Source organism: Leptidea sinapis, chromosome 27, assembly GCF_905404315.1.
Source record: "Leptidea sinapis chromosome 27, ilLepSina1.1, whole genome shotgun sequence".
Classification (NCBI taxonomy): domain Eukaryota; kingdom Metazoa; phylum Arthropoda; class Insecta; order Lepidoptera; family Pieridae; genus Leptidea; species Leptidea sinapis.
This window is the reverse complement of record NC_066291.1, coordinates 5,024,855-5,148,827: the sequence shown is the minus strand read 5'-3', so window position 1 is coordinate 5,148,827 and position 123,973 is coordinate 5,024,855. Positions and strand designations below refer to the sequence as shown.

The 123,973-nt window shown below is 39.7% G+C and overlaps 3 protein-coding genes and 1 long non-coding RNA gene across 44 annotated transcripts; 3 read left to right on the top strand and 1 right to left on the bottom strand.

Moving 5' to 3' along the window:
* Positions 1-3,313: 3,313 nt before the first annotated feature.
* Positions 3,314-14,449, top strand: LOC126972909 (forkhead box protein J3-like). The gene is made up of 7 exons (XM_050820012.1): positions 3,314-3,834; positions 4,845-4,968; positions 5,461-5,607; positions 9,674-9,842; positions 11,046-11,120; positions 13,574-13,678; positions 14,418-14,449. The coding sequence occupies exons 1-7, from the start codon at positions 3,638-3,640 to the stop codon at positions 14,447-14,449; spliced, it is 849 nt and encodes a 282-aa protein (XP_050675969.1). The 5' UTR covers positions 3,314-3,637.
* A 2,300-nt stretch (positions 14,450-16,749) lies between these two features.
* LOC126972901 (uncharacterized) lies at positions 16,750-17,120 on the top strand. Its single transcript, XR_007731212.1, has 3 exons — positions 16,750-16,897; positions 16,985-17,034; positions 17,100-17,120. It is a non-coding gene; the product is annotated as an uncharacterized LOC126972901 (long non-coding RNA).
* A 6,726-nt stretch (positions 17,121-23,846) lies between these two features.
* LOC126972740 (E3 ubiquitin-protein ligase Ubr3) lies at positions 23,847-122,883 on the bottom strand. Of its 39 annotated transcripts, XM_050819707.1 has the most exons (31): positions 122,358-122,883; positions 108,583-108,796; positions 103,603-103,728; positions 102,511-102,643; positions 101,488-101,609; positions 100,476-100,617; positions 99,360-99,563; positions 98,473-98,689; positions 89,088-89,311; positions 84,495-84,647; positions 61,075-61,256; positions 60,445-60,569; positions 60,216-60,358; positions 58,405-58,568; positions 56,830-56,999; positions 55,039-55,350; positions 50,968-51,095; positions 50,649-50,738; positions 50,257-50,416; positions 47,760-47,845; positions 46,751-46,895; positions 44,986-45,121; positions 43,959-44,685; positions 43,670-43,889; positions 41,047-41,301; positions 40,151-40,395; positions 36,829-37,068; positions 27,762-27,980; positions 26,672-26,811; positions 25,949-26,079; positions 23,847-25,026 (listed from the first exon to the last, which is right to left on the bottom strand). In XM_050819707.1, exons 1-30 carry the CDS (start codon positions 122,572-122,574, stop codon positions 25,962-25,964), a joined length of 5,757 nt encoding a protein of 1,918 aa, XP_050675664.1. In that variant the 5' UTR covers positions 122,575-122,883; the 3' UTR covers positions 23,847-25,026; positions 25,949-25,961. The 39 variants fall into 39 exon arrangements, with proteins under 39 accessions (XP_050675664.1, XP_050675669.1, XP_050675670.1 ...); XM_050819712.1 differs by lacking the exons at positions 89,088-89,311; positions 98,473-98,689; positions 99,360-99,563; ... (4 more) ...; positions 108,583-108,796; positions 122,358-122,883 and adding an exon at positions 88,949-88,991; XM_050819713.1 differs by lacking the exons at positions 89,088-89,311; positions 98,473-98,689; positions 99,360-99,563; ... (4 more) ...; positions 108,583-108,796; positions 122,358-122,883 and adding an exon at positions 88,810-88,852.
* On the top strand, positions 65,609-81,184 carry LOC126972772 (uncharacterized). 3 transcript variants are annotated; one of them, XM_050819812.1, is made up of 10 exons: positions 65,609-66,210; positions 74,702-74,843; positions 77,699-77,836; positions 78,247-78,464; positions 78,620-78,715; positions 79,074-79,198; positions 79,434-79,673; positions 79,750-79,881; positions 80,118-80,287; positions 80,939-81,184. In XM_050819812.1, the coding sequence occupies exons 1-10, from the start codon at positions 65,641-65,643 to the stop codon at positions 81,109-81,111; spliced, it is 2,004 nt and encodes a 667-aa protein (XP_050675769.1). In that variant the 5' UTR covers positions 65,609-65,640; the 3' UTR covers positions 81,112-81,184. The 3 variants fall into 3 exon arrangements, with proteins under 3 accessions (XP_050675769.1, XP_050675768.1, XP_050675770.1); XM_050819811.1 differs by lacking the exon at positions 79,074-79,198 and adding an exon at positions 78,878-79,005; XM_050819813.1 differs by lacking the exons at positions 65,609-66,210; positions 79,074-79,198 and adding exons at positions 72,129-72,659; positions 78,878-79,005.
* Positions 122,884-123,973: the final 1,090 nt, after the last annotated feature.

Sequence of the window (123,973 nt, the reverse complement as noted above, 5' to 3'; positions counted from 1 at the left end):
AGAGCGAGATAGAACACATAATATTATTCTCAATTCTTATTGAATGAAACGTTTTACTAAAATTGGTTAAAATGTAAGCTTTAGTATGGGTGTGTATTTTCTGAACTTGTAAATATTTTTTAATTATCAATTGTGATTGGGTAACTAGTTTTAAGGATTTTGTATATATATCGTGTAACCCCGAACAAGAACACCGACGGAAGGAACCCGAACAAGAACACCGACGGAAGGGAGCCAGAACAGAAGAACACCGAACCTCTGCCCGGCTACACATCGAAGAACAGCTTCACCAGCTCGCCGAAACGACGAATTCCTGTTCGACGAATCTCTGCTCGAGGAATATCAACCCGACGAAGAAATGGAAGACACAAACCAGGCTCAGCCACTCCCAGCGCCCACCGCGACAGAAATCTCCACCATTTCACTGTCGATGCGCATACTACCATTTTGGCGGGAAAATCCGCGATTGTGGTATAACAGCTTTGAAGCCGCCACCGATGACCTCAAGAGGAGTCAAGCCCAGCTGACACAGATGGTGCTCGTCCAATTAGAAAAGGCTGACATCGAACAAATCTCCAACATCCTATTTAACATACCGAGAGACAAACAATATGAGCGACAGCAATCAAGGAACGTCTCATATCGGTGTATGAAGAATCCGACAGCCGCAAATTCCAGAAGCTACTCGCCGAGATGGAGCTCGGAGACCAGAAGCCTTCACAGCTACTGCGACGCATGCGTAACCTTGCAAGGGACAAGGTTACCGACTCCACCCTCCGCATGATGTGGAGTAAGCTGCTGCCAGCCCACGTCCGCTCCGTTTTCGCCGTCAGCGAGTCATTCAGCGCGAAGTCCACGCTGGAGGAACTAGCGTTGCTTGCCGACACGATGATGGGGCAAATCCAGGAGGTAGCAGCCGTCTCCAGCCAGCCACCAGCATCAGGTCCAGAATCATCGACGTCAAATCAGGTAGATCACACACAATTCCTTATTAACGAGATACGAAAACTATCACTAGAAGTCGCCAAACTCAAGTCAAGGTCATCTCAACACTATCATCGCCACCGATTTCGCTCGTCATCTCGCAATAGAACTTCGTCACAACACCGTTCCCGCACACTCAATAGCTCACCAACACTGTACTGCTATTACCATTGCCGATTTGGAAGTGAAGCACGACGTTGTACTACGCCCTGCAGCTTCAAGAAAGAGCCATCGGGAAACTAGAACGGACGTTAGCTGCGGCGGAACCCGGCGTCCTTCACACTTCATACCGCCTTTTTGTCACAGACATGAAAACAAAGATGTCATTCTTAGTAGATACCGGTGCTAATATATCCGTCCTACCAAGAAAAATAGGCCTGAAAACAACGCCCCTACCATTTAAATTGTACGCTGCAAACAACACAACAATATCGACTTATGGTGAGAAAACATTATAACTCGATCTCAACCTCCGTTGACCATTCAAGTGGAATTTTATTGTAGCTGACGTCACGAAACCAATATTAGGTGCCGATTTTCTCAACCACCATCAACTTATCGTAGACTTAAAAAATCGAAGATTAATTGATGCCGTCACAAGTCTTAAAATTAACGCGCCAATAATGTCAACGACCTCACCCACAATACGAAGTATCGACAGGCTCCGTACCACGCGATACTCGCCAAATTCCCCGGTACCACGAGATTAACATCGATGCAATTATCGCCAAAAATTAACGTGGAACATTACATTGAAACACAAGGACCTCCATTACATTGCCGTGCTCGTCCCATTCCATCTCATCGTTATGAAATAGTAAAGAAAGAATTCGAAAACATGATGCAACAAGGACTCTGCAGACCGAGTAAAAGTCCATGGTCTTCACCACTCCATGTAGGACCTAAGAAGAATGGAGATATACGGGTATGTGGTGATTATAGACGATTGAACAGCATAACCAAACCCGATCGTTATCCAGTGCCGAGAGTCAAGGACTTCACCCATCATCTGTCTGGCAAAACAATATTCTCCACAATCGACCTCAACCGCGCTTACCAACAATTGAAGACCAGGGAACAGGACATAGAAAAAACAGCTATCATCACACCAATGGGTTTATTCGAATTTCCTCGCATGTGTCCTGGTCTGAAGAATGCGGGACAAACAATTCAGCGATTTGTTCACGAAGTGCTCCGTGTATTAGACTACGTTTTCCCATTCATCGACGATTTGCTCATAGCCTCAGGAAACGAGACTGAGCATCGTGATCACCTAGGAACAGTAGAAGATTGGAAGAAAACGGTATCACTATCAACCCCGCGAAGTGTAACTTAGGCCAAACGGAAGTCAAATTTCTTGGATACATCGTATCAAAAAACGGTATACAGCCACCAGAAGAGAAGATTAAAGCCATTACCGAATTTTCAAAACCGAAAACTATAGAAGGTTTAAGACGATTTCTAGGCATGTTAAATTTCTATCGTGACCACATACCGAATGCTGCATCAATACAAGCTCCGCTAAACACTTACCTACACCATGTCAAGAAACGTGATAAAACAATAATTGAATGGACCGACGAAGCATCACAATCATTCGAAGAGTTCAAAGAATAGTATATCCAAAGCTACCTTACTCCCTCACCCATCACATGATGCCCCTATCGCAATATTCTGCGATGCGTCTTACAATGCAGTAGGTGCAGTCCTACAACAATACATCGAAAATAATTGGCAACCACTCGGTTACTTCTCAAAGAAATTCTCAGAGGCGGAGAAGAAATACTCAGCGTATGACAGAGAACTCTCAGCCGTCTATAAGTCAGTGAAACATTTCCGTAAGATGTTTGAAGGACGTGAATTAATTATTTTATTATTAATTATATTCACAGACCACAAACCCCTCACATTCGCTATGAATAAAACACATACTGCAAACGAAACGCCACGTCGAACGCGCCAATTATTATTCATCAGTGAATTCACAACCGATATTCGACAGTTGGCGTTTGGATATATTTAAGAATAACATTATTTATTGCCTATGAATAAAGAATTTCGTTAAATTTGGACTATTACAAAACCAATAGAAAATGGGAGGAAGTATTATCTCAATTGTTATATTCTATTCGCTCTCTTCTGGATACAGCCTGTCATTTTACCACTCCCGAAAGGATGTTTTATTTGTTTTGGCTTCTAAAAAATCTACACAAATCATATATTATCCAGTCGGAATTCAGATACTCCATAGTCCATTATCCTTGGAGTCTCGCGACTGTAGTGGCAACACTAATTTGTCCGCCATTTTCCTTGTTGTAGGCGCCTCAAATGTCATAATAATTTTTAGACTTTTAATTAAGTTTTGTTTAATTTCTTGCATTATTTGTACATTTTGTACACATTAATTAATTTATTTTGCTAAAAATTTAAGTTTTTCTTTTAAGGATTCCAAGTGGTCTCAATTTTGTTAATATAATCTCTTAGACGCACCAAGGACCTTTGATAAAGGTTTTACAGTGAAAAGTGTAGTCTTAACACAGTAATGTAGTGTAAGAATTGACACCCACAGAGTTAGTGAATAACTTTTATAGGTGCGATATATTTTAAAAACATGCGGAACTAAAAACTTGGAAGAACAAGAGATTTATGTTCAATGATGAGTGATACTTCTGGGGTCGAGTGGCTGCCGGCCTATAGCCCGGGGCCTCCAAGGCACAGCCCTCTTGGTCCTATACCTCGTTTCCTGTACGAAGATGTACAGCCATTGTCTCTACAACAGGAAAATAACAACAAGGAAATTGAAGAGAAACTAAATGCAAACAAAATAAAGCATCCCAAGCCAGCCTACAGGTATTACAGTTTTCCTTATTACATTAAACCTTGGACACACCTGACATATAACAAATTACTTTTTTTTGTATATGAATATGATCAGATATATCATCTTTGATATTTCCTTCACAATTTATAGGCAAATGTAAAAAATGTACTTTGCAAATATATGCAGCTGTATTGTAAACTAACTTATTGTCACTGTTCACATCCTTTTGTGTATATCTTCTCTTTTTGTATACAGTAAAAGCTCCTTATTCGGTTTTCACTATTCGTGTATTAAAAAATTGTGACCCAATTCCTATATTCGCGGCTAAAGATTTCTTTATTCGCGGATGTAATCGGTATATAGTACATGCATATTAATAAAAAGAATACCAACAAGGCCGAAATTGTGAATGGAATAGGAAGAGATGGGTACAAAGAGATAGAATCAAGTGACATTCAGGAGTTGCACGAATCACAAGATGAAGATTTGACTGAAATTGATTTGGAGAAAATGTGAAATTCACAGCCCACTGAAGGAGAGGCTTCAACAAGCACTGGAAATGTGACATTTCATTCTGAAAAGTCCTAGTGATGGCTTAAAAATGGCAAATGAGCTTTGTGATTTCTTTATGAAAATAGATCCGTCCATGGAACGAAGTCTTATTTTTAAGAGGCAAATTGCTAATGCCAGTGCTGAATATCAGTTTGAACTGAAGGACCTTTTAAAAATTGCTAAGCAAGAAAAAATTACAAAATTCTTTGTCCGGTTAAGCCTGAAGATAATAATTAATAAGTATGTTCAAAAGCTTCAATTAAATTGTTTTTTATTTTGTCACCTAGGAACATATCCCCTATAATCCCATATAAATTACCATTCCATATGCACAGTCTCTGTATTTGCGGCATATTTACGGAACATATACCCTGCGAATAAAGAGCTTTAACTGTACTTGAATGGAAGAACTTGTTGGAAATGATAATATTAATAACCAATTGTATAAAACAAAAACTAACATTTGTATGGTATTAATTGTTCACAGCTATGCAAGCATGATAAGATTGGCAATCAGTAGTTCACCCAACGGCAAGATGACTCTAAATGAAATATACAATTACATATGTAATGCTTTTCCCTATTACAAGGAAGCTGGGAAAGGTTGGATGGTGAGTCCTTGTGTACTTTTGTAATAAAGGTAACCAGAACCGCACTAAAATTATATTAAGAGGGTTTATTACAAATTGCAGCAATCTTATATGACTTTTTATTTCATTAAGTTATTATATTCAGTATATATATTTTTGAGTTAATGAATTTGATTCTAAGCAAAGTTATGTAAATTGTAAAATTAAGTGAAACAAATTAATCTTCATAATCTGTAATCTTAATGTGAGATTTTTCATTTTAATTTTCTAGCAACATTCATTGTTGTATATTGTACACAGAGCTGTACATAGCTGGATAAAGGCTATTCTGTTCCTAATGCTTCATATCAAATTATTTTTATTTTTGTTAGACTAACTTGTTGTCTGGTAGTAAATAAGTAAGTTTATAATGTAGCCAAAATGCTTCAATAATGAATCAAAACAGAAAAAGATAGTCTTGGAATGAAAATCTTAGAGTTCATGCAATTATAAAAAACATTTAATGTTTTGTAGAATTCAATAAGACACAATCTCTCTCTGAACAAGTGCTTCATGAAGGTGGCCCGCAGTAAGGATGATCCAGGCAAGGGATCCTACTGGGCAATGGACAGCAGTTACAAGATGGCAGAAGTCACTCCGAGAAGAAGAAGAAGTCTTCGAGTGAGTTGCCTTGTGTTCTATTAAGTGTTTGGTTAGATAATATTATTTTTTGAAAACACAATTCATCATAAAATCACCAATTATTTAAAATTTTTTAGCTTACTTTTAGCTTCAAAAACATCCAAAATTTAACAATTGTGAAAAAATCCTAAAAAAGTTGCTACAAAAACAATACAAATTGTACAATTCAACAGTTTTTTTTCTTACCATTTCTACTAATTTGAGCATGAACTGAAGTGGTATTTGATTAAATTAATAAGAAGAATGTATATAATTATATCCATAGAAAAGGTTTAATCTAATCAACAAGACACATCGGGATAAGGACAGATACATGGATAAGCATGTAGACCTCCACTTGACATGAAAAAAGCATACCAAGACTAAATGAGCAATCAACATTTGATATAGACTATTATACTGCCTGCTTGGTTGAAACAGTAAATTGTTCACAGACAACAAACTACTGATATAAATGTGCTCTATCCATATCCGTATATCCCTATAGCTCCAGAGTCTGCAGAATTTTATACTGAGAACAATTAGCAAAGCTCAACAAAATTCAAGACCAAGGGTCACCACTACATATTCACCGATGTGACTCATACATGACGGATAAAAAATTCTCGCATGGTGCCACACTCAAGGTGCTTTCCACCGTTTTTCCAAGCAATCAAGAGCATATTGCAAAATTTTTAATATGAGTATGCTACACAATACACTATTCAAATATATGCCATTCTGCATTCAAAATAGAGCTTAGGAGAGAGTTGGGCCAACAAAGCAGTCTTGTAATTTTGCGGGATCAAACAAGTATTGAAAATGAATATATATATATATAATATACATATCCCAAAAGTGAGGGTATCACTTTAAATTAACATATTGTTTAGGTTTCTACCTTATCAAAGTTACACTCAGACATATTGCTGTGCTGCTGTAATATTAAGATTTTTCAATGGGAACAAAAGGCTAAGATGTAATGTCCAATGTTCCTTCAAACTGAAACGAAGCTGTATATGTGTAACACTATTTTTTATATGTAACTAGCTGACCCAGCAAACATTGTATTGCCATATAATAATAATAAAATAATCAATATTTCAAATTTTTTGGCTATAAAAATAGATGACGACCGATTCTCAGACCAAATATCAATATATTGTATTTTATTGACATCTCGCAACCGTATAGCGGTTTTGTAGATGGTAAGAATAATATAAAAATCGCGATACAAAATTAGTTGTAGATCCTAGAAGGGCGAGGAAAATTTGAAGTTGTATGTATTTTTCAATGCTGAATAATAATAAAAAAAAAAGCGTGTGTGTCAGCTCCGACGCACGACAGGAGTTTACTCCTCAAGAACGGTTGTCTTTGAACAGGTACTAAACAAAATCAAGTCCAATGGAGTCGGTTACAAACAGACATACAGCAGAAGCTATTAAAAGCGTATTAATTAAAAAAAGTATAGATAATAATAGATATTAAAAAAATAAAACAACTTCATAGTTAATAGTGATTTTTCTTATAGTCATGCGCCATGTATCGAAAACCGTTATTTATTTATTTATTTTGAATAAATCGGTTACAACACCAATTACATTAATCAAGTACATTATACTATTGCTAGACGCTATAATGCGAGGACTCTCAAAGATGGAGCAGCAACTGCACCAGCACCTCAAGTCTATTAGTAAATAGATCACAATCAGGGCGGACTTCTACGAGGTGATTAAACAATTTCAAGACTCGCGGTACGGGCGCCAGCAGACGGTGATTTCTACTACAAATATAATTGTTAGGTGTATACATTGGAATCAGCTCATTATCAATATCAGGGAAATCTATTAAGCCACGGCTAACTTTAAGCAAGGTAGCCTGTTCGAGAGCCCGTCTGGTTTCCAGAGTGTTGTATCCGAGGCAACCGACGAGATATGTCGTCGATACAAGTACGGGTAGTAACCCAGTTTCCGCTTATATAGGAAACGCAAAAATGCTTTTTGTACTTTCTCCAGCATAAGGGAATAGGTTACTTCATAGGGATTCCATACGCACGAGCTCGCTTCAAGCTTACTACGCACAAGAGTAAAGCAGTTGTATTATATTGACCCTGTGGAAATTGCGGGTATTCCTTAATACGAACCCTAGTCTCATAAAGGACTCTTAAGTGACTGTTATTATATAGTGGTCGTGTGATCGTGTCTTCGAAGGTAAGCTTTTGGTCAAATGTCACACCCAGAATTTTCATTGAATTTCGTCTACGTATGAACTTACCATTAATGCGGTACTGAAAAGTGATTAGTTGTTGCATTCGACAAAAAGTGACAATAAAGCATTTAGTGAGATTAAATTCCATTTTATTATGCACACCCAAATTATAAACAGCATCTATGTAAGCCTGAATAGCCTCATATTCTGCCTCATTTTGGATGCTCGCATATAATCTTAGGTCATCCGCGTAAGGAAGTCTATAGCACAAAGTATAGCAAGCAGGATGTTATTATTAACCCTGTCGAAGGCCTTACGAAAATCAAAGTAAAGCACATCTACTTGTAATCGTATATCTAATTGTGTTGATATAAATTCTGTTAATGTTAACAAATTTGAATTTACTGACCTTCTGCATCTAAAACCATGCTGAGCATTATTAAGGAGTTTAGCTACGTGTAAATAAATTAGTCTGTGGAGAACATTTTCAAATATTTTAGCTGGTGAAGATAGAATTGCTATTGGTCGATAACTTTCAACATCGGATTTATCAGAACTTTTCCGTATAGGCGTTATACGTGTTGTTTTCCATTGGAGGGGATAGCAACTTGTTTGCAAAGATAAATTAAATATATGACTTAAAGGGGAGGCTATGCATGTCTTTAAATCCTTGAAGAGAAAAGATGGTAATCTGTCAGGTCCTACTGAACTGGAAGATTTTAATTTATGAATACCATATAGAATATCCTGAGATGTGATTTTAAGTATATTTACATAGTTGCTATTATGAGAAGTGTCATTATTATTGGCTTGTGCTGTATTTAGTTGGGGAATATCGGTAGAATACACACTCTCAATGAACCTGGCAAATGCATCAGCAGCTGCAGCTCCCGTAAATCTGTCACCCTGGAACTTTACCGTTGACTCAAAACCTCCTTTGGAACGAAGTCTTGCTATGTGCTTCCAGAATTCAAGCGGATTAGATTTGATATTATTTTCTACGCCTATTAGATATGCTTTGTAAGCCTCAGCAGCTCGACGTTTTAATGAACTTCTCATATCCGAAAAGGCCCGGAAGTCATCTAGCCGCTGGGTTTTCCTCCAATTTCTATGTAATTTAAGTTTAAGTTTAGTGTCTTTTATAATATCAACCAATATCAATATAATAAAAAGAAATGTTGTCGTATTACTAGAAAGATTCAGCGTTTGATTTGGAAATATGAAATAGTTTATGAAAGTGACACTAGATGACGTTTAATCTAGTATTATTTGTTTTTAATTCGAACTAAGATGGGGTGTCTGTGGTTCAACGCCATCTAATAAAGTTTAGGAAACTAACTTTTACTAGCCACACCACTTATTACAAAATAAAATAATGTTCAAAATAACGCTAGGTGGTTGACAGGAAAATACAATGCTAATTGTTGCCTTATTTGTAAGCTAGCAAAGTCTGTTTTTATTTAAATGAGAAAAACGTTACTATCAAATTTTGATGAGCATATTTTACTGTCCTTATTTTTCTCATAAGGCGCCTGCCTTATATGAAAATCGATTCTAAAGGAGTAAACTCCAAAAAATTCTGAATAGAATAAAAAATTATATTTAGGGGTGGGTCACCCTTATCATTTAAGGGTATGAAAAATAGATGTTGGCCGATTCTTAGACGTATCGGGTATGCACACAAAATTTCATACAAATCGGTTCAGCCATTTCGGAGGAGTTTGGTAACAAACACACTTTGATGTATGACTTATGATGTATCTTCTAAAAGATAACATAAAGATATAATATAGTGCTGCTTGTTTTTTTCATTTTATGATTTCTTTAATTAATTAATTTTGCCTTATGGCAATTTCAGATGGCCCCCTACAGTCCAGAGTGCAGTTCCAATAGCAGTGGAGACGTGAGCGTGGCGGCCGTGCCCACTCCTCCGGCGACGCCCACCACCCCCACTGCCCCCAATACACCTACCACACCAATATCTCCAGCAGCCATCAAAGAGGAACCCACTGTCAAGGAGGAATCAGGTTTTAATCAACTCATTGGACAGTTTGTAATACATTTATAATTTCAGAATTTTGGTTCTCAACTCAAAAGAAGACACAGTTTCATACTTATTTACTTTACTTGCAAAAAACTGATCACAATTATGGTCCACATACAAAATAACAATATAATACTGACACACTCTTACACAAATTATCTACCCAAACAACTGCCCCAAACTGGGCATAGCCTGTACTATGGGTACATGACAACAATATATTTAAGACAATATACTTATTAGACATACATAAATACATATAAACTTACATGACTAGGAAACAAATAAGATACTTGTATGAGATAATAGTATGGATAAAGAGGATATTGTAGTTTATTTTTAATGATGATTTCTGCAAAATGTGTCAGTCTCATACAATTTTTACTCCAATAGCCTGGGACAGGTTGCTGCAGCACACTGCACTGAATAACCTATTGAAGTACATAATATGTTTGTACAATAAAATATTATAAATATATTGGCAGGCTAACATAAAGTTTTATAAACCTAGGGGTCTGATGCTATGATTTTTTATTGAAAATAATGTAACTGGAATCTTTCACCAGACTGTTCTTTTAAGAGTTTGCACAACTAAATGTATTGAACAACCAGTAGTTGTTACATTAATATATGCTTAAACTAGCTGACCCAGCAAACATTGTAGTGCCATATAACATATTTAAAAAAACAATTATTAAAATTTTGATGCAACCGATTCTCAGACCTACCAAATATATCATACTACAATTATTGTATTCGATTGCAATCTTGCAACCCTATATCGGTTTGGTGGATAGAATAGAATAATATAAAAATCGTGATACAAAAGTAGTTGTAGATAGTAGAAGGGCGAAAATTTAAATTTGTATGTATTTTTCAATGCTGAATCATAATAAAATAAAAATAATAAATTTAAAAAAAAAAATTGGGGTGGACTACCCTTAACATTTAGGGGGATGAAAAATAGATAGTAGCCGATTCTCAGACCTAATGAATATGCATATAAATTTTTTTAAAATCAGTAAAGCCGTTTCGGAGGTGTAAGGTAACTAACATTGTGACACGAGAATTTTATATATAAGATATAGTAATGTTTGATGAGTACAACAAACATAACTATAATTTTATAATACATTTTTTGTTATAATGTAAAATAATTGTAATATTATGAATGTTTAAATTTTAGATTTGACCCACACTGATGATGCATTGTCAGCGCTGATGAATGAGGAGCTGATTGCTGATGTAGATATCAGCAGAGGTAAAATATATTATTTACACATTTTCAAGAGGAACTCATGGCTTTGAAGTTAATAATGAAAACAGTAGCACAGATAAGCCAATTAAGAGTTCCTTTAAGTATCTACAAACTAATGTAAGGATAATTGCTTACTAACAATGTTACTCAAGGCTCTAAGTCATATTATGTGAAATATATTTATAATGAAACATATTTCTGCAAATTATAATATTATCTAGATTCTAAAAATCTTGAAAGTAATTTGTGCATGGAATTGGAGCTAGTTAAAAATTATCTCATGCCATGATTTAAAACATGGCTAAACTTCATTTTATTCCACACCTTTACAATATATGTTAGGGTTGATGGTCTACAGGAAGGGATTAATGATGTATCACAAACTACGAGGGCGGCACTAAAAATTTCGGGAAGCAAGGAAGTGACACAACATTACTATTTAAAAATGTACTTATTGCTTTTCGAAGTATTCGCGAAATTTGACAGTTTTTTCCATACGATGGAACCAATCATTGAAGCAACCATTCCATTCGGAAGTTGGGGTCTCCAAAATTTTGCAGGCCGTTTTTCAGGCGTCCACAGCTTCTTCATGTGATGAAAATCTCTGACCACGCAATTTATTCTTTATTTTAGGGAAAGTATAGAAATCATTAGGGCTTAGGTCGGGGCTGTACGGCGGAAGGTCTAATAATTCTATGTTTTCTTGCTCTTAAAACTCTTTGATTTTGTGCGCGGTGTGAGAACTCGCATTGTCGTGATGGAGGATGATGCGGCGGTTGCAGTTCTCTTTACGGAGTTCAGAAACGACCTGTGGCAAACAAATGCTAGCATACCATTCTGCATTAACCGTTATTTGTCCCTCAAGAGGAATGGTCGCAACATGGCCGGTTTTGGAGACAAACGTGGCCACCATTTTTTTGCAACACTCCGTGAACGAACAATTTTTGTTGGCTTTAACTCATTTTCGAACACCCAAACTCGTGACTGGTTTTTTGTTTCGGGTTCGTACGCGTATATCCATGATTCGTCACCTGATATGATGTTGTATACAGCATTTGAGGATCCTGCGTGGAATCTTTCGAGAGTTCTGACGCAACAAGTACCGCGAGCCGCTTTTTGCTCTTCACAGAGCAAATGCGGTATCCATCGGGAAAACAACTTTTTTACACCTTCATGCAAGATTATCTGAATTTGACCTATGCCAATGTCTAAAGTTGCCTGAATTTCACGGTATGTCACATGTTGATCTTCCTCAATCAGCTTACGCACAGCATCAACGTTTTCTTTGGTGACTGCAGTTTTTGGACGACCTTGACGGGGATCATCACTGAGCTTGACACGTCCATGTTGAAATTCAGCAATCCAGCGATAAATTGTGGTTTTGGATGGGGCTTCATCACCAAATGCAGAAATCATCCGGTCAACACACTGTTTTTGTGTTAAACCACTTCGAAAGTCATAATAAATCATCGCTCTAGAATTTTCTCGAGTCAATTCCATTTTCCCAATGACTAAACAAGTTTTACAAGACCATGTGACAAGACCGAGAATCTTTTTTTAATAAATAAGTGGTATTCAATTTTTAAAACCAAGGAGTTTTCATTTAAAAAGATTTTAATATGACAGGAACAGTGGAAATATTCCATTCCCGATACTTTCAGTGCAGCCTATGTGCTACTGTTAAGTAACTATTTATTAAAAGGTCTCTATATAAAAGTAACATCTGTGAGAAACTGGAGTACAGAGAGTAGAGAGAACAATCTGTCAAATATACTGTTAAGTCTATGATATTTCCTTTCTTTTAAAATTATGCTCCATTTCATTGTTTATTCACAACAATATAATTCCTCCCGAAATAAAGAACATTGTGCCTTACTGTAAGTATTGTTTTTAACTTTCCAATTTCCATATCATGTACATCTTCATTCCATCTATATTGTGTTTTCCTTTCTTTTTTCATCATATTCCATTCCTTCTGTTATCACTATATAGACAAACGGTTGATTGAAACGCAGTGATTTGAAATTAGCTTATTGGTCTTCTTGTTGTATGGCACACAGTCACTGACCTCTATTTTATACCACTGGACTGGCGGCTGTCAAACTGCTTTTGTGCCTGTTTGATATTCGCCATTTTGGCCCTGTAGCGAGAGTCTGCGGTTCTAAAACTAGTGATGACAACCTCAGCACACATCGATAGATGGTGGGAAACTATTTACATAAAAAAGTTGTGTACTTCATCACGTTGATTATTGATGTATAAATAACACGGAAAAAGAACGAAATTAATTCAAAATGCAAAAATACTTCAGCCTATTGTACGTGTCTTCGCAGCCATTTGTATTATATGTCAAAATTAGTTTACAAAAAATTTGCTGTCAAACATATAGAACAGCCTGTCCAGTGGTAGTTAGATGTAATTATATTGACATTACATAAGGAATTGTGTGCGTACAGAACGTCGCTGGTGGTCGGCGCGGCGGCACGTGTGCGAGGTGCGGCACAGCGCGCTCACCGACGACTACGGCAACTTCCGCGACGAGCGCGCCGACGACTGCGACTGTCCCGTGCTGGACGAGCGGCCGCCCGACCTGGCCGACGACGACGACTCGTCCGCGCCAGGACCGCCCGCCGTGACCGTGATGCCAGTGGCTTCCGTTATGCCCGCCGTGACCGCCATGCCAGTGGCTTCCGTCATGCCCGCCGTGACCGCGATGCCAGTGGCTTCCGTCATGCCCGTGACCGCAATGCCAGTGGCTTCCGTCATGCCCGTGACCGCAATGCCAGTGGCTTCCGTCATGCCCGTGACCGCGATGCCAGTGGCTTCCATCATGCCCGCCGTGACCGCGATGCCAGTGGCTTCCGTCATGCCCGTGACCGCGATGCCAGTGGCTTCCATCATGCCCGTGTCCCCCGTACTGACCACGGCATGCTGGCCGCCCGGACCGTTATAACGTCGGCGCGGGGACTCGGCCGACGTACGCTGTTGACGATCACCACTGCAGCTCGCAGATCGCGTGTCTGTACCAGATGTTTGTACATAATATTTTAATATAAAATAATGAGGACCTCTTGAGATGGCTTGTACATTAACCCTTTGTTACATTTATCAAAATCAATTGATTCTGGGTTAATGAACTCTATACAGGGTGCAATATTTTGTCCTTTTTTGAGATTGATACTATTTAATTTTGGAGATGTTATTTATGAATATCATTTATACTTGTGTTTGTCTTCAAATTATATTTTTTTTATTTAATTTCATGAACAGTATAATAGATAATGTAATTGTATTATAAAGTTGAACATATCTGCCAACCGATCGGATTTTAGCATAGTTACCTTCGATATATATATAAATATATTAGCTGTAACATATTGTTGTATATTTGTTAAGTGAAGTTGTACTGCCGTGTGAGCTTTAACATTATGTAGTACAGAGTGAGGCACACGGGGAGTCCGAGTGCACAGTATAGTTTTTAACAGAAAGTGGATCCGTTGAGTAGCGAGGCCACATAGTGAATAGATCTCAGAACGACCAGTATATTTCAATATAAATGTTAAGTAAACTTATATAAATGGTACATGATGTATATTTGTTCGTGACCGTTTAGTATTTACTTGTCTGTATCAATTAGCTGTACGAATTTATAGGGCGTATTATATGTAATATGCATATATATGTATGTATATATAAATAACAAAGCTTCTTAGTGTAGGTTTGTCTGGTTCTGCTAACGGTGGCATAATGTGTGAATTTCTCTGACTAAGTACTAATACTAACGTGAGACTCGAAACACTTTTATGGAAGAAGTGACCTGATGTCGGTGTTTATCTTGTTACTTTGAAGATTTGCCAGATTCAGGTCATCGAGAAGCATTCACTTTTTATATTGATTGGAAGCATACCTTCCAACTTTTTTTCTGATTTCTGTGGTGATTCTCTGTGGGAGCTCACTGCATTAAATAACTTTATATTCGTTACGTGGACATGCTATATAACAATATCGCGCCATTCTATGAATAGTATTATTAATTATAGAGACCCATATAGGGGAACCTCCCCGAAAACATGCAAATTCGACAATTGGCTCAACCGCCCTGTGGTTGCCGCGCCGCGTCGCGTTTTAATTTTTAACATAATGTGTTCAAACAACTATGAATGTACTCAGTATTTATAATCAATAATATTAAAATATATATTTAGTTTAATTAAATTATATAGGTTGCTGTATCTTTTGTATTTGTTGATAATACCAAGTGTAACTACATAGAGACGCACTGACGCGAGGACTCGTTGTAGTTAAGTTTAACTCTGTATTGTAACTTAGAGTGGTTCCAATGTCGATGTTTTATCTAGATCATGTACCGGAGTTCAAATTCCTTAATTGCTTTTCAAAGTCTCGTATATTTAAAAATGTTATTTCATTTTATTACTTAATTTGATAATAATTTGATAATACTTAATTTGATAATAAGTTGTATATGGGCGTGTCTGGGTCTTTGAGTGTGTGTGTGCGTGCATGCATGCGTGCGTGCTTGCGTGCGAGCATGCTGTCTTGTACACGTGTGTTCAACGAATTGATTCAGTGGACGCGACGTCAGTTTGTATTAATAATTCGATGAGCTCGTATAGCACATGCTATTGTTATTGATGCAATTAAAAAAAACCGACTGTTTCTACTATCTGAGTAGCCTTGTTGCTTCTAATAATGTCACTGATTGGATAAAACAAAGCATTTTGGTAATTTCGTAGAAAACAGGTGAAATATATATGTTGTATCTTTATTTTATTATAAAAATAAAAAAGTACGTGTGAATTACTGTCACACCGCTGAGTATTAATAATGTTAACAGAGATAATTGTTTAGAAACGCATTGTGTCTAGTTAAATACATATAATATATAGATGTAGAGATGGTCAATATGCAATTCGTCTTTTCTACATGTATATTAGCAGAATTAACTTATATACAAACTTTTCAAAAATCCTGCCTTAATATAATACTCATTCACAATTTAAATATACTATGTGTCGTGTTATTAATAAAAGTATAAACCTTACCTGTGGCGGGGAGAGTAGGGCCATGATAAGGGCTAAAAGTATATGACTTGCTGTGTTTCACATTTTTTATTTGTCACATGTTACTGTCACTGTTACTATTTTTATTTAATAGCTTAATATAAAATATATTCAACGGATAAAAAGTAACGAAAAATATTTGTTAAATAATTAAATGAAAGTATAGTATTTAAAAAAGCCAAACATAAAAATTTAAACGCCTGCCACTTTGGCGCGCTTGGTGTACACGAACACGTCAAACAAACAAACACACATATATATATATTGGTCGGAAGGATTGGCTTGTAGTCATTATTTTACTTCAGATCGCTCTGACCAACGGCGTCGCTTTTCAAATACACGAATTTCCGAGAAATAGTTGCATTAAAAATATAAATATAATATTTCATGCTCACTAATAAATAATACTCTCATTTGAATAATATACATTTACCCAAATGACATTCTATACATATAGATAAATCACGTCGTATAAAAACAAAGCCAAAATATGGAACATGCCACAAACTACTAGAAGAAGACTGCTATATCAATGCATTGCCGCATTTCAGTTGTTTAACACATTCAATGCCACCACGATTTTCTAATACTTCCCAGCGATGCCGCCCTATAAAAAACGCAAACATGCTAGGTGTGCTCGCGGCACTGCAGGATGGAATTACGTAGCACGCTAGGCGTGTTCACCGGCACTGTTAAGAGGTAAAATCAAAGAAAGCGTTATTTCGGCTTCAACCGTGTTTATTGATCAGTCTTTCTCGAGTTACTGAAAAGATATTTTGTTTTTAGCAGTGTTTGTGCTTTTGAAAGTTAAATTATGGCAGTTAGTAGATTCCAAGGTAAGTATTTATCGTAATTTGATCAGTGAATTTCAACCTTTGGTTACTTATTTATGATTTTTTAGGGAAAACAAAATATGTGCAAGAAATATATCCATTTCGTCAATAATATTGCCACAGAGTATGCCATAGAGCTCAGCGTCAGTCAAACACGAAGTTGGTTCATCTCTTGGAGGAGTTGATTCCAGAGTTACCATAGCTCCTAAAGTTTCTTCTATCCCATGGTAAACCCAATTTGGGTCTTCCCATGAGCAAGATGGCATAGAATTGTCGATTGGATCCATTACCTAAAATGTAAAATCATTTTTTCAAATATCAAAAGTCATCAAAATATTATTAATATGACAGAAAATGATTAAAGTTGCAGTGTACAAATTGTGTGTACAAATACAATACGTTTAAAGTATCCCGCCAAAACTCGCAATGTTTGGACCGATTAAAGTGTATGAAACAAACAAATTATGTATCTATTGAATTTATTATACAGTGTAAACTCGTACAACAAGTGTAAATTCCATGTAACGTCACTCGATTTAACGACAAACTCTCTAAAGCATCGAAATCAATTGACTTTGGTTGGTTTAGTTTGTCTACCATACAATGATACACTCTACATAGCGTCACACTCACTCTCAATAACGACGTAAAATACCTTGTAAGTTGCTAAAATTTATAAAAACTGCGCAGCTGTGTACGTTTTTTTGTCGTTTTATTATCCTAGCCCACTATAATCTCGACAGTCGGCACCATGCAAACCGAACTTTCTAAGAAATTCATTCTTTTGTTTTCAAATTGGGATTGCTTGCACGTGTATCTACTGTTTTTGACCATGACTAATAAATAGGCGTCATTTATTTATTTATAAACACTTACACCAACATTACAGGTTATTACCCAATGCGTTGATGTCGTATACATGTCATGCATTATCTATACGGTATCATTTTTGTCAGACCTCAGTTGCTCACAAACTTTCAAACTGTAAACATGGCGAAGTAAAAGCAAAAGACGTCATACAAAAATAACAGACTATACCCAATAAGATTAAATAAGATTGTTTTTGTGTACATAACTACTAAAACTAGTCTGAAATATTTTTAGAATTCTGATTTTTCTTCTCTCCATTTAACGACACCTCTCTATAACGCCATAAAATGCACAGTCCCTTCAGTGTCGTTATTTGGAGTTTACACTGTATTTGTTAAGATTATTATTTTTCACGTTAATGAAACGAACTATGTAGGTATCTTTCACATTTATAATAAGAGTATAATTTAACTTACCACCGTTTTAAGCGAAGTAATTAGCGAAGCCGGTAAGGATACCAAATTCTTCACAAGGACAAGCTGAGCTCGTCGTAAAAACAATCACAAAAGTAACACTAGTCGGGGTCTTTGCAAGAGTAATCACAAGGTCCAATAACACAAGCGGGGGTCTATGCAAGAGAAATCACAAGGTCCAATAACACTAGCCGGGGTCTTTGCAAAAGCAATCACAGGGTCCAATAACACAAGCCGGGGTCTTCGTAAGTATAAACGTAAATCCAGTGAAAGGAAGAGATCGTAGGAAACATCCGATGTCGAACACTTCGAACACTGATGTAAGGAGCTATACTAATGTTAAAGACTTGCTGCCCGTGGTGCAATAAAACGTGGGAATAGGACGCCGCCTGTTGCGCTCTCTGTTACAGACCTTACGGCAGGCATGGTAACGTCCCAATGTGCGGCTCACCTAATCTTTTTATGACACTCGGGTTTGTTTTATTACCAAAAAAATAATTGGCAAGCAACTGAAGTAAATGGTATTCCTACTAGGGACTTTATTTATAAACGATCGCCAAACGTATCTAATATTAGCAGTGCCCCGCGGTTTTACCCACGTCTTACGGGAACCATTTACTTTTTAGGGATAAAAAGTAGCCTATAGCCTTCCTCAATAAATGTGCTATCAAACACCGAAAGATTTTTTCAAATGGGCCCAGTTATTCCTGAGATTAGCGCGTTCAACCAAACAAACAAACTCTTCAGCTTTATAACATTGGAATAGATCCTGGGCAGGGTTTTGTCTTCTTCCGATGAATGAAAAGATATTGGTGAAAGAGAGAGAAGGAAACAGATCCGAGTTACACAACAGCTGATAAGCGTTTATAATTAGGTACCTAAAGGGGTACATTATAGGTAAATATTTTATGCAATTTATTTTATCTTTTTTGTTCAACCTAAGTGCCAAGGAATAAAATAAATGATAACTTATAAAAAATATTCTATATTTTATTATTGGCATTATAAATGTAGTAAATTGACCTAATAATATAAAAGATTGAGAACTGCTGGAGATGAACACGCCTGGTATGTTCGCGGCATTACATAATAGATTATTTTTGATGAACCTTAAAAAAATATCAGATCCTGGAACCACTTCAGAATACTTTAGCTTACGGCAGAAAGTTTATGCTCAGAGTCTTTCGGACAATAATATTGTCTAATCTTTGAGATATAGATGAAAAACGGTGAGCACGCCCGGCGTGCTGGCGGCATGCAGATAAGAATTAGTGTGGACACGCTAGGCGTGTCAATGGCACTGAATGTGTTAAAAGACATTTGACACACTAAGGAGAATAGTGTGCTTACATAAGCACACTTTTGCCGTTCCGGTATCAGGCTGCGTATGATATGTCCTTATATGTGTTTAGAACGTCATTGATTTACCCAACTGGATATATTTGACCGATGAGTAGTTCCCCGCCACTGGTTCTCGTCCGGAATTTACAAATACTCGACCGATGGCTATTTTAAATCAATGTTAGTTCAGTTAAAGAAATTTTTTAGTATAATTTAATTTATTAATGCGAGATATTTAAGTATTATTATACATGTCACCGAGTTCGGACATAACATTATTGTGCTTGTAGCGTTAGACAATTTTATTTACTTTAACTTACTGTTGATGTTGTGGATTGTGTTAGTCTGGTTAATAAGTTAATTTTTTTTTATCTGTTTCAGTAGTCTCCGAAAAATGTGTTAGTGTAAAAATTAGGCGTGGCTTGCACAAGCTATAGTACGTTTTGATTGATGTTTTTTACGCCTCTGAGAAAATTATACCTAAATATTGGTCTTAAAATCCGGGACCGTGAATTATTTTATTTCCTTATGGCCTTCTCTTTTCAATCGTAGTTTTCACAAATCTCAATAATCTTTTGATAAATATTTACACAAACCGAAAAAAAAACCATCAAAGATGTTGGCTAGACTAAATAGGATATTTTCAATTTGACGTAACCGATCCCCAATACTATTTTTGCTGTCATTGAAAATAAAATATAAAAGAAGTATTATCCTCAGAGCACCTTTGCCTACAACACTACATTATTTATAGCAACTCTGCCGGAATTCTGATGAGAAGAGAGAACAATAAACATACGATATCGCTAAGTACTACCTAATTTTCTAAATGATACATTTTGTATTTGTTGACTTATATCATAAATGTCTGATTTCTGACCAAAATAGTAATTGAATACATACTTAGGTTTCAAATAGATCCGATAGAAAAAATGTTGTGTGGTCAAAGTGGTCTAATAATTACTAATGTATTTCACTAAATTTATTATTGTTTTTTTTTTTTTTTTTTATAATTTATTGTAACAAAAATGGCTAATTAGTTAATTACGTATTGGACTCACGTTAATAATAATTATAAGTTGTAAACTTCACACTATAACGTCACTTGGTAACTACGTGTTATTCGGAATTGTTGAGTATGAATGACTTCTAATAATCATTTCTCGTTCACTCTGTGAAAAATTATTTGGTTCTCGCTATTTTTATTTTCAGAACCGAAAACTATGGTTCGCGCTCTACGTCTTGCTTGTAGTCAGCGTAGCGCTACAATAACGATATTAAAATGAGCACACGGGTGGAACTACTAAGGCGTAATCATAAAAATATTAATCTATAAATTACAGATAAATTATTGAAATTTTCACTTAAATGATAAACTTTAATCAACCTTAACTGGGCGCTTCTCACCTACGAGTTCTGAACTCTAACTAAGGCTAGGGAGGGGCGTGAGACAAGTAGGTGTACGTAAGTGGCTACGTCAGCGCGTTTCTACTTGATTAATTACAGGTTGTTCCGAAATTATATTATGGTTATATAGCTACCCGTGCGTTCATTTAATTTCGCTTTTATTGCTATACGCTGTACCTGGTGGAAACATCCCATGATTAAGCATCGCTTTTAGGTTATGAGAGAAAAATTGTAAATTTAATTATTTAGTTGGTTATTAACATTCCCTAATGTTATTAAAATACATTATAGTTGTGTAGCAAGAATCTAGGTTTACTAATTCAATATTAGTTATATATTATTCAGTATTTAATTGTAAGTATTCTGTTTTGGAGCGGTGTGCGGTCACGTCACTGCTGTGCTATGACGTCACAATTATCACTGACAGCCGTCAGATCCGCGCTCCCTTATTGACAGTAGGAAAATGTGTCTGAACACAAATTAATTAATATACATGCATATAACCGAAAACAGATAAAATATTGATTAACTCTCACTCTTAGTGTCTTGTATTTTGTGTATAAAAATTCAAACTAACTTTTTACATTAGCTTTAAATCTGGTCTAGTGCCAATTGACAAACTATTGAAATAATAAATGAAACCAATAAAGTTTATAGTAGCTATGAACATTCGGTGTAAAAATATTGTCATATTATGTATGGTACTATGTACGCTATGGATCAGTGCTCCAAAATTATTTAGTAAGTAGCCTGGCCACCACATATTACATTACCAAAACACTTGATTGTCTTAATACGAACACACTAAACACACAAGAGCTCTGAGATTATTGTACCGGGTGACGTGCCCGCGTGTCGTGCGCGGGGTGAGGGGAGGGGACCACATGGCGGTGCGTTATAAGTTGCCATCATAATATTGTATTATTTTTGTTATTTTCTGTGATAATCCTTTATTTCAACATCGGTGAAGCGTCGCGTGGTTATATCCGCGAGCTCCGGTCTGTGGAGCGCGCTGGCGACTACGTGAGCAGTCCGTGTGAGTTTGTCGACAACTCCGCCTATAGATGATATTAGGCGGGCGCCGGGTCGGTCGCGGCCGCGGCATGGCGCTCGTTCATAATATATATACATACTATATTATACGAGTAGAATGTTCTACCTCTATACAAAATATGTAATAGTTGATGTACATTAAATAAACTTTTAACTAATTGTGGTTTTTTCTTTTACAAGTATACATAGTTCTTATAAAAAAATGGAACACCTTTCGAGGATATTATATTATGGTCTTATAATTTATTATTGTATGTCGCAGTTATATTGTCAAAGCCGTGATATTATAATAAAACTAGGTATATTACAAATGAATTTAGTAGTGTGAGACGTCAAGCATTCTGATTGGTCAATTTTTTATACGCAATTTGCAAAACAATAGTAGTAAGTAATATAAAGATTGGAGCTTGTATGTAATTTTATCTACACCCATCCTTTAAATCCTCTATTAAAGATTCTGAAACAGTTAGCTTATTACCAACATTAAAACACCCAATGTCGTAATAACCATTACATCATCCAAACGAGTGTTGTAATGTAAAACTGAATATCACAACAACACTCTTTGGTTTTTTTCGATCCCTTCATGCGCAGAGTTTCAACAAACAGCCACATTCTTATTGCTCGATGCGTGGTATCTGTATGAATTAAAAAAAAAACATTTTCGTTTACGAGCGTTCCACACTACCAGAACGTGGGGCGCCGTAAAAAAAGTAGGTTATAGTAGTAGTTAGACACCCCGCCATTTTTCTTGAAAAAATGAGCGATTCAATTTTTGACAGCACACTGCCGAATTATTTCGTTAATACTTAGTTTATTCGTATATAATCAGTAATGGATGATATTAGGTTACTGCTAGGGCTGGCTGTTTTAATGTTAGCAGTAAGATAACTGTTTCAGAATCTTTTAGAGGACTCATATTCTGGGTGTAAAAATCTTGTATGCAACTGTTGATAATTAGGTATTTTTTAAACACTCATGTGATACTCACTCGGCTTCGCCTCGTGTGATAAACCCACATTTGTGTTTTAATACCCCTTATTACACAACAGTTGCATAAATAACTATTACAAGCTCTCAGATTATTCCTGGACGATGTGTTTACCGTGTATGACCCCCAAAATAAGGTGTTAGATAAGAAAAATCTATATGCAATTCGATAAAAAGCTATTAGGAAAAGTATTTTTTTTTCTTAAAGACCCATTCTTTCGCCAATTTCATAACTAGTTTCTAATTTATAGTTCATATTGTAATCCCTATATACTTCGTGTGCACTCGTAGCCGTAGTGTGCACCGTTGGTATGGCTTAGGGGCATCCCCCTTTAGATTTAAAAGACTAAGTTCTACTATATCACCTGAACAGCTCTTCTGCAGCACAAAAATAGAACGAATATCAGCAGTACCCCATAATAATATGCCATGTCACATAATGCTGTGAACGTAGACTGAATTAAGCTGTCATAACTAACTCCTCCTCTTACCTAACTCTACCATATTTTAGGGAAAGGATCCACTGATTGGGAAATGGAGTGGCCGCCCTCAGGCTATTAAAATAATAACTTGGCTGTAAGCTCAAGTACCAATCTAATGAAGCCAAAGAAAGCTACCTTAAAACATACATGTTGACTTTGCCTAATATTAAAAAAAAAATAGATCATACGGTGATTCATTGTTTACAATTATGCGAGGTGGAAGCAATGTTAAAATGAGTTATAAATGAAAGAATAAACAAAATATCAACAGGTTTAATATGTGAACATACAATAGGTCTCCCTCGCAGCGCTTACAATTTACGTTAACGATGTCGCCGCTCGTTGTGACCCAGTGCACCACGCGGACTTAAGCAATGGCTCCAGATTACAGTCGATTTATTTATCTATTTTAATACAGTAGCAACACTCGCGCGCCAACAACTCGAGAGATGTCACGAGCAAGCACCATTGAGGCAAGTCTCAACCAGTGGTGTCACAAATGTGGCGACTGAGCAGTCACTGGACTGGTTACAATAATTTACTATCAGCTAGACGTACTCGCTCGCGTACTTATTCACAGCCTTACCTCCTCCTTATGTATTTACATCGTTAGTCGCTACTACACTACCCTACATTACTATACACACGTGACGTCACGCGCCGCACTGCCTATTATACAGTGCCTACAAACTACACATAGATACATTGATGACTTTTTACAAATTCATAATTATTAACGATATATATATAAGATATAAATATTTACTATTTATAATAACATAGAATAATACATGTTGTCATTTTTTTGTATCCACAAACAGATTTAAAATCTTTTTAGATGTGTAATTTATATCATCTAACCTACATACTTTATGTATAACTCAATAATAATTACATATTACAGTTGAACTAATAACAAACAAAAATCAATACATACCATAAAATATTCTTCAGAATGTCTAAAAATCATACGGAAATAAACATTTGATTGAAATGGTAAGAAGTGTTATAATGTAATGCTGAGTGACATTGCTATAATTAATAATAAAGCTAGAAAGTCTTTTATAATTGTATGTATTGCGATGATATTCTTTGAATGTTAATAGTAATTATAATAGTAATTGTTTTAGACTAACCATAAAACTTACAATTATTTCGATTTAACAGTTAATATATTATTGACAAACCAAAGTAAAGCGTAACAACAGTTCGATGCAATTTGTGGACAATATTATTAAACAAACAGTATTTATGTACACAGTCGAAGGCACGACATGAATATCACGAAACTTCAGATCAACAGATTTATTAATACAAACAATAATAGAGCACTGAACGCAGAACTAGCCGCAGCCCGCTGTCGCCTGTCACTTCCGCCGCACATGGCGGCCGCGGCGGGTCTGCTCACGGTGGACTCTACACGTTCTGGCACCCGATTACTGAAACAGATGGGGACTATTATTGAGCTTAGGTAATTTATACGTCTACATAGAACCTCTTGCTGCTAGACTACCCATGAATACAGGCCAGGTTACAAGGTAAGTGGTAGACTCGCGATTTGTATGTCACTTTGTGTTAGTATGTGTGGAATACTCAATAGAGAAGTTAACTGTCAACCTCAATTTTTGACGCTTTCACAGTTGTCATATATTCAGCTATCTAGACGAATCAACGATATAAATAGTTGAGCATCAGAGTCCCACCCAAATTACAATATTGGTTTCAAAATTATGTTAGTCTATTGAAGCAATACGAATGTCGCGTATTCTGACATAAGTTCAGCTTTAATGGTTTTATATTCCTTTGCACAGAATATATTTTTTTCAGTCTCGTAACTCTGAAAACTCTCATCTAAATTCCTCTAGTTAAGTACAGAAATTAGCAACTTGAGAATGGATTACTTCTAGAATAATGAAAATTGATAATTCAAAAGTGTGAAAAAATCATTTCTTGCCACTTTTTCTTTTATAATTTTTTTACAGTTAAAACAAAAAGCATACAGATCCGAATGAATTAACAGCGTTTGACATTAATATAGTTTGTGAATCAGCCTAAATAGTTGTTCGAAAAAGACTCGAGAGGAATGCAGTACAATACTCAATGAAATGGCGTCCAACTTCTAGACGAGTTAAAGAATGTAAACAAAATTTCAACCAGGGTTCAAACAGTTTTCATTTGAATAAATTACATATATACAAATTATAGATTCTAATTGCTGTCGTCTGTATTAGGCAAAGATGATTCTCCGGATGAGTCCGAATCAGCCGTATTTATGACAATATAACTCAGTAACGGTCTGTTTGTTTACATTTTTTATCTAGTCTCGTTGGCCTCAGTATAGGTGAGTGCCAGTGTACGTACCGAGAGCGCGGCATCAGAGCGAGTCTCGGTGCCAGACCCACGTGCGCTTGGTGTGGTCGAAGCGGTGCGCGAGCCACTGGGCCTGCAGCAGCTCCACGCGGTCCTCGCTCAGGTACAGCGGCTTGCCGCGTCTGAAGCACGCAGTACGAACATTATTTACTGCTATTACCAAAAAAGGCTAATTATACTTGAAATTAATTCCCTGGAAATGCGTAGAAAGGCGGCCCAGTTGATTTTTCTTTACAAACTCATGAACAACCTTATAGACTGTCCAAATGTACTTCAAAATATTGGCATTTGTGTACCAGCATTTAATTGTCGAATAGGTATTTATTCCCCAATATTAATAAATTTTATACAAATAACAACGAATTAAACTCTCCCATCCAACTCATATGTATAATTTATAATAAAATATTTAAGTTAGATCATAATATCGATATTTTTTCAAATTTTAACTTTTATATAAAACAGGTGTCCTCCTCATTAAAAAGCTTAAATATAGATTAATAAGCAAGTAATTAGTAGTAAATTCATTACTTTTATTTTTTTAATTTGTTTTTAGCATTATTTAGTTGAGTAACGTTGTGCATACCTTTAATTTAGATATGTAAATAGTAGTAACACTTATTAATGTTTGTCTTTTTCGTATATGTTAAATTATGTATCTAGTTGGTAAGCCTTAATAAATATGATTGCATGGTTCGTCCCAAGGGCACTCACTTGAGGTCGCGGTCCTCCTCGTCGTAGTCGTCGAGGTAGAGACTGCCCCACAGACAGGCCCGGCGTCCTCTGATCACGATGATGTACGTGGACGTCACCACCAGGAAGATGCCCGTGCCACCGCCGCACTCCGTCGCGTGCTGCGCCACATACCATATTACACTTATTCTTTAGATATTTTTTTACGTCTAAATAGAGCTTCTTGCTTTTAGACAACCGATAAAAACAGGCCAGATATTAGTGTGATTGACAAGCTACATGTTACACTCGCGATTTGTATGTCATTTTGTTTTAGTGCACCTGCATTGCTCAAAATGGACTTTTACTGTCACCTAATTTTTTTTACTTATTCACAGCTGTCACAGTTTATCTAGACGATATATGATAAAAGCATTATTCATTTATCACATAGATAATAAGATAAAAATTATTTAAAACAATAGATCTTTTTACATATACATTGTCATTAGATTTGAAATTGATCTAAGCAATTCGCAATCATCTGAGTCCTGAGTAGATAGATGTACTAATAAGTTTCCTAACTTTCAGATTATGATTATATACATGTGTCCCAAAATTTAACATCAAGCCGAAATGGGACGATAGGATAGATGGCAAACATCATTAAAAAAAATCCATCCCATGTTCATTAGAAATTACGGGCATAAAACAAAAAAAAAGTAGATTTCCTCCATTTTTAACCATTTTTTGGTGATTGTTTGGTTAATGTTGGTTTTAAGAAAGTGAGTTTTTAGCTGTGGACAAAAGCACGGAAATCCTGTTGAGTTATCACATCTATGAATATGAATGGTTGTAGAGTCGGATGTGCCACTAGCTTTCGTTATCTGAAACGGCAGTAAACATAGACAAGACATGTTCTAGGATAGCTAGAGATAAAAAAGAGGGGAAGGAGTTGAAGGAGGTCTTTGTCAATTGAAAACAGTATTTATATATGGATATGTGCTTATAAAAGACTTTGTACGGAGCTATTTTTTTGGTAAAACAGTGAAATTAATAAGCTTAAGAGCCCTTATGAGATCTCTGTATGCAAAGTCTAATAATATATACACTTCAACGTCCGATGTCCCACCTGCACGGCCTCGGCGACCTGGTGGTGGCGGCAGCAGGGCTGCTTCAGACACACGAGCGTGCCGCACAGCAGACACACGGAGGCCTCCTTGGGCACGGCGCCGCACTGCAGGCACACGCGCTCGTGGTAGTACGTGAACAGGCGGTCGTACTCGCGCGGCAGACGCAGCAGCGCGGGGCCGGCCCACGACACGTGCAGCGACGAGATCACGCGGTGCACCTGCGCACATTGCGATATCACATCAAATCAAAATCAGTTTATTCACATAGGTCACGGAACACAGGTTACACTTATGAATGTCAAAAAAAAAAAAATCTTATTGAATCTACCGATTATATCGTGTTCACACCGCGAGCCAAAACTCCTGCCGTGAAGTAGTAATGTGTAAACATTACTGTGTTTCGGTTGAGCTCTATATCCTATACCCTGTCCTTCCCCGGGGCATAAAGAGAATTGAGAAGTCCCAAGCCCAAGGGTGTCGGAAGAAGCGACTTTGGGCATTGACCAGTGGGAGGCTTCTTTGCATAGGATGCCGGCTAGATTATACGTCCAATGGCCCTTTTCATGCCGTGAAGCAGTAATGTCTAAAAATTATTGTTTTCCGATATGAAGGGCGCCGTAGCTAGTGAAATTACTGCGCAAATGAGTAATCATAGTGCCGTTCAGAATTTTTGGGTTTTTCAAGAATCCTGAGCGACATTGCATGGTCTGCTCGTCTCGTCCCTTATTTTCATGAAATAAAAATAAGACGTGTGGCATTCGGGGACTGCCGCGGTAAAGCTATTGCACAGCATTTTTTTATCAATTTATGCAATTATAATTATTTATTTATTTAATTTATGCAGTTTTTTTTTGATAAAATTAATTTTAAAAAAAAGCAAACAGGAAGTGAGTAAAAATTACACAAAATTCGTTATAAAAGTTGTGACAAAACGTATACACGGTTACATTAGCTGCAACTATTTAATGTGATAAAAATTTAAAATACGTGTCTTTTACAGTATAAAAAGTGTTAAATTACTAAAACTAAGTGTGTAGATCATAGTGAAGAATTAAAATCAGTGCTTTATCTCCGTTTTAGCTGAAGAAACACAGAATTTCTTCCTCCAGTTCTGATAATTTAGAAATTAAGTTGGAGGTAGGTGATAAAAATCCTGGATGTTTGAAGTCAACACAAAAAGCGACAAATGACATATTCTGAATAGTTTGACAGTTGCCATCGTGATTTCGACATCGGAATGTTCGACGTCAATGACAAATGACATATTCTGAATAGTTTGACAGCTGCCATCTTGACTTCGACATCGGAAGTGTTGCCATATTAAATAATAAAATTTACCCAATTTATTTTAACAAGATTTACTTAATTTAATTTTTTTGGAGATTATAATAAATTACTAAAGCGAAATAAATACACCATGGGTTTACAGTGTGAGGCGTGCAGCAATAGTATAAATGTTACTCAAAAACGTATAAAATGCACTTCATGCGCACTTTTATACCATTCTGAATGTGTTAACTTTGATGACACTTCCTCGTTGTCACGTAACCAGTGGAAATGCCCATCATGCCTGATAAAACCGCGGAAAGTGGGAGATAATAGCAAGACGCCAGTCCGTAGCTCCAAACCTCAGGGGTCCATTACTCAGCCATCTATCAACATGTGTAATCCATCTGAAATATCTGATTTATTGCCTCATTTGGAACAGTAGTTAGACAAAAAATTAAAAACTATTAAGGAAGAGATAGTGGCGGAAATAAAGAGTTTTCTTTTGAAACAGATAAAGGATGAAGTAAAAGCTATCTCATCACAGTTTAATTTAATTCAAGAATCATATCAGGTCCTTCAAAATGAACACCATGACCTTAAGCAAGATGTTGTGAAATTGCAAGTTGATATTGTCGAAAAGGACGATGAGATATCGGAACTACGTCATTCAATTAATAAGCAGCAGTAATGGTGCCGGCAATCAAATATTGAAATTGTTGGTTTACCGGAAGCGCCAAATGAAAACCCCAAGACACTTATGGTGGAAATCGCCAAACATGCTGGTTTAGAACTGTCTTTTGATGAAATAGAATTTGCACACCGAGTTCAGCCTTTTAAAAGTACGCCCAAACCCACTTGTGATAAAGTTAAAAGACCGTATCACTAAGGATAGTATACTATCTGGCTTGCGGAAAACTAAAGGTATCACAACAAAGGATATTGGATTGAGCGGTTCACCTACCAGATTCTTTGTCTTTGAGCATTTGACCCTAGATAATAAATCTCTTTTGAAAGAATCGAAGGATTTGGCAGGAAAAAAGTCCTACAAATTTGTTTGGGTGAGAAATTGTCAGATTTTTTTAAGGAAAAACGAGGAATCACCTGCCATAACTATAAATACAAAAAAAGATTTATTAAAAATTGTATAACTTCAACAACTGTGACCTTTTATGTCTCACTTATGAAAATATCTATCTTATTGTATTGTAAATTTAATACATCAACTACTGGTTTCTATTTCGTGGAATTTGTTAATCAAAATTTATATAATGTTTTTCTCACTAAATGCATCTTACATAACACATCACACACACCACACATATTAATAGATAAAGCGTCGTATTGCTTAGTTATAAAAGTTATCTGCTGTCATAAATTAACTAAAATATTTTTGACTATAATTTTGAAACTATTTGTACCGGTAACAAATTATTAAAGCGCTAAAAGTATTTAACCAAAATGTTCGTGGGCTACGTACGAAAACAAGCGATCTTAAACTTAACATTTTGTGTAATGACTATGACATTATCATTGCTACGGAAACCTGGCTTACAGATGGTTTTCATAATGGAGAATTATGTGATGGCCGTTATGACGTTTTAAGGTGCGATCGTGATTTTAATGCAACTGCAAAGAAAACTGGCGGTGGTGTCATGATTTGTTGTAAAAGAAATCTACTTGCTCAAGAGAAATCGGAATGGTCATGTATTGGCCTAGAATCACTTTGGATTACCATACCGAGTAGTACACTGGGATCCCGTAATCACCGTCAGCTTCATGCCGGTGTTGTTTATATGCCACCTGATAAAAATCAGGCCACAAATCTTGTGACATTTACAGCAGCACTCTCTAATTATTTAGTTAACAATCAAAACGATAGTGTACTTTTATGTGGGGACTTCAATCTATCTCACGTGAAATGGTCTCAACAGGGGGTAAGTCACTTAAAAAAAGGTTCAATAGGTCTTCAAAATGCTGCCATAGAATTTTTGGATATGTGCAGCATAGCTGGGCTGGAGCAATACAACTTTCTGACTAATACAGCACATAATACTCTTGACTTAATATTTTGCAATTTCCAAATAGATATACTGAGAGCTAAGCAGTCACTCGTTCCAGAAGATAATTATCACCCGTCCTTAGAAATAGACACAACTGATCTTAATATTAAATTTTTGAAAAATAAATCTATCTCTCGCTTTAATTTTCATAGATCAAACTTTATTGAAATAAATGAAGGCCTTTCCAAAATAAACTGGCATAACACTCTACTAGGAGACAACATCAACGACATACTTGATATATTCTAGAAGCAGATTAATGATCTGATAGCTCTCTTCACACCTAGAATTACAAATAAATCATCAAAAAAATTTCCATGCTGGTATAGTAGAGCACTTATACACGTGGTAAAAGATAAATTAAAACTTCACAAAAAATGGAAGAAATAAAAAATCCGCTAGATTTTGATGAATTTTGCTTACTTCGTTCAAGACAAAATCTTTTACAAAAAAAAAATGTTACAAATTTTATATCGATCGTATGCAAGAATATATCAATAAAGATCCTATCCGTTTATGGTCATACGTTAAATCCCTAAGAACGGGTAATATAGGTCATCCTAACACTATGTCATACAACGGAAATGATTTCAATAATGAGACCGAGATATGCTCTGCTTTTAGTCAACACTTCGAAAGTGTTTTTGAAAATCCCGCAGATTCCTATGATGATTATGAACTTCCATCGGGTTGCCTAAACAACGAACTTATATCGAAAATATCAGTAGATGCACATGAAATAAAACGCATTCTGAAATCACTCAAAATAAATAAGGGCGCGGGCAGTGATGGAATACCTCCAGTGTTTCTTAAAAATTGTGCCGATACTTTAGCTTTACCTTTATCAATAATATTTACCTTGTCTGTTAATCGTTACGGAGAGTTCCCTGCAAAATGGAAAGAGGCCCTCATTGTGCCAATATACAAAACTGGACAACGAAACCAGATCGTTAACTACAGACCTATATCAATCCTCAACTCGATGGCAAAAATTTTCGAGATTGTAATACAGAAGCGTATTACACCTGTCGTACATAAATTTATACCACCAGAACAACATGGTTTCATGAAGAGGCGCTCTACTGTTACAAACTTGTCTGTGCTTGTTAATTACACTGTCGATAAAATGAGTAAAGGAAAACAGGTGGATGTTATCTATACGGATTTTGAAAAGGCTTTTGACCGCGTGAATCAAATTATTCTGCAAAAAAAAATATATGCGCTTGGTATAAGAGGTGATTTACATAGATGGCTTTACTCCTACATAATAAACAGAAGACAGGCTGTAGTTCTGGGTGGTGCCAAAAGTGATTTTATATATGCGTTATCTGGAATTCCACAGGGATCTATTTTAGGACCATTGCTGTATAACGCATACTTATTTGACATATTTACCTGTTTTAAACACGCACGTTTCTTGATGTATGCAGTGATAAAAAAATTTACTATGCCATTGATTCAACTGCAGACTGTAATCTAATGCAAAAGGATTTGAATAATCTGGCAGTATATTACACGAAGAATCGCATATGTATAAATGGCAGCAAATGCCAAAAAATAACATTCACGAGGCAAAAATGTCCGATTAAATTTACGTACAACATAGGTTACTCCTTAATAAAAGAAGTAAAGTCAGTTCGGGATCTTGGTGTTACACTGGACTCAAAATTTTCTATGTCTGAACACATTGAAATTATAACTAATGGAGCTCTTAAACGACTCGGATTTATCAAACGTACATGTAGATCTTTTACAAATATAACATGCATAAAATATCTGTACTCAACATACGTAAGTACGTCCTTGATTTTGCATCATGTATTTGGTCACCTCACTATGCAGTACATATAAACAAAATTGAGTCTATACAGAAGAAGTTTGTCAGATTCTTGTGCTTCAAGGGTTACTCTCATTTCGACATCTATGACGATGTCCGTGTACGCTTTAGAATGGAACCTCTGTTTATACGGCGGAAAAAAAGCGATATACTGTTACTCCATATGTTATGGAATAACCTTATAGACTGTTCGAAATTATTAGAATCTATATATCTAAGCGTACCAGACTACAGAACCCGTCACACTTCCTTGTTTCACGTCCCCCAAGTAACTACAAATTATGCCCGGAACAATATTTTAAAACGTATAACATACTTATATAATACCAAGTACGCAGGTACTGACATTTTTGCTACGTGTAAGCAACGCTTTTTACACGAAATCTCATACTTATAACACACGAAAGTAAAATTGTTTAACATAAACACGAAAACACTCAATCGCTTACACCCTCACTCACCTACACTATACACACACACACACACCTCTTAAATAATATTATTATTAACGTATGTAATAATATTAGCATTAAATAACAGATGTATACCTATTAAAGTTTTGTAACTATTATTCTTAATCCTAAATTGGCATATTTGTAAAATTATTTGTACGTCTATTGTAATGGTATATAAAGCTGTTGGATTACTAGTAAATAAATAAATAAATAAAAAAGATAACTTGCAAAATTTGATTACAAACAGACAACGGGACAGGTGTAACTAAATAAAAATGTTTGTCATAATAATAGAAATTAAAAAACGTGATAAAAAAAACATAAAGAAATTAAAAAAATCAAGACGTACCCCAGGCTCGAACCTGAGACCTTCTGCACAAAAAGCATACATGATAACCACTGTTCCACGGCAACTGCAATAACCGTGGCGAAATATCTATATAGATCTAGTAAGTAAGTGTTAGGTTATTTTCGTTACGGAATTTCTGGATTCGGGCTCCACGCTCAAGGCCCGCGATAGAAGCTATGCAATAGCTTATAAATCTATTTGAAGTGTATAAGTTCTCTTTCACAAACGCTAACAATATACTGCTGACAAGTTTACGGTATATTGTATTGATAATACTTCTAATATATGATGATGATTGATAGTACTTTTAATATTTAATGGTCTCAATATACAAGTGACACTCACCGCCAGCTGCCCCCCCGCGGCCGCGCGCGCCAGCTGCCGCGCCCAGGCGGCGGCCGCGTGCTCCGTCTTAATATACAAGTGACAATCACCGCCAGCTGCCCCCCCGCGGCCGCGCGCGCCAGCTGCCGCGCCCAGGCGGCGGCCGCGTGCTCCGTCTTAATATACAAGTGACACTCACCGCCAGCTGCCCCCCTGCGGCCGCGCGCGCCAGCTGCCGCGCCCAGGCGGCGGCCGCGTGCTCCGTCTTAATATACAAGTGACACTCACCGCCAGCTGCCCCCCCGCGGCCGCGCCCAGGCGGCGGCCGCGTGCTCCGTCTTAATATACAAGTGACACTCACCGCCAGCTGCCCCCCTGCGGCCGCGCGCGCCAGCTGCCGCGCCCAGGCGGCGGCCGCGTGCTCCGTCTTAATATACAAGTGACACTCACCGCCAGCTGCCGCGCCCAGGCGGCGGCCGCGTGCTCCGTCTTAATATACAAGTGACACTCACCGCCAGCTGCCCCCCCGCGGCCTCGCGCGCCAGCTGCCGCGCCCAGGCGGCGGCCGCGTGCTCCATCTTAATATACAAGTGACACTCACCGCCAGCTGCCCCCCCGCGGCCGCGCGCGCCAGCTGCCGCGCCCAGGCGGCGGCCGCGTGCTCCGTCTTAATATACAAGTGACACTCACCGCCAGCTGCCCCCCCGCGGCCGCGCGCGCCAGCTGCCGCGCCCAGGCGGCGGCCGCGTGCTCCGTCTTAATATACAAGTGACACTCACCGCCAGCTGCCCCCCCGCGGCCGCGCGCGCCAGCTGCCGCGCCGAGGCGGCGGCCGCGTGCTCCGTCTTAATATACAAGTGACACTCACCGCCAGCTGCCCCCCCGCGGCCGCGCGCGCCAGCTGCCGCGCCGAGGCGGCGGCCGCGTGCTCCGTCTTAATATACAAGTGACACTCACCGCCAGCTGCCCCCCCGCGGCCGCGCGCGCCAGCTGCCGCGCCGAGGCGGCGGCCGCGTGCTCCGTCTTAATATACAAGTGACACTCACCGCCAGCTGCCCCCCCGCGGCCGCGCGCGCCAGCTGCCGCGCCGAGGCGGCGGCCGCGTGCTCCGTCTTAATATACAAGTGACACTCACCGCCAGCTGCCCCCCCGCGGCCGCGCGCGCCAGCTGCCGCGCCGAGGCGGCGGCCGCGTGCTCCGTCTTAATATACAAGTGACACTCACCGCCAGCTGCCCCCCCGCGGCCGCGCGCGCCAGCTGCCGCGCCGAGGCGGCGGCCGCGTGCTCCGTCTTAATATACAAGTGACACTCACCGCCAGCTGCCGCGCCCAGGCGGCGGCCGCGTGCTCCGTCTTAATATACAAGTGACACTCACCGCCAGCTGCCCCCCCGCGGCCTCGCGCGCCAGCTGCCGCGCCCAGGCGGCGGCCGCGTGCTCCGTCTTAATATACAAGTGACACTCACCGCCAGCTGCCGCGCCGAGGCGGCGGCCGCGTGCTCCGTCTTAATATACAAGTGACACTCACCGCCAGCTGCCCCCCCGCGGCCGCGCGCGCCAGCTGCCGCGCCCAGGCGGCGGCCGCGTGCTCCGTCTTAATATACAAGTGACACTCACCGCCAGCTGCCCCCCCGCGGCCGCGCGCGCCAGCTGCCGCGCCCAGGCGGCGGCCGCGTGCTCCGTCTTAATATACAAGTGACACTCACCGCCAGCTGCCCCCCCGCGGCCGCGCGCGCCAGCTGCCGCGCCCAGGCGGCGGCCGCGTGCTCCGTCTTAATATACAAGTGACACTCACCGCCAGCTGCCCCCCCGCGGCCGCGCGCGCCAGCTGCCGCGCCCAGGCGGCGGCCGCGTGCTCCGTCTTAATATACAAGTGACACTCACCGCCAGCTGCCCCCCCGCGGCCGCGCGCGCCAGCTGCCGCGCCCAGGCGGCGGCCGCGTGCTCCGTCTTAATATACAAGTGACACTCACCGCCAGCTGCCCCCCCGCGGCCGCGCGCGCCAGCTGCCGCGCCCAGGCGGCGGCCGCGTGCTCCGTCTTAATATACAAGTGACACTCACCGCCAGCTGCCCCCCCGCGGCCGCGCGCGCCAGCTGCCGCGCCCAGGCGGCGGCCGCGTGCTCCGTCTTAATATACAAGTGACACTCACCGCCAGCTGCCCCCCCGCGGCCGCGCGCGCCAGCTGCCGCGCCCAGGCGGCGGCCGCGTGCTCCGTCTTAATATACAAGTGACACTCACCGCCAGCTGCCCCCCCGCGGCCGCGCGCGCCAGCTGCCGCGCCCAGGCGGCGGCCGCGTGCTCCGTCTTAATATACAAGTGACACTCACCGCCAGCTGCCCCCCCGCGGCCGCGCGCGCCAGCTGCCGCGCCCAGGCGGCGGCCGCGTGCTCCGTCTTAATATACAAGTGACACTCACCGCCAGCTGCCCCCCCGCGGCCGCGCGCGCCAGCTGCCGCGCCCAGGCGGCGGCCGCGTGCTCCGTCTTAATATACAAGTGACACTCACCGCCAGCTGCCCCCCCGCGGCCGCGCGCGCCAGCTGCCGCGCCCAGGCGGCGGCCGCGTGCTCCGTCTTAATATACAAGTGACACTCACCGCCAGCTGCCCCCCCGCGGCCGCGCGCGCCAGCTGCCGCGCCCAGGCGGCGGCCGCGTGCTCCGTCTTAATATACAAGTGACACTCACCGCCAGCTGCCCCCCCGCGGCCGCGCGCGCCAGCTGCCGCGCCCAGGCGGCGGCCGCGTGCTCCGTCTTAATATACAAGTGACACTCACCGCCAGCTGCCCCCCCGCGGCCGCGCGCGCCAGCTGCCGCGCCCAGGCGGCGGCCGCGTGCTCCGCGCCCGGCGGCAGTGCGTCGTGCGCGCGCGGTCCTTCGCCCGCATACAGCTGCAGGTACAGCAGCAGCGCGCGGAACTCGTCTCGCGCGCTCGCCACGTGCGGCAGCTCGCCGCCGTACACGTGCTTGCGGATCAGGGACGATATGCGCAGGTACGGCAAGATTAGCTCTTGGACCTGACAAACATTCGTTAATTCAGTTTATACAAGTGTTTGATCTACCTAGATTTTGAAAATTTTATTATTAGGTTTTTTTGTTCATTGTACTAGAACCGGCTAGTTGACTGTTGAATTCCCTAAATTTTTTTCGAACAAACATACAGCACTCAAATATGTTTAATTCAACAATTGTTAATAAGTTATATTTTTTAAATATGGGTCTGCCAGCTTTCAAGGGGTCCTTTTCCTGCTGCAGCGCTCAAATATTTTTTTTTGCGCTATTAAGACTCTATTTATTACTGTTGAGTTACCCCATATTATGATACCATACCTAATTATAGATTCAACGTAAGCGTGGTAAGCCGTTAAAGCCGCTTTTTATAGTTTTTTTTTATTCTCCTTATTGCAAAAACAAACTTATTAAGACGTTTGCATAATGATTCAACGTGAGCTTTCCAATTACAATTATTATCCATTATTATGCCTAAGAATCTGGTATTTTCAACCTCATCAATTTTAATTTCATTGTATGTTATGTTTCTAAGGGGTGGATAAATGGTATTATAATTTTTAAATTGTATAAGTTTTGTTTTTATTATATTAATATTTAAATTGTTATTTTCTAACCATTTGCCGATTTCCATGATTTCATCATTTATGACAGAGTCGTATGGTCTTTTTGAGTTTGTGTCAGGGATAATTATTGTAATGGCGTCAGCATATAACACACACTTATTTTCTGTAATATTTGGTAGGTCGTTGACATATAGTAGAAATAATAATGATCCAAGTACACTGCCCTGAGGTACCCCGGCTTTCGTTTGATTCCAACTTGGTTCATATAGTACTATATTTGATCTTCCGTCAATCTTTTCTATCTGGACACACTGTTGCCTATTTTTAACACAACTTTCCAGCCATTTTGAAGCCGGTCTATAGTCTAGAAGAAGTGTCTTCTAGGCTATTTGTTTATGAGAATTTCGAAGTCGACACAGTCAAAAGCTTGGGTCATATCAAAGAATACTGCTGTTACTCTAATTTTTTGATCTATTTTTGTTATCAGATTTTTAACTAATGTATATGCGGCCATTGTGGTAGATTTATTTTGTTGAAATGCGTATTGTTCCTCTGTAATGTCGTTAAATTTCATAAAAAAGTCGGTTAATCGTTCATACATTATTTTCTCAAAAACTTTTGATATAATGGATATAAGAGTTATTGGTCTATAACTAATGAGTTCCGTATGAGTACCTCTTTTGTGAAATGGTTTTATAATAGATGTCTTAAGAGTGGGGAATTGTCCTTGTTCAAATGATAAATTGATTAAATATGTCAGTACTGCAACTATTGCATTTTTGCATGTTTTTATAACATGGGTTGTTATGTTATCATGACCAACAGCCTTGGTGTTATTTAAAGAGTTGATTGCTATTATTACCTCGTTTTCCGTACAGGGCGCTAAGAATATGAAGGAATTTAACGTATTTATTAATTTGTGGTCTGGTTTTATTCCATTAACATTCTTACTCCTATTTATAATATAATCATTAAATTCATTTGCAATATCATTTGAGTTTTGTATATTTTTGCCATTATGTATAATGTTGTAAAAATTTTTGGGTGTTATATTTACATCAACTTTATCTTTGATGAGATTCCAGACTGCTTTACCTTTATATCTTGTATTCTTTATATAACGTTCGCTACTATTTGTTTTGGCATTGTATATGCAATTCTTAAGAATTTTACTAGATTGCTTATAATTGCTTTTATATTTATCTTTCTAGTATTGTTTTTGTTTATGTAATATTGATGCATAAGTTGACGTTTTGTGTTGCAGGATTTTCTTAATCCCTTAGTTATCCATTTTGGTCTTATATTGCTTATATTTACTTTTATAGTTTTGTAAGGAAAACACTATTTAAAAAATAGAAGATATGTGTCGTAGAAAATATTAAATGCATCTTCGCAACTGTTCTGAATATATACCTTAGACCAAGATAAGCATGAGATATAATAATGAAATTTTTCCATATTTTCTTGAGAGAAATCTCTCCTAGTGAAATATGTGATTGAGGTATAAGGGAATTTTTGAAGGCATATTTTAATATTTGGCATGTTTTATGATCTGAGAGGAACGACGGTAATACTTTACCATATGCCTGTTTTATATTACTAATGTGGTCAATACATGATTTTTCTCGAGTAGGTTTATCAATGTATATTTGCAAGTTGAAATTGTTTAGAATGTCAATATAAAGATTATTATTGTTAGATTTCTTCATAATGTCTATATTAAGGTCACCACATATTATTATTTTTTTCTTGTTTGTCACAAGCTTATGCAGAAGTAGCTGAAAACGTTCAAAGAATTCAGATATATTTGAGCTAGGAGTTCTATATGAGCAGATGATAATGTAATTAGTATCCAATATCTCTATGCCACAGCATTCAAATACCTTTTCTCTTGAGAGTTCATTACATAATTTACCTAGTGGGGAATATCTAATATAATGTTTTGTCATTATACAGACTCCACCTCTCTTTTCATTCTGTCTACAGAACGCCGATGCTAACTTATAATTTTCTATTTTTATATTTATATTTGTTTCATCCCCTGTTTTGATAAATATCTCTGAGAAGCATAATATATTTATAGTCATAGATTTGTCTTCAAAATCAAATCAAATCAAAATATTTTATTGCAAGTCACTGAGGTATAATTCTATTTGTTCTCTTTTGTTCAGAAGGCCTGCTATATTTTGATGTAACAAATATCCATTTATTATTTCACTTTGCAGTGGTTTGTTTTTTGATAAAAATCCTGATATATAAGTACAAGTTTATTTCATTTTTATTTTTTTGAAATAAAATGGTATTGTTCCTTTGCATACTGAAGATTTTTGAGTATTATTAACCACTGCTGTATATCCATTGTCCCTGTTACTACAGGGAAATAATAAGGTATTGTACCTTTGGTTGGTTTGTTTTTTATATTATAATGAATTGTATGGCTAGATTTTTGAGGAGCATTTGATTTGGGGCTTGGAAAGTTTTTCTGGAATTACGTCCAATTAATTTTAATATGATACGTGTGTACCTCCAGCTCCAGCTTGTCGATGTCGAAGGGCTCGTGCGTGTCGCGCGGCCCGCTGTCGTCATCCAGCAGGCGGTCGCCGGCGGCGCCCAGCGCGGTCAGCAGCAGGCGTGCTGCGTCCGCGAGCCCGCCCTCGCTCTCGCCGCCCTGCTGCAGCACCGGCGACAGAGCACCGCGGGCGCACAGTTGGTTCACCACTTGGTAGTACGTGAGCGCGTACAGGGTCCGCACAATGCACGTGAAATGTTCTGAAACAAAACCACCAACTCAGAATATTTTTCTGACGGAAGTAACGTTAGTAACGTTCCGGCAGAAAAAAGTAAATTGAAACAATTTTTAACCATATTAATAATTTTATGGTGTAAAAAATTGTTTCAAATTGCTCAATAATATTTTCTGAAAATCTCCAAATGTATTTGTTCATTTATGACAACTTTGTAATTGTTCTCAGTTTGACGTTTGCGACATTTGTTAATTTTCTTCGTCCATCGGACAGGCAAATGCTCCGAGCCCATAGAGCCATATTCGTTAATATTCAATAACAATGTTATATTGATATATGTAATATTAATAATCTAAATATTTTTATTCAATTATTTATTAATAACACGGCTTTAATTAATGTAAGTATATATTTTATAGTATAAATTAAATCTTCTCGTCTTTCAACATTTTAAGAATATTTATTATATATTGGAAGTCCTAAAATAGGCGGGACAAACAAGGGCAAACGAGATTACATATTTTTTCTATGAACTTTCAGATAAGCAAAATAAGTTAATTATCCCTAAAGTTAATTCTTTTATTAAGTTCTACTTCAATCGCGGGTAAAAATGACACGCACACACTCTTTGTGTTTTATGTTACAGTTAGACGTCGTCGGTGCTATCAATACTCACGTATGTCGATGTGCGGCGGGTGGTCGGGCGCCAGCAGCAGCACCTGCAGCAACAGCGCCGTGGGGTCCCGCAGCAGCAGCGGCACGGGCCGCGAGCCGCCCGCCGGCACGGCCGCCACGCTGCCCGCGCCCGCCGCCCCCTCCCCCGCGTCCTCCAGCGCGGGCACGAGCGCGCGCCACGTGTGCGCCACGCCCAGCGCCGACCCGGCCACCAGCAGCGCGCGGGCGTGCACGCTAGCCACGCTCATCAGAGGCACTGCGCACGCAGACATTGTCACGTTATATATTACTTAATTATTATTGTGTTTCAAAGATAAAGTTTTTGAAATTAATAAATAATACATGTATTTTGATAATGTAAACGAAGAACAGATGAGTCTCTGAATAAATATGATTTTATTAAAATACTACACGTACTAAGCTATCGAGATGAAAGAGGATAGCAATTTAAAGAATTATGAAGCTAATCAAACAGATGTCTCGTTATGTCAATTTTTCAGAGTTTTCGTGATAACAAAAGTAACAATATAAAAAGATTTTAAAGGAAATGTTATATGGAATAATTAAAGAGATTTTTGATAAAAGTATTAAGGATTCATAATATCGTGCAAGTGCATTATGGTTATGTTAGAGGCATTTTAAAACCATAAAATTGTACCACAAAATTGTCTAACATAATAAACGCGTTCTAAATTTCAATTCCAAAAAAATAAAACAAAATGATTGTTCCAAATTGTAACAATATTCAACACACAACGTGCTAATTAAAAAACAAAAAAGCATAGGAAAATAGTTAGGATAAGAAATACAATCCTATTAATTATGAATAGTTAGGGTAAGAAATACAATCCTATTAATTATGATTAACACTACGGTAGATTGTAAAGGATTTATTTGATATTTAATAATATATTGTGTTAAATTTTAGATGAACTAAATTGTTTCAGTTATATCTTTTATTGCGTTGGGAAAAAAGCATTCTGAATTGTTTTTGGAATTGGAAGACCAACAGCGTACAATAGTTTTAAATAAAATCTAATAGTGACAAAAAGCCAATTAAAGGTCCTCACGGATAGCAACATATCAGTTTTAAATAGTTACGAACACTTCAGTTAATACTTTCGATGATAGTGATAGATATACTTCTATAATAAATTACATACTTATACTTATGCTCTAACAATTCAATCAAAGAATTCGTTACTCAAGCTGAGTCTAGCCGATGCTACGCTTGTGCAGAATAGGTCTAAGCCTACTCGCTTATCGATTTTATTAAAGTTACTACTCACTCGCCACAATTAGGAATTTTGCCTGTATTTGGTTTTAACTAATGGTGTATGTATAAGAGGATTGAAACGCGAAAGGCTAACAGGGGTATTAAATTTTATCAAAGTTAATAAGTTCGGGACAGTCAATTAAATTGGAAGTAATTTTCGAGAGGAAAAATATATCTGCTATTTCTCTTCTCATGGAGAGAGGGAGTATATGAAATCGTTTGCAAAGATTATAATAGTTTTCTGATTTAAAAAAATATTTAGTCGAAAACATAAATACTTAATAAATTTTAATTGTATCCTCTCAATTTGTCTAATATATGTGTCGTATTGTGGGTTCCACACCTGGGAAGCATATTCGAGTATACTGCGTACGAATGTGCAGTAAAGAATTTTAAATGTTTTGATGTTTTTGAACGAAGCACATGTGGGTTGTACAAATCCCAGGGCGCTTGAAGCTTTCTTGACTATATGTTCAATATGATCATCAAATAACAGTTTAGAGTCACATAAAACTCCAAGATCACGCACGTCAGTATTTTTTGTTAGTGTTTGACTTTTTAATTTATAATCCGATGGTATAATGTTATACTTACGTGTAAAAGTAACTACAGAGCATTTGGAGGGATTGAGATCAAGCTTATTGGTTTGGCAATAGTTGTCCAGTCGGTCTAGGTCAGCTTGAAGGTTCTCAACATCACTAAGAGTCGCAATGGTATTAAATATCTTCATATCATCAGCAAAACAGAGCAACCGAGTGTTGTGGAAATATCATTTATAAAGATGGTAAATAATAAAGGACCAAGTAACGCACCTTGCGGAACCCCACTGGGAATGGTTACCCAGCTCGAGATATAGTTACTGATTACAACAGCTTGTGACCTTCGGTTAATATAAGATGAAAACCACTGATGCAAGTCCCCGACAATGCCGAAAAGTTGAATTTTCGATAAAAGCGTATTATGGTCTATTCGGTCGAAGGCTTTGCTATAATCGGTATATACTACATCTACCTGGGTACCATTGTCCATGGCTTCAGTCAGAAATTCACTGAGCAAGATAAGGTTGGATACAGTAGATCTCCCTTTGAGGAATCCATGTTGAGATGGGTGGAAGGAGTTTTTTAATGAGTCGTAGACCTGGGTGTGTATTATCTTCTCAAAGACTTTGGCTATTAGGCATAGCTTAGATATAGGTCTGTAGTTTAATACATCCGTTTTAGAACCTTTTTGTGTATTGGTGTAATATAAGCTGATTTCCAAATTTGAGTATATATAGTGATATTGTGTTATTTTTTTCTAATTATTTTAGGATAACTAAGCATTTAGTATATTTTATGACTGTGCTCACCGATGCAGTCGTCTCTGGGTTTGTAGCGCGGCGGTGCCCGCACTACCAGCGTGTTGCCGCGTTGAACCAGCTCGCACTCCAGATTTGTGCGCACCAAGGATGCCATGAACGTGAAAATAGCGGCAGGCGAGCTGCCGTGCTGCAGTTTCACCTTACCACTGGCCGCGTTCGTCATGTCCGTCATCGCCAGACCCATCGCCTCCGAGAGCTCGGTCACGGCCTGTGCACGATGCGCGTGTTAGTGCATGTTGTGTCAGCTCGCGAGCTCATCATCATAATTCACACTCACCATGCGCACGGGCTCGCGCTCCAGCATCTCGCTCACGTCCGCGGCCAGCCGCAGGTGGTCGCGCGGCGCGGCGGGCGCGGGCGCCGGCGGCGGCGGCGGCGCCAGCGGCAGCACGCTGTTGGCCAGCTGGCGACACAGCGGGCACAGGAACTCGCCGCGCTCCACCAGCAGGTTGGGCGGGCGCGGCGCCGCCAGCGAGCGCAGGTAGGCGCGCAGGCAGCGCAGGTGCACGTGGTGGCCGCACGACTGCGCCACCACGCCGCCCTCCCAGCCCACGTTAACGCTCAGCACCCACGACTCCTGGTCGAAGTGCTGGTGCAGGTCGTCGTGCAGGCGGTAGTGGTGCGCGGCGGCCGTGGCGGCGCGGTGCGCGGCCAGGCGCGAGCGCTCGGGCTCCGACAGCGCCAGCGCGCCCGCGCCGCCGTCCGCGCGGCGCCGGTGGCCCAGCACGCTGCTGGACTGCAGCAGCACCACCAGCCCGATGGGGTCGTGCGCGCTGGCCCGCGCGCGCGTGTTGCAGATCACGCAGTCGTAGTCGCGCGCGCGCCACGTCTCCCACTCCCCCTCGCCCTCGCTCTCCCCCTCGCATTCCATGCGCTCTCCCTGCTCGCCCTCCAGCTGTCGCACGGCGCTCAGGAACTGCTGCTGGCGACGCGCGAACTCCCGCATGACGGCCGCCTGCCGCTCGCGGGCGCGCCTCGACCGTTCCTCCTTTTCACGTCGCTCCCTTGTGCGTAAAAGAGTTTTAAAAATATTAATTCATCACTAAAAATTTATTAATTTATTAATCAGTTTAATTATATAAACTTTACTATCCCGGCCTATAATGACCTACCTACTGACTGAAATGATGATAGCCGAATGCGCAGGAATAGGCCATCACGGACAAGTCAGCAAATAATGCAATGACCGTACTTCAGAACTATGAGCGTGGCTAAGAATAGCATAGCTAAGGAATATAGAACAGCTAATATAAGAGCAGAAATCCGATAAGAGTGGTTTAGAGTATGAAGTGTTGTGCTAGTACCTGGCGCGCTGCTCGGCCTCCCGCTCCCGCTGGTGCGGCCACAGCGAGTGCCGCACCAGCTGGATGGCGTCGGCGCAGCGTGGGTCGAGCGCAGCCAGCTTGTGCAGCACACGCCCGATGAAGTGCGGCCCGTCACCTGCAACCAACACGTGAACTCACTACCTACACTACTCTACACTCTACACTACGGATTCCCAAAGTTACCAGGGGCCACGTGAACGAAAATTAATTTTTGGAAGTTGACGAATCGACTCAATTTGACCCCCAAAATGTAACCTACTTTATTTTTTTAACAACCTATACTTGATTGAATTTTTATGAGAAAATGATGTCAAGTTTATTCACCCAATCGCAATGTTTTTGAAACGTTCCTATTTTGTATCAACAGGAAAAAAACTAAGATACTATTTTTAAAGTTTTTACCAGTAAGTAACAAGTAGATGTTATTTATACAGACTTTAAAAAAGCTTTTAATAAGGTCAACCACGAGCTCTTACTTATAAAGCTAATGGAATGTGGTATACATGGTAGTTTAATGCGTTGGATAACGTCATATATTAAAAATCGCACACAAATTGTAGCTATCAACGAATTTTTTTCTGACGCCATTTTGGTTGCATCTGGAGTACCTCAAGGGTCTCATCTCGGTTCTTTATTGTTTGCTTTGTTCATGAATGATGTCTCATCATGTTTTACTTGCAATACTACTAGATATCTGTTTTATGCAGATGGTCTTAAACTATACAGAAAAATTTAAAACATTGATGACTGTTTCAATCTACAGCGTGACTTTTCTGCTCTCAGTACTTGGTGCCATAATAATTTAATGAAACTAAATGTTGACAAATGTCATGTTGCCACATTCACTAATAAGATAAATAGCGTAAATTTTTCCTATCACATTTCGAATTCAGTTTTAAGTCATAAAGAATTTACTAGAGATTTATTTGTCATTGTTGATAAAAAACTACCATTCATTGAACACATTGATACTACTGCTGAAAGAGCAAATCGGATGCTAGGTTTTATCTTGCGCATTTCAAAACCTTTCAAATGCCAACATAGTGTTGTCGCTTGTGGACATCACATAATGCACCAGTTAATAGATTATCTCGTTCATATAATGACTTAGCAAATATCAATAACTGTATAGATATTTTTTCTAATAGTCTGTGTAGTTTTCGGCGCCTAGTTTTAGACACTCTGCGCCTGTTAGAGCCTTAGCTTATCTTTACGTGCTTCATATTTATGTTTTTTGAACTTGTGTCAGTTTCGCTTTCTAGTATGTTATACTTATAATATGTAGGATATAATTTTAGTTTGTGTGTTTTAAATTTATGTTTATTTTATTTTAGTTAACAAGTTACATGCATTTGCCTAAGTCGTGATAGTAACATAAAATTATTTATTGTTTTATATAACTCTACATTTATTTAAGTTAAATATCCGCCATCATAAGTGTTTCCATTTAATTGACGTATATGTTAATAATGGTTTACTTATACTAGCGTTACTTTGTAATTATTAATACATGTATGTTGTATGGGAACCAATAAATAAATAAATTATATGTAATATTGAATATAAATTATATACATATTTATATATATATATACATACATATATATATATATACATATATACAATCTCAATAAAAATCACAACATCTGAAAAATTATGGATTTTTGCAAAATGACGCCTCATTTAATAAATTTTCCTAAATAAATTAAAGTTATTTAACAGTATCCTAAGCGTGCAGACATACCAATGTGCGTGTCGGAGTCGGGCGCGGGCTCCTCCAACGCGAACGAGTCGAGGCGGCCGGACAGTGCGGAGTGCAGCTTCAGCAGCAGCGATATGATGGACTCATTGACAGGCACCTGCTCCCCACGCTGCCGGGTCACTTCCACCTGCACACATTCATAACCATTAAAACACATTTCATAATCATCATTATCATCAGCCGGAAGACGTCCACTGCTGGACAAAGGCCTCCCCCAAAGATCTCCATGACGATCAGTCGTGCTCTGCCCTGATCCAATCAATTCCGGGCATCATGGCCAGATCGTCGGTCCATCTTGTCTTCTTCCAACACTTCATCTGCCGGAACGTGGTCGCCATTCGAGGACTTTTCTGCCCCACTGGCCATCTGTCCGTTAAGCTATGTGCCTGCCCACTTTCACTCACCCATTTCAGTATCGAAATCATTTGGGCTCTATCGATGACTTTGGTTCTCCTATGGATCTCTTCATTTCTGATTCTAACTCGTAGGGTAACTCCGACTATAGCCCTCTGAGCGACAATAAGCTTGCTCAACAGTGAGCTTCCTCATAAGGCCCATTGTTACCGAACACGTCCGCGTTCCGATGTCATTTCTGGTTGAAAACCTTTATCTTCAGACAGTGTGGTATTTTGGACGAGATGATTTTACGGAGGTTCCCGAACGCTGCTCATCCAAGTTGGATTCGACGAGTCACGTCTTTCCCGAAGTTGACCTGCTCAACGAGATTATTTTTCCAAGGTAGACGTACACGTCAACAATTTCGAGAGAACAGCGCCAACTGTTACGGGAGTAGTTGCGACATGGAAATTAGATATGATCTTCGTCTTGTCCATGTTCATTTTGAGACCTACTCCACGGGAAGCTGTATTGAGGCCATCTCTGCCATGATTACGATACCGTCAATAACTCTTAATTTGTTCCGTGGAAATTCTTTTTGATGTCGTCAAATTTTCGATGAAAGTGAGAAGAGTACAGTATTTGTTCTGGTTACCTGGTTTTCGTCGGAGCAGTGAGCCGGCGCAGATTCAGCGGGCGGCGCGGGAAGAGCTCGCGCCCCCCACTCTACGGGATTTATATCTGTGAAGACCATAAAATTTTATTCGTTCCGAGAATAGGAAAAATAGAGGGATAATCTTTTTCAATGAACTCTACACATTCCACATATAAGTAAGACAAAATTAATAGAAGCATGTTTTATTTTAAGCAGCAACAACTACACGGCGGCCACACTACACGGACGTGAATAATTAAAACGCATCAAATAAATTTACTGTGTTTTAAAAAAACCCGAAGTAAATTTATTCCAAATTTTAAACATTCTTCTTACCTTTATCACTACAGAACTACATGAGAGGGAGAAGTAATTTTAAACTTGAAGTAACTTTTCATTGCGTTTATTAATAAGACAGTTAAAGATTAGCGAATGCTCAGTAGCAATATCAACTTTATTTTAGCAATAATAATACGACCAAATTATTAAAACATCCGTGAGACATTATTAACTTATTTACTAAAACTTTACTCTTGTTCACGCAGTAAGAGACGGGACGTAATCGCGAACCCACTACACTCACCCTGATGAAGGACCTGCGAATGGTCCGAAACTAGTCTGTATCCACATCGATAAAACGTGAGTAAAGCCGTATTAATAAATAAATTAATATTTTATTTATTTTATTTTACAGTTTAGAAAACTTACAGCTAGGTACATATTAAAAATTTATCTGTTATAAAACAGAAAGCTATTTACAAGTTTTCACAAATAATAACTATTTATTGTGTATAGTCGTTTACCTACATTTAATATTATATTAAATAACCTACTTTTACTTTATATAAATTAAAAGTTTATATTTACTTGACGTCTAAATTGATATATTGTCGTCTTGAATAAGTCAAGGTCGTATTCACTATTAACTTCATTATAAAGTTTGCATGCTCTTATAAGAAAACTGTTCTGTCTATAATTACATTTTGCTGATTGTATTTCAAGTAGGTTGCCTCGCTTTTGGGAGCTGACAGTGGCTCGTAAGCCAATCTGCTCTAGCTGCACAGTTAACTCTACCGTTTGCTATTTTTAGGGTATAAGTAATGTCTGCAACACGTCGCCTTTCTTGGAGAGGCAAAAAATGAAATTTTTTACAGCGTGACATGTAATTATGGTAATAGTTTTTTGTACGGAATTGTAAGTAACGTATGAATCTTTTCGTATTGCTTCAATGCGGTTAATGTACACATTATAAACTGGAATCCATACTTTAGATGCGTATTCTAGATGGCTACAACGTAAGCACAGTATAATATTTTCATCAGTTCAATTCAGTCAATTCATGTCAGTTCAGAACACATCCTTATGATAATGTCTTATCAGCCTTAATTTAGCTTTGAATCAAAGATAACTCCGATAATGGATGATACTCTTGTTATTGATGTTCCAGATATTGAGTAATTTTTATTTATGACATTCTGTTTTCTAGTATATGTGCAAATAAAGCATTTTGAAATATTGAGATCTAATTATTTTTCTAGATCAGTTTGTAAAAGTTCAGCGTCTCTAACACAATTAACCGGGCAAAGAATTTTCATATCGTCGGCGTATGGTATTATTTTGGAATGTTTAAAATTAGAGGATATGTCATTTACGAAAATATAAAATAAGATGGGGCCCAGAATGGATCCTTGTGGGACTCCTGAAGGAATACACATAGTAGCAGATTTTAAACCATTTAAAACAACAACTTGACATCTATTGGCGATATAAGCTGAAAACCATCGATATAAGTTGCCTCGAATCCCTATTTGTAGTAATTTGTCAAGGAGAATAGAATGGTCAATTCTATCAAATGCTTTCTTAAAGTCAGTTACATGACATCTACTTGGGAAGGCTACGACATATACTTTGACAGTGTTTCAGTGCAAAGAAGCAAATTCGATGTGGTTGATCTTCCATGAAGAAAGCCATGTTGATTTTCAGTAAATATGTGTTTTAGGGCAAATTTAACTTGCTTGTGCGCTAGACTTTTTTCTAGAACTTTAGCAATAACACAAAGTTTAGAAATTGGTCTACAGTTTTCCACTCAGTCTTTAGGGCCACTTTTATGAATTGGTGTGGTAAAGGCTTTCTTCCAGATATCAGCTAAAATGCATTCATTTATGGAACGTCTATAAAGAAGTGCCAAGGGAGTACAGAGATTATCGGCGCACCTGATGATTAGTAAGGGTGGAATGTTATCGGGACCACCAGACTTGTATGGATCCAAGCATTTGAATAGTTTAAGAACTTCTTCTTCACTTATTTCTATATGGGAAATATCACTGAGCGAGTTATTGACGACTATTGTTTCTTAATTATTGACGGAGACTGTGTTGTTGAGAAAGTTTGAATGAAAAAAATCTCCGAACATATTACAAATCTCCTCACCATTACTTAAGTATCGGCCCAAGTATGTAAATAGAGCGGGGTAGTGGGGTGATCGTTGTCTACGTACCGTAGTCGATGGTGGGCGAGGCATCCAGTTCCAGATGGTCCAGGCGGTGCAGACGGTCACGCGGTGCGGCCAGGGCCAGAGACATGTCCTCGGCGAGGGGCATGGCTCCGGGCACCACCAGCGCCGTGCTGTCCACTGCCGCGTCCGCTGCCGTGCCCTCCTGCCAGTGCAGACGTGCTCACTCAATACAAATAAAATAAGGACGCTGCATTGATCAACGACGCCCATGCTGCAGAATAGCTTCGGTGATTGAGTGATTATGATTTTTTTCTATGGGAACATCTCTGATATAACGAGCAAATGGTAAAGCGGCATCAGCTGTCCATACAAATTTAAATATCTTTTACAAAGATTAAATTTATGAACGATGCGGGAGTGTTAACTCTATGTACCTCTAGCGCTCGCATCTCCCCCTCCCCGCCGTCGTTTCCCTCCTCGCCTCGCTCTCCGTCGTCGATCGGCACGCCGCCGCTGCGGAACATCTGTAATAAGATATAAGAACAAAATGCTGTCAAAATTGGAGGCAATAATCAGTCATCATGATGTATATGTATAGTACATTACTACACGGTACATTTTAATTGACAACAAATTTAATATTGAGGTGGTACGTATCTACGGTATCGGTCAAACAGGCCCGTGATTTCTCGACAAGGATAAACAATAAAGCATTATGATCCTTATTCTAAACATATAAGAGAAGATGGTCACCTGCATGGAAGGCGGTATCGCGAGCGCGGTGCTGGTGCTCATGATGCAGGGCTTGTTGCTGTTTCCTCCCGCGTCCGTTGTGCCCGCCTCACTCTCTACGCCCTCTGCACCCTCCCACTCTGGCTCGCCTGCGGACCACGCACCAAACAATTTTTGTTATAAATATCATAATAAATACGTTAAATCGTATACCGAAACACAATGTAATATTTTAATTAAATACACCTTAAATTTTGATTTAAGTACAATAAATATTAATCTAATAATTAGAAACTACAATAAATATTAATCTAATAGTAAAAACAGTGTAAGCAAAAGTTAACAATTTGGATAAACTAGCTAGCATGGATTTACTAGTAAAAATATAAGGCGGACAAAAGCATCCTTGACGCTGATGGATGTTATGGAAATACACGAAGACAATCTGAATGGATATTATAGTATTCAGGTATTCAGCAATCAAGAGAACACACACTCATCCAACGCCTCGTCAATGTACCTCTTAACGCGTTTGGTGACGTATTGAATATATTGAAATCAGGCAAGTCTACTGATATCTGATTTATTGCTTTGGACACCTTATAAAATATGAATGTTGCCTGTAATTAGTACTGCAATGAGGAACGTATATAGTTTTACATTTTGTCCTGGTGTAGTTATTGGGCACTTTGATACCAATTAGTGATGTTAATTTAGATGTTCTTTTTTATGGAATAGGAGGACAAACGAGCGTACGGGTCACCTGGTGTTAAGTGATCACCGCCGCCCACATTCTCTTGCAACAACAGAGGAATCACAAGAGCGTTTCCTGCCTTTAAGGAAGGTGTACGCGCTATTTTTAAAGGTCATATCGTCCCGGAAACACCGCACAAGGAAGCTCATTCCACAGCTTTGTAGTACGTGGAAGAAAGCTCCTTGAAAACCGCACTGTGGAGGATCGCCACAGATCCAGATGGTGGGGATGATATCCTAACTTGTGGCGTGTCGTGCGAAGGTGGAATGGAAGGGTGCTTCGAACATATGAACAGTATAGTATTTTAATGAGTTTTATGCTAGAAAATTGAGAACATATCCGTTTGATGAAACCAGAAGATTTCTTGGCCTTTTTAATTATATTATCGATGTGGTTTTCATATGTAAGTTTACTGTCATGTGGAACACCGAGGTCTCTAATTTCAATAACAGAATTAAGAACAACGCCCTTTCTTTTATATTTGTATTCTATTATATTATTATACATACGAGAAAAAGTAATGGAATGACATTTTAACGCGTTTAGGTCTAGTTTATTAAGAAGACAGTATGCCTCAAATCTTTCTAGATCCGCTTGAAGAAGCTGACAATCTGAATCTCTGGTGATATTTGAGAATATTTTCATATCATCAGCATACAGCAAAAAATTGGATGTTTCAAAGCATCATTAATAAATATATTAAATAATAGAGGGCCTAGTAATGAGCGTTGTGGCACTCCAGAACAAACAGTAATCCAAGAAGAGGCATAGCCTTTTACAACAACGTGTTGAGACTTATTTTCAATGACAGAGATGAACCATCTAAATAGATTTCTATGTATTCCAGGAAATTGAAGTTTCTGTAACAGTATGCAGTGATCAATTCTGTCAAATGCTTTATTAAAACCGGTGAAAACTGCAGCTACTTGTCCATCTCCGTCCATACCTGCAGTCGTGTAATCAATAAATGATAACAGATTAAGTATGTATGTACTTACTGTCGGAGTGGTAGGGCTGCGGGTGCAGGGCGTGCGCGGCGTAGGCGGGCGCCACGTGCGCCACCAGCGTGCGCGCGTTGTCGCACAGCGCGCCCGTGGGGAACGCGCGCAGCAGCGGCGCGGGCCAGCGAGTGGCGGGATGTGGGAGGTACTCACTGTCGGAGTGGTAGAGCTGCGGGTGCAGGTCGTGCGCGGCGTAGGCGGGCGCCACGTGCGCCACCAGCGTGCGCGCGTTGTCGCACAGCGCGCCCGTGGGGAACGCGCGCAGCAGCGGCGCGGGCCAGCGAGTGGCGGGATGTGGGAGGTACTCACTGTCGGAGTGGTAGAGCTGCGGGTGCAGGTCGTGCGCGGCGTAGGCGGGCGCCACGTGCGCCACCAGCGTGCGCGCGTTGTCGCACAGCGCGCCCGTGGGGAACGCGCGCAGCAGCGGCGCGGGCCAGCGAGTGGCGGGATGTGGGAGGTACTCACTGTCGGAGTGGTAGAGCTGCGGGTGCAGGTCGTGCGCGGCGTAGGCGGGCGCCACGTGCGCCACCAGCGTGCGCGCGTTGTCGCACAGCGCGCCCGTGGGGAACGCGCGCAGCAGCGGCGCGGGCCAGCGAGTGGCGGGATGTGGGAGGTACTCACTGTCGGAGTGGTAGGGCTGCGGGTGCAGGTCGTGCGCGGCGTAGGCGGGCGCCACGTGCGCCACCAGCGTGCGCGCGTTGTCGCACAGCGCGCCCGTGGGGAACGCGCGCAGCAGCGGCGCGGGCCAGCGAGTGGCGGGATGTGGGAGGTACTCACTGTCGGAGTGGTAGGGCTGCGGGTGCAGGTCGTGCGCGGCGTAGGCGGGCGCCACGTGCGCCACCAGCGTGCGCGCGTTGTCGCACAGCGCGCCCGTGGGGAACGCGCGCAGCAGCGGCGCGGGCCAGCGAGTGGCGGGATGTGGGAGGTACTCACTGTCGGAGTGGTAGGGCTGCGGGTGCAGGTCGTGCGCGGCGTAGGCGGGCGCCACGTGCGCCACCAGCGTGCGCGCGTTGTCGCACAGCGCGCCCGTGGGGAACGCGCGCAGCAGCGGCGCGGGCCAGCGAGTGGCGGGATGTGGGAGGTACTCACTGTCGGAGTGGTAGGGCTGCGGGTGCAGGTCGTGCGCGGCGTAGGCGGGCGCCACGTGCGCCACCAGCGTGCGCGCGTTGTCGCACAGCGCGCCCGTGGGGAACGCGCGCAGCAGCGGCGCGGGCCAGCGAGTGGCGGGATGTGGGAGGTACTCACTGTCGGAGTGGTAGGGCTGCGGGTGCAGGTCGTGCGCGGCGTAGGCGGGCGCCACGTGCGCCACCAGCGTGCGCGCGTTGTCGCACAGCGCGCCCGTGGGGAACGCGCGCAGCAGCGGCGCGGGCCAGCGAGTGGCGGGATGTGGGAGGTACTCACTGTCGGAGTGGTAGGGCTGCGGGTGCAGGTCGTGCGCGGCGTAGGCGGGCGCCACGTGCGCCACCAGCGTGCGCGCGTTGTCGCACAGCGCGCCCGTGGGGAACGCGCGCAGCAGCGGCGCGGGCCAGCGAGTGGCGGGATGTGGGAGGTACTCACTGTCGGAGTGGTAGGGCTGCGGGTGCAGGTCGTGCGCGGCGTAGGCGGGCGCCACGTGCGCCACCAGCGTGCGCGCGTTGTCGCACAGCGCGCCCGTGGGGAACGCGCGCAGCAGCGGCGCGGGCCAGCGAGTGGCGGGATGTGGGAGGTACTCACTGTCGGAGTGGTAGGGCTGCGGGTGCAGGTCGTGCGCGGCGTAGGCGGGCGCCACGTGCGCCACCAGCGTGCGCGCGTTGTCGCACAGCGCGCCCGTGGGGAACGCGCGCAGCAGCGGCGCGGGCCAGCGAGTGGCGGGATGTGGGAGGTACTCACTGTCGGAGTGGTAGGGCTGCGGGTGCAGGTCGTGCGCGGCGTAGGCGGGCGCCACGTGCGCCACCAGCGTGCGCGCGTTGTCGCACAGCGCGCCCGTGGGGAACGCGCGCAGCAGCGGCGCGGGCCAGCGAGTGGCGGGATGTGGGAGGTACTCACTGTCGGAGTGGTAGGGCTGCGGGTGCAGGTCGTGCGCGGCGTAGGCGGGCGCCACGTGCGCCACCAGCGTGCGCGCGTTGTCGCACAGCGCGCCCGTGGGGAACGCGCGCAGCAGCGGCGCGGGCCAGCGAGTGGCGGGATGTGGGAGGTACTCACTGTCGGAGTGGTAGGGCTGCGGGTGCAGGTCGTGCGCGGCGTAGGCGGGCGCCACGTGCGCCACCAGCGTGCGCGCGTTGTCGCACAGCGCGCCCGTGGGGAACGCGCGCAGCAGCGGCGCGGGCCAGCGAGTGGCGGGATGTGGGAGGTACTCACTGTCGGAGTGGTAGGGCTGCGGGTGCAGGTCGTGCGCGGCGTAGGCGGGCGCCACGTGCGCCACCAGCGTGCGCGCGTTGTCGCACAGCGCGCCCGTGGGGAACGCGCGCAGCAGCGGCGCGCCGGCCACGCGTCGCGCGCGTGCGGCGGGGCGGGCCAGCGAGTGCGGCGCGGGCGGCGGCTGCAGGTCGGCGGCGGCGGCCAGCAGGAACACGGCCAGCGCCAGCACGTGGTCGGGCACGCCGCCGCCGCCCGCGTCGCGCCGCCGCACGCCGCGGTGCAGCACGCCCAGCAGCGCGCCCTGCAGCACGCCTGCACACACACACACACACACGTTACACTAGTGTCGACTTTTTTTTTTTGAAGTTATACTTCTTTTGGCGCGATGGAGAAAAATGATGAGAGTGAATTTTTACGATGCGCGCCGGGGTGCGCCTGAATTCAACATCGTACAGTTAGTTCTGGGTGGCATGAAAGAAAAAAGTGACAGGGTGAAGTTGGTTCCTAAAATTTTCTGACGTTTGCATCATTCGTTATTTTTTTTTCTTCGTCCATTATTAGGACAGGCAAAGGATTCAAGACCACCCATTTCCTCATACTTGTAAAGCGCAACTGGGTATGTTATGTGTACAAGACTGTTTACTTGTATTAGATTTCCTCACACTTGTAAAGCGCAACTGGGTATGTTATGTGTACAAGACTTTTTACTTGTATTAGATTTCCTCATACTTGTAAACCGCAACTGGGTATGTTATGTATACAAGACTGTTTACTTGTATTAGATTTCCTCATACTAGTAAAACGCAACTGGGTATGTTATGTGTACAAGACTGTTTATTTGTATTAGATTTCCTCATACTAGTAAACCGCAACTGGGTATGTTATGCGTACAACGCTAATTATTTGTATTAGATTTAATCATACCAGTAAAGCGCAACTGGGTATGTTATGTGTACAAGACTGTTTATTTGTATTAGATTTCCTCATACTAGTAAACCGCAACTGGGTATGTTATGCGTACAACGCTAATTATTTGTATTAGATTTAATCATACTAGTAAAGCGCAACTGGGTATGTTATGTGTACAAGACTGTTTATTTGTATTAGATTTCCTCATACTAGTAAACCGCAACTGGGTATGTTATGCGTACAACGCTGATTATTTGTATTAGATTTAATCATACTAGTAAAGCGCAACTGGGTATGTTATGTGTACAAGACTGTTTATTTGTATTAGATTTCCTCATACTAGTAAACCGCAACTGGGTATGTTATGCGTACAACGCTGATTATTTGTATTAGATTTAATCATACTAGTAAAGCGCAACTGGGTATGTTATGTGTACAAGACTGTTTATTTGTATTAGATTTCCTCATACTAGTAAACCGCAACTGGGTATGTTATGCGTACAACGCTGATTATTTGTATTAGATTTAATCATACTAGTAAAGCGCAACTGGGTATGTTATGTGTACAAGACTGTTTATTTGTACTCCTGACAACTTCTCCAGAACGTATTCAAATCAGTGTCGCATCTCAGTCGGCTCGACATAATACTGAGTTGGCCTCCAATTGACAACACTAAAGTGATTGCACTGCTCATCAATGTTATTATTCCCTTTTTCATTTTCACTAGATCTGTTTTAATTTATTTTTCTTACAGTTTTAGTTTACATAATATTATGTTGATGTTACTTTTTTGTTAAAGGTTCCTTATTTATATTATAAATTATAACCTGTGTTTAGTTGTGTCATTATGTTGCCAATGAAGTTTGTTATTATTATTCTACCTGAGGAACAGATCTGCCTAGGATCGCCACTGAACTCGACCCCCGGCGGCGCTTGCGCAGGTCTCAGCGGCGGCCACAGGTTGCTGTTGCCGGCAACGCCGCTATTTCCGCTTCCATCGTTATTGCTCTTGTTGCTATTGTTGCCCTCAGCTTTACGTTTTTCAGCAACACTGTCCAGTGAACACGTTATTTTATTTAATACCAGTTATTACATTGAAAAAGTGATGCATACTTTTTCAACAACATTTAAAAAGGTGATGCAACAGTAATTATCAAATAAAGTAAAATGTGTGCATCAGCTGTATCATCCTACAACTACAACCTGATGTCAGTCAAATAATTGAAAAAATAAAACACTACATATTATTATAAAGTTTAAATGTCTTTTATGATTTTATGAATTGATCGCTTACGCGGGCGTTGCAAGAGACTATGGACGTGGGTGATTATTTCACCATGAAGTGAACCGTACGCTAGTTTGTCCTCATCTTCCAATAAAATAAAAATGATTTATCGATATTTAAACAATAATCACTATATCTACCCCTAAGTGCATCTTTTACCAATAATGTCAAGTGCTCGAACAAAATTATTATTAGTAGATATTGTTTAGCTATTTTTATGGGTTTCGAATATTTATTTATTTATTTGAAACCATCTCCATATTGGATTGAATAAATAAATTCAAATCAGTAAAGGGGTGTGTGATTTTCACCGCGGCTAACGAACAGTAATTGATTTATATAGACAAAGGAAACAGGATCACATCGATACCTCAGTTCCAAAGAGTAACAATTAAAAATATTACTGTATGAAACGAAAATATCCTAGACTTATGAAGATATATCGGAAGTCACAACTAAACTGCATTCACATAACGACTTGTTTATCTGTGGTAAAGGTGGGTTATCGTTTTCATCTCAAACTTACTGAATTTCAGAATTGTTACACTTCGGAATGGAGATAGTGAAATTTAAGATGCGCTCGCATCACTGTAACACAAAAGTAACAGGTTGACATTGGTTATTAAAATATGTCATATAAACATTGACAATTAACAATTATTGACATTTCTGACAAATTACATTGATTGCTTGTTTTATTTATAAGCATTGGTAACAAGATTAAACCAAAATACAATAAAATAATATTTAAATAGGTTTATAACTGCAAACTTACTATGACATAAAAGCAAAATATAATGACGTTTGTACCATTTTGATGTTATTGAAGATAAACTTATTTTTACTATTACGTAGAAAATATTCTGACGTTTGCGACATTAATTATTTAGACAGGTAGAGGGTTCAAGCCAATACAGCCGTATTCGTTAATATTCAATAATTTATTTCACGATTTTTACAATATTATTCTTTCTTCAAACGTAGAATAGCACGACGAATAAATAACTTAAAGGCTTTGTTTGTTACGCCAAAGAAGTATAACTTCTTGCGTGCATACATAAGTATACACACACTTTTTTTTATGATAAGGTACGCTCGTTTGTCCTCCTTTTCCATAAAAAAAAAGCCGAGGAACGGTGGTGGCGAGTTTGTGGTGACAGCAGACACTCACTAGGCGGTGAACCGGTCCATGGAGGCGTGGAAATCCCGACGGTGCACGGCGCGACGCAGCACGTGGAGCGGTTCGTAGTAATGTTCCCACACGATCGCACGCGGCACGAACAAGCCCTGCTCTAGACTCTCCGAGCCGCGGGGCGGAGCGCGGTATACTGACAGCTGCGCACAAACAAAACATTAAGATACTAATTATGTTCATGTGTCTTCTATCGCATTTATCACGAGGAGTGTTCCTAGAGCTGATTCACCTGATTCCTGCCGCCGAATTTGCATGAATGTGTGACGCGCCTCCACAGTGCGGTTTTCCAGGAACTGTCTTCCACGTAAGACGAAGCTGTGGAATGAGCTACTTGTGCGGTGTTTCCGTGTACGACATGGGTATCTTCAGAAACCGCGTAGACCTTCCTTAAAAGTGGTTCTCTGGTGTTGAAAGAGAATGTGGGCGGCGGTGACCACTCACCAGGTTAAGAGAAGGACGAACGAGCGTACGGTCCATCTAATGTTAAGTGATCATCGAAGAAAGTTCCTCGAAAACCGAACTGTGGACGAACGCAAGAAATCCACATGGTTTGTGGCGTGTCGTCTGAATGTGGATTCGACGGCAGAAATCTGGTCAAGCAGATCTTCGGAACACTCCCCATGATAAATGCGGTATAAGACACACAATGAAGCGACGTCTCTGCGCTTCTGTCTAATGATCTAGCCGTTCCAGAGCATTGGATCCCGGTTCAATCCTGGAGCTGTGCTTTGAAGATCGCTAAAATTTTGAGATTTCGAGACCCAGCATTCCGATAGTATGCGAGGTAATACTCTTATTAGTGTTGTCACGGAAAAGGTAGCAGCACAGCAACGCGAAAGCCTGTTATGTAATGATTTATGCTTTTTTATGATCTAAATGTAAGCACACACCTGTTGTACCCTTATTTACATTGTATAAGTTAAGTAACCAACACAACAAATTAAGTAACCAACCATGTAGTTATATTTTTATTTTACGATCGGCAACTGCCGAGGAAGTGGCTCATTTGATCATACAGCCGTAAACTAAAACGGCAGGGGTGATCAAAACCACAAACCTTGTCTTAACGTTTATACCTCGCATTGTAAGTAAAGCTTTTTATAAACGATGATTGCCCTTGATGACTACAAAATTGAACACATACACATATATTTTCTTTTTAAGATATACTTATCTGTTGGCAATAGATTTCCTCCCCTTAATATACTTATAAAGTATTATGTATAATAAAGGGATCGTGTTCATTTGTTACTAATAAGTTTAAATAACATAAGTTGTGGGAATTAAAATATGGTTACGATTCAGTTTCATACAATTGAAATGCTACACTCTGAAACTCGAATCACAAAGCGAGTCACCTTGTAAATTCATAACACATACTTTCAAATTCAAATATTTTTATTCAAAATAGGATGTGAAATCACTTATTGAAAGTCAAAAAACTACCACCCATTCCAAAATGAACGACACAAGATATTTCCCTCCCTAAGAGGAAACATTACTCAGCTGAGACATTCTTCAGATTTAAGAATTCTAAAACAACATACCGTCGCGCTAACACGAGTGAGAAATATGAAACAGGAAGCTGGTGAAATTACTGGGCAAATGAGAATTAACATCTTATGTCTCATGGTGACGAGCGCAATTGCAGTGCCGCTCAGAAATTTTGGGTTTTTCAAGAATCCTGAGCAGCACTGCATTGTAATGGGCATGGCGGATCAATTATCTACCATCAGCTGAAAGTCCTACTCGTCTCGTCCCTTATTTTCATCACCAGCTAGACTTACCTCCTTGAGCACCGTTTCAAAGTTTCTCGTGTGCGCGTTCCCGGAACGCTCCGGGATCAGCTCGAGAAGCTGCGAGTGTGTCTTATCCCCGCAAGCCAGAAGAGTCGCCACTTCCAGCCTTGACTGGCTCACCTCGTCGTTGCCTGTACCAAATGACCTTTTAGATCCCCTTAATAACATTTAGATAAATAAAAGTGGATCGCCTGCTGGGCGGTGCGTGTGTACGTACCCAGGTTGGTGCGCGACGAGACGAGGATAGCGAGGAAGGTGAGCAGTCCCTCGACCATGGCGTCCTGCTCGGCTGCCTGTAACGCTGACATGGGAGTCATGCTGAGCCATTCACGGACTCCGAACCTGGTGACGTAATTTCTATTTAAATTGTTATTTTGATGAATGTCGCATTAAAAGATTCTATGTTAATTCTTGCACGGTTGCCTTGAAACGAAATAAAGTAATTATAGTTATGATAAATCTTGAGCGATACGAAACCGGGATATAATATAATTAATTCAAATCAAAATCACTTTATTCATAGTAGGTTTTTACTGTAGGTTAAGGCAATGACACTTAACAATGTCTTAAGCTGTCTTTTCTTTTCACATTTAGGTACCGCCATTTCGCAAAAGATTGAGCTTTAAGTAGAAGAAGTGGCAAGAAACTCATTCCCGCTCTTTTCAATCAACATATGCGGCTTCATCGTTTTACAAATCATTTCAACTACTATATATTATGTAATGTGACGCAACAAAAATACTCAAACGTCAGATAGTCAATGCCTTACCTACACGAGTAAGTCAAATAATTGTTCTAATAATTACGTATTAATATAAATTAATACGTAAAACTTTTCAACACTCACGTGTCTATGCACATATCAATGAAGAGGTCTGGCGGAAGATGGGCAGCACATATCTGCAGCCAGTAGATGTCCATGTCCACCATGGAGTTACAGAAGTTCGCCTGGATGTACGTCATCGCCTGCCCCTTGATCTGCAAACCGTTTCGCACCCACATCCCGGCCAGGATCTCATAGAATAAACTCTGAAACACATAAAAATAAGAGTTCAAACAGGCACTTCATTGGAAGCATCATAGAATAGAAAATACAAGGAAAAATACATTAACATGTAGGTAACTAAAAAACCTTGTTTTACAATATATACTGTATAGCTGAGTGCTACCTACTAAGCTAGAGGTCCCGGGTTCGAATCCTGGTAGGTGCAAATGGATGTTTGTTTCCGGGTCATGGATGTTTAAATGTATTTATGTATGTTTATATGAATTTATGTATGTTTAAGTAAGTATATTGTATTAAATATATCATTGTCTTGTAACCCATAACACAGGCTGTATATGCTTAACTTGGGGCAAGATAAGTTGTGTAAAAAGTGTGTCAATATTATTATTATTACATTATTATTATACTTGTATTTTATTATGCATGTTTGAAGTAGGTTATTATTGTTAAGTTTATTTTATTTTCTTAAATTTGAACTTTGTTTTAACCAATATTATAGATATCTTTGCACCGGAAGCTGGTTAGGCATAACAGTGTAGCCTTTTTATGTCGTGCAGCAGTGTTTTGTATATGTTCAAGCATTATTGCTTTTATATTATATTGCAAGGGCCACGTAGCTAGTGCAATAACTGGGCTTATGAAAGTTAACATCTTATCTCAATTTGCCGGAGTTGTGATGCTGCAGTTTTGGGTTCAATAGTATCCTCAGCGGCACTGCATTGCAACACAATGCACGGATCAAGCTCGTCTAATTTTTTCTCATAAGAAAATGTTGAGTGCGTTTTTTTATTTATATATATTTATAGAGGGATTGACCACAGAGTGAACATGCCACCCCCCTCATAATGATACAATTAACAAAAAAGAAACATTTTATATTACCCCCTATCTAAACAAAACTTAACCAATAAATATAAAAAAAAGGATTGTGTGGTTTTATAAAACCACGGTAAAAGTGAAACTTTTTTTCACATTATAGACATTCCACTAATTTTTTTTCGAATAATATTCCATTAAGGGTATAAAAATAGCTTTGTCGATTTTAATTTTATACTTGGAAAATTGGAATGATAATGGGAAATAATAAAAGTAACAACATTTATATTAAACACTGACAAAAACAAACAAACAAAACACAAATACAGTCTATACACTACACGGTCAGCGTCTGTGAACTATAGGCGCCGCCCGACTGTCACGCGACATGCAACACGCAGACGAAAAAGTTTAAGATGATGTAATAAAAGTTTCACTTTAATAATTAACGAATAAGATCTACACTCTAGTGAGACCTACTTCATAATAAAGTGAAAAATTATGTTATTGTAAAAATACTCTTACTTAAAAAATCAAAACATCTAAATTCGAATAGTTCATTCTCAAAACTGTTAAATTGTCATATTATATCATTCATTGCTAATTTCGTACATAAAAATTGAACAGTTAAAGCACAAATGAGAGTCAACCAAACACAGTTAGATAAGATTAGGCCATTAAATTATAATTAGTTATTTTATTTGCGTATCCGTTAATTAAATACATATATAATCACAATGTTTTTGTTTGTTTGTTCAACCTATCCAAAACAACGAGATATATATGTATGGCACAATTTGACACAGCTGATAATACAGTGAGACACATAAACATAATAGGTAAGTAGCCTACGTCAACGTACAAAATAAAAAAAAATTAACAAAAAAAAAACAACCGACTTCAAAAATTCTATTCCAAAACAATAATATGCACTAAAAAGTATGAAAATAATTGCGTATTTTATACAATCTAATTAATTAATCTAATTCTAGCAGCAAAAGGACCACACGGGAAGTAACAGCTTTCAAATAAAAAAAGGATTATCAAAATCGGTTCACCCAGTCCAAATATTTTAAGGTAACAAACTTAAAAAAAACATACCGACGAATTGAGAACCTCCTCCTTTTTTAAGGGCGGTTAAAAAGGTAGAATAAACTGTCACTGTCTGTCTAATAACTTGACTAATTACTGACCATCTTACAGTTGTTCTATAAATAAATGCGGTTAGCGGGACACGTGATGTTAAGTGGTCACCATAGCCAATTCTTCGTTGCAACACTAGAAGAATTAGTAATGAGAGCGTTTCGGGTCTGTATACGAAAACAAAAATCGAGTCGTCATAATACCAGTTTAAATTAATTAATAAATATTTATTTCCATGCCTTTGTTAACAGTTTGTTGATGTCAATATGTCAACAACAATATCCCTAATTTGTAATTCTTATCCGACTTCACAATAATAATAAAATATTTTATTTGCAGCTAAAAAACACACAAAAAATTAAAACAATTCTTAAATTAAATTAAATTTGAAATTAAACAATAAAACACACCATACTTATTAGAAGACTAGTAACGTTAAAATATAATAGATATAATATAATAATAAATCTTAATTTATATAAATTACGTGACACGTTGTTTGTCCGCGATGGACTCCTAAACTTATGAACGGATTTTAATGGGGATTACTTCATCGAGTGCAGTTTAGTCCAACTTGAGAGATAGGATAGTTTATATTTCGATTTGAGACCCATAACTATTTTAATTTTCAATATTTGTTTTGTATGAATATATTTTCAATGAGAGAATTTAGTGACGCATGGTTTGACAGTTCCGCTGTGGAAGAATTTCATTATAACAACAGGAGCATCTTTTACGAAATAATTCTTGATGTTTTGAAATATTATTGGCAACGCTCATGTGATTCCTCTGGTGTTGCAAGAGAATGTGGGCGGCGGTGATCACTTAACACCAGGTGACCCGTACGCTCGTTTGTCCTCCTATTCCATAAAAAAAATCCTATATAACAGTATTTTTTTTATTATCTACAGAACAACGTCTGTCAAGTCAGCTCGTATAATAAAATAATATAATAGAACGTTAAAATATAAATATAATACAACAGAAGGGTGTTTGTTGCTTTTATGTGTTTGTTACCTCAGAACTAGGTATACGGGCTATGAACCATCTTTCAGAATTTTGTTTCTTCGATTGGAAAGGATTAACAGATTGGTGCCATTAATTTATTTTCACTATTGTGATGAATTTTTAAGAGTAAATTGAAAGAAATCCTCAAACTAAATATTGTTGCATATCAAACATCAAATCAATTTCAATTTGATAAAGCGGTACTCATTAAGTATTTCAAACGTGGTGATGAAGGCAGAAAATAATTATAAGCTGCCAAACTCTGCTCTTTTACGGCCGTTCCCAATTTACTATATACACATAGAGATAAGTTATTACCTTCTACTCTCAGTAATTAGCTGTCAATAACCTGCAGCTGTTCCAATATACTCGATAAGTGATTCTTATCGCCTTATATTGGGACGCGTGAATTGCGATTTCCATACAAACTTCTATCGCTGGTAAGCTATACGTCGTCCCATTGACAGACAGCGTGTAGGGATAAGGTGAGTTACCGTCGATAAGTTTATTGGGACAGAATAGTCAATGATTTTTATCTCAAGTAAGAGATAGACTCAATATTGGCCGTTACTTAAAATACATCTATTATTATTGCCATGGTAATAATTCATTATATAAAACAATTAAAGACGGTCATAGTATTTTTAATAATTTAAAACTAACTCATAAAGTTCCAATATGAAAATTTATGGCAAGATATATCTATTACTTAATCTTATAATTAGCTACCCAATAAATATATCAGTATCTAGTAATTACTAATTAGTATCTTAGTTGAGTAGGTAGGTACTTTATACGAAATAATATAACATTATGTGAGTTTCATTATACATATCGTAACATCGAACAATACACCACATGTTAGTCTCCGAAATCTACAGCAAATCCAGATATTTTAAAAAGATGTATTTGTACACAACTGTTTAGTGTTTTGTGCTTCTACGAAAACGAAAGAACAATAATATGTTTATGTTGACAAATGATAGATTACTGAATATCATTGGCGCTATTCGGTGTAGCCTGGCTTCACTATGTCCCATAATCCCTAATTTCAGGATAATAATTACTAAATTAATGTAACTACGTATATAATAAAATTATAATTTCTTAATGAAGAGTAAGTATAATAACAACACAGCGCAAACATAAATGTAGTTGTTAGCGAACCGGTTTCACCAAGTACCTATTATAACAGTTGCGAGTTCACCTACGATACAAACATCTATTACGTAATAATTGCTTGATACGGAAACTCAATGTGTAATCAGCGCTAATAGCAGCAGGGGTAAAGTGGAAATTTAAAAAAGCTTTTGGCAACCCCGCGTTTGTATCGCTGCTTGCGGTGGCAGGGCGGGTGTTGACTGTTGACAACTTGAAACTCCGAACTCGGCAGTCGGCACTCGGCAGCGGGCGCCGGACAGTGTGAGAGCGGTCGCGAGCATGGCGAGTTGTGTGCGGCTCTTGTTAGTGTGGGCGGTATTTCTGGCGGGCGGGGCGCGCGCCTTCGTAGACGAGGCGGTCGACGTCATCCGACTGAGCAAGGAGATCGGAGAGGAGGTGCTCAACTCGTGGGACGTACTCGGCAGGCCCTTCAACTCCAGCAGTGGCGTGGAGCTGCCCTTCATCCGGCGCCACGAGCGGCGGGTGTTGGCGCGGCTGGGGCAAGTGGCGCGCGCTATCGAGCGGCTGGAGGAAAAAGTGGAGCAGAATGGGGCGGTGGCGCGGTTGTTAGCGGGCACGGGGCGACGTGAGACGCGGCTGGAGCTGCGCCTGCACGAGCTGGGGGACCTGCTGAGCCGGGTGGCGGCGGCCGAGCGCCAGATGAGAGACTACGTGCGACTGCAGCGGGAGCTGGAGCGAAGCACGCTGCAGGACTTCGCCGCGTGGTGCGTGTCGCACGAGCCGCGCGCGCTCTCCGGCCTGCTGGAGCGGGTGCACGCGCTCGTGCGGCCGCCGCACCAATACCTACTGGGCCGCGGCATTCTGCATCTCATGCTGGAAGACTTGGAGGTAACGATGCCAATACCCACACGACTACTGTTCCCTCCGGTACAAGATTTGCGCGGGGTACACAATATTATATACCACTAGTTGAAGTTCACCGGCTTTAGGTATTAGGTTTCAATCTCGAGTTAAGTATGATACCAAGCGAAATGATTTCATGAGTCATAACCTCACACGTTGAATGTATACGAAACAAAAGTAATTGACATTAATTCTATACTAAATTGGCGGCCATTCTTAGAAAAAATTTCTTTGTCTTCAAACAATGTACCTACTATTTGTTGATCATAAAATCAAGAACAACATACACAGATCGTTTCCTGTTATCTTTTACATTGTTTTAACGACACTACTCTTATTTCAATTCAACTATTTTAATGTGATAGCTAACAAGAAAACACCATTAATTTTATTTACCGGTAATGTATCTTAATTCACTTTCAAATACATAATATACGGTCATTGGCCCTTTATCTTGTTGAGAGCAATTGTGACAATAATAATAATTAATTAGTTTTAATATAATATATAATAAAAATGGCTGTGACTGTGAGTAATATTTAAAATGTAGGCAGTTGTGCGAAGTTAGTGTTTAGGGCACTCAATGATGAAATGTGCCATATTATGTTTGATAATATAAGTTACTACAGCATTTGCAAGGGAATCATGTTAAAAATAAATGCGCCGCTTAACAAATGTATACCAAAATGACAATCGGCAGGGTTCGTGCTCCATGAGAATTAATAAAAGTCAATAATAATCAAACGCGTCTCGTCGTCATGCGAGCGATGTCTGCATGCGTGTTTGTATATGTGTGTCTGTGTGTGTATTGTGATCGATTCTGGGAACAAAGCATCAACCGTTCAAACTTCAATGTGATACAGTTGATTCATTCACAACAAGGCGAACGCCCCGCCTTCACTCAGTGGGTCCAACTGATAACAGACAGCTGTACGACTGTACCCCCAACAGACTGATAGGGTTGACATTATTATCAAACAAAATTCAATTATTTACATAGTAATAATACTGTTATAAAGTCAAAGAATATTTTTTCACGGGGGTCATATTATACCGCCTCTTTTTATATTTATTTTAAGTTACGTAGGAGGAATTACATTAAAAAAAACGTGAGTGCGGTAAAAGTTACTATATAACATTAATGACGGTCTTACTGATACCACAGACTGGGAATGGATTGAACTAAAATAAATTTTAGTGTACGATATTACATTACATATTGTAAAGAAATTTAAAAACAAAGTTCGGGGAGTTTCTTTCGCCCATATTATTCTTCTCAGGTCAGATCTACCATACTATTTCGAATGTTTGGTTTTGCCGTTCAATATACTAGTATTTTGAATAAAGATTAAAAATGTTTGAATTTAAATATCTAACACTTAAGTTTTCTAATAAATGCAGACAAACAAATTAAACTTTAAAACACTACACTGTATTATTAATCCAAGATAACTTAGGACTGTTGAAATTAAAAATAAAGTTTAGACCGAGCATTGAAGAGGTAACAAATTGAAGAAATGTGCATACATTTTACACATAACCATCACAGAAAATAATATATCAGATCGAAATAGCACAAACTAGACGTCGAAATCGTAGACGCGTATTGCTCCGAGAGTCGAGACAATGCATGGCTTACATTGCAATAATGTCAAAAGGATAAGGTGGCAGCCCTAACAACACAAAACCGACTATAAATCTGCGACTCATTAATTGAACTCCGCTTCGCAACATTCCAACTATTCTTTTTATTATTAAGTATCATCAAAAATTATTTGAGTAACACATCTCACACTTTTATACAAATTGAATTCAAACTCAAATATTCTCAATCAGACGCCTAGTTTTTTTCAGACATCATTGAATTCTAATCATGTAGGTACCTATTTCTTTACTTCACTATTACCACTCAGACATGGTGTCATTATACTGATGGAGGAGGCAGTAATAAGCCTAATTACTATCTTCAAAAATAAAATGTATGAAGCTAGTGGCATTAAGTATATATTATTACTAGCTGACCCGGCAAACGTTGTTTTGCCATATAAAGTATAATTCACGCGATAGTTTTATAAGTAATAAAATATTGCCTATATTATAGCCTGTACATCATTTTGTTCTATTGTCAATAGTTTTTGCAGCGCACGCAAAAATAGGTTTTCGATTTTACACCTTGTGTTACAAAATAGCAATTTTATTACGGATCCCTAATTTTGAAAAAGAAACATAGCCTATAGCCTTCCTCGATAAATGGACTACCCAACACTGAAAGAATCATTCAAATCGGACCAGTAGTACCAGAGATTAGCGCGTTCAAACAAACAAACAAACGAACACTGCAGCTTTATAATATTAGTATAGATTATTATGATGTATATGTCTATATATGTCACACAGGAATGTATAATAAATAAATAAATACCTAAATAAATCAATAAAAAATTATAAACGGTTGAAGCACTACCATTTTGACGGTACATGTCAACATTGTTTCTACTATAGGCCGACAAAATTATAAACTATTATCACGTACCTACACGAACAGCTATCGACGATTCAAATTTCAAAGATAAAAAACACATCAACATACGTTTTATATTTATCGTGTTATGTTGTATTTAACAGAGGAAACTTATTTAACTGTTATGTAGTTATAGAATGTGTACGTATAGGAGTATTATATTAGCGCTTTCTATCACGAAACGGAGTATAAATAACTATTGTGCCCTAGTCGTAATTACCAATTATTAAACAACAATATTATTAAACCTACCAACAGCAGGTCAAGATGGCAAATGGCAACTATTAGGTAAACTATTATTACTATAAATTATTTCCAAAGATTTAAATTTCAAAACCATAAGACGCTTATAAGTCCATGGGATTCACCACCTATTAATTGTAAGTAAAATAAATATTATTATAATTATTTTTTTTTACTTTATTCGACAAACCAACAATATTTATGCACAAATGTAAAATTATCAACAAGGAGACTTAAAACGAAAAGATAAACAGCAAACATATCAATAACTGGCATGTACAAAAGTTTTAGAGACATACAGATTATTTAAAGTAGTGTAACAAAAATAATAGTAATTTCTACAAATTAGCTCCCTTACGCAGGGAGTCAATGACATTATGACGAAAGCACGTTGATGTGGAATTAAATAAATTGAGTTGCTGATTATTTTGAGAAACTGTATTAAATTGGCGACAAATACGATTGATGCAGGAGTGATATTATGCTAGGTTAGTACGGCTACGATTATCTTTAAATATTTTGTTGGTACAAACAGTACGTTTAGGGATTTTACAATTGAAATTTATTTTTGGTAATAATGATGTATCCGTTTGTTTCTTAAATATTTTATGAAGTAGCATCGTGTCAAGCAGCACACGACAATGATTTAGGAATGAGGACAACTATAAATATTGCGATGAAATGAAAGTGGTCAGCCGACTACTCGAGTCGCAACTCGCGAGTGAGTCAGATTTGCGAGTAATTCTTACCGGTGGCCGTAGTCCGTACGGGTACGGCACTCGTCAGCGGTACTCTGCGAGGTCGATACTCCACGCCTCGTTTGAAAAACCGGTGTCACCCGGCGGCCGCTCGTCATAATCAACAATGGCCTAATCTTAAAACTAAAGAATAATTGTAACCTGAATTTATAAATTACGTGTTACATTCCTAAATGTTCCGACGTATTTAGAAAATAATTGCAACACGTATCTGTCTGAAGTAATCCTACAAAAACAAAGACATTTCATGTAACTTCTACAAACACTAATAATAATTATGAAAAACATACTTTAATATGAAGCTCATCAGGTAACTACAATAAACTGTTCGAATCACATTGATATATTTTAAACATCAAAAAAGAACTGAACAAACCTCTCGCTTCAATCTTTCCAGTGTAAATACCCATTTAAACACTGTACTTATATCAAAATAAAATTAATTTACTTCAAAACCATGTCCTAACTTCTCATAAGGATTAAGGTCTATTTGTAATCATAATATTAATGTAAACTTAATTTGAGTAAGACGTCTGTATCATTAGTAAATAAACACTAATTGAATAAATAAAATAATCTTAGTTAAGTTACATATAATTGAACATATAATTAAAATACATAATTTAATATGAAGTATCTGTTGAATTATCAACCGTACTAATTTAGCACGTACCCATATAATTAACTTAATTAGCTCATTAACCATTAGTGAATTAAGGGGCAATATTAATTAATTAATATTCTTGAATCTTAATCGAGTCTCTACGTATTATATTATCTATTAAAAAATAACGAAAATTCAGTGAAATTGTCCAATATTTGATAAAAAATAATCTGAAGAAAGAGGTGATGGCAACCCTGTGGTTGACATGCGCCAACCCTAGTCCCTACATGTCCCCTCGCGCTTGACCCCAAATACTGTACTAACCAGATGAGTAAATTTAAACGATAAAACCTTTTTATTTACTCATGCGGTACAAACCATAGACTTACATTATACTAGCGTATAGACAAACAAAGCGTGCGAGTGAAAAGAACATCTCTAACGGAGATACAGCAAGATAGAAAAGGAAAGCGAATCTCTTGATATTGTAAACTATTTTGACTGAAGTCTTAAAAAGTCAGCGACGCTTGAAACCACTAGTTCACGCAATTATCGGGCTGTCAGGTCATCTATACGCTTTTAAGTCTATGGGACAAACAGTGCTCCAGTACAATCAGTTGACACGACAACAGCTGGCACGAGAATCGGCCGTGTGCGCTTTGTTCTGTGCACTGTGTACTGACAGTGCATTGAAGCTACAAAAAACAACTCAGTACCTCAGTGATACTATAGGTATAGACAAAGGAATCGCGACTCTGTGGCAACCCACAAAGAGCTGTAACGGCATGAAGAATATAGACGGACATGGACAATAATAATTAATATGCGGGAACGAATTAGACCCGTACCCGTTTTCACTCGATGTTATCGATGTTTTATTAAAACTTATTCTTTACCTTTTTAGCATATAACATAATATATTTTGAAAGTGAATATGCGTATGTCCTATGTATTTGTATATATATTTTTTTAACGTTACGTAACTGCAAACGGAAACGTTTATACAAAAATAACTATCGACTAAAGAATTAGCCTTTCGACTAATTATAAATCTATATATATATATAAGATATTTCCACGTATATAGGCACTCATCACGATATCTCTGGAACCATAAGGCGTAGAGACTTGAAATTTGGAAGAACGGATTTAAAGAAATTCGATCCGCAAGAGTTTTTTTTATAAAAGAACAACGTCTGTCGGGTCCGCTAGTATATTACATGCATGACATTACTATTAGATTTTTTTCTAATTGTTATCCAGGATCTTGATTATGTTGGGATTAATATTTATATTATTGTCGATTTCTGCATACCCCTAGCAATGGGTGCGCAAATTTTATTATGATCGGTTGCGTGGTTAAAACAAACAAACTCACAATCGTATTTATTATCAGAGTTGGTTAAAATTGTAGTGCTTTATTATTAAGTCTTGTATAATTGTCTAACGCAAAAATAATTATTTACTAAATTGCTGCTTGTTATATAAGTTATCAATGAACGAGTTAGAATATTATTAAGAGTGCGAAATTACAATTCCAAGAACGATTGAGAAAATTCACTAGGGTCTGAGAATGTACGTTACGGCGCGCGTTAATATAATGTGATGATCAATAATTTGAGAACAGGGTTGTATTTAAAATTTGTCTTGTATGAATATAAATGCAAGTATCGATATCGATAGAGCATCACAACACTATCGGATCCCCCACTCGATAGAGCGGCGGGCGGAGTGCGGGGTGCGGTACGACCTGCGAAGTGCGCCTTCCTTTCGAGCGTGAGTTTAGTGTTATTGTGAGCGCGATGCGATGCGTTCTTCTGGCAATGCGATGATAGTGGCGGGGACATTAGTGGTGGTGTTGATGGTGCTAGCGGGCACGCTCGCCGAGGAGGTGACCGCGACAGACGCGGCGCGCATGCGGCTGTACGCGCTGGAGCAGCAGCTGTGGCGGAATGTGGAAGACGCCGAGTGGCGGCAGAGCGGGCTCGGTGGAGACGTCGAGTTAACTAAAGCCTTTGTGGCGTTCGACAAGCAGCTCGAGAGCGTGCCGCGTTCGCCACGGCCACCGCTGGACTCGTGGCTGTGGATCAAGGCCGTGGAGAGGCTACAGGTCGTGGACGGTTTCTACAAGAGTTTTGTGGAATTCGCGCGGCGGCAGGCGGTACCGGGTGCAGTGCCAGCGCCGGTTCGCGAGTGGCTCGACCTGGCCGAGGGAGTGCTGATGGACCCGTCCGCCTCCGTGGCGCAGGCCGTGCGGAAGCTGCATACTCTGCTCGAGCACGGAGATCTGTTCCGCTCGCCGCTGCAGGTAACACCTGACCCACCGCTTCACATATCGTCGCAGCCGCCGTACTTTCACACACCGAGTGCAAATTATATCTTTTATTTGGCGAATGTCAGTGACCCAGTGATAATAATCTAATATTTGCGTCTTGTCGCGATCGCAAGTACGATACGCTGTTGTGCAACGTGCACTGCAATAACAGGGAGGGACAATTACTGTGCCAATCGTCCGTGATCCCTCGGTATATCAACAAGCACAAAGAGTATGGCCATTTGATTAGAACAACAGTAAACACCTCTTGACAATGTGAAATAGCATCACTATAGAACCTTATATGTAATCGTATTAAAAATGACGCATAATAAACAAGATTACCGGGTGCAAACAAAGAATGCGTGATACCGTTGTAACATGAGATGTATGTGTCCTATAGATAGACGTAAATCTAGTTAGCAGCTAGGCAGGGTACCTAGATGATCCATTAGTCCGATCCTAGCCCGATCCGTCCTCTTTTAAATCCATCACATAATAACAATTAAATTACCATTACAAAGGCTAATAAAGAATCGTACCTCAAACGCATATAATGTAGAATAACGGTATTTATGCGAACGTGAATAATAATTATTGGTGACGCACGAAAAATATTTTGTTTTAACATTCAAAACTGCTTTCAATTACATTTTCAACAGTACTACTTGTTCAGATCATTTTTGATATAACTTTTACTAGAGAGGGACCTTTAATTGCGACTTAACATGTCATTGTTAAGACTCCTCTTTATAATTCGCCGACCCTCGAAAATAGGATCCCCCAGGAATTGAGTTATTAAACAATAGATTTATAGCTATAATAAAAAGTAAAACGATGCAAGTATTAAGTTTAAACACAGGAACATAACATAATAGAATACCTTAACTTTCACATCACTGAATCAGAATAAATTATATATCTACATACATTCGTTATATTGACAGAAATGTCGGTCAGCCCTTTTTAGAAAGCCTACAAAAATGAAGCCATTGAGTTGCTTGACAAACGCAATATTGAAAAGTCTGGATCGATTTTGATATTTTTGGGTAAAATTGTTCGTAAAAAGACTGAATAAGTATTTCATTCAAATGGTTTGGTATGAATATCCAATTTCGATGACAACTGATATTAATGACGACGTGTTTCGCTTACTTCCCCTTTATTTTGTCAATTAACTCGATGATGACGGACTTAATATGTTCGAATCAAACAATTTCGATGTAGGCGAGCAATAACTTGGACAGATTTTCATTAAATCCATCCTTTCATAGAGTTTAATGCAAATAATTTCGACCTCAAATACATCTGTGATCAAGTTTTCTCAGATAAAATGTGTTACGAGGTCATATAAAATCTACATCGTATCATGTAAATAATAAGTTATTATGATATCAACTACTTAATCGTTCTATGTACAATAATATTATTATTATGTTCTAGTATGATTTGCACCAAATACAAACCGTTACTAACCGAATGTTACCGATGTATTTAACAAAAGGCAAGTCCCAATTTCCATTCCAATTTAAGACACAGATGTATAATATGCTCAAGTATGAAGTATCTATCAGAATATTTAAGGGTAAATTAATCCAATATGCAAGGTAAGACAACATTGTATTAAAAATATAGTAATATATTTATCTGTTAGAGAAAGTAACGCTTAATATTCATAGAATTCATAAAAATTACTATTGACAGTCATTTACAGCTATCTGACACTGAGGCACAGTCGAGCAACAATTTTGTGTTGCCTATTGTGTTGGTAAAATAATTTTCAATAGTTTAGAACATAATTATCTGAAACACTGCAGAAAATAGAGTTTGGCTAGGCAGGAAGAGCGATGCATTTTTCTTTTTTTTAAGTAAAATAATTTGATTGACTTAAAGAAATACAATTATAAATCTAGTCGCGATTACTGGGTGCCCATCCACCAAGACTAAAAAGTCAACAAACAGTGGGATCAAAATTTGTGTCTGTGTGTGTGTTCGTGAGTATGTTTGGCATATAGATGTGTGTGGTAATGTTACAGGAGAGACACCCGGATGTGTGCGAGTTGCAGCTGTCGCCGCACCAGCTAATCTACGACATGTACAACACCATCTCGCTGGCGGAGATCAAGGGGTACGCTATGATGCAGTTCTCCTGGATGCTGCTCAAGATATACGGCAAAGGTACAATAAAACCTACTAAATGATCATCCGCATATATCGTATGAATGCAACATCACAAAGATATTCTATGATATGATAATTCTATAGTCTTCCGAATGTCAGGCAGCCTTGCAAATAAACGCGGGAAACGTTTTACGTCCGAATAAACCAATCATAAGCAAACTGTCTATTGGTAAACATTTTACATATTCTTGGTTTATTCTCAGGTATAACTTTATACCAAGTTTATTTGTAAGGCCGCAAGAGTTTAATTTCTTTAAAAAACCACAAAGTTTTACTGTAGAAAATAGACACTAAGGCTAGGTTGCACCAACTAACTTTAGCAATAACAAACATGTTAAAGTACCGGTTTAGCAACAAATGAGTTGCACCATTTGACAATTTTTATATGACGTCATAACTTTAACTGGTACCATAACCGTCTAATCGCCGCCTGTTAAAGCTATTGTTACTGTTAAATAGCAAAATAGCGACCTGTCAACAGTTTCAAATAAATATCCGATATTTCACATCCCGCAGTCTATGTTAAAGTCAGCGTTGGTGTTAACGTTAAATTTGACTTAAACCTTAACTTTAACAGCAAATATCATTTAAGAACATACGAAGCTAATAATGTGTGTAAATAATAATAACATTAATTAATTACACTCGTAAAGTAAGTACAGTAAATACGCAGAACTCTGCGAAGGTTGTGCAATTTGATCCTAATTGATTCACGGAAGTATATTATCGAGGTGCTCTCATTTAAAAACAAAACATTGTACACGCAAAACTATTCGTAATGAAAACGACGATAGCTTTGTTTAATGTTATAATGCCGTAGAATATTATAATTGGCAAAAAAATTTTACATCAAATAGATTTTTCTACATCACTTTTTTTTATGAAAATAAGGGACGAGGCGAGCAAGGCATTAAGCTAATGGATAATTGATATGCCCTGCCCATTACAATGCAGTGCCGAGCAGGATTCTTGAAAAACCCAAACATTCTGTGTTGCACTACAATTGCGTTCGTCACATTGGGACATAAGATGTTAAGTCTCATGTGCCCAGTAATTTCACTACAACCAAACACAATAATGTTTACATACTACTGCTTCACGGCAGAATTATGTGCCGTTGTGGTACCAATAATCTAGTCTGCATCCTGTGCAAAGGAGCCTCCCACTGGTAAACGACTTAACATTTAACTTCAAAAAAATTACGATTCACTAATGTAAACATCTACTTAAACTAATATTGAAGAAGAAATATCGTTCTGTGTTTACTTAGAAATTGCTTAAAATAATTTTAAACAAATCATCCTTAATTTATAGTACCTACACGATGACAAACTTCATAATTGAAATTCATAACATCCTGCGGTGTTCAATTACCGAACTCGCGACCGCACACATCGTTGTTCACATCATTACATAGACTTAGATAATTTATACCTCTAGATAGACTGTGGTAGCTGTGAACAAGTCTAAAAATTGCGGCGTACTGTTAACGTTTATTTTCAGTAACGCACGCACACTAAAACAATGTGACATACATATCGTAATAAACCTCGCCTATTTTCATGTGTTGTCTAACAGCAATACTCTATCTGAAAACATATTGTAACGGGATAGTGGAGTGACAGCAAAATGCAACTATAACTGGATTTCAATAAATCAATCGCACAATATCCAATTTTACTTGCAGAAGCAACGGCATTAATTATTATATTTTGTTTTTTTGATTGTAAATGATCAAAAGATAATTATAACGTAAAACCGTTTCAACTAATTCATTACAATAAACAAGTTAAAACTACTGATGAATACAAAATAAACGTGCTTATTAATAAAATTTATGCGTAATCGCAAAATTTAAATACACGAGTTCAATTTTAAATTGCCGATACTGGTATAATTAATATGTAAAATGTGACTTTATAATGACTTGGTCCGGAAAAAATGTTTCTTCATATAAATAACTAGCTGCCCCGACAGACGTTGTTCTGTGGATGATAAAACAATACTATTTTATAGGAATTTGCCAATAATATTTCAAAACATCAAGAATTATTTCGTAAAAAATGCTCCCTGTTGTTATAATGAAATTGTTTTACAGCAGAACTGTCAAACCGCGCGTCAAAAATACTCTCACAGAAAATATGTCCAAACAAAACAAATATTGGAAATAAAAATAATTATGGGTCCCAAATCGAAATAAAAACTATCCTATCTCTTAAGTTGGACTAAACTGCACTCCATGAAGTAATCCCCATTGAAATCCGTTCATTAGTTTAGGAGTCCATTGAGGACAAACATTGTGACACGAGATTTATATATATTAAGATTGACTAATTTTGCAAATGTATCTACATATATGTATGGCATTAAACAATAATAATAGATTGCAAACATGCAGTATGGAATGCTATCCATGGCAGATATCGCAGTATTTTGCAAGACTTCATACATGAATCATAAAATAATTTAAATAATCAACTTCAAATTGAAAACTAATAGGAACTAGAAATTCACCAAATTCATCTATTTCCTTGTCAAAATGTCCGCTATTCTTTTATAATAATATGTTCAATATGTTTTGAGTTTTCTTGAGTGTTAATTCCGCTAATATTCGTCTTCAAACAATTCGACACGTGTTTCGAGGCATCCTCAGGAGATGTTGACTCGCCAAACTCTGGCACGAGACTGAGACTTTAGTAAACTTTTGGCAAAATAACGCCTACTTCAATATTTTTTATTAAATAATGTAGTTACAAATTGGAGTTGCGATTGCAGAATGTTAGTAAATTATATCGTATCCCAGCGTGGAATCAATGAGCAAGTATTGATGTATTTGTACATTATAATTTCAGGCAACTACACTCAGGAGGCGAGCCTAACTCGAGAGAGATACGTCGAGCGGACTGCACGCACGGCTGCCGCGGCCCGAAGTGCACTGGCCATGGCGTCTCGGGATCTCTACCGGTGTGATCCTCCCGAACATAAAGAAGGTCATTCTCTATCATTTGCCCAGTAATTTCACTAGCTACGGCGCCCTTCAGACCGAATCACAGTAATGCTTATACATTACTGCTTCACGGCAGAAATAGGCGCCGCTGTGGTACCCGTAATCTAGCCAGCATTCTGTGCAAAGGCGCCTACTTTCGATTTCGTATATAAACCAAAGTATAATATAAGTAGCTAGAGTTTTGTACTATAAGTGTCGCTACATCATAAACAGAGCTACAAAATCATTTTATCTAATGAACCACCGCAAATCAACCACCTAAGAGGTAAAATGTTTCTTACATATTGCCATATTTTATGTCTTCCTTATTCTATTGAGTTCAATAAAGCTTCATATATAAATCCATTTCAATAACAATAATCTGGCTAAGATCGATTTGGGGAACTGTTTCAGGAGAGACATACGCCCAAGTGACCCGGCTGCTTCAGGGCTACATCGAAAACGAGGTGGACATGAACACCGAGCAGACTTGTAAGGAAAACTGCGGTTACTACACCCTGGCGCAGAACCACGGCTGCTTCAAGGACATGTACTGCGCGAGGCAGCCCACGTGCAAGGGTCGCATCATAAACTGCCAGTACATCGACTCAGACATGACCGTCTGTCCGGCGGTGAGTGCCCCACACTTACTCACCAAGCATTGCGAATTAAAAACCACCCACGAGAACACTTTATTCCCGTGTCATGTAGAATTTTGCTTTGTTATTAGACTCCATAAAATCACTGACTGAATGCCTACATTGATAAAGTTATTAATTTATTTCAGAAAAAAGGAAGCACACGGCGCTACGAATGGATTGAGTACGAAAACGGGAATAGGTTTGGCCAAATGACCTCCGAGTGTCACCGCGGGAAGACCAAGGTGAAAACAATTTAGTTGATCACGCTTTGTTAGGCTCACTCTTTAATTAATACAAATATTTAATGAGTCATGTATACGAGATATCGTGTGTGCATGTTGTTTTGTAAATTAATCTACAATTGCACTCGTAGGGAGGAGCACGATATAATGTAGTGTGTGTAGGTGGACTCCTGGTGGCGATGGTTGTTCTGGCACTGCTCGTACTGTATGTGCCTGTGTGACGAGTCCGGGCCGACGTCGGACCGCTACTTCAGCCTGTGGGACGCGACCAGCGACGTCAAGAATAACAAGTTAGTCCCGTCTTATTCGGGACACCCGCACACTCCCGCATAATCTAATATCAACTTTTCGTTCGAAGGTCGACTCCTGGTGGAGGTTGCCCTACCACTGCAGCTACTGTTTCTGTCTCTGCGAGGACGATGCTTACATCGCCGAGCGGTCGTTCAGTTTGCGCGAAGTGCTGGCGGCACACGAGCAGAACAAGTCAGTACCCCTCGGGCGGGTGGATCAATGATCTGTTGTATATAACGACCTATCTTATACATGACCTGCTAATATGGGTGGCGCTTGGGATCAATGATTTTCTTATTATTACATAAATCTATCCATTTTACGGCACTTTTTCCTAATAGCTTGGGTGTGCAGATGTCCTTTGTATTACTAACATGTACTTTGTATCAATGTACAAGGTTTATTATAATGTCGGTTATGGTTGTAGGGTTGTAACAGGAATACGCCTGGTGAAGTACGGCAGGGTGTTCCACCTGCAGATCAGCGAAGGCACGCTCGGGGAGCGCGGAGCGGTAACACCAGGCGGCTGGGTGCCCGTGCACAAGTTTGACGTCAACGACGCGGGCGTGAGGGAGGGCCAGGACTACCACACGCTGAGCTACGAGCGGCGGGCACTTGATTTGGACGAGCTCGACTCGCCCAGGGGACAAATATTGACCGGCGTTAGGTGAACATTACGTCATAGTTTGTGTAATGTGAAATCGTTGAACCCGTCCACTGAGCGCATATTTCCATTGTGACAGATTCAGCGTGATCGGCGCACACCTGCATTTCGAAATTCGGTCCACACCATTCAACTACACGACCGGCCGTCTGGCGCCCGAGAGAAATCAATGGATCAGTAACGACAACACGGACGGAAGTGACGCACCGAGGTAACACAATCATTTAACACTGATATAATATGGTAATTTGTAATTCTCAAGTATTAGCAACAGGGAGCTCAATTTTCTTCTGTAGCGCAAGGCTTCTTTCTAGTAAAATATTAAATTGAAAATACGTTTTGAAGGAGATTATCTTGGCACAAGGCATTCTGAACCTTTGAAGTATATATCAAGAGGATATATATTTGATTCCGCTAACTTCTACAAACGGGATATGGTCTTTCCAGATCACGCCTGGAGCTGTACAAGCCGGACGTGCCGACGCGAGGCCCGCAGCCGCTGCAAGTGGACTCCAAGCATGACCAGTACGTGGAGTTCACCAACAGCGACTTCGAGAAAGATGCCGCGCAGAGCACCGTGCCCTTCGTCGACATACAGCCGGTCGAACCCATGCAAGGTATGTGTTTTTTCTCGTGAATCAAATGCTTTATAATTATCATTGTTGAAATCTAGAAAGAATTTAAATTTCTTAAAAAACCAGCAATGGATTTAGAATTATTTTCATCAAGTGTGAAACTGAATTAATAGGAGCTTTAGGGGTCTATACTCTCATGGAATCTTCGGCACGGAAACGTACCGAAAGCAATTTTAATTAATTTCCGGTTAGTTGAGGTAAATAAACTTTTCTCAACAGTTTTTTATATTAACATTCAAATAATACATGTGTATGTAAGAGCTTTTGCCTATTAGCATAGACAACTCACAATAGCCACTCAAATTGTTAAAAATATTAATAAAGCAACGAATTTCAAATTTACGGGAGAAATTTCAATTATTGATTTCTGGCCTGGCATTGGCCCTACTGAAAGTTTCAGGACAGGCCAAATGTAAAACACTTATTTAAAAAAAAACTATAACGGTATTTAAAAATGGCACACTCCGAGATTTTAACTTGAGTGATTGTCATTTTTGTTTTTATGTCGTAGCATTGCTTTAAAAATTATTGCAATAGTTATTTGTACGACGTCGCTATGAAATAAACAATATGGCGGCATGTCCCCATATTATGTCGCGGGGTTTATACTAAAATAATGACATGTGTGGACAGGCGCGGCGCTAATCAGCGGCGCGGGTATGATACACCGCGGCGCGCGCGGTTCGGGCGGGTTCGTGTCGCCTAAGCTCTTCACGTACGACCACTCGCGACATGTGCACGCCGATCCACCACCAGCTTCGCTTCAGACCGCCGAACCGGATTCTATGCCTATGTCTAACTTTTAGTTCGGTACACATATACTCACTAAATATTACGTAACTTTAAGCTTTTTAATTAAATAAATAACTTTTAAGACTCTACCGTGTGTTTTATTTCTTAACAATTCGACTGCCTCGTTACAATCTAGTTCTATACGTATGCACGTGATTATTTTGTATCTTCTCTACTATCGGCAAGATAATCGTTGATCATCGTGTAATCACACGATCCACACACCAATCACCATCCACACGATCCTGATGTGGTCATTTATTGAGCGGCAGTCCTTCAAGATGGACGTGGAGTTTATAGCTGCTGCTACAATTCATTTTATTTCAGTATACAATCATTTTGTCAATTTAGTGAAACAAAATTTTTGATTAAAAATATTAAGCTATTGCATAGCTTCTATCGCGGGCCTTGAGCGTGGGGACGGAATCCAGAAATTCCGTAACGAAAATAACCTAACACTTACTTACTAGATGTATATAGATATTTCGGCACACTTTTACAGTTGCCGTGGAACAGCGGTTATCACATATGCTCGTTATGCAGAAGGTCCCAGGTTCGAGCCTGGGGTAAATCTTGATTTTTTTTAATTTCTTTATTTTTTTTTATCACGTTTTTTTAATTTTTATTATTATGACAAGCATTTTATTTAGTTTCACCTGTCCCCTTGTCTGTCTGTAATCAAATCTTGCAAGTTAAATTTTACTCAGTTCCCGTTTGCTTTTTTTAAAATTAATTTTATTAAAAAAAATACTGTATAAATAAATAAAATAAATAATTATAATTGCATAAGTTGATAAAAAATGCTATGCAATAGCTTCACCGCGGCAGTCCCCGAGTGCCACACGTCTTTTTATTAATATTATTTTTGGGTAGTTCTATGAATTTAAAAGTTTCAAAAGTTCCTAGTAGCCATTAAATCGTACTCGCGCTATTTAAATTAAAGGAAACGTGTGTAGTTGTGGGCACGCACACACAACTATACGTATTCCTTTTGAAGCGTTCCCGAAAAACCGACCGTTCCCGATTGTGGAGAGTTAGATAATATATATAATAGGAATATAATATGAAAACATCGCACCGGTCGCCCTTGAAATTTGAGATACAACTTTGATCAGTTTTGTTTGAAGACAGCTCGAAAAAAATCAAACAAATTAATTTTCTTTCTCTTACAGAGAACATAATTTTGACTAATGCCCTCTGGTAAGCAATTGGTCTCTGTAAGAAGTAATAAATATGTAATCTTTAAGGATTTAATAGGAGTAGAGGCAACACCAAAAACATGTCTGGTGTCTGAATCATTATCGCTTCTATAATTAGATTAAGAATTTGTCTCCGCTGCGCTTCAACTAAATACCGCAGCCGTAGTCGCAAAGTGCCGCAACTAATACTACAAGTGGTTGTACGAGCCAGTCTCGAACAATGAGTGACGTTGACGTGCCACATGCTCTGTTAATGTTAATAATTGAAACGAAAATGCCAGGTTGCGTAGTATAACTTTGTAAAAACAATACTAAAATAAATAAGAAAGACACTGGGATCACATATCAAATCATCAATTAGTATTTTAAATCTTAAAATAACACCAAGTGTATGTTACAAAATTTGTCAAGATGCACACAAGTATCTAAAAGTTGTCGTAATTAAAAAGAAATTGATCGTAGGTAGTGCGGTGTCAGTTGGAGCCCAGCGGAGATCAATCCTTAATCTAAGCTTCTACAATTAATATCTACGTGAAGACGTGACGGTGATTGTTGGAGATGGAGGCATTTAACATTATATTGCACAATTCCATTCGAACTTCGTGTCAACAGGAACTTTCTGTATGACACATGCTAGTTATGAGTCGAGTGCTTTAGTCTATACTCTCTTAGACTCTTCGCACGGTACCGCAACCAATTTTAAATTAATTTCCGGTTTGCTTAAGTTAAGAAATTTTTCTCAACAGTTTTTCATATTAACATTTTAATGTACAAATGAGGTTTTGTCTATAGACAACTCACGATGTCCATAAATTGTCAAATATATTAACAAAGCAAAGAATTTCAATTTACGAGAGAACTTTCAATTACTTATTTCTAGCCTGGCATTGGCCATATTGAACGTTTCAGCACGGGCAACAAATATTAAAAAAAAAACAATAACGGTATTTAAAAATGGCACACGCGAGAGTAAGTAACATTTTAATTTGAGTTGACAATCACAATTTTTATTTTTACATTGTAGCATTGCTTTAGAAATTATTTCAATTAACTTGTGAAATAGTTATTTATAACCATTGCCAAATAATGAGTGCTATTGTAAAATGAGTGCCTGTTTGTCTCATGAGGCGAATCCGAATAGCGCAACTTTATATAATATATCAGGTATAATAATAACTAGAAAAGCTAAGGGATAATACATATTAAAATTATATTATGAACTATGAATCCGACAGCGTTGTGCCATTTTGAGGTCATAAGTTTAAAAAAATGTATAATTTGAGTCTTTATACAAAGGGCTCTGTAATTTGAGTTTAAAGTTATTTTTTGAAGATACAAATGTTTCAAAAAATATTACTTTATTTAGAGTTTTCAATAATAATATTTATTATAGGCATTATTCAATATCAAAATATTTTTTGTAAAAAAACATGCAAGCTATAATTGTGGTATTGAGATGAAATAGGAAAGCAGTTTAAGGCATACTTGTACCTCGAACGATACAGACTAAAACATTAGATTGACCATTTGGTACGTAAACTATGTGCGAAACACAAACAACTCCAGTGTGTAGATCTCAAAATCTAGTACTGTCAGACTAAAGCGCAGTTCTGCGACTAGTTAGATCCGCAGTGCTTACCTTGCTAGAAAACCAATGTACGCCACTGTACTATACCCAACTCTTTATGTACAATGTACGACCAGATAATGCCTGAGTTTGAATTTTAAAGAGAGGTTCGACGAGTGAACAATTTTTTGGAATTTGCTTTTTAAAAACTTAGGGTACATCCGAGTGCGCGAGTCTATCATTAAGGAGAAGTGTACCAAGAATATTGGCAACGTTGCTGCGTTGAAATAGCTGCCAGCGCTTGGGTTTTGGCCCTATTGAGGCGCGTAGATGGTACTTTGTACATTCACTGCGCCTCTGGGCGCCATTGGCCAAGTATCAGGGCAACAAACGGCAATTTAAAGATTTATATATTTGACGTCTGGCATTCCACAACCGCGCGTCTTGCTAAAAATTTCTTTCAGCCACTTTGTGGAATCAATTACCGGCTACGGTTTTCCCGAACAGATACGACTTGGGGACCTTCAAGAAAAACCATATTCCCACCTTTAAGGCCGGCAACGCATATTTAAACACACCTGTTGTTGCGGATGCCACCCCGTGAGGCTCTTGCCCGGGTGCCCCCTCTCACCTGCACACGCAGCGGGTGGAACGCGAAGGGCGCCAGCTGGTCGGCCGCGGGCAGCAGGTCTGCTGCTCGCACGGCCATGCTGCGGACGGCGGCGCACAGGAAGGCGGCCAGGTAGCGGTGCAGCGGGAAGTGGAACGACGACGACACATGGGTCTGCACAGACACACACAGATAAGTTAACGTGAAGAACAAGTTTTTTGTCAAATAGGCCTATCGCAGATGAGCACACTTTTAGTGCTATCGAGTCTGCGGCACACAAAAAGACTGCATTGCGCGCAAAATGTCTTTGGCAGATATTACACAGACTCAACGCACACGACGTACACTTTTGGTCATTTTGTCGGCAGAACTGTATGGACGTACACGCAATGGGAGTATAGAGATTGCGGTGTATTATTTCGTATTAGAGATATAAAAATAGAAGAAGAAATAGAGAATTTTGGGTTCATCCTATTCTTTCAGAAAGACATATTAGAACGATCGCGCGATTCGCATTTCCAGGTTTGTCTCTCTATTCCGTGGTTAATATAGTAACTTTCGATGTGCCTCATTATATCTCTCATCGCTCAGTTGAATGTAAGGTTCAGGAATGCGATAGTACTGTACCTAATTATAATTAATAGTAAAAGCTCTTTTTTGGAACGGAACCTGATGGACTCCGTTTAGTCATTATTGATATCAAAAGAATAACACACGTGCGCAGGTGCCGCAGCGCGACGCGCACCACGCGGCGGGCCAGCGGCGCGTGCTCGGGGCCCGTGAGGTGCTCCACATGGGGTACGATATCAATATATAGTTACCGCGCGGGGGCCGGGCGGCGCGGCCGCCAGCCACGTGCGCAGGTGCCGCAGCGCGACGCGCACCACGCGGCGGGCCAGCGGCGCGTGCTCGGGGCCCGTGAGGTGCTCCACATGGGGTACGATATCAATATATAGTTACCGCGCGGGGGCCGGGCGGCGCGGCCGCCAGCCACGTGCGCAGGTGCCGCAGCGCGACGCGCACCACGCGGCGGGCCAGCGGCGCGTGCTCGGGGCCCGTGAGGTGCTCCACATGGGGTACGATATCAATATATAGTTACCGCGCGGGGGCCGGGCGGCGCGGCCGCCAGCCACGTGCGCAGGTGCCGCAGCGCGACGCGCACCACGCGGCGGGCCAGCGGCGCGTGCTCGGGGCCCGTGAGGTGCTCCACATGGGGTACGATATCAATATATAGTTACCGCGCGGGGGCCGGGCGGCGCGGCCGCCAGCCACGTGCGCAGGTGCCGCAGCGCGACGCGCACCACGCGGCGGGCCAGCGGCGCGTGCTCGGGGCCCGTGAGGTGCTCCACATGGGGTACGATATCAATATATAGTTACCGCGCGGGGGCCGGGCGGCGCGGCCGCCAGCCACGTGCGCAGGTGCCGCAGCGCGACGCGCACCACGCGGCGGGCCAGCGGCGCGTGCTCGGGGCCCGTGAGGTGCTCCACATGGGGTACGATATCAATATATAGTTACCGCGCGGGGGCCGGGCGGCGCGGCCGCCAGCCACGTGCGCAGGTGCCGCAGCGCGACGCGCACCACGCGGCGGGCCAGCGGCGCGTGCTCGGGGCCCGTGAGGTGCTCCACATGGGGTACGATATCAATATATAGTTACCGCGCGGGGGCCGGGCGGCGCGGCCGCCAGCCACGTGCGCAGGTGCCGCAGCGCGACGCGCACCACGCGGCGGGCCAGCGGCGCGTGCTCGGGGCCCGTGAGGTGCTCCACATGGGGTACGATATCAATATATAGTTACCGCGCGGGGGCCGGGCGGCGCGGCCGCCAGCCACGTGCGCAGGTGCCGCAGCGCGACGCGCACCACGCGGCGGGCCAGCGGCGCGTGCTCGGGGCCCGTGAGGTGCTCCACATGGGGTACGATATCAATATATAGTTACCGCGCGGGGGCCGGGCGGCGCGGCCGCCAGCCACGTGCGCAGGTGCCGCAGCGCGACGCGCACCACGCGGCGGGCCAGCGGCGCGTGCTCGGGGCCCGTGAGGTGCGCCAGCACGCTCCACATGGGGTACGATATCAATATATAGTTACCGCGCGGGGGCCGGGCGGCGCGGCCGCCAGCCACGTGCGCAGGTGCCGCAGCGCGACGCGCACCACGCGGCGGGCCAGCGGCGCGTGCTCGGGGCCCGTGAGGTGCTCCACATGGGGTACGATATCAATATATAGTTACCGCGCGGGGGCCGGGCGGCGCGGCCGCCAGCCACGTGCGCAGGTGCCGCAGCGCGACGCGCACCACGCGGCGGGCCAGCGGCGCGTGCTCGGGGCCCGTGAGGTGCGCCAGCACGCTCCACATGGGGTACGATATCAATATATAGTTACCGCGCGGGGGCCGGGCGGCGCGGCCGCCAGCCACGTGCGCAGGTGCCGCAGCGCGACGCGCACCACGCGGCGGGCCAGCGGCGCGTGCTCGGGGCCCGTGAGGTGCTCCACATGGGGTACGATATCAATATATAGTTACCGCGCGGGGGCCGGGCGGCGCGGCCGCCAGCCACGTGCGCAGGTGCCGCAGCGCGACGCGCACCACGCGGCGGGCCAGCGGCGCGTGCTCGGGGCCCGTGAGGTGCTCCACATGGGGTACGATATCAATATATAGTTACCGCGCGGGGGCCGGGCGGCGCGGCCGCCAGCCACGTGCGCAGGTGCCGCAGCGCGACGCGCACCACGCGGCGGGCCAGCGGCGCGTGCTCGGGGCCCGTGAGGTGCTCCACATGGGGTACGATATCAATATATAGTTACCGCGCGGGGGCCGGGCGGCGCGGCCGCCAGCCACGTGCGCAGGTGCCGCAGCGCGACGCGCACCACGCGGCGGGCCAGCGGCGCGTGCTCGGGGCCCGTGAGGTGCTCCACATGGGGTACGATATCAATATATAGTTACCGCGCGGGGGCCGGGCGGCGCGGCCGCCAGCCACGTGCGCAGGTGCCGCAGCGCGACGCGCACCACGCGGCGGGCCAGCGGCGCGTGCTCGGGGCCCGTGAGGTGCTCCACATGGGGTACGATATCAATATATAGTTACCGCGCGGGGGCCGGGCGGCGCGGCCGCCAGCCACGTGCGCAGGTGCCGCAGCGCGACGCGCACCACGCGGCGGGCCAGCGGCGCGTGCTCGGGGCCCGTGAGGTGCGCCAGCACGCTCCACATGGGGTACGATATCAATATATAGTTACCGCGCGGGGGCCGGGCGGCGCGGCCGCCAGCCACGTGCGCAGGTGCCGCAGCGCGACGCGCACCACGCGGCGGGCCAGCGGCGCGTGCTCGGGGCCCGTGAGGTGCGCCAGCACGCTCCACATGGGGTACGATATCAATATATAGTTACCGCGCGGGGGCCGGGCGGCGCGGCCGCCAGCCACGTGCGCAGGTGCCGCAGCGCGACGCGCACCACGCGGCGGGCCAGCGGCGCGTGCTCGGGGCCCGTGAGGTGCTCCACATGGGGTACGATATCAATATATAGTTACCGCGCGGGGGCCGGGCGGCGCGGCCGCCAGCCACGTGCGCAGGTGCCGCAGCGCGACGCGCACCACGCGGCGGGCCAGCGGCGCGTGCTCGGGGCCCGTGAGGTGCTCCACATGGGGTACGATATCAATATATAGTTACCGCGCGGGGGCCGGGCGGCGCGGCCGCCAGCCACGTGCGCAGGTGCCGCAGCGCGACGCGCACCACGCGGCGGGCCAGCGGCGCGTGCTCGGGGCCCGTGAGGTGCTCCACATGGGGTACGATATCAATATATAGTTACCGCGCGGGGGCCGGGCGGCGCGGCCGCCAGCCACGTGCGCAGGTGCCGCAGCGCGACGCGCACCACGCGGCGGGCCAGCGGCGCGTGCTCGGGGCCCGTGAGGTGCTCCACATGGGGTACGATATCAATATATAGTTACCGCGCGGGGGCCGGGCGGCGCGGCCGCCAGCCACGTGCGCAGGTGCCGCAGCGCGACGCGCACCACGCGGCGGGCCAGCGGCGCGTGCTCGGGGCCCGTGAGGTGCTCCACATGGGGTACGATATCAATATATAGTTACCGCGCGGGGGCCGGGCGGCGCGGCCGCCAGCCACGTGCGCAGGTGCCGCAGCGCGACGCGCACCACGCGGCGGGCCAGCGGCGCGTGCTCGGGGCCCGTGAGGTGCTCCACATGGGGTACGATATCAATATATAGTTACCGCGCGGGGGCCGGGCGGCGCGGCCGCCAGCCACGTGCGCAGGTGCCGCAGCGCGACGCGCACCACGCGGCGGGCCAGCGGCGCGTGCTCGGGGCCCGTGAGGTGCTCCACATGGGGTACGATATCAATATATAGTTACCGCGCGGGGGCCGGGCGGCGCGGCCGCCAGCCACGTGCGCAGGTGCCGCAGCGCGACGCGCACCACGCGGCGGGCCAGCGGCGCGTGCTCGGGGCCCGTGAGGTGCTCCACATGGGGTACGATATCAATATATAGTTACCGCGCGGGGGCCGGGCGGCGCGGCCGCCAGCCACGTGCGCAGGTGCCGCAGCGCGACGCGCACCACGCGGCGGGCCAGCGGCGCGTGCTCGGGGCCCGTGAGGTGCTCCACATGGGGTACGATATCAATATATAGTTACCGCGCGGGGGCCGGGCGGCGCGGCCGCCAGCCACGTGCGCAGGTGCCGCAGCGCGACGCGCACCACGCGGCGGGCCAGCGGCGCGTGCTCGGGGCCCGTGAGGTGCGCCAGCACGCTCCACATGGGGTACGCGGCCGCCTCCAGCTCGCACGAGAACGCCGCGTAGTACGACGACGGCTCGAACTCGATGTGGCCGCCCGTCTCGCGCACGTTCACGTTCATGCCTACGTCGAACACACACTCACTATATCATTTCAGACAAAACATTGCCTTCTCATCTGCTTTATGCTGATCAAAGAAAGATTTATAAAGTGACTGTGAAGTCGGCTTAGAGAGATAAATCATTTTTTTTTATGCTTGGTTGTGTTCATAGTCTTTTTGTACAACAAATCAAAATATTACCTTTGATGCTAATAATATATTTACTTGTAAAAATAAGAATATAGCAACTAATATTCTTTACAGTTTTATATATATATATATATTATCACTTTTCAAATTTTTTAAATATTTATGTGCAACTTCTTAAAATGAGATTTCAATATCTAAAATATTTAAAATTCACTTTTGTCATCTTCATAACAAATCAAAAATATTGCTGCTACAACGGTCTTAATTTAGATAAATGCGTAACCATTCTCATTATTTCAAAAGTAATTCGCTCACATCTATATACTGTAGTTATAATATTGCTTAACATTTTAATTATTTTACTTTTACAATGGGTACTACACGCTTAATTGGTTATTATCAAAATGTGCGGGGCTTAAGAACTAAATCACGTGATTTCTTATCTAAGGTTTCATTGTCCAATTCTGACTTTTTATGCATCACGGAAAGCTGGTTGAATGCTGATTTTTTTGATCGATAGCAGATATAAGGTTTTTCGATGTGATCGCTGTTCGCAGGCAAGCGGCTATGAACGCGGTGGCTGGCGGGGTAATGATATCCGTGCGCAACACCTTGTTGTCGCAACGCAGAAACTGGACTACTCCTCCTGCCTCCTCTTCCGAATGTTTGTGGATATCTATACACTTAGAACACAACATATTTTTAAATATCGCTTGCGTTTATATACCGCGCGGTCCCAGTTGTTGTGACGCATTGCAATCATTTTTTGATACATGCTGTGGTATTATGACAGAAAGACCTAATGATTTATTTTTGATATGTGGTGACTTTAATATTTCAGAAGCAAATTGGAAAGAATCTTATGATGATCATATGGAGTTACAACTCAATGGTAGTTTTTTGTGTTCATTTATTGAATGATTTCATGGCGTTATGTGATTTACAACAATTTAATGACGTTCGCAACGTAAACAACCGCTTACTTGATTTAATATTTTGTAATAGAAGTTGTCAGGTCTCGAATTGTAATGAACCGCTAGTATCCGAGGATGCACATCACAAGTCACTCATTATATCTTTAAATTGATTTAATTTTAGGATATTACGAAAAAAAAACCCTTCACATATTTTAAAAAATTTTTTCGCTGGAAATTACGAAAACATAAACAAAGAATTGTCAGAAATTGATTGGGTCTCAATATTTTCTAATATGATGCTTAACCCATGTATCTCAAAGCTTAAAAGACGAAACCTTAAACGAATCAATAACGCGTCACGTTCCTTGCCGTACGATTAAGTCTTCTGTGTCCTATCCAGCGTGTCATACCAGGGCTCTTAGGAGGATATTACCTGAAAAGCGGAAATTTCACCAGTTATGGAAAAAGTATCGTAACCCTTTGGATTACGAAAGTTTCAAAATACTGAGAAAACGTGCTATCGCTGTTGAGAAAGAATGTTATAAGGATTATATTTTATTTTGTGAACAGACAATTAAATCAAATCCTAACTTTTTCTGGTATTATGTAGGAACAATAAAGTCTAAAGGTCAGTTACCAGATACTATGCATTACAAGGGAGATACGGCGATGGATGGACTGCGTATTTGTGAACTATTTAGTGAGCATTTTCAGTCAGTTTTTGAACCTAGTAGCTTAGATCCTTTATAACTAGAAAACTTAGAAACTCCTAGATTGACCAATGTTGATATTAGTTCAATTGAGATCTCACAGCCTCTTGTTCAAAAATATTTTGAACGTGTTAATGTTAATAAGGGTGCACCCTTGTGCCGGATGGAGTTCCTCCCTTATTGATAAGCAAATGTTCTCGCACTTTGGCTTTGCCAATTACATTATTGTTTAAGAAGTCACTTAGTGAGGGCTATGTTCCTAGTGTCTGGAAACAAGCCTGGATAACCCCAGTTCCTAAAGGTGATTCGAGTCCTAATATTGAAAAATATCGTGGTATCTCTAAGCTGTGTCAGTTTGCAAAGATTCTTGAGAAAATCGTTACTGACCAGATCTCTCAGGCTGTTAGAACTATTATTAATCCTAGTCAGCATGGTTTCTTTCGTGGTCGTAGTGTCGATACTAACTTATTGACTTTCACAAACATAGTTTTAAATGCAATGAATGGTAATCATCAAGTTGACGTGGTATACACTGATTTTTCCAAGTGTTTTAACAAAATTTGTCATAACACCCTATTGCTTAAGCTTTGGCGACTTGGAATCTATGGTGATCTCCTGCGTTGGATCAAGTCTTATATAGAAAAAAGGACTCAAGCAGTTGATGTAAAGGGTTTCGCATCACAATATAAAGAAATAAGTTCAGGTGTTCCTCAGGGATCCCACCTTGGGCCGTTGTTGTTTAATCTCTATATAAATGATATATGTTCTATAGCCCGTAACACTAATATATTACTTTATGCGGATGATACTAAAATCTTTAGAATAATTCAAAATCCTCAAGATTGCGAATTACTACAAAATGATCTAAAACCAGTTGAAATGTACTGTTCCGATAATAAATTATTTCTAAATCTGGATAAATGTCACGTAATTAGTTATAGCAGAAAACGCAACATAATTAACAACAGTTATACATTAGACGGTAATGTTTTATCACGTGTAACACAGATTCGGGATTTGGGTGTCATTATGGACTCTCAATTGACATTTGTCCCACACATAGATCACATATTAACAAAAGCGTATAAACAACTGGGATTTGTGTTGCGAGTGACTAAGCCTTTCAAGTCTCCATTGACCTATAAAATATTATTTATTTATTTATTTCATAAAGGAAGACCAACAGCGTACAATAGTTTTAAATAAAATCTAATAGTGACAAAAAGCCAATAAAAGGTCCTCACGGATAGCGACATATTAGTTTATAATAGTTTCGAACACTTCAGTTAATACTGTCAACGATAGTGATAGATATACTTATATAATAAATTACATACTTATACTTATGCTCTAACAATTCAATGAAAGAATTCGGTACTCAACATGTGTCTAGCCGATGCTACGCTTGTGCAGAATAGGTCTAAGCCTACTCGCTTATAGAGTTTGTTAAAGTTACTGCTCACTCGCCACAAGTAGGAATTTTGCCTGTATTTGGTTTTAACTAATGGTGTATGTATAAGAGGATTGAAACGTAAAAGGCTAACAGGGGTATTAAATTTTATCAAAGTTAATAATTCGGGACAGTCAATTAAATTGGAAGTAATTTTCAAGAGGAAAGATATATCTGCTATTTCTCTTCTGTTCTTCTGAGAGAGGGAGTATGTGAAATCGTTTGCAAAGATTATAATAGTTATCTGATTTAAAATAAATTTTGAGCCGAAAACATAAATACTTAATAAATTTTAATTGTATCCTCTCAATTCGTCTAATATATGTGTCGTATTGTGGGTTCCACACCTGGGAAGCATATTCGAGTATACTGCGTACGAATGTGCAGTAAAGAATTTTAAATGTTTTGATGTTTTTGAACGAAGCACATGTGGGTTGTACAAATCCCAGGGCGCTTGAAGCTTTCTTGACTATATGTTCAATATGATCATCAAATAACAGTTTAGAGTCATATAAAACTCCAAGATCACGCACAACAGTGTTTTTTGTTAGTGTTTGACTTTTTAATTTATAATCCGATGGTATAATGTTATATTTACGTGTAAAAGTAACTACAGAGCATTTGGAGGGATTGAGATCAAGCTTATTGGTTTGGCAATAGATGTCCAGTCGGTCTAGGTCAGCTTGAAGGTTCTCAACATCACTAAGAGTCGCAATGGTATTCAATATCTTCATATCATCAGCACAACAGAGCAAGCGAGTGTTATGAAAGCAGGTGGAAATATCATTTATAAAGATGGTGAATAATAAAGGACCAAGTAACGAACCTTGCGGAACTCCACTGGGAATAGTTACCCAGCTCGAGATATAGTTACTGATTACCACAGCTTGTGACCTTCGGTCAATATAAGATGAAAACCACTGATGCAAGTCCCCGACAATGCCGAAAAGTTGAATTTTCGATAAAAGCGTATTATGGTCTATTCGGTCGAAGGCTTTGCTATAATCGGTATATACTACATCTACCTGGGTACCATTGTCCATGGCTTCAGTCAGAAATTCACTGAGCAAGATAAGATTGGATACAGTAGATCTCCCTTTGAGGAATCCATGTTGAGATGGGTGGAAGGAGTTTTTTTTTATATATATATATTTTTTTAAATATATTTTGATAATAAGGGACGAGACGAGCAGGACGTTCAGCTGATGGTAATTAATACGCCCTGCCCATTACAATGCAGTGCCGCTCAGGATTCTTGAAAAACTCAAAAATTCTGAGCGGCACTACAATTGCGCTCGTCACCTTGAGACATAAGATGTTAAGTCTCATTTGCCCAGTAATTTCACTAGCTACGGTGCCCTTCAGACCGAAACACAGTAATGCTTACACATTACTGCTTCACGGCAGAAATAGGCGCCGTTGTGGTACCCATAATCTAGCCGGCATCCTGTGCAAAGGAGCCATCCCACTGGAAAAAGTTTTTTAATGAGTCGTAAACCTGGGTGTGTATTATCTTCTCAAAGACTTTGGCTATTAGGCATAGCTTAGATATAGGTCTGTAGTTTAATACATCCGTTTTAGAACCTTTTTTGTGTATTGGTGTAATATAAGCTGATTTCCAAATTTGAGGAAACGTACATTCAGTAAGAGATTTTCTATACAAGAGTGCGATGGGAATTGCAATAGTTTTAGCATAATTTTTTAAAAATATGGGACCGATATGGTCTGGTCCGGCTGATTTAGTTGGGTCAAGTTTTGATAGTAGTTGAGCTACTAGATCTGTGTCTATGTGGATTTTAGAAATACAACTTGAGTGAGAAGTACAGTTTAACAAGTTATTATTAATAGGTGATGATGAGTCAGTGTCACTAGGGGTGAGGAATGTTGAGTGAAAATAATTGCTAAATGACTTACAAATATTGTCGCCTGTCAGCAACACTTCCAAGATAGTGCACTGAGCTGGGAATGCTGTTAGATTTGGTTCGTGATTTTACGTAAGGCTAAAAATGCTTAGGATCCTTTTCGATAGATCAGATTTATTGTTGTACGTTTTATATTTTTTTAGATATTTGTGTTTTTCTTTTAGCGACTTAATCAGTGCAGGCGTATAACATTTAGGATAGGCTTCTCGCATTATACGTTTAGTCGGTATGTACTTTTCAAATAATTTATCAAGTATTTTATAAAATAATGTAACAGCTTTATCTACGCTATGTAAGGAAAATTTGCTATGCCAGTCAGTTTCTAATAATTCCGAATTAATGGCATTATAATCTCCCTTATCGAACAGATAAGTTGATCGAGCTAGAGGTATTAATAGCGGAGTATTCACAAACTCCACCTTTATCAATTGGCTTGTGATAAGGATAAATTTTTGAAAGGGCGTCGTCACATTCAAACACATCCACAACGTCATTACATAAAACAAGATCAAGAATCCTTCCTTGATGATTAACAACCCAGTTGTATTGCTGCAAATCTAAAAGAGTAAGGTCATCAATGAAGTCTTTGTGTTCGTCGGTAGTTACATTATAGGGAATCATGTATTGAGAATCATTACAGCGGGACCACATAATTGAACTGAGATTAAAATCGCGAACTATCAAGTACTTATCATTTGGGTTCATTAAAAGTTATTTCATTAAGTTTTGATAAGAAATTTTGTAGCTGATCTGAAAATGATAAGCCACATTTCTGTTTACATAAATATATGGCACACAAATTGATTTTAATACAATTTTTAGAATGGCTTTGTTTTAGTGTTATTGTGACCCATAAGTCTTCAGCCGTAGAATGAAATTTGGACTGTGTCATAGTGGTAATGTCCCTACGTACAGCTATAAGAACACCACCCCCCCATAGCTACCTGGGTTAAATCATAATCCCTATCTCGCCGCCATACGATATAGCTGTCGTCAAATAACTCTGAACCAAGAATACTATCTACCAACCACGTTTCCGTTAATATAATATTATCATACGAATTGAGACAGAGATTTCGATAAAAGGTTGTTGTTTTCGTGCGTAATCCCCGAGTATTTTGATAGTAGATATTAATTTTGCCCGTGTTATCCATTTTTAAAGCTATAGTATAGAACAAGAAAAGTAACAGTGTATAATAGTGCGCTTGTAAACATTATGAAGTTTGCGTTTCGAAAAAATAAGTATAAAATATAATAAGAAGCTACTAAAATAATATAGTCTAGAGCGTGTGGAGGATATGAGCTTAGTAAATTTACACACATAGGATAATAAACTATTTTGTATATAATATGTATTACATTATTAAAGGCATTTGTAACAAGACAAGTGCTAATCGTTGAAATATCGTAAGTATGCATGCGTTTATTACAATAGTAGTCGGCATATACCATGAGTGTGAGCGAGCTGGCAGATATTAGGTAATTAGCAATAGAAAAGGTGTTTACCTGCTGAGAACAATACCGCATCGGCCGGACAACAGTCGAGGCGTAAATTAACATTATATGCGATAACAGTAAACACGTATCATAAGACCGGATTAAGATTAAATAAAAGTTACACTGAACAAGTATTTGTAAATAATAAGATTTAAGACAAGAGGCTAACGAGCTTAGATATACACATACAGTTTGAACACATTTTAAGACATTTTGTTTAAATCACTCTCATTGGATATTATGATTATTGGTGATGTATCGTTTTTACGTATATGGATTTTTCTATACTTCACCCACACATAGCTGTAGTTTTTATCTTTAGCACTTGTCTTAGCTTTAGTTAGTAACTTCTTTGAGTCTGCAGTCAAGTGGTCATTTACAAATATACGCATCTGTGAATCAGAAAAACCAATGTCAGCTGCAGTCAAAGACTTGTATCCTCTTGCTGCCGCAACAAAGTCTTCCTTTACATATCTATTCAAGAAACTCACTATTATAGATTTGTCTTTGGAATTATATACTGGAACTCTGTATATATAATTGATTTGAGATCTGGGAAATAAGCAGTTGACTTTCTTACTTAGGGACCCAACAATGGCGAACAGGTTTTCATCCTTTTTTAATGGCACTCCTTTTATTTCGATATTATTGAGTCGAGATCTTTGTTCAGTTGCTGATAAAAGTGACTGATAAGTGGCTACTTCACTTTGTAAGGAACAGACCTTTGCTTCGAGTTGTTCGATTTTTACTATCCTACCGTCATATCATACCGTCCGACAGTTCCACAATTTGGTTGTTGCTGAACTCGTTAGCAGCCTTGAGGTCTACGATCTCTTCTTTAATAGTGTGGACATCTACAATAAGGCCAGGTAAACCAGACAGTTGGGTTTTGATGCACTGAATCTCTTTGAGTAGCATCACGAGGGTTACAGGATTAGAATCCACGATAAGAACTGATGGGGCTGGCGATGATACCCTGCAAGTGTTACACTTCCACGAACTACGCTTTAAGGATCCAAGCTTCCTCCACGAGATTTCCGAGATTTGTGCACACCCGAAATCAAGTTGCTTTTTGCAGAGGCTGCATACAACTCCATCATTGAAATCAACACTACACAAGGAACACTTCATATTATTAATCAGTTGGTATGTAAAACGCGAAGACAGTAGTACTAATGAGTCGCGTATTTATTGGCAATGTTTCAACGCACTATAGGTATAGCTCGTGCGACAATCTGCGATACGTCCACTCTTTGAAAGCGCTCGACACGAATGAATTGTTTGAATTTTACAACATTTTTTTTGAATGAATTATACAACAGTTTTGTACGTAGTCATCTTGAGTTCGCTTGTACAGTCTGGCATCCTGTATATATGTAGTAAACATATCGATAGAATAGAAAGTGTTCAAAAAAAGTTTGTAAGATGTCTGGATTATAGGTTTTGTCATGAACATGTGGACTATGAGACTTCAATTAAAAGATTCAACATTATGTCTTTACAGTTTCGTCGCAATTATTTTGATTCTATATTATTCTTCAAAATTCTCAATAACGTGATTGACGTTCTAGCCCTTTTGCATAACATTACATTTAGAGTACCCCGTAGATGTGAGCGAAAATGTGTTAGTAAACCGTTATTTAGCATTCCGCATAGCAGGACCGTTTATGTTAAAAATTGTTTTATCAGAAGACTGTGTAATTATATGAATACCCAACTTTGCCACTTAGACCCTTTCACGTTTAAGTCATTAGCTTCATTTAAAATGCTGTAAACATACATTTAAAAACTTGTAACCAAATTTAGAATTATATTGTTTGTTGTAACTTACTAATTTTCATATCTGTATTGGCTGTTTTAAAAATTAGGGAACTTTAGGTCTAGATTTAATAACCTGTTTATGTAATCAATTTATGAATGCGACCGTTGGTTTCTGTTGAATAAATAAATAAATAAAGTATTGAAGAAAGACAGTTATTTAGTGTTGGATGTTAACAGATGCTTTGATGATTTGTTATGTTTCTAAAGTGATAACCCTCAATTACACGATTAATACACAAATAAAATTTGTAAACAAAATTTTATAAACGATGCGGGCGCCGAACCCACAACTTCTCGCGTCCCGTGCGAGTGCTCTGCTAACTGAGCTTCGAGTGTGAATTTGTTCGGGTAGAAGCTAATAATTAAACAAATATAAAACCCGTTATGAAATTTTAAATACTTTTTTATTTTTGGCGTGGCGTCATATTTAAATATATCCGAATCAAGTTTTCAATAATCCATGTCATTAAAAATGATGATTCAGATATATGTACATTGAACTCATAAAAATTGTCATTTATATATTTTCTGTGCGGTGTACGGACAATGCCTTCCATAGCTAATTACTCCCTCGTGTACCGTAAGAAACTTCCTAAAGACAATTTATTCGTACCATTAGGCATCGCAGTTTTGCGACATTAATGCACTGTAACTGACTTTCGCCATCTATGGACTGAGAACCGAAAACTGTGTCAATACCAACTGCGTGTTACGTACCTTGAAGCATAGTGAGGAAGTGGAACCACATGTCGAGTAGCTCGTCATCCTGCAGGAATAGCAAAGCCACGCTGCGGTGCGACAGCACGTTGTTGAAATCGGATACCAGTGGCCAGTAGCAGTGCTCCTTCATCACGCGTTGGCTGCAGTCGATCACGTGGTGGACAGTGCCGCCGCTTGCACCCGCGCTGTCGTGCAGTGTGCTCGGCACCAGGATCTAAACACATCCCAGTTATAGACTAACGGCCATTCGAAATATTCAGTCTATCTCCGGTTGTCGCCTACTTGAGATAAAAAATCGTAACTATCGTTGACTTTTCTGTCCCAATAAACTTATCAACTCATTTTATGCGTACAAGCTGTCTGTCAATGGGACGACGTAAAGCTTACCAGGGATAGAAGTTTGTATGGAAATTGCAACAGTGAACTGGTGATAAGAATGACTTATCGGATATATTGGGACAGCTTCAGATTATTGACAGCTAATTACTGACAGTAGAAGGTAGTACTTTATCTCTATCTGTAGACAGTATATTGGGAACGGCCGTAAGGTGTCACAAGCTATCTACACTCACACACACATTTATAAGTAACCACGTCATATTGACATATGACTGGACTATTTTTCAGTGGAGTGTTGTTAGTTCTACTATTATGTGGACTGGATGAAAGTTTCTTCGTAATTACTTTTTAGATGAACACCACAAATCATTTGGCACATAATTTCATTACCACCAATGTTTGACTTTTATGGAAAACGAGGATAAACGAGCGGAGAGGAATCACAGCAGCGTTACCGGCCTTTAAGAAATGTCCTGCAGGTCGAGAAGAAGTGAAAGAGAATCAGCTAAGAAATGGTCAAATGTACATATTTGAGTTGTCGTTACCTTGGCCATCATGAAGCGCAGGGAGAGCACCATGACGTGCAACAGGTGCAGCTGCTGCACGCAGCGCAGGCCGAGTGCCTCGTTGGAGAAGAGCTGAACGGACATGTGGACCACGCGGTTGGACAGAGTGTCGGGGTCAGACGCGCTCTCCAGCACCAGCGGGATGCGCGCGTAGTGCAGCACGAATGTACGTGTCAGCTGCTCCTGCACCACGAGAACAATACGACTCTTAGATATATACATTACATTACATTTTACATTCTTTATATGTATATAAAAGAGATTTCCACGTATATAGTCACTCGTCACGATATCTCTGAAACCATTAGAGCTAAAGACTTGAAATTTGGTAGGAATATTCTTTTCACCGAGTAGAGGTTGGCTAAGATTTTTTACGGATTTTCCAAAATTCCATCCGCAAGTGTTTTTTTTTATTATGAACAGAACAACGTCTGTCGGGTCAGCCAGTTCTATATATTTACTTATTATACTAAATTAAAAAAATGTTCGAATGTACGATTCCTGAGAATGACATGGTTAAATCTATTTATTAAGTATACCATGTTCTATAAGCTACTATCAGCTAGAAGCCATGCTAGACAAGGCCCACTTCATAAGCGGGGATATAATATGTTTAACAATTTTAATAAGCTTGATTATGATTTATGATCGCTTCTTGAGTCTACATGATAGCTTGAAATTTCTCAACAAATAATTTTAAAGGTATAATGCCTAAATAAAATTATTGGAGTATTTGAGTGAGTTTTATATTTTTAAAATGTAATTGTTTTAATTTATAAACTAATTCATTAAGCATTAATAAAATACATATCTTGCAGGTTCAATTATTATACTCCTAACCCGAATTAGAGCTCGACCAGTAGAAGTTCCTTTTATTCTTACCGAACAAATTTTAACCATTTTATATTTTCTTACTTTATTATTAATCTTATTATCAGTATGATTTTATTTAAATCATTGAAAGACATATATAAAGAGAACAATGTTTTCTCAGTGAGAATACTTTCGTAGTTTCACACATACGACCAAGTTTTAAATAGTTTACTATGACTGTATGTATAATGATTATTGAAACGTGTCAGGCCTCTGGCTCACCTTGTAGTCCTGGTCGGGAAGCATGTTCAGCAGCAGACAGACCACGTTCTGCGGGAACTCGTACTTTATCGTCCAGAATATGAACTCGTCCAGCAGCGTGTTGTGTTGGAGGTTCGGCGACAGCGCCGCGAGGTGCCGGTACCTGTGCAAGAACAATTGTATATTATAAATACTAGTAGTTGCCCGTTGCATTTGCAACTAAAGGTTTTATCTCAATAAAAAGTTTCAGTAGAGATAACAGACAGATTTGTCATACTGAGACATGCAGGGCAAGCCTGTCAGCCATTAAGTTGGCATAGCGACATCCCATTCTGCACGGACGCACGCCAAGAAAGGGAAGATATTAGTTGGACAAGTGATCTATGCTGCTCATTATATACGACGATGTGGGTTGCAGCCCGAGCCAATGTCTAGTGACCAAGTTGCTTACGTGTTTCATACGCACTATTTTAACACACTTGCGAGGAAAAAACACAGCCACACAGCAACAAATGCGATACAAACAAAACATGCAAATTATGGGAATGGCGCCTAATTTTCTTCTTGAAAAATGCAAATGGATTTTCAGAGGCATACAATATTTTTGTTGTAACAAAAAACACTGTATTGCCCGATTAAATTTAAAATGCTCTGTTCACTCTCATATCATTTGCAGTAACTACCTCAAGGTGACGAGCGCAATTGTAGTGCCGTTCAGAGATTTTCTTTTTTTCAAGAATCCTGAGCGGCACTGTATTGTAATGGGCAGGGAGAATCAGTTACCATCAGCTGAACGTCCTGCTCGTGTCGTCCCTTATTGGCTTAAAAAAAATAACTTTGCAGGGATAATTCTTTTATGTACTAGTGTGTAATATTATTATGCACGCGTGTGTTATAGTTATATGGTCCTAGGAACGATGTAACAAGGCTCACTTTACGAGAAAGTGTGTTGAAAATAATATTTTTTTAGTAGGTTTATCCTATACAATTATTTTGAGTTAGCAGCACGATGATTGTATCTCTCATCACTCACTCATCAGGAGGCTGCGGTGCGGGGAAGGCGTCGAGTGCACGTCGGTACATTCGCGTCGACTCGGCCATGTAGCGGCCGTACTCCGTGTCTGGGAACGGGCCTTCCACAAGCTGCCGGTACATCTGCAAACAATCAGCATATCACTACATAATGCATTAAAATTTTCGTACAATATAACAAGTGGGAGGCTCCTTTGCACCGGATGCCGGCTAGATTACGGGAATCACAACGGCACCTATTTCTGCCGTTAAGCAGTAATGTGTAAGTATTACTGTTTCGGTCTGAAGGGCGCTGTAGCTAGTGAAATTACTGAGCAACTGAGACTTGACATCTTGCCTCAAGGTGACGAGAGCAGTTGTAGTGCCGTTCAGAATTTTTGGGTTTTTCGATAATCTTGAGCGTTTCAGTAACCATCAGCTGAACATTCTGCTCGTCTCGTCCCTTATTTTCATAAAAAAAATAACTTTTTCCCAAATAGAAATCATCAACTACATAACTCGAAAATACAGCACTGTAATACCGTAACAAGCAGTTCTTATTCGCAAATAAGAACTAATTGTTATACGGTTGACCGTAATGTTGGAACGAGATTATTTAAAATTTAACACTTAAATGACGCGAATAGTAAACAATCGAGATGTGGATAGATCATGAGGTGAGAAGGGTCGGCCTTCACAGCCTCAATTTAATTCAAAGCAAAATAGTGGAAAAATGTGTCTACAACGATCGCACGTGTGATGGAAGGGCTCACACCTTACAATATTTATTACTATGTACAGCAACAATGATGCCTAGGAGGCATGCATGGACCAAAAGAAACCCTTATTGAAAATTAAAGGATTTGAGAGTTGAACAAGACATACAAAGATTTACAAACGATACGTCACTTGAATGGTTGGCTCAGTGTAAGAGCATTTGGACGGAACCTGAGAGGTCACAGGGTCGGGTCCCGGCATCTTTCGTAAATTTTGGTTACAAATTTATTTTAAAGAAAATTCTTTTTAAATATTAACAGTAGTTTACTTGCGGGTTGATGAGCGCCTTAGTCATGGCGGAGCGCATCAGGTCTCCCATATTGTTGAACTCCAGCAACATCTGCACGTATCCCTCACACTCCTGAACAGCCACGCGGTAGTTATCTGAGCTTTCCACTCCACTGCAAGTAACAAATTCACATCTATACTATAATATTATAAAGCTGCAGTGTTTTATTATTTGTTTGAACGCGCTAATCTCTGGTACTACTGGTCCGATTTGAATGATTCTTTCAGTGTTGGGTAGTCCATTTATCGAGGAAGGCTATATTTGTTTTTTTTTTCACAATTAGGGATCCGTAATAAAATTGCTATTTTATAACACAAGGTGTAAAATAGAAAACCTATTTTTGCGTGCGCTGCAAAAACTATTGACAATAGAACAAAATGATGTACAGGCTATAATATAGGTTTATTACTTATAAAACTATCGCGTGAATTATACTTTATATGGCAAAACAACGTTTGCCGGGTCAGCTAGTTTAATATATTATTTCAATATTTTTCCTGATATCTGAAAAGGTTGAAAAATATGTTGAAATTGCCACGCGTAATGTGTTAAACCTTTACCTGTTTTTAGTGAATATTTGATAAAATATAATAATAATTATTTCGTAATATTTTTTTCCATACGCGCCTATTTCCGCCGTGAAGCAGTACCTAATGTGTAAGCAATATTGTGTTTCGGTCCGAAAGACGTCGTAGCTAGTGAAATTATTGCGCAAATGAGACAATACTTATGTCTCAAGGTGACGAGCGCAACAGTAGTGCTGCTCAGGACTTTTGGATTTTTCAAGAATCCTGAGCGGCACTGCATTGTAATGGGCAGTGCGGATCAATTATCAACCTTCAGCTGAACATATCATAAGCCTTCGGAAGGATTTAGCCTCTGCAACTCAGGGGGTAGGGCACAAAACTTGCTGTAACCATATATTTTTTAGACTTCAATAAACGAATATTTTTATTTTTGTACATTTCAAAGTTTGATGGTATATGTTTGAACAAACTATTCCGCAAATCCACAGCTTGTAAGAACAATAGGAGCTGGTAAGTAGAAAAAGGTTGTTATAAAGCATTGCACCTGTTCTCTCTGAAGTGCTGCAGCAACCTCAGTATAAGCCTGGGCATCATTCCCTCAGCGATACACATGAGTTCAGCGGGTGCGGTGCCAGGTCTGGGACACTTGTTGCCATGGTTACTGCAGAATCTGGAACCGATTAAACATTTTTTATGATTGAGCTACGATCATCAAGGTAAATAGCCGCGTTGAGTGTAACCATCAACAATACTTATTATAGGTACAAAATACTAAGTAACACATTTGTTCAAAGTAGGTATTTTATTTTAATAATCACAATTTTACGCGGGTCTACTCAGATACATACTTCTAAAGTAATTAATATTTAACCTATTACACATACTTTTGATTATCTTTGACACATCAGTCCTGAAAATGCTCATTTACAAAGCATCTTCATTAGAAAAAGTGTCTTGAGAAATATTGGTACTGCAGATTTTTTTATAGAAGAGGAGGACAAACGAGCGTACGTGCCCCCTGATGTAAAGTGGTCACCACCACCCATATTCTCCTAAAATACCAGAGGAATCACATGAGCGTTGCGCCGGCCTTTTACAGAGCTGTATCCGATTTGAATGTACGTATGTCGTATTATCCTGGAAACGCGGCACAAGGAAGCTCATTCCACAGCTTGGTTGTACGTGGAATAAAGTTCCTTGAAAGCGGCACAGTGGAGGGACGCCACACATCCAGACGGTGGGGATGATATCATAATTTGTAGCCTGTCGTGCCAAGGTGGAATTCGACATCAGGAATCAGGTCAAACAGCCCCTCGGAACACTCCCCGTGATAAATGCAGTGGAAGACACACAATGAAGCGACGTCTCTATGCAACGCCAAGTGAAGTGAACTTGAGCTGATACTGGGGTGCGCCAGACCAGAGATGACAGTCAGACTCCATAATATGTGGCCGGACCTGCGCTTTGTAGAGCGCTAGAATGTGGGCCGGCTTTAAGTAATGCCGTGCTCTATTTATGACGTGCAACTTCTTCGAAGCCAACAGCTTTGGTTGAACTAGATATTATCCAGGATAGTAATTTAAAATTTTGATATATAGTTTGAGGTATATTGCAAAAAGTATATTATAGTTTGACACACATATAGCCTAGCATAGAAAAGGTGTGGTTTAAGTGGTGTTATTTCCGAAGACATGATAAAAATTAATAATTGATGTTGTCGGCATACCAGTGCAAGTTTTTTATTGTTTTTGTATATATCATACATACTTCTGACCTCCATTAATAAATCAATGATATTTGCTACGTAAATATACTCATGCCATGAACTAGATTCTAGAATGTCTCAAAGAACATTCTTGTACCAGATGTATTAGTAATTATGACAGTTTACCAGTGGGAGGCTCCTTTGCACAGGAAGCTGGCTAGATTATGGGTACCACAACGGCGCCTATTTTTGCTGTGAAGCAGTAATGTGTAACCATTCCTGTGTTTCTGTCGAAGAGCGCCGTAGCTAGTGAAATTACTGGACAAATGAGACTTAACATCTTATGTCTCAAGGTGACGAGCGCAATTGTAGTGCCGCTCAGAATTTTTGGAATTTTCGATGCATTGTAATGGGTAGGGCGTAGCAATTACCATCAGCTGAACGTCCTGCTCGGCTCGCCCCTTTCATTAAAAAAAAAACAGCATATCGTAATTTAGCAAAAGAAATGGAACACAGAGAGATGCTTGATTTTTCCTGTATATATAAATTGTTACAGGTCAGTATCGCTTGGCGTATGTAAATCATTAGGCTAGCAAAAGATTTAAAAATATACATGTCAAAAATTCTTTAATAAATTTTTTTATGTCCGTCAAATCATTACAAATGGTTTTATATTCAACTTTTCTGCCCACAAATATGTTCGGAATAAATGATGCGGTTTCGGATGCAGTCTAAATAAAATACGAAGTATAAAATTTATACTTTTTTTATTATTTAATAATAAAAAATGAGCCGGTAACAAACAAACGTACATACAGGTATACGTAAACGTACATACAGACGACCTGTGGTTAGCGATCCTACCTACTAAGCTAGAGGTCCCGGGTTCGAATCCCGGTAGGTGCAAGCATTTATATGATGAATATGGATGTTTGTTTCCGAGTCATGGATGTTTTAATGTATTTATGTATGTTTATATGAATTTATGTATGTTTAAGTAAGTATATTGTATTAAATATATCATTGTCTTGTAACCCATAACACAGGCTATATTATATGCTTAACTTGGAGCAAGATAATTCGTGTAAAAAGTGTGTCAATATTATTATTATACAGGTGAAGCTAATAAAAAGCGTGTAAAATCAATCGAATGTAACTTTTATTCTAATACATACTAAGGGAATATGTAATAAAATTTACTATAATACATAGTTATATATGTATAGGCACCTGTTGCACAATGAAATGAGGGGTATTAAAAGACTATTATTAGTGATAATAGTCTCGCATGATGCTAATTAATACTTATCATGTTGCAGGCACAACATTATGTACACCCATATTTAGAACGACATATGTAATTATTTTTTGCTTCCGAACACCAATATCTAAGAACAATGGCGGAAAATATCAAGCACTCGAATATCTACTAGTATATTTATTGTTTTATAACAGCGCTATTGCGGTAACATGTGCCGTGTTTGATTATTAGTCTGTTCAAATAACACTTTGAACTTGAAAAACTTTGACGGTTAAGAGACCTTCAATAGGTACAACCGTAAAGATAAAGTGCCAAAAGTCACCATCGATCCTATGACTTCTAATAAAGGTTATTCTAGGTCAAAGGCAAAAATATCGCTTTTTTATAGACAAGAGAACTAGCTGTGTGATACGTATACCCTGAGAGAATTAGGTTTTTATAAGTTATCCGCTGAAGCAATCGACCGACCGGCTTCAATCAGTATTAGGTCTTGTCGACACACAAAGAACGGGGGCGTACGACTGCCAGGTAAAAAGGTGCCCTTGCTACGAATACTCTTTCTCTCTCGTTCTATAACTTTGTTTTGTCATCGTTCTGAATTTTTCGTCAGCTCTATTCCGTGCAAACAACAGTAATAAGCTTTAAAATTTAATACATTTAAATCGGCTTTAAGTACTCACGTTCCATCGGAGTCGGTACCGACTAGATTCGAACCATTCAATGAGTGAATGAGTGTGAGGCGGGACGTTACCGCGAACTCACTGATGGAGGACCTTCAAATAGTCCGAAACTAGTCGATACCGATGGAGCGTGCGTAAGGCCCGGTATCCACGGAAAGCGAAGAGTAGAGTAGATAGCGACGAAGCTGTCAGGTTATTTCGACCAGAGCGGAAAGATGTGAGCTGTGTTTATAGCAACTCTTTAGGGTGTGCAACGCGCGGGGAGAAGGCAGCGGGGAAAAGGGCGCGCGAGCGCAGGAGGCTCGGCCGCTCGGTTACACGCATCTCCTTTCCACTCGATCCATTACCACTGAAGCTAAGCGGAGAGATGTGGAAAAAACGAAAAATGATTAGTTATCAAAAGACATCTCCTCTCCTTTCAGCTTTGGTGGATACCGGGCCTAAATTCGGTTTAAATAAAGCATGATAAAGATTCAAAAACTCTTTGTAATAGCTACATATTATAATATAATATTAAAGTTTGATCTTGTACAAAGCAAAGGACAGAACCAATGACTAATATCAGTAATGTTAATACAATAATGCTATATTAAGAGTTGACAGTATAATCGAGTAGGCAGACTGCCGGTGACGTCATGCTACGCCGCGGCCTCCTCTACTCCACTTCAATCAATCGGTCAAGTTTACGACCTACTTACTCAACGCACTATTACCTCATAAAAACTTTTTATATTGTTCTGGCTGCAAATACATATCTCAATGTAGGAGTAGATAATAATGAAAGCACTAAAGCGTTTTTATTGAAGGTTTAAAGATATCCCTACTAATATTATTACTGTGAATGTAGGTTTGTATATTACGCTTTCACGCCGAAACTACAGAGCCGACTTTAATAAAATTTAGAACAGAGATAGACTATAACTTGGGACAAGGGCTGAAATATGGGATAGAAGTTTATATGGAAGTTATTCAGCGTTATTATACATGATGTCACCATGAAACTTTGTATTGAGGCAATTATTAATTAGAAATAAATGTATATTTGTTTAGGCGTTTTTGAAACTTCCCCCTGAGTGGGGATGAAAGTTATTGGTAAGTAGTCGAAACAAAGTCACGCTTTCACGCCTAACTTCGAATTCGATTTTGATAAATAGACTACACCTTGAGAAAGGAGATAAGGTCCTTTTGTTGTAATAAAAGGGCCTGAACGGGTTGAAATAAGGGATCAACGTTTGCATAGGAATTCTTCTCAGAAAACTCACCGCCTTTTTAGATCTCTGTACAAGACATGTAGTGAGATATTACATTTGATGCACAACAACGACTTAATGGAAACGCCGAATTCAAGGAGCACCTGTTCAGAATTGGTCTGACTAATTAACTATTTCACGCGATCGAAGTTGCGGGTTTAAGCTAGTACATTCCTAGAAAGACAATAGTCACTTGACAACAACTTGCCAAAGAATAAAAATAGTTAAAAAAATGCTAAAAAACACGCTTTGGTTGAAAAGATAATTAAGTCATCTCGTCGTGGGTTCTCTCTGCATCATCATCGGTGCTCAGAGGAGCTGTTCGGGTTGATTCCAGAGGTCGAATTCCACCGCCGGATATTACGTCAAAATTCCACAACCGCGCGTTTTGCAAGAAATCCACAACCGTGCACAGCCCCTTTGGTATCAATAACCGGCTGCTGTTTTCCCGAGCCGATACGACTTAGTGACCTTCAAGGCCGGCAACGCATCTGTTGACCCCTGGTGTTGCGGTGTCAATGTGCATTTGCGTCACCACTCACCATCCCGTGAGCCTCTTGCCCGTTTGCCCCCTCTTTATATAAAAAAAGGTGCTCTTAAAAAATGTGAACGTGCTGTGAGGACTCACCCGTCCTCCTTCATGACGGAGTTGTCGCCGCAGTCACAGGCGCCGCCGGCCTGCGACAAGAACATGTTGAAGTCGTGAGTGGAGTGGTCACCGCGGTGGAAGCACTCGCGGCAGATGGACATGCAGGGCGATATGCCGCATGTCCGGCAGCGGTATGCCACGACGCGCGGGATCCACACCAGCCCGCATTTGTCGTGCTTGTCGTAGCTGCGCACTGCAAACAAAAAACACATCACCGTTATAATGATATTCTTTTATGAATATAAGGTACGAGACGAGCAGGAAGTTCAGCTGATTTTAATTGAAACGCCCTACCCATTACAATGCAGTGTCGATCAAGATTTAAGAAAAACCCAAAAATTCTGAGCGGCACTACAATTGCGTTCGTCACCTTGAGTCATAAGATGTTAAGTCTCATTTGCCCAGTAATTTCACTAGCTACGGCGCCCTTCAGACCGAAACACAGTAATGTTTACACATTACTACTTTACGGCAGAAATAGGAGCCGGATGATGAAATACAAATCGCGAGCTTGTCGTAGACGTGTCTGGTGTTACACCAGAGGAATCTCAGGAGCGTCGCCGGCCAAAGGACGGTTCACGCGCTTTTTTTGAAGGTTGGCTACCTGTCGTATCGTCCCGTAAACACCGCACAAGGAAGCTCATTCCACAGCTTTGTAGTACATGGAAGAAAGCTCTTTGAAAACCGCACTGTGGAGGACCGCCACACATCCAGTAGGCCGATTCACGTATATTCTAACGATCCAAAAATCGTTGTAGTTCAGAAGTCGTCCTATTGAAACTTGGTCCAAAATTGGTATTCACGTACTGATTCGATAGCACGACAACTCAATAGGACTAAAACTCGGCGACTTATCGACGACTTGCGATAGGACATTGCCAGTCTAATTCTACTATTCCTTTATTTTCTACGTTATTCTTTTAAATATGTTTATTATTATATCAGAGTCTTTTGCTCAGTTACTAGTACTCAACCTGACAAGAAGACGTATAGTAGTAAAAAGGTATGGTATAATTATTTTTATACAGAAATTAATAGGCTGAAAATGAAAAGTCGTACCCAAATGGTTGTAATAAAAAAAAACCACCGTACATCAAAGTCAAACTGGATTTTCGCCCAAGTGTAGGTAACTCTTTCTCGTCTCGTTTCGTTCAATTAAACAAAATGAGCTCGAAGAATATTGTAACCGTGCGTCAGCTTTAATTACTTACTGAGCTATTTTAGTTTTTTCATAAAAGCTATAATAACTACCTAAAAATATTTAATAAATAATTAAGTAGGTACTTAATTAGTCCAATAACATAGGTAAAGGTAACCTGTCGCACTGCTCTAGACACTGTACGTTGAGATACCTACTGAGTTGAAATTACTCTGACCAACAATGGTTTGGTAAGATCCTGTAGCATAAAACGCTAGTGCTATTAATACCTATAATGTAAAAAAGCACATGATTTTATTATTTACTAGCTGACCCGACAGACGTTGTTCTGTATATATTAAATAAAATTATGTTTTTATATGAATTTGTCAATACTATATCATAACATCAAAAATTATTTCGTAATAAAATATGCACTCTGCTGTCGTAATGAAATTGTTTCACAGCAGAACTGTCAAACCGTGCGTCAATAAATTCTCTCATAGAAATTATGTATGGATACATCAAAGGAAAAACAAATTTGTTGTTTTTATTTAATTTAGCAGCATTTTCCTATTTATTCACTTTTAAACCTTCTCTGGACTTCCACAAATAGGTAATTCAAGACCAAAATTAGACAAATCGGTCCAGCCGTTCTCGAGTTTTAGCGAGAATAACGAACAGCAATTTATTTTTACATATATATAGATTTAATTAAAGTCTTAAATATAGTAAATATCTAGTCAGATAAGTAGGTAGGTACCTACTAAGATCTTTCTTGGTAACTACCAACCTAAATAGGAAACTAAGTATAGTATTACGTTCTCATGGAATTAGAGGAACGAGGTCTTCAATAAGACCAAGGACTAAATCCTTGGTAAAGCGAAATGTTTTCACGAACTCCGTATATGTCATTTCGAAAGCAAAATATTTGTTGATCCTTAAATTATTTCGGCGTCGACGTTCTCTTCGCCGGTCTTCCCTTTCGGAAAGATCCAAAAGTAGCCAAGACAAGCTGATATTCATGTTTATGAAAAAACTTTCAACAGCCAACAACTGCAAATTACTAACTTCAGTTCAGCGACTTCGCAGACGTTCGATCTGACATTAAATCATTTGTAACCGATTGTAAAAAGATAGCAGAATACCACTGACACAACGATTGAAGTCCGTCTAGCTGACGTGAATACGCTTTAGCGATTTTTGGATAGGATCGTTTCTCGAACGTGCGATTTAAATCACGTGAATACGAATCGCAGGTGAACGACAGATGTCGCTGCGATATCGCTCATGTAAAATTACGTGAATCGAGCTGTAGTTGTGAAGCGTGGAATTCGGCGGCAGGAATCAGGTGAAACAGCTCTTCGGAAACAAAAACAGCTATCCCCGTGATAAATGCGGTAGAAGACACACAATGAAGCGACGTCTCTACGCAACGCCAGTTTGTGTCATTCCGCGAACATGAATACCTATATATTCGCAATACAAATAATTCAGTCGATGACATTTCATTACGTAAGACACTTCATACAACGAGCGGTCGCGGCGTACTATATTTATATAGCAAAACAAAGGGTGCCGAGTAAGCACTTGTTTAAAACAATGGCAATGAGGTTTTTACCACTTCTTCTGAGTAAAGCGGAAAACTTAATTCCGAAACGGTGGAAAAACCTTTCAAAACTTACACACTTAACATCAGGTAACCGTACGCTCGTTTGTCCTCCTCCTCAAAAAAAAATATTAAAATGTTTCACTTTGAAGATATATACATACTCGTTTATATATAAGTTTTTTAGATACAGCTAGCAAAGACAAGGCTGACATACATGTATCTGGGTCAACACCGAGCGCACTTGTGAAGCATAGAGGAACAAAATGCCATCCTGGTCGCCCAACTTAGGTAGAAGGTACTAAGAAAGTATCTAGCCGAACAGTTTTCTCTTATGAGTTGGCATCTAGCATGGGCAGCGGTGTCGTTACATGGTTTCCAAGAGTCGATTTCAAAGTAAAAATAGGGCTCAAAATATTGCCCTTCTCTGCCGTATGGGGGCAGGATGAGAGGCATAAAAGGCATTTATTTTCTTAAAATTGATTCCTTTACAATTCTTTTTGCTGTCATTTCTAATATACTAGATACTACTACCGCTTCGGAAACAAATGGCGCTCTGAAAGAAAAGAAGCGGCGCGAGAAACTCTCCCGGCATTTTTTTTTAATAAAATATACAATATTGTACTGTCATTGCTATAAAATAATAATTATCTGGTCCCAGTCTCTTCTATCACTTAATATATTAAGCTGTGGAGTAGTAGGATTTACGACAAAGATTTTTTTTATAACACATTTAAATTTATTTATAGATAATGCCTGAATAGTGGCTGGGACTTAATTATAAAAGTGAATATATTTACCGTTAAAGCTATTATGTCTCTTATGCAGCCTACTAGTATAAGTTTCAAGCAATCCCTTATTTCTAGTGTTATAATAATGAAAATCAACATTAAGAGCAAAAAGGATTTTTGTGACCATAAATTAAATTTTCATATGTAATTCTCAAGTTAAATATGTTATTAATTAGTGTATAACTGATGATGTTATTAAATTGGACGTAAAAAATCATTAAGATAAATATGAAAAAACCAAGGTAATGGCACTCTTCTGTGAAAACTAGCAAATTATCTCGATTGTGAGCGCATTACGCAGAGTAATTAACAATGGTTGCAAATCCAGCGAAGGGTAAACGATAGGTTAACGTACATAACGTTGCCCTTATTACAAAGTCGCGTGCGCAGAATTGGTGCCGTGCCGATGACAGACGGCATACAATGAGTGGACTGTTGCATTAAATATTAATTACCTCAGGCTGCGCTTCCAGGTTGCAATTTATGTGACACAAAAAGAAAGTTTTGTGTCAGCCCTAACGTACGAATGGACTTTACTCCAATTTGTACATGTGTATGTGTGTGTGTTTTAGACCACGCTTGATCTTACCCGTCACAATAATAATTTCCGATAGATATAATATCCGACAAGGCTATAACTTAAATTCAATAAAAATCGGATCACTCTCGAGATGACAGAGTTACAGCGGACAATGTACCTGCAATTTTTTGACACCATTGGCGGCTCTGCACGTGAACCCTTGCTAGTTGTAGGTGACGAATAAATTAATATTTCTAAATTAAAATATATTGATAAGCAGTTTTTTTTGTTTGTTTTTTTCCTAATATTTAGTGTAACGATTGGATTAGAACTCATTACCTCAAATGTAACCGAGTTGCCGTTACAATACATGGAAAAAAAAAAAAAACTTTTAATTCGCAGAAAAATACGTAGAAAAAAAAGTAGTCAAAATCATTATAAGTAAACTTATTACACATGTAAGGTATCATATTTCAGCAGTCTATGTTACTATCTTGCTTTTACACGCCATATTATTATTTTATCAGTAACGAATAATATACAAAACTTAAATAGAAAAAAATTACATGTGTTGGAGGTGGAAAATTTTCTATCGTCTTTATTACAGTAGTAGACTGGTTCTAGAGTTTAATAAACTCTTTTTTTGAAGCGCATTATACTAACGTGAGTCATACGTAAAAGTAAAATAATTGATACTTGCTATAGCGGCAAGTCATCGGAGGGAAAAGCCACTTGTTGTCGAGGTGAGATACACATGACACGAGGGTGGACGCACGTGGGGCGATCAGCTGGTCGGGGTCAACGATCGCGCGCGTTAGGACCCACTACCGAGCCGAGTCAACGCACTGCACTGAGCAGTTGAGCACTCTGCCGAGTGGCGACTGGCGAGTGACCGTCTGCACGACGCACCACTTTAAATGCACACAAAACGTTTCGAATGTAACCTTTTTCATGTTCTATGAGGCTCGGACTTATTTAGCTGTGTTGTGAAATGGCAACCTTTAATATAATTGCAACAGGCTTTGCAAATTAATTGGGATACCTACTTATTAGACCAGTTTTGAGGACACCGGGAAAATACTAAAGAATTGACTGTCTTTTGCTTCGCATACTTTTTTTTCACACGGTCCAGGGGGGGTTCGCAAATTGATGTTCGCTATAAATACAGACATGGTTGATATGGTACCTCCGTACTATAGTCACAAAACCGAGTCGAAGTAAAACGATAAATAAATTTAAGCTAATGTGTTCGAAACATCACCGATAATAACACAAATTTAAAATAATTACTTTGTCTTCCAATCTAAGAAAACAGTAAAATATATAAGATGAGACCACCAAAGTTTTGGACAAAATAAACAAAAGATTAATATCAGCCATTCCTTATTAATTTTTTTTTTCAAGTCCCGGATTGATCATCGAGGGGTCCCATTGAACATCTGCTGAATGAACGTGTAAGATGAAGAATATGTGCCCTCATTACATTTTAAATTATTTTTGAAGCTGTAAGAAATTACAAGTAAACTTTCAAGAGTATAAAGAAATCATAAAAAGTATTGCGATGTCTAGTACCTATGGATTTAGCGGTTCACTTGAAATCATCACAGCGTTACATAACCAGCTCGTATCACGCACGACAGCTTATGGATTAGCAGCTCTACTCCTACAGACCACGCCTGTTCAGCGAGCGTGTCGGCTCCTGCAATAACTATCTATATTTCAGCCTCTCCTTACCAACCTAATGGATACCATAGATTGGCATATTAAAGGAACTCTGTTTATTAAATATACCTATTACAAATCAAAATAATACTAGCATGCAGCAGTCGCTCGTCGTACCGCTTCGCCGCGGCGTATATTTGAGCAAAACGAGGTAAACTAAGTCTGTTTACAAAAACAAAAAAAAAAAAATCAAACAAGATTTGATCAATTGGCTCAATTTTTTAATAAATATAAATAGCGCGTGCTAATTTAGAATAAATTGTAAATCATGTTTGTTTTTAATTATAATAATTGAATCAAGTCGAAATTCAAAATTATGTCTCGACAATAACCTAGAAAATTTCGAAAGCTTTCAATGAGTTCAAAATTTTTTTAAATCGGTCCAGAAATGGCCGAGACACTTTAACACAGAAATCGATTGCAGTCAACCGGTAGGAGCTCCGCTCAGCTTCGCTCAACAATTGAAAATAATATGAATACTTAAATACAATGCCGCTGATATTTTACCACAAGCTTGTTTCGTCGCAGTTTAATGAACAAAAATACAAGTGTCACAATAAGGTCAATTATTACTCATAATAAGAATTTTTATTCACCGACTTTACAAACAAGAGGTTATTCCGAATTCCCACTGAGCTTGTTGATTGGGTATCTGGGCTTTTGGTTTCAGGTCCGTAGCAATATATCATATCATCATGTATGTCAAATACAGCATTTGAGTCACCACCGTTGAACTTATCTAACATTTGGCGACACCAGTCCATGCGAAGGTGTTTCTGGTCGTCGGTTAAAGTATGGGGAATCCATCTGGTACAAAGCTTCCTGACGCCTAAATGTTCGTGTAATATTTTTTGAACTTGACTCATACCAAAGCCTAGGCTTGCTACTTCGCACAGCACTGATGTTGTCTTCAGTATTCGCTGTTAAAGAACATCCCTCACGCGAATCATCATTGAGATTGCTACGTCCACGCTTAAACTCATTAAACCAATTGTAAATAGTGGCACGATTTGGGGCTTCATTAAGAAATGCTAATCGCAGCCTATCATAGCTTTGTTTTTGAGTAAGCCCACAACGAAAGTCATAATAAATTTTCTATCGTTAGGTTCATTTTCACGTGTAAAAAGAGTTTTAGATTTGCCGCCAATTCACAAAAACAAATGACAAATGAATGCAATAAAAAACAAATGACAAATGAATGCAATATACTACATTAGGTTACCAAAGAGTTCTAAAATTGAAATTCAAAAAAAGTATTCATTAGCAATGTTTCTAACTGGCCAGTTCTTAACATTTTCAGTGTTACCCACGTATATTTCGGCTATTAAAATTTCAAACGCGCCATTTTGCGCGGGGTTTCTGTGACGTCAGAGCCTATATCAAGAATCTATATTGTACTAATAAATGTATGATCGGTTTTTTCTTTCGATTAAACTGCGAAAACTACCGAACAGATCGGAAAAATTCTTGTAACATTATATGGAGCGTGTTTCGGAGAACGTTTTAGTCATATGATATGATGAGGTGATTACTTATCTGGATATTTTTTTGAGTTAAAAAAAAATTCTAAATTCGCAATACAACTACACTGGCCTTCAAAAGTAAGTATCACACTTTTAAAATTGGGATAACGTTTTAATTTCACAAGCTATACTTTCGAAATAAAAAGGCATCTCAGAAACAGTCCAATACGGTGGAGGCAGTGTACATGTATGGGCTGGCATATCTTCAGAAGGTCGCACAGAGCTAGTAGCCATAGAAAATGGCACCCTCACTGGGCAAAGATATGCTCAAGAGATTCTCAATGAGTATGCAGGGCCGTATTTAGCAAATATGGGTGATGGATCGATGCTGATGCATGATAACCCGGCCACACACGGCTCATATCGTACAAGAGTATATTCAGGAGGTCGGTATCAGCGTGATGGCTTGGCCATCAGGAAGTCCTGAACCCGATTGAACACGCCTGGGATGAGCTTGGGAGGCTAGTCAGAAATCGCAGACCACCACCTACTACCCTCAGGGCACTAAAGCAGGCCCTGGTAGAAGAATGGGAGAATATTCCCCAACATCGGCTCTGAAACCTAGTGTTCAGTATGCCAAACCGGCTCGAAGCTGTAATCAGAGCTCGAGGAGGCAATACCAGTTATTAAAAATTAAATAACATGTAATACATTTTAGTTGATTTTTTTAACACTAAACTAAAAATGTCTATTTTCATTGTTTTATCTTTTTTAAGTTAAAAATGCTACTAATGTATAATTTTAGTTTCTAAGAATTAAAGCCTATAAAATTTGCAACAAAACGTTTTTAATCTTAAATCTCTACCTTCTATAGTTAAGAAAAAAAATTAATTTGAAAAGTGTGATGTACTTTTGCAGGACAGTGTAGTTCAGTTAATAACATTTCATTACATATTTTGATAATGAATAATAATTACTCATACAATGAGTGGGCGGGGTATTGCCGGGTCAGCACTTGCACAAACTTGTAATAATTCTGGTGAAATATATTAAATTTAATTACATTTTGTGATTTATAAAATAATTAATAATTAATTTAATAAGGCCGCCGTAGCTAGTGAAATTACTGGGCAAACGAGACTTATCATCTTTTGTCTCAAGGTGACGAACGCAGTTGTGGTGTCGCTAAGAATTTTTGGGTCTTTCAAGAATCCTGATCGGCACTGCATTGTAATGGAGAGGGCTTATCAATTTCTATCAGCTGAAAATCCTGCTGGTCTCATCGCTTCGTGTGTGTCTGTGCGGTTTACAAGGAACTTTCTTCCACGTACAACAAAACTGTAGAATGAGCTTCCTTGTGCTTCCAGAACAATACAACATGGGTATTGGGTGCCTTTAAAAAAAGCTCATTCACTTTTTTAAAGGGCCGCCGACGCTCTTGTGATTCCTCTGGTATTGCAGGATAATGTGGGCGGCGGTGATTACTTAACATCAGACGCTCTTTTCCATAAAAACTTACTAATATTAATGTGGTATATATATTCAAGGTACCAATTTTTAAGTGAGTCTAATGAATATGTTATTTTTTGTTTAGTTTATAATTTTATTGTTTTTACTTAAAAAATATAAACTTAAAACAGTACTTTAACATTGATATGATTATCATATGATTCTTGTTGAGATCCTAACAGATAAAACATTTGATATAAAGCAATTCTAATTAAATTTTATTTTCTGCATTTATTTATTATGTTTAGTTTCACAAATTGTGAGAAAATATGAATAGGAAAAAACTTTTAAATTAAATTAATTTTCACAAAATTAATTTGTAGATTTCACTCTTTTAAATTCGGCAGAAATAAAATCTGGGTTTGAAACACAAAAAACGCATCATCAAATAACATCATAACTGGAATCTATTTTTGGAAGATCTGATTGCGTTTTAACAAATACACTTTCAGTTGCCACACAATTAAAATCTATGGAATCAGATGCAATGGCTAATCTAATTCAATGATTATAAGTTTTGTCAATTAAAGTGTTTTTAATAAATAAAGTTTTTTTTAAAAAACTAAACTCAAGTGTCCCCGTATAACAGTGCGAATGTGGAATTCGGTGGCATGAATCAGGTCAAGCAGCTCTTTGGAACACTCCCCGTGACACATAATGAAGCGACGTCTCAACGTAACACTATGTGATCTAGCCCTGCACAGAGTACTGGATTCCCGAAAATTCGAGCAGTTCTGCGTTACCGCGGTCAAATAGTTTAAGCTGATACAGGGCTGCGCCATTCCAGAGATGAGAGCAATACTCCATATGAGACTGGACCTGCGCTTTGTAAAACGCTGGAATGTTTGAATTTTTGCAGTGCTCTATTTATCACGCCCAGCTTCTTCGAAGCAGGTTTGGTCTTGCCTTCCAGAATAGCGCATAATTGGCAATCACTTTAGATGTCCTAGAATTCAGATACTAGACGAGGCTTTAAGCGAAGAGCGGTGACGACAATAGTTTTTTTTAAAGTGGTAAGCTCGAAAACTTGAGTCTTCTGGGGGTTAAGTTGGAGTTTCGAAATGAAGGTTCATTTTACCCCATTCCATGACCTTCTAGAGAGGACTTGATATAGAATACACAAGTTCTTCTGGTTCTGGCGACGGCATCTGCATAGCAATGTAAGTAGGAGGGGTCCAACGTATCCCTAATATGCAGAAGAAACATTAAAGGAAATAAGCACACAGCCTTGGAGAACTCCAGCGGTCATGGGCTTCGGTTTCGAGCAATAACCATCAACTACGACCTATATGCTGGGTCCAGTAAGGAAGATGGTGATCCACTTGCATAAACTCTCGGAAAGTCCAAATGATGGAAGTTTTGAGAGAACACCTTGGGCCAGACACAATCAAAGACCTTTGCTATTTCTAGGCTAACCGCCAAGTCTTCTCCCTTGCCTTCAATAGTGGCCACCCATCCTTTTTTAGGTATAAAGTTCTGATGGTTCTAGAAGCTTTAGTAATATTTCTTTAAATATTTATATCATTTAGTTCTAGTTATACGATAATATTAATTTACATCTAGTTTTTTTGCTAAGCACCATCTTGTGTCAATAGCATAACACAACTACAGCACTCGTTTCGAGTGCAGGCACTTAAAAATTATTTGTGATAGCTCCTACGGCTCACCATTGTCACTATTACTACTACTAATTTTATGAGTAATAACACTTTCTGCAGAACAATTTTAAATAAAACTTTTAAGTTTATTTTAATTATAGGGTAGTGTCACCAAAAGCTGAACAACCCCCAATAAATGAACATTTGAGCGAAAACTCAAAAACTATAAAAATCTCCGCAACTTAGATATTTACATTATTTTTTCCCGCATAAAACAATGTTTTTGTAACAACATCGATGGTCACAGCTTGGAAGCGCTCGCAGCTAGTCACTTTGTGAGTGCTTCACTCCAAAAAATGGGTTTATATGGAAATTTACTTAAGGTGAGTGCCCTCCAAATTTAAGAATTTTGTCAGATTGAAGAAAGAATTAATGGTAGATTTGAAAGATTTTGGTTGGATTAAAATCTTGATATATTTGTCATTGATTATATTAATACATATTTATATTATGCGCCATAGATTTAGAAATATTTACCATTCAAGTAATGGATTCAATTTTATTTGCTTGATCCAGCAGATGAACACCATTCAACTTATGGAAACATGGCATGTTTTTAGATCCATTGTACCATTTAAAATAACTCTTTTAAGATTAAAACAAAACAGCTCAAATTAATTAAAGCAAATGCTAATTGCCATAAGTTGAACATACAATTTGGCTTTTTTAATTATTTTAAGGGCTTTATATCTTGCTTGTTCAATTTTAGATTTCATGCCCAAAAGTTGAACTAAAGCATATATTAACCTTCACTCATTCAACTTTTATATAGTATAGCATCTTAAACTGAACGCTGAAGTAAATTTTGTATATTCATTTTATGGTACTTTATCCCAAATAATGAACGAATTGAATAATGTAGTTCAATTTTAGTACTTATTTTACCATATTATGAATGGATAATTAGGTACTATATCAATCAATATTTTTTTCTTTTCATAGAATGTGTTGTCTACCCCACGAAAAGATAAAAATTTGAACAGAGCTCTCCCGAAGAAGCTGTACCTAAGAATGGTAGAAGCACAATTTATAGAATACCATTAAAGATATTAATATTAAAAAAATATTGAAAGGCAAAGTGGCTTACAATATTTTTTTTGTCATAGGTGTAATTTTTATTGATACCCACTAATAAAAAGAACTTGTGAATACGGACATTTTTTTTTTCTCTTAAACATACAAAATATATTATTTATTACAAGGCATATTGTCTATCAAAATGTTAGTTCAACTATTGGGTGCAAAATGTTACAATGTTTACAAATAACAACTTTAAAAAAAGTATAATAGATCTAGAACATTATTTTTTTAATCAGTCAATTCTTTAGGATACATAGAATGAAAAACAAAAGCCAGCAAGCATCAATATCATGAAATAACTGAGGGAAATCTATTCAAAGTTGTTGAAAAAGCTTAATCATTCATTTATTGATTCCACTACTTTATTTCATTCTTTTTTCAACTCAAATTAAGTAAATGTTGTAACAAATTAGAACATGCCATAGTCTTCAGCACAAAAACAGTACTTACTGGGTATCATACATAAAAAGTTTACTTATCCTGATACGAAAAAAAATGGGACACTCTACATTTTTCAAATTTAAGGTGTGCAGTTTCAAATTAATCCAAGATTTTTAAGAGGTCGCAAATTGTGATAATGATAATACCAGAAGTGGAACAGACTGTTTAAATTATTGTATTTTCATCAGTTGTTTAGTGGTAGTAATTGGGATGTGTAATAGAAGATCTAAGAAAAGCTGTATGATGCTATCCATGTCTACGAACCATGTGGGTGCCCCTCCATGATGCCAAATATTGTGCTCAATTTTGTTACCCCACTTATATTATATGCTGAGTAGCTCAGTCAATATTACTGTGTGTATGTAAAGTATAACGAAACCGGCTGCACAGTATGAGCTGAAATTTATTAAATATTGCAAAAGCTAAGACTTTGTAGCCTCATTTATATCCTGCAATAAGAGGTATTGTGCTCAGCCAGAGTATGATGGGTGGCCCAAACAAAGCACTTGGAAAAGGGATCTCCAAAACTGGCAGAGTCCATACCATCCTAGGGTAAAATTGAGAAGAGAATGGGAATTTGAGTAGCTCATTTGTATTGTTGTTGTTTTTAAGACACCTCTTATAATACCCATACACCTGGAACTTCCTTATTCTTTTACGCCTCAGGGAAACAGGGCAAAAAAAAATCTATTTATAGGGATAATAACTGTGATTTTAAAAAAAAATCTTTCATACACTAAGTAGCCATGAATGGACATGCATTTGAATGAAAACTTCAATCATAATGGTGATTCAAACCCATCCATTCCTTCAATAATACACTAATCTTTTTATTTACAAATCTTAGCATTGGGGAGATACACTAGAAGGACTGTTAGAACCATAAAGTATATATTAATTATATTTTAATATTTATTAAAGATAAGTGGGCTAACTGCTTCAGGAAATAATTGTATAAATTAAGCTGTTCAATTAAAGGAACTGACACTACTCTGAAATGGAATTTATTAAAATTAAAAAAATCCTTCCTGATAGAAATAATGGTACAAACAGGCTCTCACCTAATTCTATTCTGTCATTTTTGATATTCTAAAGACTATTTATCTATTTACAATAAACAAGAGGGCCAATCAATCAATTATTGAAAACTTAGTTTGAGAAAGTTAAAGTATCTGTAATACTTTAAAGAGAAGATAGTCAGATGATGGTGCAGATAGCAGACATTTAACTATTAGTAGTACCTGTAGAGATATTAAAAAAATTTAAAAGATGCAGGAGTACCTTACAAGCTAGTAGACCATGTTAAATAAACAATCTTATGAACAAAATAAGGATCAGAGCTTGTTGAGGGCAGTAATTGTGTGCCTTGGCACTCTCTATTTTGGTGTATCTGTAAAATTTTGTGCCCTGGGGCACAGCCAATTTCGTTAAAACAGGGATATTTTATAAGTGTGTGGAAAATAAAAATTAATAAATCAACAGAGAAATATAAATAATGGTTAAGTTTAAGGGGAAAATAATATTTAACAAAATTGCTACTGAAATAATTTCATATCTAGAATACTAAAGAAAAGAAGATATGAACACATCAACTCATAGAACCCTATTATAGTAACAATAGCATGACCTCAACTGGTAAACAAAGGTCTCCATTTGTTATATGCACACTTACAGATTCAATGATAAATTTGATTATTCATATTCCAATACAATATTAATAAAAATATTAATGTTAGGTAAGATATTATATCACTAATCTTAAGCTTTTATCTTTTTAATGATCACAAATGACTGACACTATTTGGATAAAATAAAAAACGTACCAATGGAAGCATATTCATCTGGAGTTCTGCCACCAGCCAGGAGCCACCTGCACCAGTCAATTGTCTCCCACTCATCTATTGCTTTAATCGGGTTGAGCAGCACGTCTAGCAGCGGGCCCAAGTGTTGTGGTGACCCGTTAACACAATCCGCGTGGATATATGCAGCTGCTCCTCTTTTTGCCTTTTTCATCAACACTTGTGCAGTTGAATTAGACATTATTTCACTTTATATTTACAAATTTTAACAAAGCCTCCAACACTACACATAGGTCACACTATAACAATTCGGTCACTCACGGAAGAAACACCATTTCCAGTTTTACATAAGGCAATGAACTGCGGTTCGAAACGCACCCGCAGAGAGACATTATTTGCTGTAGGTATATCACGTTCAAAACTGATCTAAAATAAACCTAAACTCACCAACTCCAGTACTTATATTAGAATAATAAAGAACATGAGATTTCACCAAATTTGTTCAAATTAATAATACACTGCAATGCAATTGGCATAGAAACAACTCGGCCATTTCTGCACAGACTAAATAATTATAAATATGGTACACAGAAAATATATACTCTGTGGTAATGAAAAGCTGTCTGATCAATAGTTTAGCCTTTCATCTGTCCCATTCTGACAAGCGGATCTTGTCTGGGGTCTTGTCAATAATTGTACCATATTTAATGAAAAATTATTCGTTTTTATTAAATTACTTACGCTTTTTGCATATCAATCTTCTATTAATAAAATAACCTTACCGATGATATGTCACACCATCTTTCATTTGTATTATTTAGGCACACTCAGGCTTATTGATTACACACGACTAAGGATAAAAATGAGCTTACATTGTCTTTAAGCACACTTTTGCCGTCTGTTCAGCGTCATTACTTACGTTACTTAAATTAGAACAGAAGGCCTACCATCAACTTTTAATTAGCGATACAATTCTGATGCAGTTCAGTTTAGGTACCTAAACTAAATCGCTAAGATTCGTACTATGAAGTGCCTATAACTGATTGGCGTTTGTATCGCTTATGGAAGAATGAACGTAATAAATTTGTCTGTGGTCCGCGGTGTGAGAAAGAGATGACGGTGTACAGTCGTTGCATATTCGTCTGTCTCTATTACTCGAACCGTATGCGTTGCGTTTCTAAGCCTAAAATGATATGATTCTAGCGGTTTTTTTTGCGTAAAATTGAATATAAATACATTTTAAAATTGCGCTTTATAGCGTCAAATAATAAACAATTATGGCCTTTTTAGTACTTATTAAATATTCGTTATATATATATAGTTCTTCGAATTACAAATTAGGGGTATGTTCCGATATGCACTGCAACCACTGCACAGTGTGGCGTCAATTTAGTATACTGTGAAGCCGTTCAGCATTCAAATGAATGTATTCTAGTTCATCAAAGTTTTCTAGTTCATTAAAAAAAACTGTTGTTGGAGTACTGTCAAATTAAAAAATATTTGGGATTAAACTGTAGGTATTCCTTATAAAACGTAAGGTATTCGAGTGGTTTTGACTGATCACACAAGTTGAAAACGCCAGTGCTCACAGTAGAATATGGAGGCGATTTATGACGTCATATATTTCCGTAGGGTACTGC

Coding starts and splice junctions, on each gene's coding strand:
- LOC126972772 (XM_050819811.1), top strand. CDS start 65,641: ATGGCGAGTTGTGTGCGGCTCTTGTTAGTGTGGGCGGTATTTCTGGCG. Junction 77,837..78,246: donor TCCTCCCGAACATAAAGAAG/GTCATTCTCTAT, acceptor GAACTGTTTCAG/GAGAGACATACGCCCAAGTG. Junction 78,716..78,877: donor GTCACCGCGGGAAGACCAAG/GTGAAAACAATT, acceptor TAGTGTGTGTAG/GTGGACTCCTGGTGGCGATG.
- LOC126972740 (XM_050819707.1), bottom strand. CDS start 122,574: ATGTCTAATTCAACTGCACAAGTGTTGATGAAAAAGGCAAAAAGAGGA. Junction 61,257..84,494: donor TCCACCCGCTGCGTGTGCAG/GTGAGAGGGGGC, acceptor TATGTGTTTCAG/AGTTTATTCTATGAGATCCT. Junction 26,080..26,671: donor GAGGAGGACCGCGACCTCAA/GTGAGTGCCCTT, acceptor TGCGTGCTTCAG/ACGCGGCAAGCCGCTGTACC.
- LOC126972909 (XM_050820012.1), top strand. CDS start 3,638: ATGATGAGTGATACTTCTGGGGTCGAGTGGCTGCCGGCCTATAGCCCG. Junction 3,835..4,844: donor CATCCCAAGCCAGCCTACAG/GTATTACAGTTT, acceptor AATTGTTCACAG/CTATGCAAGCATGATAAGAT. Junction 5,608..9,673: donor GAAGAAGAAGAAGTCTTCGA/GTGAGTTGCCTT, acceptor TGGCAATTTCAG/ATGGCCCCCTACAGTCCAGA.